The sequence below is a fragment of the Camellia sinensis genome, chromosome 14 (assembly GCF_055761805.1).
Source record: "Camellia sinensis isolate YWXY chromosome 14, ASM5576180v1, whole genome shotgun sequence".
Classification (NCBI taxonomy): domain Eukaryota; kingdom Viridiplantae; phylum Streptophyta; class Magnoliopsida; order Ericales; family Theaceae; genus Camellia; species Camellia sinensis.
Genome location: NC_138974.1, coordinates 23,037,212 through 23,181,390, shown reverse-complemented (window position 1 = coordinate 23,181,390; position 144,179 = coordinate 23,037,212).

The following is a 144,179-nucleotide window of genomic DNA, read 5'->3' as shown; positions in this document are numbered from 1 at the left end:
GATTCAACTCTTTACTCAAAAGAAACAAAGAATGAAGGGAGGTTGCAAAGGTGATTATTACAAAAATGTGAGTATTTACATGAGAACTATGTAAAGAAAGCTATAAACTCAAATGAATTGGTGGCTATGGCCTAAACAACCAAATCCATAAGGACTTACAACAACATAAGCATAGTATTCAAAGCATAAACTAAATAAACACACTAAAAAACCCCTAAATAGCACAAAACAGTGCTGAAAATCATTTATAAAATGGCAGAAAATTTGAACAAAAATAAGAGGAAACAAGCCTAGTAAGCAAGCCAAAGAAGGATGGCTAACTCCTCCACCTTTGGAACTTGAAATCACATATTTTCAGCATTTGAAAACAGCCCAAAATAGTGTATAATCAAAGTAAAAAGAATGGAAAAGAGTGGTATAAACAAAGAAGAAGATGGCCAAAGCTTATACCTCTTGAAGAGAGGATGTTCTTTGCTATGCAAACTTGATTCAAAGCACTCTCAAGTCTCTGAAAGTAGGCTCAAAATCTCAGTAGGAAGCTTCAAGTTTAAGCTCCAATAGTGTATCTATCTTGTATATATAATTGAGAGGGTAGAGAAGATGGCTTGGATTTCACTAAGCTCTTGAATGAATTTTTTCAACCCCAAAACCAAAGGGCAGGCCTTCTATTTATAGAATTTCTCCTTCTCATTTCAAAAACAGCTGTATAGGGATAGTTGATGCAAAGCATGGGCGTAGGGACAGCTAGTAGCTGTAAAATATATGTTGCCGCTAAACATGGCCGGCTGGCCATTAAGGGGATGACCGGCTAATCAACTTTGGCCTTCCGGCAATCGGTTGGCCTACAGCTGTTTGGATGATCAGACTAAATGAAAAGTGGTTTTAATCAAAAAGGGTGTAAGGTTTAGGCTTGAAGGGTTTTTGAAGCTCAAAAGAGAATTCTTCTTGTTGAAGATTTGAACGATTGCTTAGTGTAACGTTTCATCATCGAGTACTTGGAACAAAGCGCCCAAGTCTTAAGGGTGGTCAAAATGAGGTGTGTATAGGCTGGGATGAAGAAGTGCCCCTATACTTCTTACTAAGTCTGAAGTCCCCCTACAACTCTTGACCCCTAGACCTCGAACCCTGAAGTCTCTCATTCTCGATCTGCACTATAATCTCTACATGTGTTGCCGTCTCCACAAGGCGATCATAGTTCCTAATCATATTTCCAGTAACCTTCAACAAGATTTTTGTTCTCAATCTCTTCTTGAATTTCATGTAATGACATTTCTCTGTTGCCACTAACTTCGATGCAAACTGGGACAAACTAGTGAAGGCCGCTTCAAACTCGACCACAGACAGGTTTATTTGCTTGAGTTTTTGAAATTCCTACCAGTCTTTCCCTAGCTATGAGAGGTAGGTATTTGTCTTGGAAAGCAATGAAAAAAGCTTCCCATGTCAGCACCACTTTGCATTTGGCGTTTTTCCACCATTGGCCCGCATCCCCTTTGAGGTAGTAACTCGCCAAAGTCACCCTAAGTTCACTATCATCGATGTGAAGCATCTCAAATGTCTTCACCTTTTGCTCGAGCCACTCGTCCGCCTTCTTGGGCTCGAGGCCATTGTGAAACTCATTCGGCTTGGCCGGCAAAAACTCTATAGTAAGAGAACTCGCCCTTGTCTCCACGGTATTCTCTCAAGCTTGGTTCTTCGCCCTTAAGATATTCATCGACTCTCTCAAAGCCCCTGCTATTTGTCGGGCTAGGAAACCCATTACGGCATGACCTGCTTGCTCTGGGATTCCCGCTTGGTCCACTTGCTCGGCCACGTTAGCTTTGCCTAATTGCTCGGCCGTATTTGCTTGGCCGAGCCCTTCTTCTTGTACCGGAACCTCATGGACTAGTACTTCATATATACCTTAGCGAGGCCTACCACATCTCCCGCCTCTACGATCACGTGACTAACCTCCTCCTAACATCCTAATTAAGGATAAGAATAAACAATTTAGCATGTAATCTCATATGTGCTCGCAACTTATCTCACACATCACATCACAACAATTCTAGTCATATAAACATGTTATCACATAATACCTAAAACATATAACATCTCCTAATTTAGCAAAATGAATCCGTTGCGAGCCCCAAGTATTCAAACCCATTAATTTTGATACCAACCTAAAGAAGTTAACACAATAAATTCATTACCTTCCTACAATATAAGCTTGTGTTCTAATTTAATAGCTTCCAATGCTTAATATATAAGGAATATAAAGCCTCAACATTGACATCATCATCAATCTCTAACATGTGTATTCATTAAACTCTAGAGATTTATAAATAAAAAAAATACTCCACATGAGATTATATATTCAACATCCCTAGAATATGAATCTATAGCATGTGGCACAATAAGTCAAGTACAATTCAATGCCCTCAAGGCTACAAAGTCCATGGCTTAAGCCCGGCTACATAAAAAAAAAAAAAAAAATGGTTTCTCAAACCCATACATGTAAAGCCCTTAGCTTGTCAAAAATAATTAGAACAAAAGGAAAGAGCCTTGTGCTCTCAAAATACATCCCTTGCCTTTAACTCGGCAGAATCACCACATCCTTTCTTGCACAAAATCCCAAAGGGTGAGCACAAAGCCCAATAGAAAGATCTTAACAAAGTATATATACATATATTTTATACAGTCTCCTGAGATGAATGCATATGCCATGTCATGCTCAAACATATAACTCTGTCTTTTGAAAACCTTATGCTCAATGCATTTTGAAAACACAACAATTCAAGAATGTCAATGTAGTTCAAAGGATGGTAAATGCGACACGGGTAATCCTTAGGTTTGTGTCTGCAAGTATGCATATCAAGCACAACCAATAGGAATGGCAACGGGCCGGGGACCCAAAAGTATGGAATTCCTTATCCCCGCCCTCAATCCCCAGCGAGGAACCCATCACCTCCCCCGCCCCTGCCCCCTAACGGGGATCGGGTTTTCCTAACCCCGAAAAATCCCCAATGGTGATAGAGTTAAAGAGCTGATTTGTTATCATCATCATCATCTCACACACACATACACATAAAGTGATGCAACAGAGAGATATATACATGCACACACACACATCACACAAACACACATATCTGCAGATCTAAGAAGTCGTTATCATCATCATCATACACACACACAGAGAGGGAAAGAGAATAGAGATCTTGATCGATGGTGGAGTTGAGGAGCTTTAGTGCGACAAGCGGCGAAGCGGTCAAAGCTCTGGTATAACAAGCTTGAGAGAGAAGATGGAGACTTTGGTTGCGCCGCCGGTATCAAGAGGCAAAGTGCGGCCATGGTGATGAAGAGACGAGAGATAGAGAGAGGCGAAGGAAGGGATTAGATTGGAGATGTGTGTGTGTGTGTGTGTGTGTGAGAGAGAGAGAGAGAGAGAGAGAGAGAGAAAGAGAGAGATCTGAGATGAGAGAGAGGAGATGGGTTGGGATTATTAGATCTGAGATGAGAGAGAGAGAGAGAGAGAGAGAGAGGTGAGTATATATAGTGGGTAGGTAAGTGTGTGAGAGAGAGAGAGAGATGAGTATATATAGTGGGTAGGTAAGTGAGAGAGAGAGAGTGAGAGGAGAGAGAGGCAGGGTGGAAACAGGATGGGGATGAGACCGAGGTGGCAAAACTTATCACTGCCCCCCGCCCAAAACTTATCGGGGATTCTTTTTTGAATACCATCCCCGGCCCGTCAAGGGTATTTTTCGAGGAAAAACCATACTAATTGGGGTCGGGAGGTTAGGTCCCCATCGGGTTGGGTTCAAATAGCCATCCTTAACTACCAATCACCACTTTACCGGTTTCTAACCAAAAGGCATGTGATACCTCCTCCGCACATATTTTTGGTCTTTCACTATGGACACTCAGGCCAACTTAATCAATACAAACTACACCCCCTATCTGGACTTACCAACGTATTTATCCCAAAACAATTCAAAATGATCTTGTTTCACAAAATAATTTCTTTCCCAAAGCAATAACTTTCCAATACAAGATTCAAAAAGAAAAAAATCATTTGTAACAATGACTAAATGGAATGGTAATGCAAAGTATAACAATGCATTAATATAGTTCCATTTTTTAATTCCACCACACAATCCTCTATTGTGATCAATTTCCTACATCTTTTATCAATATAACATCATAATATATTTCCAAAAGATAATATAACATGTGGCAAAAATGCCAAATACAAAGAGCTCCTTTGAGAATTCAGAGGTTGAATAAAAGGCAGTCATGATTAAATAAGTAAAATAACGTCTTGTACAATGGGTTGTACATAGACAAGGTAGCAATTTTCACAAAAGCTAACCAACATTACTATGAGAGCTAAAGATATTAACTATGAAAAACTAGTGATAAAATTTCCGAAGATGAGTAGAATTCCAAGGCCGGGGTAGCTTTTTGTCGTTCATGTCTAAAAGTCGATATACTCCTGCCCCGACGATGGAATCTATCAAGTAGGGGCCGTCCCAATTTGGGCCGAGTTTACTATCTGCAAGATTCTCAGGAACAGGTAGTACTTTTTTGAGGACCAATTCTCCAAGGGTATATCGGCGTAGATGCACTCGTTGATTATACGACTTGGCAAGTCACTGTTGATAACGTGCTATGGTCACAACGGCCCAATCTTGACGATCTTCAAGTGTATCCATATCCAAGGGTAAATGTGATAACCTTGTTCTGTGTTATTTCAATTACCCTTGCTTATGATTGTGATTATGTGTTTAATGTGATTTTAGGTGTTAATTATGTGATTACTTATGTTTTTAAAACTATATCTGTTCACCATAGGAAAATCTATCCAACTTAATGTTATAATTTAAAAATTGAAGACCGTAGAGGCTATAGAAATTGGCTGGAAATACACTCTAGAGAGAGAGACAATTATAGAGAGAGAGGGAGCACAGAATTGGAGGTTTGAACTAAAAGCTTGGGAATTTGGAAGCCAGGCTCTAGAATTAGCCATAATTGGAAGGCTTGAAGCTTCTAGGTGAGTAATTGAGCTCAAATTCATGAGTTTAAGTTCATAACTAAACGAATTCAAAGTATATATGAAGTTAAATACATGAATTAAGCTAAGCTTGGTAAATTTGAGATCATTGGATGCATGCATGTAAGGATTGACCATAATTTTGCATGTTTGAATGTAAAGCATGTTGATCATGTTGTATTGAGGTTTGTTTCACACATACATACAAGAATTTCCATGCATTAAAGCTTAATTTTGCCTTGAAGCTTGTTCATGCTAGATACAAACATGAATTGTGTATATATAAAGTTTATGGTTTGAATTTTGTTAAATCCATGGAATTTTGAACTATGGTTGTAAGTTATCTTCAAACATATGTTTTTGGGAGTGTGCTTGCATATTTGAGTGTATTATATATGAACTGGACCTATGGAATTGTGATTTGGACTTCAAACAAAATTTTGGAAAACCTAGAAATCAACCTCTTCACTCGAGCAAAGGAGTTGCCACTTGAGCAAAGGAGTTGCCACTTGAGCGGAAAATGAAGGCAACCAAAAGTTTTATAGAGACTTATACGGTGGCTCAAGTGTCAAACTTTGCGCTAGAGCAAAGCTTTTTTTCCAAGGCTCCTTGCTCCAACATCAGAAGTATTGCTCTAGCATAAAATGCATGCAACCAGTACTTTTAAAGAGTTTTACGGGCCACTCGAGCGATCAAAGCTGCGCTCGAGCAGAAGGCCCTGTTTCAGAAATTTTGAATTGTTGTTTTACGTTCCGTTTTCCGTTCTCTTTCATTTCTAAGCACTCTTAGGCATGCATTGAACATTGTAAATGAACAAAAGGGATAAGAAGCCTAAGAGAAATAATAAGTTAAGAACAAAATGAATTGTTTATGACCCAATGTGCTATGAAATGTGTAGGGTCAAGCACGAGAGCAAATCCATTGATGGAATACTGTGAGTAATATCTTAGAAAAGATACTTTCAACTATGCTACTTTCCAAATGCTACTTTTGTATAAGTTTCATGGATTTGTTGATTTGTGAATGAGTATTCATTATGCCCAATGTTTGTATAAGGCTTTACGAAGAAAATGCATCGGGCCGAAGGCCGTCTGAATATGAATATGATTATGACCACGAATATGAAATGCACATAAATATGAATATGAATAAATTGGGCCTGAGGCCGTTTGATATGATTGGGCCCAAAGTCATCTGATATGATAATTGGGGCAGAGGACGTTTGGTAAGAATGAATTGGGCCCAAGGCCGTTTGATAAGAATGAATTGGGTCCGAGGCCGTTTGACAAGAATGAATTGGGCCTGAGGCCGTTTGAGAAGTGAATTGAGAACAAGAGACACCATGAGGCAAGGGAGAGTCTTTGTGCTCGTTCTGGACGATACACGGAACGTAGAAGCCGTCGTCTCAGGTACTATCTCTATATAGCACCGTTTGACAAAAATGAATTGAGAACAAGAGCTGATGAATTAGAGGAGTCCTTTACTGCCAGAATGGATAGGATGGAAAGATTAATACAGGACATGATAGAAACATTGAGGCAACAACAACAGTGGTAGCAATAGTGGCTATAGCCACACCCTCCGCCTCTACCTTCGGTACAGCCTATACACAACTTGCGAAATGATGATCGAACCATAGCTCTCACCAAAGAGTTTAAGAAAATGAAACCGCCACAATTTCATGGAGGATTGGATCCATTGAAGGCTGTTAAAGCTAGAAACCTATATTTATGTACTAGATCGGGCCATGATATTAGAAGCTAACATAGCCAGGCAAAGTAAATCATCAACTGATTGGAAAAATAAAAGGCATGGCTTCTTTTCAAAGGAAAGAGTTTCAAAAAAATAGAATACGGGCTCCTCAAGCATGTCAACTTCTTCCAGAGATAAGTCTCCAATGTGCAACTAATGTGGTAAAAGACATCGTGGGGTTTGCTATCGTGTTTTAGGGGCCTACTTCAATTGTGGTCAAATAAGGCATATGGCCAAGGATTGTAGTCAAAACAGTGGGAAGTTAGCTGTTAGCTTAACAACATCGATCCTAAAATCGGGAAACACTATGGGACCTATTACTACCAGAGACACTGTGAGGTAAGGGAGAGTCTTTGTGCTCGTTCTGGACGATACACGGCACGTAGAAGCCATCGTCTTAGGTACTATCTCTATGTGTAATCTGGATGCTTTTGTGTTAATTGACTCCGGATTAACACACTCCTTTGTAACTTCTGCATTTGTATCTAGATTGAGTAGACCTCTAAAATCAATGCCATATTTGTTATGTGTATCTGCTTCATCCGAGGAATCTGTGTTGTGTACATCTATATGTCGATTTTGTGACATACGTATTGGGAATGCTACTTTGTATGTAGATCTATTACCCTTGCACTTTAGACATTTTGATATAATTCTGGGTATGGACTGATTATCTAAATATTTGTGCCACCATCGATTGTGTAACGAAACAAGTTGTATTTAGACCTCCAAGGCAGGAAGAAATTGTGTTTATGGGTAATGGGGTAGTGCCTCCACCTTATTTGATATTTACAATGAAAGCATGTAAATTTATTAGGAAATGGTGCCAGGGTTACTTGTGTAGTGTATTGTCTGAATAAGCTATGAATGTTGAATTGAATAGTATCCCATTTGTTAGAGAGTTTCCGGATGTGTTCCCAGATGAATTACCAAGAGAATTGGTTGACAGGGAGATAGAGTTTACTATTGATGTTATACCAAGCACTCAACCTATTCAAAAAACCCTACAGAATGTCTATTGCTGAAATGAAAGAACAACTGCAAGACCTACTTGACAAAGGGTTTATCCGGCCAAGTACTTCACCATGGGGTGCACCAGTGTTATTTTTGAAAAAGAAAGATGGAACTTTGCACTTGTGTATTGACTACCGGGAACTGAACAAGGTAACGATAAAGAATGAATACCCTTTGCTCCGTATTGATGACTTGTTTGATCAGTTGCAGGGCTCACAAGTATTTTCTAAAATTGATTTGAGATCTGGGTACCACCAGTTGAAGGTAAAGGCAGAAGCTGTTGGCAAAATCACGTTCGGAACGAGGTATGGTCACTACAAATTTCTTATTATGCCATTTGGAGTGACTAATGCCCTTGCAACATTTATGGATCTTATGACTCGAATTTTTAAGCCTTACCTGATGAATTTGTTGTGGTTTTTATTGATGATATTCTGCTATATTCAAAGAGTAGAGTTGAACATGAACAATATCTGAGAACTGTCTTGCAAACACTTAGAGAAAATAAATTATTTGCTAAATTAAAGAAATGTGAGTTTTGGTTGGACGAAGTTGTTTTCCTAGGGCATGTCATCAACAGAGATGGGATTTCGGTACACAGAAGATAGAGGCAATTGTAAATTGGCCTACACTAACAAATGTAACAGAACCCAGTTTCATGGGCTTAGTTGGGTACTGCAGAAGGTTTGTGAAGGATTTTTCAAAAATAGTTATACCTTTTACCCAACTAACACGCAAAGGGCAACCATTTGACTGAAATAATGAAAGAGAATCTGCCTTCCAAGAACTGAAAACAAGATTGACTACTGCACCAGTGTTAACATTGCCTACAGGTACAAAAAACTTTGTGATTTATAGTGATGCATCTTATAAAGGTCTGGGTTGTGTATTAATGCAAGAATGATGGGTAATTGCTTATACCTCCCGACAATTAAGACCACATGAGAAGAACTACCCAACACATAACTTGGAATTGGCCGCGGTTGTAACATTACTTGTATGAGGCAAAATGCGAAGTCTACTCGGATCCCAAAAGTTTGAAGTACTTCTTTACTCAGAAATAGTTGAATATGTTGCAGGGAAGATGGCTTGAACTAATAAAAGATTATGATCTTCAGATTCAATATCACCCCGAGAAAGCCAATACAGTTGTTGATGCCTTGAGCAAAAAATTGACGGGGAGTTTAGCTTGTTTACTTACTGAACAAAAGGAAATCATGCAAGATTTTGAGAAAATTGAGATTGAAGTTGTGTTACACAAATAAGCTGGGTTGATAGCCGCCATTTCAGTTAAGCCAGCAATAGTTAATGAAGTTAAGCAAATGCAAAAAGAGGATGAGTTCCTCAAGAAAATAATTGATGAGTTTGAAGTAAATTCGAAACCAGAATTCAGCATTGATAACGAAGTGTTGAGATTCCAAAACCGATTATGTGTCCCAAGCTTTCTTGAACTAAAGAAAAAAATCCTAGATGAAGCTCACAAGTCAATGTTTGCTATGCATCCGGGTAATAACAAAATGTATAGGGACTTAAAACAAAGCTATTAGTGACCCAAAATGAAGAAGGAGATCGCAGAGTATGTGTCCAAATGCCTTCAATGTCAAGTTAAACCTAAACATCAGAAACCAGGCGATCTACTTCAACCTCTCCCTATTCCAAAATGAAAGTGGGAGTATGTGACCATGGACTTTGTTGTTGGCCTACCGCGAACTCCTCGAGGCATGGATTCTATTTGGGTTATAGTTGATAAACTTACCAAATCTGCACATTGTCTAGCTGTAAGAACTCCATTTGATGCTTATAGATTAGCCACTATATATGTTGATAAGATTGTTCGTTTACACGGAGTTCCAATATCTATTTTATCAGATAGAGATCTGAAATTTTATCTAGATTGTGGAAAAGTCTACAAAGAGCAATGGGCACAGGACTGAGATTCAGTACCACGTTTCACCCACAAACAGACGGGCAATCAGAACGGAGCATACAGACTTTGGAAGACATGCTCAAAATGTGTGTTGTAGATTTTCAAAGGAGCTGCGAGGATTATTTGCCACTAGCTAAATTTGCATACAATAACAGTTTTCACTCCAGCATCGGTATGGCACCATACGAAGATTTGTATGGCAGAAAGTGTAGATCGCCCATTTGTTGGACAGAAGTCTAAGATAGAGCTTTACTTGGGCCCGAAATTGTGCAAGACATTTCTGAGAAGATTAAAATCATCCAACAAAGGCTCAAGACAGCATAGAGCTGGCAAAAGAACTATGCGGATGTTCGGAGAAGGCCTCTTGAGTATGAAGTTGGTGAGCATGTATTTATTCGTGTGATTCCAATGAAGAGCCAATTGAGATTTGGTAAGAAAGGTAAATTGTCACCTCGCTACATTGGGCCGTTTCAAATTCTAGAAAGACTTGGCCCAGTTGCTTATAGGGTTACTTTGCTACCGAGATTTGAAAAAATGCATAATGTTTTCCGCGTATCGATGTTAAGGGGTTATCTCCGAGATCCATTTCATGTGATTGATTACCACCGGATAGCACTTGCTGAAAATATGAAATACAAAGATTGGCCAGAACAAATCATTGACCAGCAAGTGAGACAGTTGAGGAACAAGTCCGTTTCAATGGTGAAAGTAGAATGGAAAGAACACTATGGGAAGGACACTACATAAGAAAAGGAGGATGAGATGCGGCTACGCTATCCACATTTTTTTACGGATAGAGGTAAAATAAGTTTAAAGGACCAAACTTCCTAGAGGAGGGAAAATTGTGATAATTCTGTTATGTGTTATGTTAATTACCCTTACTTATGATTGTGATTATGTGCTTGATGTGATTTTGGGTGTTAATTATTTAATTACTTATGTTTTTGAAACTATATCTGTTTACCATAGGAAAATCTGTCTAACTTACTGCTATAATTTGAAAATTGAAGACCGTAGAGGCTACAAAAATTGAAATTAGTTGTGCCATTGTGTTAATCGTGATTTTTAGAGCCTACAGTGATATCTAATTAAAAATTGATTCGGATCAAAATAATTAGATTAAACTGATTAAATTAGGCACAATTAATTAGCCCTAATCAAGTTTGATTGGGCAAGCATATATAAGAGCTTAATTACACTCTTACTCACTTTCTTTGGAGCTCATTTCCATAACTTGGCTGGAAATACACTCTAGAGAGAGAGAGAGAGAGAGATAGAGAAGTGTAGAGAGAGAAAGGGAGCACAAAATTGGAGGTTTAAACTAAAAGCTGGGGAATTTGGAAGCTAGGCTCTAGAATTAGCCATAATTGGAAGGGTTAAAGCTTCTAGGTGATTACTTGAACTCAAATTCATAAGTTTAAGTTCATAACTAAATGAATTCAAAGTATATATGAAGTTAAATACATGAATTAAGCTAAGCTTGGTAAATTTGAGATCATTGGATGCATGCATGAAAGGATTGACCATAATTTTGCATGTTTGAATGTAAAGAATATTGATCATGCTGTATTGAGGGTTGTTTGACACATGCATGCAAGAATTTCTATGCATTGAAGCTTAAATTCAAGCCTTGAAGCTTGTTCATGATAGATACAAACATGAATTGTGATATATAAAGTTTATGGTTTGAAATTTGTTAAATCCATGGAATTTTGAATTATGGTTGTAAGTTATCTTCAAACATATGTTTTTGGGAGTGTGCTTGCATATTTGAGTGTATTATACATGAATTGGACCTATGGAATTGTGATTTGAACTTCAAACAAAATGTTGGAAAACCCAGAAATCGACCTATTCGCACAAGCAAAGGAGTTGCCACTCGAGCGGAAAATGAAGGCAACCAGAAGTTTTACAAAGACTTACACAGTGGCTCGAGTGTCAAACTTTGCACTAGAGTGTCAAACTTCGCACAAACTGTGAGTAATATCTTAGCAAAGATACTTTCAAATATGCTACTTTCCAAATGCTACCTTTGTATAAGTTTCATGGATTTGTTGATTTGTGAATGAGTATTCGTTATGCCCAATGTTTGTATAAGGCTTTACGAAGAAAATGCATTGGACCGAAGGCCGTCTGAATATGAATATGATTATTACCACAAATATGAAATGCAAATGTGAATGAATTGGGCCTGCGGCCATTTGATATGATTGGGCCTGAGGCCGTTTGATACGATAATTGGGCCAGAGGCCGTTTGATAAGAGTGAATTGGGCCCGAGGCCATTTGACAAGAATGAATTGGGCCTGAGGCCATTTGATATGATTGGGCCGAGGCCGTCTGATAAGAATGAATTGGACCTAAGGCCGTTTGACAAGAATGAATTGGGCCTGAGGCCATTTGATATATTTGATAGAAATATGCATGGGCCTAAGGTCGTTTGATGTGATACATTTGATAGAAATATGCATGGGCCCAAGGCCGTTTGATGTGATTGACAAGGATATCACTTATTAGAGAATTTTATTCGCATAACCTCTTTACTTTGGTATTATTCATTGGGCTTTCGCTCACTCTTATTTATGTGTATGTGGGTGAGCAAATAAATGTCTAACCCCAGCCTCAATGAAGAATATGAGAGGAGTCCAAGTTTCTGTGGAGTCAGACTGAACGTCTCAAGCACGAGACTTTGTTTTGTTCTTTTGATTTACCCCATTTTTGCTATTTTGGTGAATTCATTGGATTACCTTTGTATATAGACCTTTTGTTCGGCTGGCCATATGTTTGTATGATCCTAGATGAACAAGATGTTTATTTTGGTTATGGTGTGAGTTATTATGACATATGTGGAAATTGTTTTGGCATGCTATGTAAGCACAACTCAATGGACAAAAATTTTAGGATTGCTTCCTTTTGGCCCCTTTATTATTATAATTTGTGTTTGGTTTTGTCAGAGGTCGTAGGTAATCTTATGAGTACTGGTCGGTTATGGCCTTAACCTACAGAGGCTGGTTCTGGTCATGACACTAATATCATATCATTTCAACCTATTTCAAAAGCCCTCGATCGAAGGGTCGGTAGGCCAATCTCGAGGGGATGATAGCTCCATTGCCAAAACACAAGGTAAATGGTGTCCCCTTGTAGCTTGATTTTTCGTGCCCCCTTCGGAAGACAAATATCCCTACAATTCGAACTCTACCTGTGGTTCTGAATCTGATTTCACAAGTGCAATGTGAAACAGTGAAAACACAAAAAGAGTCCAAATCTGGCAATTCTTTTTGGAAAATCGATGTTTGAATCAAATGCCAAAAATGAACTACTTTGCCAGATTTCAGAGTTGCCACCTAAATATTTTTGAGAAATTTAGGAAACCCAAGACTCGTGCCAAAGGCCATTAGTCCATCATCACCAAAGTGTCTCAGCTCGATAACTTAGGTATGAGAGGGGAAGATCATGAATTGAGTACCCCACTCGCCCGATCAAAGATCGGCCTCTACTAATCATGATGTGATTTTTATTTACATTATATGCATTTATTCTGATTATTAGCTATATTACTATGTGATGCGCATACAAGGTATAGACTAATATTTGCAAGAATTAGAACATTTGATTCATGGTTGTATGCAAAATTGTTTCGAATATTTATCACTTGAAAAAGTGATCGCATATAAGCATTACTCAAATTATTCCAATTCAAGCAACTAGCCTTCATCCACAAGCATTCAAATAGTTATATCGTTTAAGTAATTAGCCTCATGGAAGTATGCTTTGACATGGTACACAAACATTCAATGCGAGATACTAAAATATAAAATTACTCAAAGCAAAATGATTAGGAAAAACATGCATGTTCCTATTTAATGCAATATGACTAATGCCACGCACCTATTATGTATTTTTATAGGCTCGGCTATGAGCATGGAATATGATTCCATTCAAGACATGCGATAAAGCACATATTCAAGAAATGAATTTGAACATTGATATCGAGTTAGTATGATAAGTCGAGCCTTAGATGCATGCAAGACGATGTATGCAAAGCATGAGAATGCTAATTTGAAAATAATGTTCCTATACTAACCATCGTTAGCAAGTAAGTAAAATAGAGAAAGACGTGAGGTTGGAAAACATACAACTTATTACATGATTTCCCTTGTGTCAGACGGTGCGAATCAAAGTTCAAAAGTCAGAATTAAACTAACTATTACAAAACCGAATGAATAAATTAAAGCGAGGCTAATTAACTAGCCAACTACGCTATTACAACAAGGATGTAGACTATGATAAATAAACTAGCTATCTAAGCTAATTAACTGCAACAATTACAAATAAACAATATTAATAAATTAATTAATTGCAACACTAATAAATTAATTAATTACAACAATGCATGGGGCATTAATACACAAAGGTTGCATGCACAAGGTCCAAGAACAGCACTGTTTGCCTCAGCTTACTCTGTTTTACCTTCAGCCACTGCCATCTGTTTTCTACAAAAATACACTGCTAACCAAACATTGATGACCGGCCGGCCCTCAATGAAGCCCGGTCGGGCCTAAAAAAGGCCGTCTGTGCCTCAATTTCATTCCAACTTCTATTCTGTGTTCTGAAGTGAAAACAATGCAGACAGAGTGTTTAGGACTCTGTTTGTCCCTATCTCACTTCTCTGTCATGGAAAAGCCTCGAGAGAAGGTTAGAATTATTTCCAAAACCATCAGTGAGCAAATTGATTGCTTGATGATTTCGATGTACAATTTGGACAAAAATCAATAAATAAGATGAACACCAACCACCCCTCCCTCCTATCATAGAGTGAACCCAAAGAGGGAGGTAGAGACGGTTCAAAGTTCATTCAAAACATCATGAATTGATGTAAGATGACCCTCGACACTACGAATTCGGTATAACGTCCGGCCGAACCCCCAAGTAATATAACTCATTTTCTTTGTGTGAGTTGGCTCATTTTAAGCCAAATTCATTAGTCTTTACCATCGTTTAATCCATTAAGTCCAAGATGATTGTTACATCCACTAGAGATTACGTCCACTAAGTGAGAAATATGTCAATCAAGAGGTGATTCTCAAAACGAAAAAGAGATTACACCGTTGGAAATGAATCTCCATAGAGATTAAGCCATTAACCGTAAATCGCTAGCTCAGATTTTGAATGACCGTCAACCAATTGAAACAACTCTCAAATGAAAGAGATGAATAGCAAGTTGATTATTAAAATGAGGTTCTTAAGCATAGAAATGAATTAAAGAAAAGCTTAAAGCAATATACAACATGCTATGTAGGCATACTTATGAGACAACAACTAAACTAATCAAAGCATAAGCTATTTACATAACTTAGAACATCCCTAAAACAGCCTTAAACAGATGAAAAATAGTGGCTAAAAATGCATGAAAAGAGCCAAAAAAGCTAAACAACAAAGAGAAGAAACAAGACTAATAAGCAAGAACAAGGAGAGGTGGCTAACCCCTCCACTTTTGAAACCTCAAAGCATGATTTTTAGCTCTTTTAAAACTCTGAAAATCAGTCTAAGAAACAAAGAAAAAGAGTGTAAAGGTAAGGATTTGAGCTATAGGTAAAGGTGTAGAAAGAGTAAACTCTCTCTACCCTTTTGGTAGCTCTTTAAACCTAAACTTAAACACTTAGAATAGGATCAAAACAACACAAAACAGTAAGAACTAGGTATCAAATGAAAGAACAAGAAGTAAAAGATAGGATAACAAGCTTATACCTCTCAAGGAAGTAAACTTTTGATTATGAACCAAGCTAAGTTTCAACACACTCTCAAGTTTGAATTATAGTATTCAAGGCTCAACCAAGGTTCCTAAGCAAAGGTGCGAAGGTGTATATGATGTATGGATATAGGTTCAAGATGATAGGTTAGCTCAAAATGTTGATTGCACAAGAAAAAGAAGAAAAATGAGCTCTCAATGTGATATAGAGGCTTTCTTGAAATTCTTCAACCCTCAAAACAGAGATATATGGTCGTTTTTATAGAATTTGAGCTAGAAATATCATAAATATCTTCAAAAATGGATAGTTGGCGGGCTCCCACCCAGAACAGTGTTTCTTGCTACCAAGGCCTGGCCAACCTTCAATAGCCACAGTCGGCCCTCACTGAGGCACGGTCAGGCCTTAATGTGTTCCTCTGTTTTTCTGCTTCAGCCTCAGCAAAGGATGGCACAAGGTATAAAAATGGATTTCTTGGGTATAATCAATGGAAATATGGAAGGTTTGGGGTTGTCTCAAAGCTCAAACAAGGCTCCTTCGTTAAGACCTCGAACTACGCACAATACCACTTTCATCATCGAATGTACCGGACAAAGCACTCAAGCCTTGCAGGCTGTCAAAAATGGGGTGTCCACACTCCCCTATAAAGTGTCTTGGCATAGTGTGATGGGCCCACAGTACGCTCGACAATTCCTCAACCCATCTGCTCTTCGCTCTTTCCAAACATTTTTTTACACCATCCAGGACTACTTTGTTGGAAGCTTCTGCCTGCCCATTACTCTACGAGTAAGCTGGCGAAGAAAAATAAGACCAAATGCCACACATGTTGCACAATTCCCTGTAGATGCCACAATCAAACTAAGTGTTATTGTCAGAAATAAGCGCCCTGGGTATGCCGAATCGAGTGATGATATTCTTCCACATAAAGCGCTTGATATCTACATCCCGTATATCTGCCAAAGGTTTTACTTCAACCCATTTCGTGAAATAATCAGTAACAACAATAAAGAACCGCTTATTGCCTAGAGCTTTTGGTAATGGTTCAACTATGTCTAACCCCCATTGAGCAAAAGGCCAAGGACTGGTCACAGAGTTCAGCTCTTCGGCAGACAGATATATAAGTGGAGAAAAAAATTGGCACTGTTTACATTTCTTAACATAGTCCTCAATGTCGGTACGTATAGTTAGCCACCAATATCCTTGTATAATAGCTCGATAAGCCAACGATCTTTTTTCTGACTGAGCGTCGCAGCTACCTTCTTGAATCTCAGCCAAAAAATTCTCAATCTTGTCCAGATAAACACATTCTAAGTGAAGCCTAGAAAGAGATTTTTTTGTAAAGTTTTCCTTGAGGGTCCAAATAATATCTTAAGGCCTTATTCCACAGCTTGTGAGCTTCCTTCTTGTCCTCTGGCAGTTGTTTTGAAGCAAAGAATGCAGCAATGGGGTCCATCCAACTCGGCCCCATCTGGATGGTGTTTACAATAAGATATTCGGAGACACTGATACTCGACTTCGAAATGAAGCACATTTCAATAGTGCACTTGACGTCTGAGTTCACAACTGAAGCTAAGCAGGTGAGAGCATTGGCATATATATTTTGATCACGAGTAATCTGATTCAATTCATGGTTATCAAATTTCATGAGTAGGGAATTGACTATTCTCACATAGGCCGCCATACGATCATTTTTAGCTACGTACTCACCCTTTAATGACCAATTTCAAGTCATAAAAGATTTATAGCTGTTTAGCTCTCATTTGAAGTGAGTTCCTAAGGCCGACCAATAGTGCTTCGTATTCAGCCTCGTTGTTTGAGGCATCGAAGTCAAGTTTGATCGCTTGTTCAACCACTGCTTCTTTGAGGGTCATGATAACTACCCCTGCCTTACTGTCGTACTAGTTAAATGACCCATCACAATATAACTACCAGATATCCTCGATATACATTCACCATTCCGGTTGTGACTGAGGAGCTTATTGGTCATAAATGTCTAACTCGGCTTGTGGAGGTATAGTAAATTCGGTAACAAAGTCGGCTAAGACTTGTCCCTTAATAACTGTCCTTGGTGAAAATTGAAGGCCATATTGTCAAAGTTTCAATGCCTATTGCGAAACTCATCTTGATGATTCTTCTTTGTGGAGGACTGAACGGAGAGGGTGATCCATCAGAACCTTAATGGTATAGGCTTGGAAGTAATGCATTAGGGCATCCACTATTGCCTTGCTAACATAGAAAATGGGCTTTTTCTAGCCAAGTTCGTCCTTGAGCAAGACGACGCTTACTACCCGATCGGATACCGCCATATACAAGATAAGCACGTCGTTTGGAGTGGGGGTAGCCAAAAGTGGGATGGAACTAAGATAGCCTTTCAACCCTTCCAGTGCAGTTTGGCATTCTAGAGTCCACTTGAAGAGCTTGCCCTACCAAAGCATTTTAAAGAATGGCCTACACCGATCTGAGGACGGGCAAATAAATCTATTAAGGGCTATAACCATTTCCGTTAACTTTAAACATCTTTGGGTAAACTTGGCGTGTCAAGTTCCATAATGGCCTTGATTTGTTTTGGGTTAGCTTCGATCCCACGATGATTGACAATATAGTCGAGGAATTTTCCTGATCCGATGACGAATGCACATTTTGAGGCATTGAGCCTCATTTTATATTTTTGAAGAATATCAAAAGTTGTTTTAAGATCAGCCAAGTGTGCACTATTTTCCTTGGACTTCACCACCATATCATTGATGTAGACTTCCATGGTTCTGCCGATTTGATCTTTGAACATGACAGTGACTAATCTTTTACATGTTACCCCAACTTTTTTCTGTCCAAAAGGCATGACTTTGTAACAATAGGTTCCTTAGGAGCGAGAAATGCCGTTTTATCTTGGTCAACTAGATCCATGGCAATTTGGTGGTAGCCCCTGTAAGCATCCATGAAGCTTATATGCTAATGTTGGGCAGTCGGGTCTACAAGTTGGTCAATTCGGGATAAAGAAAAATAATCGTTGCGGCAATATTTGTTCAGATTTGTAAAGTATAACAATTCTGGTTTTGACCTGACCCATTTTTTTCCTTTTGAATCCAAGGACCCATGTACTTAACTGTTGTTCATCTCATTTCCATCTTGTTGCTTGTTGAGTTTGGCTATTGAGAGTTTTGGTTGCGTTTAAAATAGGTTAGGAAGTTAGATTTTCAATGAGTTGTTGCCCATATTTTTGCCTATTCGCTCAAGCGGTCTCTCTTGTGCTCGAGCGGTCTTTTACAGTCTACAAAACTACTGGATGTGTGATATTTTCACTCAAGCGATACTTATTGCACTCGAGTGGTCTGCCTTGTTTGGTTTGAACTTTTGGGAGTTCGCGACCTTCTCTCGAGCGACGGTTTCAATGCTTGAGCAGTCTGTTTGAATTCAGCATCTATAAAAGTCACTTTTGGTCATATCTGGATCATTTTTCTTATTTTCGCCATTTTTTAGCCTTCAAGCTCTTCATCCCTTGATTTCATCTACCTCTACCCATCTTTGACCCATAGTTCTTTAGATCAAAAAGTAAAGCTTGGTGAGGGCTTTCTTTTAATCATAGTGGATCGTTGTTTCGTCGTCGGTGATTTTTGGGTCATCTTCTCTTTACTTCAAGAGATAGGGATTTTCTTGCTTCTCTTCAATATCTTCTTGTAGATAGATGGGTGGTATATATGTATTGCATAAAAACCTCATGTAGAGGAGCTTTTCTTAAAGGCATGAAAGGAAGTTACGGTTTTAAAAATAAGGGAGTTAAATGTAAGATTGAAGTGGATTAAGGAAGTTTTGAGTAGTTAGAACATGGTTTTGTGTTTTATAGTAAAAAAGCCCTAATTTATGTCTAACCCTAGTTATGGAGTTTATTTTTGAAATGAGGAATATTTTCAATTGACCTTAGACTCATGAAATTAAGTTTATGATTGTTAAGATGAGTATAAATGATGATTATTAAATGTAGTGAAAATGCTTATTGCATAAGAAGGCTATGTTGGAGAAATTGATAGTGGAAATTGGATTAATGTGTTGCGGAAAGAGTATGATATAAATTGTGATATATATACATATCATTGAATAAGAAGTGTTAATGTTGAAGGGTAAGGAATATTGTGGGAAAATAAGTGGTACACATTCAAAAGATGAACTTTTACTTTTATTATTGATGAATTGAGTGTCGTTGGTTTAAATTTTAAAATGAAATTAATGAATGATATAAGGAATTGATGGATTATGATGCTAGAATGAGGGTTTGTTTCCTTCCGGCTTGTGACCGATAAAGCGTAACGCTTGATAGAGGTTTCGCATTCCTTCTAGAGTAGCGGTAGAAAAGCTTTTGGTTTGTTGAGATGTGTGGAGGTTCAGCGTTCTTTCCAGCTTGTGACTGGTAAAGCGTGGTGCTTGATAGAGGTTCCGCATTTCTTCCGAAGTAGTGCTCGGAAAAACATGTGGTTTGTTTATATGGCTTGGTAATGGAGCTGGTTGTTGGTTGTGGACTTATGCAAAATAATTATAATGGGTTTTGTATATGTATAGGGGATAAAGGGAAATGAATTAATTTGTTTTATATAGATTGGTTATTTGGTATGTGTTGAAATAAGTGTAATTACTTATATGCATTGAAGTTATGCGGATTAAGGTGGAATGTATGATCATTAGTAATGCATGGTTCATAGGTCTAGGACCTTTATGGAATGTTAAAAAGGGATCTTGAAAAAAGATTGCCCGAAATTTATACAAGAATTGTAAAAAGATAAAAGGAAAGTATTTTCTTGGTGTTACCTATGTGTAATTTATTTTTGAGTATAAACGGCACATTATTTATCTATGTATCACTGTTTAGCATTCATAATCGCATATATCTATTGATCTTATTGTTGGGAAACATTGCAGATCCCTACTGGACTTTATGTTCATCCCACGTTGCTAATATTTTTTCAGGTGTATGACGAGAAGTATTTCAAGATCAAGGATCTTCTTTATTTGTTGGCCACGGGGCCTTATATCTACTGGCAGAATGCCGTTGTTGTAACGGGGTTGAACCCTTTCTCTTTTATGTAACTATGTAAGCCTGTGGGTAATTTATTTAATTATGTTACATGTTGCATCCATTATGTATTCGAATGAGAGAACCTTTTTTTATTCATTCTTGTCAATGTATATAACTTTTGCTCATTATCTCGGGGTGTGACAACTTGGTATCAGAGCGAGCTGGGTTTTAATACATTGGACTCATGGAGAGTGATTTTTACCACAACGGGTTTGCTATGCTTAGGGAGGAGGTTTGCATATAGTTAGGATAAGTATTAGGACTTTATGTGTTGCATTTATGTGAGCATGGGGTTTAGTTTCTTGGATAGTACTTGTAATTGGTGAACTTGCTTTGAGGTCTTATCGAAAAGACTCCTAATCAATATGGTTTCTGATAGGAATTCCTTGAGAGTTCTGGGATGAGTAGCTATCCTTGTGGACTTGATTCGATTACATGATTAAGTGTTTAGTTGTTTATGTGTAATAGAATTGGGTGTGTTAGGGGTTAAGTGTGTCTTGTAGCTTAGCAGTGGTAAGTGTGTACCTCAGGGAAGGCTGTTGTGTTGTGCACTAAGTTTGGTGTTGTTTTGGGGTTTATAGGATGTCTACACCAGGGAATAGAAAATGAATTGGAAATATGAGTACCGGTAGAGGCACAACAGTTCCTTTAGCACTTGTCATTGCAGTATCGGCTATTGGCGAGGAAGTTACACACGAGATTGTGAGAGTAGTGTAAGACGCTCTAGCTCTCAATGAGGGTGACAACGGGCATACCCTCAAGCTTACTAAAGAGTTTTTTGCTCTAATCCACCGGAGTTTTTGGAGGAGGCTAAACCGCTAAAAGGTGGAAGATTAGTTGGAACAAATTACAACGACTCTTGACATGTTTAAAGTCAAGGATGAGGGGTTACGGATTTCTTTGACAAGTTTTCAATTGAGGGGAGACACAGGGTGTTGGTGGAAGTATGTTAAGGACACTGTAGGTAACACGTGGGTTGCTTTTATAGAGGCCTTTTTGGCCAAGTACTTCTCCCCTTCCGCTCGGGAAAGGTTGAGGGAATAGCTTATTGAGTTGCACCAGGATACTACTCCTTTGGTACCGTTTGAGATACGGTTTACTAGTTTGTCGAGATTTGCTCCAGAGTGGTAGTAACGGAGGAGCGTTGTTGTTATGAGTTTAAGAGGCAGTTACATGATGATATCCGGGAGAAGGTAGTTGGATCTTTGTGGAAGAATTACTATGCTCTAGTTAAGGCGGTGGCCCATGTGGAGGCCATGGTTATGCATGTTAGTCGATTTAGGGAGGAGGCCACTTCGGCAACTCTTACAGTTCATAAGCACTCTAGCTTTAGTAAGAGATGGAGGTGAGCGCATGTTCAATCTCAAGCTCAGTCCCTGTCTTTGTCGATGGTTTCGAACTCATCTATTGGGAGGCCTAGTGAGGTTCAGGCTTCAAGCTAGCCTCAAAGTAAGGAGTCTACTGTTTGTTTTGATTGTGGTCATTTGGGCCATGTGAGATGTTTGTGCCCATTGCACATGAATTCATCAGGTGTTTCAAGACCTAGTCGAACTCAGTCTTTTAAGTCCAGTCGGGGGCGGTATCGGTGCCAGACTCGAGTAGGCTAGGCTTCGACAGCTTCGCAAGGGTTGACTTTTCAGGCATTCCAATTGTATTACCCTTGAGAGGGGCTTTTGTATTAGAGGCCAGTAATATAATATTTGAATTTTTGTTGTTGACCGGTGTACTATTGGATGTTGAGACATCGTGATTACGTGTTATATGTGTGTGTGTGTGTGTGTGTGTGTGTGTGTGTGTGTTGTTGTTGTTGTTGTTGTTTGTTTATCCTCATGTATTGGGGGCACGTAGTAAATCTCAAAAACTTTCTTATATATATATATATATATGTAATGAGAAATAGTTAAAGGGAGTGATGATCCTAGTGTTGTTGTATACCTGATGTTAATTTATGAGATGATTAGACGATGGCCTGTGAGCCTTGTTTTGTTTGGGAGTTAGTTGTCGAGAACAAGTAATTCGTGGATTGTTGTGGTTAGTGGTGTTAAGAACGAGTAATTCGTGAATTGTTGTGGTTAGTGGTGTTACACATTGAGAACGAGTTAGAAGGCTTAAATGTGTGACTATAAAGGAATGTGAGATTTTGGGGTTTTGGTAGAATTGGCAGGTTAGGTAAGAATGTTTCGAAAGAGTGAAATTCATGGTTCAGGGTAGTGAGAATGGTACTTATGTGTGTGGTGTAGTGTTATGGTTTTCTTGGTCAATGAGTTCATTGTGGTCCTATCAATCGCGATAAGGGTAGTGTTTGTGTTGTGGTATTATTAGATATTTGATGGAGTTTATGAACCTGAGGAGAATTTAGTGGTTAGATGCTAGAGGTACTCCTTGGGAGGAAGGTTGTGTTCTCGGGTGACAAGAGTGGAATTGTTGAAGATTCTTTGGTGTCCGAAATTGTGTGATTGCCTTTGACCATATCGGTCTAGTGTTTGAGATGTAGGGAAGTCAGGGTATAGTTGACAAATAGTCACACTGAGTCTAGCTTAGAGTTTGGTAAAGGGGTTAAAACTCTTAAGTTCCTTAGAGTGGTTTGACAAAAGTGGAGTCTTGTGTCAGTGGTTATAAAGTTTGTGTGGAGCTTGTTACAAGTTAGTGGAACTCCTTGGACTGGAGTAACGTATTGTGGAGTCATCGTTTTGCAAGTATGTTATGCCTTGTAGGGGGAGATAACTTGTGATAATGTTTATGATACATTGGAACTTTGAAATAATGAACTTTCTTGTGTTTCGTTGCGTTGATACGCGGTTGTTATGTCTACTAATACTTGTTATATAAATGTGGTGTATGTATTTATTGTGGCATCACGGTAAGAGTGATGAATGTTGTGAGATAACGGTTGTTGAGATAGATTTGGAAAATGAATTTTTCCTGGTGCTATAGCCTCGGATGGCTTTGTTAAGCGGAAATGTTGTGGAGTTAATCAAAATCATAATGAGGGATTTCACTAAACAGTTTTGTACAACTTACTTGTGGATGGTTATGTGTCTCGATTTACACTTCTGTTTTTGGGGAATATTTATACAACTTTTGAGTTTTGCTTGAAAGGCAAAAAATGTATTTTGGTTATGTTCAAAATGAGTTTTGGGCACTTATAGGAAATATTTTACATTCAAAAGAATGATTTTCAAAGAATCAAGAAAATGATGAAAAAAATTCTTTTAACAAAGTTTTGTTATAATTTGTTTTACCTAGAATAATGGATATTGTATAGTGACTTAGCTTGAATTGCTAATTTTGGGTTGGGTTTTTGGTTCGAGGAGTGTTTTGGGGTTATCGAGGTTTGTATATAGGGGTGTTGTCTCTGACTTATTCTGTTGGGAGTTTTCTTTTCGTATGTGAGTTCATCGAGACTTTTATCATGGGGGTTTGCTTCTGTGTTCTAGTGCTAAGCACTCGGGGGTGTTTGGGCATGTTGTGGTGGTTGTCACGCGGTTGATGTCTCTGGTATACGTGTGGTTGTTATTTTCGTTCTTGTCTCATAGACCCTATGAGGCATCTGTGATCTCCTCGTTGAGTTTCATTGTTTGGGTGTCTTTAGGGCCCTGAAATGTTGAATCAAAATCAGAGAATTTATCCCAAGTATGGGTCCAATCTTAAATTTGTGGTTGTGCCTTCGGTTATGATTGAGTTGCCTTTGATTCAGCCTTATCTTTAATTTCGGGGATAAAATTTTTTAAGGGGTAGAAAGTATAACGATTATGGTTTAAACCTGACCCATTTTCTTGTTTTTGAATCCAAGAACCCATGTACTTCCCTGTTGTTCATCTATTTCCATCTTGTTATTTGTTGAGTTTGGCTATTGGGAGTTTTGGTTGCCTTTGAAACAGGTTGGGAAGTTAGTTTTTTAATGAGTTGTTGCCCAGATTTTTGTTTGTTTGATTGCTCGAGTAGTTTTTCTTGTGCTCAAGCGGTCTTTTACAGTCTGCAAACTTCTAGATGTGTGATATTTTTGCTCAAGCTATACTTCTTGCGCTCAAACAGTCAGCCTTGTTTGGTCTAAAATTCTAGGAGTTCATGATCTTCACTCGAGTGGCGGTTTTACTGCTCGAGCGGTCTGTTCGAATTCAGCATTTATAAAAGTCACTTTTAGTCACATCTAGATCAATTTTCTCTTTTCCGTCATTTTTTAGCCTCCAAGCTATTCATCCCTTGATTTCATCTACTTCTACCCATCTTTGACCCATAGTTCTTTAGATCAAAAAGTAAAGCTCGGCGAGGGCTTTCTTTTAATCTAAGGGGATCGTTGTTTCGTTGTCGGTGATTTTTGGGTCATCTTCTCTTTGCATCAAGAGGTAGAGATTTCCTTACTTCTCTTCAATATCTTCTTGTAGATAGATGGATGGTATATTTGTATTGCATAAAACCTCATGTGGAGGAGCTTTTCTTAAAGGCATGAAAAGGAATTTAGGATTTCAAAAATAAGGGAGTTAAATGTAAGATTGAAATGGATTAAGAAAGTTTTGAGTGGTTAGAACATGGTTTCGTGTTTTATAGTTATAAGCCCCAACTAACCCTAGTTATGGAATTTATTTTTGAATTGAGGAATGTTTTCAATTGACCTTAGACTCATGAAATTAAGTTTATGATTGTTAAGATCAGTATAAATGATGATTATTAAATGTAGTGAAAATGCTTATTTCATAAGAAGGCTATGTTGGAGAAATTGATAGTGGGAATTGGATTAATGTGTTATGGAAAGAGTATGATATAAATTGTGATATATATATATATATATATATCATTGAATAAGAAGTGTTGATGTTGAATGGTAGGGAATGTTGTGGGAAAATAAGTGGTGCACATTCAAAAGATGAACTTTTGCTTTTATTATTGATGAATTGAGTGTCGTTGGTTTAAATTTTAAAATGAAATTAATAATTGATATAAAGGATTGATAGATTATGATGTTGGAATGAGGGTCTGTTTCCTGCCGGCATGTGACTAGTAAAGCGTGGCGCTGGATAAAGGTTCTGCATTCCTTCCGGAGTAACGCCTGGAAAAGCGTGTGGTCTGTTGAGATGTGTGGAGGTTCCATGTTCCTTCCACCTTGTGATCGGTAAAGCATGGCGCTTGATAGAGATTCCGCATTGCTTCTGGAGTAGTGCTCGGAAAAGCGTGTGATTTGTTGATATGGCTTGGTAATGGAGTCAATTGTTGGTTGTGGACTTGTGCGAAATAATTATAATGGGCATGGTATGTATAAAGGGGATAAATAGAAATGAATTGATTTGTTTTATATAGATTGGTTATTTGGTATGTGTTGTAATAAGTGTAGTTACTTATATACATTGAAGTTATACGGATTAGGGTGGAATGTATGACCATTAGTAATGCATGGTTCATAGGTGTAGGACCTTTATGGAATATTAAAAAGGGATCGTATAGAAAGACTACCAGGAATTTATACAAAAATGGTAAGAAGATAAAAGGAAAGCATTTTCTTTCAAAAATTTAATAGATTTCCATGAGGATGGTATTACCTATGTGTAATTTTTTGGTATAAACGGCACATTATTTATCTATGTATCACTATTTAGCAATCATGATCACATATATCTATTGATTTTATTGTTGGGAAACATTGTAGATCCGTACTGGATTTTATGTTCATCCCACGTTACTAATCCTTTTTCAGGTGTATGACGAGAAGTGTTTCAAGATCAAGGATCGTTTTTGTCTGTTGGCCACGGGGCCTTATATTTGCTGGCAGAATGTCGTTGTTGTAAAAGTGTTGATATCTTTCTCTTTTTTGTAATTATGTAAGCGTGTGGGCAATTTATTTTATTATGTCACATGTTGCATCCATTATTTATTTGAATGAGAGAACCTTCTTTTATTCATTCTTGTCAATGTATAGAACTTTTGCTCGTTATCTCTAAAATTGTATTATAATAATGGTTTTGGTAAACTTATCCGAGTAATAAAATGTGGGGGTGTGACAAGTCTACGTAGACATACCACGACTTTGTCTTCTTTTTAACTACGACAATGTTGGACAACCATGTGGGATAGCTTACTTCCCGAATTGCCCCAGCTTCCAATAGCCTGTCAACTTCATCTACTACAGCCGTGGCGTGTTCGGCAGCCGAACGATGGCTTCAATGAACAACGGGTTTAGTTTTGGGGTCGACATTCAGGCTGTGCGTGGCTATGGCGGGATCTACCCCTGGCATGTCGTAAGGTGACCATGCAAAAACATCGATGTTGTCGAGGAGAAAAGAAACCAACTCTTGTCGTTCTGCGGCGCTCAGACTTGTGCCGATTAAAAAGAATTTCTCAAGATCATCATTGATTAATACTTGGTCCAGATCTTTTGTGACTTTCTCAGCCAAGAGCTTGCCAACATCTTCAAGTCTCTCATGATTTAAAATTTCAATTAAATTCACCTCCAGTTCCTTTGGCCTTTTCTCTACGACTGTAAGATAGAAATCATTCGCCGACTACTGTGAACCATGGATTTGCTAGATGTCGTATTGAGTCGGATATCGAAGAAGCTGATGATAAGTACTTGGTATAGCCTGCATTGCGTGAAGCCACGTTTTGCCCATGATTATGTTGTATGGTGATAGAAGCTTGACGACTAGGAATTCAACCTCTAGCGTCTTGGTTCCTGCACACACCGGTAACACAATCGTTTCTAGGGGGTATTCCGGATTGCCGTTAAAACCAAAAAGAGAATAATCGGCCGGCATGAGATCCGTATCCTTAAAGTCGAGTTTGAGAAAAAATTTGTAATACATTATCTCAAAGGTGCTTCCTGGGTCAACCAAGGTATGTTCAACGGTGAATTTATTTACCCGCAATTCTATTACGAGGGCATCATCCTGAGGTACAATGATCCCTTCAAGATCGACATCAGAGAAGCTAATTTCGTTCGACAATCGCGGTCGTTTGGCTGACATACTAGACGCAGAATTGGGTTAGGAGGATTGTTGCAGCAAGATTGTATTCACCCTATTTGGTGGAGATAAGTTATATATCATATGGATTACGCCGAGTGGAGGTGAATCAAGGCGTACAACGAGTACGCCTAGTGGGTCAACCCTTTTTGGAAGGTATTCTGCTACTTGGCTAAACTGGACTAGGTCTTCCAAATGATCTTTCAAGGCGTAGCATTTGTCAGTCGAATGCTCATGGTCCTTGTAATATTGACATCTCAGGCCTCTCCGTCTCACGTTTGGGGTCTCGAAAATCTTTGTTGGCCATTTGAAGGAAGCTAGATGTTGGATCCTTTGTAAAATCTTACTGATTAGCTTAGACGATTCAGTGTATTTCTTATCTGACAGCCTAGAGCGCCTATTTTTCACATAGTATTGTTCGTTCTGTAGGTTCGAACCTCGGCGGTTCTCCTTTTTTGATCAGCCTCTTGGCTCTGGGTTCCTTGGGGTTTCATTTGGCGGTGCAATAGCCAGTGGCTGCACCAGGACAAATGCTATCGAATTCCACAACCTGCAGTCCGGCTTTAACTCGGACTGCGTCATCTTTCACTTTACAATATTCTTCGACCTTCTTCATCAAGGCCGAAACTGCCTTGGGGGACCATTGAGTCAACGAACTCCTAAGCGGGCTATTGGGGTACAGTCCCATCTTGAAGGTAATGATTGCCATGGACTTGTTGCAATCATCATCTACTAAATTAAAGCACTCCTAACATCGTGTCGAGTACTCGTGCAAAGTCTCACTTGGCTTGATTTTCATTGCCCACAAAGAGTTTGCTTGTTTCGGTTGGGTCTCGTTGGTAATGCTATTGTGTCCCCGACACTGACGTTGTCGCCTCTTCTGTATTCTTGGCGACCGACCACGCTCGTAGGGAGATGTCGGTTGTTGGGATTTTGCCAACTCCCGTCGCAAGCGTTCGTTCTCTACTGCTATGTCTTCGAGTCACTGCTCAATACGTTGCATTTGGCTCATTAAGGTTTGCATGGCATCCTCTATGGATGTTGATGGCTAAAATGGGGTTAGCATATCAAAATTTAGAGACCTCCTAGCAGGGGTAGCATTATTACCCTGAAGTTACCCCTGCTGTAGCATTATTAACTCTGGTGACCAGAAGATTTTGGTTTGGGTTTACCATGGATGAGTTTGAGTATTCCCACAAACAACGCCAATTATGAGAAAGTGGTTATGGAATACTCCTTCTATCCAAACAAGCCCTTGTTAGATCTTCACAGCTGTCACCTGAAATGGAAATGAAACTCTAGATGGTGGTGACGGAATTAGCACTCCGACGGATAAATTAGTCTCTGTTGAAATATTGGTATTTTATCGTTTCTTAAGGTTCGATGTTTTTTTTGTTGCATACTTGTTTCTCTAGCCTCCCTCTTCCTTTTATAGAGTCACTCTTCTCAATCTTTACTCCATCCAGCTTAGTCCTTCATCATCATCCTGTCAGGGTCCATCCGCCTACTATACTTCTTTGAAAAGGATAGTCTAATCCCACCTAATGGGGTCATACCAACTCGCCCAACACGCTCAGCTTTGTTGTTCGGCACAGATACTCGTAATTCAACACTCCTCGATATTTTCATATTTATTCGAACATCTATTCAGCAATGACGTAGTCCGATGGGCTTGGGCCTTATTCGGCCCATCCTAAACAAGTTGGATGCTCTGTTGGCCATTTTCAACTATAACCTCTTTTCGGCTCCCACACAATCAATTAAAGATTATAGACGAAATTAGACATATAATATTAACTAAAAAAGCAAGCAAATAGCTATTGCTGAAGACAAAATAAAATTGTAAATAAGTAGAGTCATTATTAATTTAAAATATTTACAGGTTTATATTTATTTTTGTAAATATTTCAAGAATTAAAAATGTTTGAATTTAATTACATAGTTTAGGAATTTAATATATTCAATCGATAGTTTAGATATTAAATAAATTTTAATTTATATATTTAAAGATCAATAGTTAAAAAGATTAAATAGATAATTTAATGATAATTCAAAGATAAAAGCTATAATAAACACTGCGAATACCAAATATAGACAGAAAAAGAGAGAATATTTGTGTATTGTCTTCTTTGTGGCATGATATCCAATGTTATCATCTCCCTCTTTCCTTCTTATAGACATTGCCTTCATCTGTCACCAATACTTTAATTCAATGAAACTCAAGCCAAAAACAGCAAAGGCACAGTGCGGGAGTAATTATTTGGCGTACCACCACTGGATCACCATCTATGGACAAGCATAGTTTTTAGGGTAAATTATATTCCCCCACAAAAAATTTCAACCATTTTCCACTATAGCCCTTTAAGTTTGATTTTTCTCAATTTGACCCTTTATGTTAGTAGTCCTTCTCACGTTAGACTTTTATGTTTGTAATCTTTTCCACTTTAGCTTTTTAAGTTTGATTTTTCTTACTTTAGCCCTTTATGCTTGTAACTTTTCTCATTTTGACCCTTTATATTTGCAATCCTTCTCACTTTACTCTTAGACTAACTTTCATCCAAAAAACTAACAGAATCTGCCACATTACCAATACATCAGCTTCATGTGTGATGTAAAAAATTCACTAAAGATGCAGAAAATGAAAAATAGAAAACGAAAAAAACAAAAAAAAATTGGAATTTTTTTTTTAGTCTTTAGTGAACTTTTTTTTTTTAATTTATTCATAAACATTATTACATTATAGATGCATGTAGAATAAATGTACCTAAAAAAATAAAAACAAATATAACTAAAAAAAGAAAAAAGTTTACTTAAGACAAAAAAAAAATGAAAATATAATAACTCAAACACTAGTATTTTTAATTATGAAATTAAAAATTCACTATTTTTTTTTTCCGTTTTTAGTGAACTTTTTTCTTTTTATATTTAAATTTGTTTTTAGCTTTTTTAGGTGCATCTAACCTAGATGCATCTATAATGTTATAATATTTATGAATAAATTTGAAAAAAAAAAACTTCGCTAGACTAAAAAAATTCTAATTTTTTTGTTTTCTACTTTTCCTTTTTTTGCATCTTTGGTGAATTTTTTACATCACACATGGAGTTGATGTGTTGGTGATGTGACAGATTCTATTATATATTTTTATGGAAGATAGTCTTAGAGTAAATTGGAAAGGATTGCAAACATGAAGGGTCAAAGTAAAAATAATTACAAGCATGAACAGCCAAAGTGGGAAAACTCAAACTTAAAGAGCTAATGTCACGACTCGCTCCGTGTACCCAAGGGTTAAGTATCGTGATGGCCAGTAACTGAGGTTACCTCCGACCAATTCTTAAATAAATAAATAAACGCAAGCGGAAGTAATATTTAAATGAAGGTACCAAAATAATCATCGGAGCTTCTATTTTTATTTAATAATATATTAAAATATACAACCATAATACTAATATAAAATTTAAGGGACAACTTAAATTTTCAAATTGTTACAATCTTCCCTCCTTTTAAAAATTTCGTCCTCGAAATTTGGCATATATGTAAACTATCCGCTGCGCTCTCTAATAAATATATATTAGATGATTAATTTGATAGAAAATATTGCCTCAAAAACTTTACCAAAAACAACTCACTTTCTAGTTGTCAAAAATTATTTTGAACCAAAATGAAAAACAATCAGTGACTTTAAAAAACTTTTCATTGGTTTTTTTTCTGAAAAGAAAAAAAAAATGAGAACATAATTAAACAAGCGAATGGAAGTGGAATGATAAAATCATATGCAGAAGTTGAAGAAACTTGAGATGAATTCCCTTCTTTTTTTTTATCCTTGAACTTTCCATTGATGGAAAATAGTTTCAAAATTAATATTTTTAAAATTTGAACCCACTATTAAATAGTCGAAATAATTTTTTTTTTTTTTTTTGAGTACTGAACTGAAAATTCTATATATTTAATTATATTATAATTTTGGTGGGTGCTTGAGTCTAACACATTTTGTTTCTTTTCCTTCTTTTATTATAACAAATATAAATTATATCTAATATCCTTCACAAATTATGCACACAAAAAAATTAATATATATATAATTATATAAAATTATAATATAATTAAATCGATGAACAAAATATAATATTTAGGTACTAATTACCTGTTATCGTACTTCTTAAATGTGCGTGTGTCCTATGCTCCAATGATATTTTTTTATTTATTTTTTTTATAAACCATTGCTCTGATACCACTTGTCACGACCCGCTCTCCGTACCCAAGGGTTAAGCATCGTGATAGCCAGTAACGGAGGTTACCTCCGTCCAATTCTTAAACAAATAAATAAACGCAAGTAGAAGTAATATTTAAGCGAGGGTACCAAAATAATCATCGGAGCTTCTATTTTTATTTAATAATATATTATCATATACAACCACAATACTAATATAAAATTTAAGGAATAACTTAAATTTTCGGATTGTTATAGTTAACGTGTGAAGAATTACAAATATGAAGAGTTCAAATGAAAAAAATAAAACTTAAAGAACTAAAGTGAGAAATTGATAAAAACTTTAGGGGGTAAAGTGTATTTACCCTAGTTTTTAAAGATGCATCTACCGACTTCACATATCTTGAAAACTATCAACTTATTTGGTTCTTATTTTTAGGATTCACTTTTTAAAAAATTAATTTTTTTTTTATTTTTTGTATTCTTTTTTTTTTATTAAATTTTTTTAATATTTTCAGTAATTTTTTTAATTTTTAAATACTCTTAACATAAATATATTCAAAAAGTATAATGTTTATGAGAAAAATCTTTAAAAAATTCACTAAATACTAAAAATATAATTAAAAAAATATTAGAATTCAATATATTTTTTATATTCTTGTGTATTTATTAATTTTTTAAATTATTTTTTTATAAATATTTTAGTTTTTAGATATATCTAAATAAGGTACATTTAAAAAAGTAAAAAAAAAATACCTAAAATTTTAAAAATATTTACTAAAAATAAAAAAAAAATATAAAAAATAGAAAACTTAATTTCTAAAAAATTAAAACTAAACACACTAATTGTGTTTATCTGATTTATTGATTTATTTATTTATTTTTATTATTATTATTATTATTTTTTTTTTTTTTCTGTGATGATCGAATTGTCAACTATGTAATGGTCAACGACGAACAGCGATTGAACGGTGATTAGATGGGATTGGCAAAAAAATAAAAATAAAAAAAACAAAACGTGTGATGTGACAAGGGACGAGAGGGATTGGCCAAGTTGGCCTCTATTAGTTAGTTGAGTGTCAACATCTAGGAAGAGTGATTGGCTACAAGGATTATTCTATCCTTGTTTCCAAATTAGAGTGCATTGCTACTTGTTTGTTTTTGAGTTCGTTTGGTATGTGAATTGTTTTTTTAGGTTTTTGATTTTTTTAATTATTTTAATCTAATATTAAAAAGTCTCATTTGTGATGTGTATTTTCATTTTTGTAAAAGAAAAAAATAAAATAATTATGATTTCAATGTAATATTTTTTAACTTAAGTCTAATTTTTTTTATTTTTTTTTTTTTTTTTGACTATTTTAATGCCACCTTGCCCCAACTTTCCAAATGAGTGCTTAATCTATCTATGCAAAGCTCAGGTTTTGAATTTTTTCTATTATTATGATTTTACAAAAATACTAACATTTAAAAATAAAAAATCTAAATCACCCTTTTTATAAAGTTAAATCTTTGAAATTTATCTTAAGGTCTCACTAACAAATACGTCAGAAATATAAGAAAAATAAAACAAAATAAAAAAATATAAGATATTTTTTCATTTATTTCAATTTTTTTTATTGATTATATATTTTTTATCCAGAGGAAATAATTTTCATTACAAAATCGATAAAAAAAAATCGAATCAATTAGACACAGCAACATCACAAAATTTCAAAAAGAAATATATAACTTCCATAGAATGAAGGATCCAAGATTCCATAAAGGAGGATAAAAGGCCCCCACATAGAATGAAGGATCCAAGATTCCATAAAGGAGGATAAAAGGCCCCCACAAAGGAGGGATACAAACCTCCACACATGAAGAATTATTATATCAACAAATTAAAAATTAAGAAAATCAAACACAAAAAAAATAGTACATCTATGATACCACTAAATTCATCCAAAACTCTACTACTCTACAGCCATCAACTTGGAATCTGAAAACTCTACCTCTGCTAGTCAAGGTATAAGATTAATGTTGAGATAGTCGCCTAGCGTAAAGCAAACAAATTATCAAGCGTTGGGCATTGGATAATAAAAAGATGTGAAACTAGATCTTAAAATTTTGAACTCGAGAGTAAAAAAAGTAAAATTGTGATGATCAGACTAATAAGACAAACATCAAAGGAACATATGAGAAATGGGAAACAGGAGGATAGGAGGATCGGAGAGGTGGGGAAACCACTGCCACATAGGGAATACTAAGGTCAAGTTTGGGAAGACTAAATAAGTGCACTTTTTGACTTTTTTTATATTATGTGTAGAAAAAGTAGAGAGGAGATGTTGATTGATGTGACCTAAAAAAAATAAAAAGATGAAATAAGTGCACTTTTTTAAGTTAGCCAAACTTGACCTAAAGAGAGGTGGGGAAACCACTGCCACATAGGGAATACTAAAGAGAAAAATATAAAAGATTTTTAGGATTTTTTTCTCTTTCACCGAAATGAAACGCACGGTGTTATTTTTGTATATTTTTTTGAAGCACTTTCAACGTAATCTCAATATTATGCAATGCTTTTATTTTAAAACTTTTTAAGTTGAAAAAAACAAATAGATGAAAAATCTGAAAAGTGAAACTAAACATCACAACTCAAAAAACTACAATTATTTGAGCATGTTATTTTTAATTTTAAGTAAAATAAATGAAATCAAAAAAGATAGTACTAATTAATTTAAATTTAATGTCCAATGACGACAATAATAATAATAATAATAATAATAATAATAAAGTTTAGCGATAATGTAAGTGGTTAAAAAGACAGCTCATAGCAAACTTTGAAAGCTTAACTTTAGGTTCAATGGCATAAAAAAGTCTTATGTTGTGGTTATCAATTAATCGGACAATCCACGTCAAATTCTTTCAGTTTTAAATTGATTGAAATTAACGTTTCAATTTGAAACATGTTATAAATGCAAGCTAAGTTTTGGTAATTTGGTTTATTAGCTTGGCTAAACCACTTTTAGGTCTTGTTTGTTTGGCGAATTAGGTTAGACGAGATTATGAGTATGGTAAGATTGAGGGAGGAGATTATTAGTGTAGTGATATTAGATTGGAAATATAAAATAAAGTGTATTTGTTTGTAACTAGTGGGGTGGTATTAGTTAGTTAGGACTAAATTTATAAAATACCTAAACATCCTCATCTATAATTTTGTTGATTTTGTAAAGTGGAGAGCAAAATGATAATTTAGCTATCAATTTAAGTGAAGGGACTAGCTATCTCATGAAATTACTAATCCCATTATATTTTATTACACCCAAATATAGATTTAATGAATCCCACAAATTAATAATCCAATCCTCCAGTCTAAACCCCTAATCAAATATTACCTTAAGCTCCAAATTGTTTGCCTTTATGATTAGGTGATATTAAAAAATGTTGGAACACGCAATTTGACTTTTCAATACCTAAAACTTTAGAGGGAAAAAAACAAAATCAAGAGAAAAATGTCAAGCCTGTGATCTCTTATCTACCCCCCTCCCCCTCCAAAAAAAAAAAATAAATAAATAAATAAATAAAAAATAAAAAAAAAAATGAAAGGGTAAGTCACCTAGAGATTAAGGGTTGAGTTTGTATGGAGCCCGATTCAGTTCAACTCTGTAGTAACTTCATTTTTTAATTCGATTAATTTTCTATTGAGTAAGAGCCTTCCTTTCCAAAAAAAATAAAAAATAAAAATTGATAGAAAGGGTAAGTCCATGTAACAATCCTAAATTGTGATTAGTCACTAAATCATGATTGAGAATCCCTAATAAGTAAGTAAGAGAAAATTCTGAATTATTGCATGTGTATTGTGTTATTTGTGTTTATATCTGTCTAATGTAGGGATATCTATCTGAATTTCTGATTCAATATGCGAATTAAATGTCTTATCAGCATCCGAACACGAAATTGACTAAGTCTGTGTGATTTAGAATTTTTAAAATTTTATAGTGAGTTTAATTAAAATTCGATTCGAAATCAAATGATTAGATTAGAATTAAATTAAGCTAACTAAATTAGACCTATAAATAAACCCCTTAAGTTGACTCATCATCCTTGGTCTCAAAAACATGTAAAGGGAGAGAGTGAGTGACAAAGGTTTGGAATTTGGCATTCTAGCTTGGAAATCGAAGGTTTGGCTCGTAGGAGCTCAAGAATTTGTTGATTAAAACTCAATTGAAGACCTTAGGTGAGTAATTGACTCCTAATCTTTGTATCTAAGTCATTAATGAAGAGAATTTAAGAAGACTTTATAATCAAGTATAAGAATTGAGCTAGAAATGAAAGAATTTAAGTCACACCATGCATGCATACATATTCCCTTACATTTTGAGCTTAATTTTCAAGAATTCTCGCATGCATGTGGTCATTCTAGCATGGTTTTGGAAATTCATCAAGTTTCATACCATTTTACTTCAAGAGATCATGTTTTGGAAGTTGAGAGCTTGAATTAATATACGCATGTTATATACATACAAAGTTGCAACTTAGTTTTGAAGAATTGGCATGCTTTTGGGGCTTGATTTTGTGAATTGAGCTTTATTCCATGTTTTTCCATAAGTTTCTACATGTTTTCTACACTTTTGGCCCAAAAGGATGAGTTTTGATGAGTTAAAGTTAGGTTTTGAACTTGAAGAACAAATCTGGAAATTCCAGAATGTAGTCGCACCGCTCAAGCGACCAAAGCTTCACTCGAGCGTAAAATTCAAGCTCACAGAAGTTTTGCAGAGTTTAGGGGTTGGCTCGAGCCACCAAAGTTGAGCTCGAGTGACCACCCTTTGTTTTAAACCTTGGCTGGAGCGACCAAAAGTTGGCTCGAGCGTAAAATGTAAGCTACCAATACTTTTGCAGACATGAGCCTTGGCTCAAGCGACAGAATCTGCACTTGAGCGACCACCCTTTATTCTCAGTACTTGGCTCGAGCGACTATCGAGCGATCGTTGAGCGTGAAAATAGAGTATCTAGTACTTTCGCAGACTTTGTAGATTGCTCGAGCGACAGAAGTTACGCTTGAGCGACCTGCTCTATTTCTGGAAATTTTGCAAATTGTTCTCAAGTGCATTTCGGTATCCTCATTGCATCCTAGGCATTTTTTAAGCCATGATTAAGCTATAATAATGAGGATAAGGATTATAAACGCACCAAGAAAGAAAAGTAATGAGTTGAGCACCAACAGATCGTGTGTTTCATTATGTATCTGATATGTGCTTGTGTAGGTCACGCGCCATAGTTCATCTGATCTTTCTGCTTTGTCTGTTCTGTTACTGGGTCATCTGTGAGTAATAACTCTGTAAAGCTATGTTCAACTTTAAGTATTTAGAATGATATGATATGATCTGTTTTCTGAAATGTTATTTTATGATTAAATGAATGATTGTCCACCTTCCTAAAATGTACTTGTGGCATCCTTAGCATTATGTGATATTTGTTATATGACCTGGTACCAGGATTGGTTATGCACAACTGTTTATCTATTTTGTATGCGTCCCTTTATAGGTCATCTGGTCCTTTTATGGGTCATTTGTACCGTCTCATCATGAGTCATCTATTAGCGCTATTGGATGTACTACGTATGTACCATGTATGATTATCTGTGAGAATCTGATATGAGTATGAATCTGTTTCTGAACTCTAATTTCTGAATCTGTTATGGACATCATTCATAAAATCGTTACTTTGTTATTATTCATTGGGCTCTAGCTCACTGTATTATTTATGAATGTAGGTGATCAGACGCATGATCAGGCCTAAGTTGCTACCTGGATTTGTTTTAGTTAGCCAACCACCTTGTCTTCCAAGGAGGTTCCCGAATTAAGAAGTGGTCAAGTTTGGGAACCATGTTTAAGACTTTCGTTTTCTTTTGTTTTGTCAGAACAAGTTTCTGTTTTATATGTGTATTGGGCTAAGACCCATTTTGGCTTATCTGTATATATGTATGACGTCACTTATGTGAATATAAGTTTTAAATTCTCGGTCTCATATACGTCTGCACAGCTCTATGGACATTGTATTTTGATTGCTTCTGTTATCCCCTTTAAAATTGTTAATTTGTTTCAGAGGCCTTCAGTAATCCCAGGATTACTGGCCAGTTACGATGCTAAACCTGTAGGAGTGGGTTTGGGTCATGACAGAGTGGTATCAGAGCACATGTTATACCGCACACATGAGTCCATATGAGCTATAGGATGTCCTAGAAAAGAATTAGCGACATTACATCAACATGTAGGAGTGTGTGTGTGATTATCATGTGAACACATCTGAATGAAATGAACATACAAACATGTGTAACATGGAATGAATGAAACTGAACACTATGAACATTGTGAAAAGATTTCTTTGCCTATGTTTATTATCATTTTGTTTACCTATAGCTATGGAAAGAACAAGAAGTGATGATGTATCTGAATCATCCGATACATGGATGGACTGAATGGAACGAATGTTAGGAGCTTTAACAAAATCAATGAGACAATAACAAAAACAGCAACCTTTGCCTCCCCCGCTTTCTCCGGTACAGTTTGAGCCGATGAACAACGATATTATCTCATTAACTCAAAAGTTCAACAAAATGAAGCCACCGACTTTTGTAGGGGGTATTGAGCCACTAAAGGCAGAGACATGGATGTTGAAGACCGAAAAATTATTTTATGTCTTTTCATGCACTGAAACGGTAATGACCCAAAAATGCAAAGCCTAATTATATTTAATTTAATTATGTGTTTAAATTTAATTGTGATATTGTGAACAAATGTGTATGGATATGAAAATTGAAAGCCTTATCGGCATTCGAAATCAGAATTGGTTACATAAATAAATTATTTGGAATTTTTAGAACACTATGATAAGTTTAATTGAAATTGATTCAGTTTACTGAAATGGTCTATGATCGGATTGAGCCTTAATTGGAACTATTTTGAGTAAATTGAGTCTTATGATAACTTTGATTAATTATATTTGCCCAAGATGTTGCATGATTAGTATCTAATTCAACTCTATTCATGATTTAAAATTTGATTAAGTGTTGTAAGTGTTTGGGCACTTTGTGATGGTGAGTGTAGGAGATTAAATTATGATGGGTGTACTGAGATCTGGGTGTGTGTGTATAGAGAAATCAGTGTGGGTGTGTGTATGTGACTACACGTGTTGTGCAATTCTAATGTGAGGGTGTGTATATAATCTGATGCTTAGAAGGAATGTTTTTATTCCTTTGGTTCATTATATTGAGAATATAGAGAGAGATAGAGAGAACTCATCTAGAGAGAGAGAGAGAGAGAGCTTAAGATTTTGAAGAGGAAGAAGAAGAGAGCTAGGAAGAAACCATCCTAAAATCTGAAATTAAGCTCTAGGTAAGTGTTTATTTATGAATTAGACTCATCTCATCTTTGGATTTAAGGAAATTATGGAGTTAATGTAAGAGAGAGCTCATAGATGATGAATATGGAAGATTAACTCACATGCATGAACATTTATGTGTAGAATCACCATTTTGAGCATGAATGCGTAAGAATTTCAGAGTTATTTGTTCCATGCATCCATGATTTCAGGAGCCATAAAGTCTAATCTCATGTTTTGAAAGGCCATGGTTAGGAGTTTGAAATAAAGCTTACATGCATGGCATGAATTCATAATATTCTTGTTATATCATATAAATTCTCGCATGAACTTCATAGATTCTAAAGTTTCCAAAAGGATTTCTTGAGCTATGAGATTGAAGTTTCAAAATACATCATTTCTTGCATGGTTTTACAAGAAATCTTCAAAGTGTTGGACTTAGAACTCATATATGTATGGTTTCATGATTTTATGCTTTGAATCTAAAAGTTTGATTCTTGCATGGCATAGATTTCATGAAATCCATGATCATACATTTGTTTTCTTACATGAGTGTCCAAAATTGAGAGGAAATGCCATGGGTCTTGAAGATTTGAAGCTCAAATATACAAGTTCTATGAACTTTCATAACAATATAAAACTTGAAGCTTTTGCATGGAAAATGTAGTTTTGATTTGAAGTTATAATTTTGTTTAAAGTTAAATATGTGAAGTTCAATATGTTCATGAAAGGTTTTGGGTCTTGAATTACATGAAAATGGAGTTGCAATTGAAAAATTAGGATGTCAAAAATGAGGCAGATTCTCAAACCAAATAGACCCAGAACCACACGTACAGCCTGGGGTCCCGCACGTGCGGAAAACAGGATACATTTGAGTGTGCATTCTGCTTTAATTTCACTTGCGAGGTGCACATGCGGTGGTGGTTCCGCACGTGCGGCCAGTACCCCCGCACGTGCGATTTTCAGGTTGGCCCCAGTTTTGTTTTCGCTCCACTTTTCTACCTTCCGAACCTCCATTTGGATGGTTTTAAAGTGTTTTTATGTGCATTTGCATCTCATGAACACGAAAGAATGAACCGAATGAGTGAACAACGAATAGAAACCAATCAAGTAAACAAGGAACTGAATCGAATCGACTGAACGATTGAATTGTGTATTGAATTGTTGTCCTTGAATTTGTTTGTTAGGTCAAACGCCGCATCTCAAGCACGAAATTCAAGGAGCCCACTGTGAGTAACAATGTTGTAAAGCTATGTTCAATTATAATTATTTTCTGATAGATTGACTGTACTGCTTTCTGAAATGATATTGTTTACTGAATAAATGTTGTCCTAATTTATGAACTGTACTCGTAGTGTCCATAGCAACTGACTGTTATTGCTACTGCTGATGACTATTACTACTACTGTTACAGAGATCTCTGTCAGTTCCAATTCTTAGAACTACTGTTTATTGTATTGATGGCCATCAATTGATTGTTCGGTCTTCTAAGACCTACTGTACTGTTCTGCTATTAGATGTACCACGTGACTGCTATGATTACTATATGACAAACATGATATGAAATATGAGATGTTGATCGAATAATAATCCACGAATGCACTTGACTGTTTTAATTACAGAAAGGGCATTCATTCTTAACCCCTTTACATATTTGTTATTCACTGGGCTTTAGCTCACTGTTTATTATATATATGTAGGTAAGCCAGCGCCACATCGGACTTAGTGGCATCGACCCGAACCTTGTTTGTGTCCAGCCAGCTACTGTGCCTCACTGCGAGGTTCCAAACCTACATGTGTCAAGGCTTTTGGTGGTTCAAATTCACCCCTTTGATATTGCTCAAGTGAAAAGAATGTCCTATGACTTTTGTTTGTACTGTTTTTGATAATGAGATTTAATTCCCTAACTTATGTTTTATTCTGTATATAAGTGTTTTATGGACTTAAGTGTTTGTGAATATATATAAGTATATGGAAGTTGTTCTGTTCATTTAAGTCCTTACAGCTCATTGGACGTTATTTTCTATTATTGATTGGCTTCCGCCAACCCCTATTATCGTGTTATTGTTATTATTGTTAAGCAGGCCTTTGGTAATCACGAATTACTGATCGGTTACGATGCTAAACCTATAGGGGCGAGTTTGGGTCGTGACAGAAAGTCAGAAAGTGCTACTAGCCACCTACACTTTAAAGGAGGAAGCTTGACGTTGGTGGAAGTTGATCTGAGATAATAACGGGGCCATGACATGGAATCAATTTAAGGAAATATTTTATAAAAAAAAATACTTCCCTCAATGCTTCTGAGACCGAAACGTGTCAGAATTAGAGCAGTTGAAGCAAGGCAACATGTTTGTAGCTGAATATGAAGCTGAATTTACTGAGTTAGTGTAGCTCAGCTTTTTCACGCCCCCTTTCGGAAGTTCAAAATAAGCCCTACAGTTCGGACTCTCGCGGCTCTGAATCTAATCTCATAAGTGCAATGTGAAATTGATAAACACCAAAGAGTCCAAATCCGGCAAATCTTTTGAAAAATTGATTTTGAATCAAAAATGCCAAAAATAGACTGCTTTGCCAGATACAGAGTCGCCACCCAAATATTTTGGAGAAATTTAGGAAACCCATGGCTCGTGCCAAAGGCCACGTGTCCGTCATAACCAAGATTGTCTCGGCTCGGGAACTTAGGTACGAGAGGGGAAGGTCATGAATGCATTTAAGCACCCTCGCTCGTCCGATCAAAGATCGGCCTCTACTAATGATGATATGAATCTTATGTACATTATATGGTCTTGTTCCGGTTTATTAGGCTAGTATTACTATGTGATGCGCACACACACAAGTATAGCCTAAATCGCAAGTATTGGAAAATTCGGTTCATGCTTGTTTTGAAAATTATTTTGAAATATGTACCACTTGAAAAAGTGATCGCATATAAACATTACTCAAATTATTTCAATTCAAGCAATAAGCATTCATCCACAGGCATACAAGCAGTTTTATCATTTAAGCAATAAGCCTCATGGTAAGCATGCTAGACATGGCAACAAGTACACTCATGCAATTATGCTAAAGTGAATAAAAGCTTACCTAGTACTCCAAGCCAAAATAAACAAAAGAGTTAAAAAAATGCATGATCCTAACTTTATGCAATATGACTAATGCAACACATGCGATATACATATACTTAGGCTCGGCTATTTAACATGGCATATGGAACAATTTTGATAACATGCGGTTTAAGCACGTATTCAAAGAGGTATTAAACGAAAAATGCAGTTAGAATGATGAACCGAGCCTCGGTGCATGCAATACAAATAGATGCAAGCATGAAGAATGCTAATTGAAACATGATGTCCCTAAACTAACCATTATAAGCTAGTAAATAAAAAGGAGAAAGACGTGGGGTTAGAAGATATACAAGTTATTACAACATTGCGCTCTCACAATGGAGTGTTCAAATGACTAAAGTAGCTAAACTAGCTAAACTAGCTAATTAACTAACTAATTAAAGCTAAGAAAATTAAGCTAACTACTACAAACCGAAATGAATAAACTAGCTAAGCTACTTAACTAATTATTACAACAAATTAATTAACTAACTAGTTAACTAACAGCAAAACTAAATAACTAGTTAACTAACTAATTAAATAATTACAACACAAGTGCAATTAAAAGAATCAAGTAAGCTAAACAATCTAAATATTAAGCTAACTACTCCGTCTCGAGATGCATGGGATGTTCATGCTCATCCTCGGTTTTCACCCGAAAAGACCACCATTTTGCTTCTGGAGAGCCTCTGTTGCGCAATAGAACACATACACTGTTGCCCACTTCCAGAATGGCTCTGCTCTGCTAAAGGAACCACTGTTGAATTTTGCATCAGTGGCTAGCCGGCTAGTGATGAGGGCTGCTAGCCACCAGTGATGGCCGGCCAGCCATCAATGGCAGTCTGTCGGCCACCTACCGGCCATGAAAAGTGGCCTGTCAGCCACTGTAGCCTAGTTTTCCTTGCTGCAACAGAGAACAAAAAGAGCATATATAGGGCATTCTCAAGGGTTTGTTTGCACAACTCACCCCTCCTTTTCATGAGCAAATCAAAATAGTAACAAGTTCGATTCACAAACCATCAATGGATGCAATTTCATTGCATGATGGCTTATGAAACCAAGTGTGCAAGTTCAATAAATGAAAAACAAGACACAAACCTCCTCCATTCCTTGAACGATCAAGGGAAGTAGTGACCTTGGAACCTTGAATCATTTCATCACTAATGAGTATGAAATGGTTCAAGTTTCCATCTGTTCAATTAACGTCCGATTGAACACAACCAAATTATTATCTTGCTCACTTTTAATTCCAAGTTTTAGTTGCTCCATTTTAAGTTACCAACCATTCTTTAATGAATTGAGTCCCAAAGGGTGAGATTAAGTCCTCTAATGGAAAAAGGGCTCAAACTAAAAGTTATTTTAGGCATGAAAGAGATATCATACAGTTGGTAATGAACCCTCTAAGGTATTTTTTTTTAAGCATGACACCTCAATCTCATGCTTTCAACAAACAAGTTGTTTGAACCATTTTCAAAATAAAACAAAAATCTAAGAAAGGAGGGAGGTTGCAGAGATTATTAGTGCTGAAAATGAGTGAGAAAAAGCATAAATAAATTTAATCAACTCAAAGGAGATGGTGTCTAAGGCCTAGAACACCAAACTCATGAGAACAATTACACTACGAGCATGCAAAACAAAGCTTAATAGTCTAAAACAGTGCTAAAATAGTCTAAAATATGCCATAAAACATGCTAGAATTGAGCTAAAAATAGCTAGATTAATATGCTAAAACATGGCACAAACTAGGCTAGTAAGCAAGACACAAGGAGGGAGGCTAACCCCTTCAATTTTGAACTTCAAAACATGATTTTGGCCATTGAAATAACTCTGAAAATTAGTGTTTAAAATCTTGGAAAAAGATAATAAAATGGTGGGAAACACAAGGGCTAAGGCCTCCAAAATAAGGTATCAAGAAAGGTGAACCACCCCTCAACCTTTAATGGCCTTAGGACCCAAGTTTCAGCCCAAAAGTATAGAAGTTTCATAGCCCAAAAACACTTGAAAAAAAACAAGGAAAATAGTAGATAAAGTAAGTAAAGAGGCAAAAACGTATACCTCTTGAAGAGAAGAAGCAATTCAAGCAATAAACCAAGACAAACACACCCTCTAGAGCTTAAACCAAGCTCAAAGACACCTCAGCTCAAAGATGAGAATATTTGGTTAAGGATGTATAAGTAAAGGTTAAGGAATTGTAGGCAAAAAGTGTAGATATTTGGTAGAAAGAGAAAGAATTGTAGAGAGAGAAAAAATTTTCATCTCAAAATTTTCTAACCTCAAAACATGAGAGAGAGGGCTCCTATATATAGAAAACATGATTTCTCTACAAGTATATCCAGCCCTACACATGGCTGCAGATGTATGCATCTGGGCAAACAGCTGGCACAGCTGGCGTAAAATATCTGCAAAAGAAACTGGTGGTCAGCCGGCCATCACTGATGGCCAGCAAGCCACATCAGTGGCCGGCAGCCCAAAAGTAATGGCCGGTAGCCTTAAAAGGTGGCCGACAAGCCACCAGAAGCTGCAGGCTTGAAGGACTAAGGCTTGGTCCAAAAATGAGGCAACAAGGGTGTAGGGTTTAAAAGGCTCAAAGCTGTGGCATTTCGCTGAGGATTTCGAGAACTTGGCGAGCAAATACGTTCATCATCAGGTGTGCACGCGAAGACTTCCAAGTCGTAAGGGCCGTCAAAAATGGGATATCTATAGTTGCCTCTCTTTGACAGAACTCGGAGTCATGAAATGACGTGAATGAATGTCAAAACCCAGAGACAACCCATTTTTGACAAGGCCAAAAGACTTGGACAAACAATCAAGATAGAAATAAATGGTTGCGCCCGCAGGCTGCCTACATATCCCTTTGCAAGGAATCAAATTAGCGTAGTTCTGGGACAAGATGCTAAATGACATGCACAACGCAACTTTGAAAGCTGGACTAACACGCCTCGCGAAGCCGGCTATTTTGAAAACTCATGATCATGCGAGATGATGCAATAAGCAATAACAAGATGCGATAAACAAGATAACAACAGCTTCAAGCTAAAACAACACAGGTTCTATGCAAAAAGAAGATAAAACATACTCTGACCACGCCAACGCAAGAGACGAGGAAAGAAAACACCGCTTAGGGTTGTGTTTCATGCATCCTGAGAAATTGAGAACAAAACCGCTTGGGGTCGTGTTTCACACGTCTCGAGAAACAAGAGAAACCACTCGGGGTTGCGTTTTACGCGTCCTGAGATGAAAGAAAACCGTTCAGGATCACATTTTATTTATCCCGAGATACAAGAAAAACCTGCTCGAGCTCGTGCTTCGCAAGTCCCAAGAAACAAGAGAAATAGCTCAGGATTGTGTTTCACGCATCCTGAGATGGAAAAAACCACTCGAGATCACGTTCCGCACGTCCCGAGATGAAACTCGCCCAGGGCCGCGCTTCACGCGTCCTGAGATAAAACTGCTTAGGCTCGTACTTTGCACGTCCCGAGATGAAACCCATCCAGAGCTGCGTGTCACACGCCCTTAGTAACCAAAAAACCGCTCAGGGTCATGCTTCACGCGTTCCGAGATAAAACCCGCCCAGAGTTGCGCGTCATGCACCCTAATCTAAAACAGCTCGAGCTCGTGCTTCACACATCCCGAGATAAAACAACAGAGGGGTGTACGATAGACGCACAAAGCAAACAAGTGCAATAGATGCACAAAGTGAATGAGTGCGATAGATGCACAAAGTGAACAAGTGCGATAGATGCACAAAGAATCTTTTTCTGCAAAGCCTTGCAAGTTCTCCTACCGAGACACAAATGACTTTATCTGGAACTCCTCCGAATGAACCGTACATACAATATCGTTTGCCTATGTTGGCAAAAGGAGAAAGAAAGCATAGTTCATAGCCTATACAAGATAAACAACTGAGATATGAAGTTAAGTGAAGGCATGTTCTATGCGAGAAACAAAAGCATATTCTATGCATGATTGGAATGATTCGAGATACGCATGCAGCATACGCATATATGAAATGCATATTCTATGCAACAATATATATGAGATGCAAATTCTATGCAACAAATGTGAAATGCATATTCTATGCAACAAACAGAGAACGAAGGAAAAATGAATAAAAGCGACATTCGATGACACCTTTCGATCTACCTCTTGAAGGAATTGCAATATGTTTAACAAGGATACACCTCGTTCATGTTGACAAATGATGAACATCGTGCACTGAAAACACAATTTTGATCTTCCGTACAGACAATTTGAACCCAATGGTGAACTTTCCTTGCACTTCTTGGGAAACAAAGACACAAAACAGCAACAAGACTCAGATGGAGGCTGCCGGCTACCTGCCGGCCACAAGAGGAGGTTGTCGACCACTGAACAACCTTGCCGGCCACCAGTGAGCCTTGCCAGCCACCTGTCGTCCATCGATGGCAGACTCGGGGCATTTCGGACATTTTGCCTCGGGTCTTTAAGTATAGGCCTTGACCCTTCATTTCCTCACAACCTCATGTTCGAAAATCCTCCCTCTCTCTCTCTAAACACTTTCCTTCTCTAGATCCGAGCCTTTTACGCATTTTCCAACGCCCCACGCAAAGTTTATTCGCTAAACCTTCTTAATTCTCTTCACTTTGAACCGATTGGATTGCGATTTCAACACTTTTTTCCTCATTTTCACCCTTCTAGGCTTGTTCCCCTTGAGTTTCTCTTGGGTTTGGTGAACTTTTCCCAGCCTTGACTTTTCCTTCCATTTTCTCTCTCCTGGGTTGACTTTTTCCAAGTTTACCCTCTTTTCTTCATTTTTCTTCATTTTTCACCCACTTTTCACCCATTTTCCAGATGACAGATGATTCACCATACAATAGGGCTCCTCCGAAGGTTCCACCCGTATTGCCACCTATTTCTGAGGCAGAGGAGCTAGTCTATACCGAGGCTGGCGAGGCGGCTCAGGGTATTAAGGCCGACCTCGAGATAGAGTTTGAGCCTGAGCTCGAGCCTGAGCCACTACTGTTAAGGGTACGCCCTTTTGTTCTAGTGAGGTACCAACCTCGGACACATATCATGCCAACTGGTGGTATTAGGCGGTTTAGCGACTTCGTTCTCGGTGTACCGGAGGACCTCTTCCTTAGGGAGCCGGCTTGTCACCTTTCATCCATCGCTGTTGAGGTATGAACTCTGTTTTCATGCATTCCTGCCTTTCTTTTGTTGCATTTCTTGCACTGCCTTTTATTTGACTATACTTTCAGTACTGCCATAACTGATTCATCTGTTCTTTGCCACAGGGCGAGTCTCGTGCCTTCAGAGGGTATGGAGCCACGACTGCACGAGATTGGCACAACGAGCACCCTGCTGGAGTTCGTAACATTTTGAATGAGACCGGCTTTGGTCTCTTTTGCTCCGGCCTAACATGGGTCATCGCAAGCCGTCCTCTTCTAGGAGCACTTGTGGAGAGGTGGTGGGACACCACCAACTCCTTCCACTTCTCCACTGCCGAGGAGATGACGATGACTCCTTACAACTTTGCCATGCTCATCGGCTTAGGAGTAGAGGGCGATCCGATCCCGTTCGATACAGACATAGGGGAGTGGGAGGCCGCCTGGGTCAAGCTGCTAGGAGCATGTCCACCCTTATACCGGATAGGCATGGTCAAGTATAGCTGGTTTGCTGAACGGTTTCGATGGAGCGAGCCCAAGACAGTAGAGGAAACGGAGCAGTACACCAGGGGTTTTCTAATGTTTGTCCTCGGTACCACCTTGTTTTCGAATAGGTGGAACACCGTGGGCTTATATCTGCTAAGTGCCCTGGTGACCCTTCCTCGGGTTGGCTTTTATGGCTGGGGCGGAGCTGGCCTCACCACCCTGTATGGTTATATGAGCTATTCCTCTCGCCTGAGGGGAGAGTTGATCAGAGGCTACTGGCGAGCCTAGGAGGTATATATTTTGGTTCCCTCTTTGCATTTTACCTTTTCTGCTCTACATTTTCTGCTTTATATCTGTTCAACACTTGTGCTTTTTACTTTGCACTTTCTGTATTTGTTCATACATTGTGTTTTCTATATTTATTCATGCTGTATGCTTTCCGCTTTGCATTTTTTTCATCTGTTCATAAATTGTGTTCTCACATATCACTGCATTTTCTCTGTAACTATGGGTGTATGCTTATTTCCCAGTACTTGCCCTAGAGCCCATGGAGGAGCTCCCAGTAGCTGTCCCCTATTCGAGGCGATACAATGGCAGATGACAGTGTAGGAGCCGTGAGTCATTCACATTCTTCTGGCACTATTTCGACACGGTGGCTGCCCCCGAGGTAACCCAAAACACAGTCATTTTTTCCTTAACACTGTTCTAGTTCACACTTTTGCAACTGACAGCAACTAACAATCTGTACAACCTCTATTTACAGATCATGTGACAGCCATAGGCCATGATGCCGGCTAGGATACGGGACCGGTACGCCGGGGTCTGGGCCACTTCTCGCTTCCGCATTCTACTTGAGGGCCCAGTCTGCCGAGCCTAGTTCCTAAGTGAGCGGTTCGTTTGCTAGACTGTGGTTCTGTCCGACCCGATCTTTCCGATGGCACCGCCAGAGTCCATGAGATCAGCAGACACCCTATCCATTGATGAGGTCACTCAGTTTATGGTGGGCTTGGATGCTTACTCCTTCAAGGCAGAGGGTGACTGCGCGACCTTCATTGAGACACACCTTATGCCACCTTTGACAAGAACTCACGGACGAGAGAGGGCAAGGGCTCCTACTGCGAGAGAGGCGCCTAGAGTGACTAGGGCGACCAGGGCCCATGCTAGAGAGGCTCCTCAGGCGAGGCAAAGGACCGGCTGGCCAAAGGTTCCTACCACACTTACATATTGGCAGCAGACCGGGGCTGCTTACTAGGTCTCAATTGAGCCTGCAGCGACTAAACATGAGCTTGTCGGGGTTCTAGGCCCAACTAAGGTATGGACCATACTTTACGATTTGCACTCCACATTTCATTTTAAATATGTTTACTACGAACACTGATCATCCAAGTGCGTTTGCAAGCCTCGATAGACTACACAAGGGGGGCTCTCGAGCTGATAGCCTCCTTAATGGACATGGTACAGAAGTGGGAGACGCTGCTCAGTCTCCATGGCATCCCGATAATTTCTCCAGTTTACACTTCATGCTATCATCTTTCCACTGATACACTGGCATTTCAACTGTAGTCTGTTCCAAACTGCACTGATGTGCTGTATTGGCACACTGCCTCCACACACTGTATCTGACTTCTGCATACACTCATTATGCATACTATACTTGCATCTGATACACACACAGCATACTATGCTTGTATCTAATACACACACTAAAACTAATATGTGACAACTATCTTTTCAGATCCCAGCTATACCGGGTGCACCAGCGGCAGCAACGACACCAGCACTGGTAGTATCTCCTCCTGTAGCAAGGAAGAGAGGCAGAGACATGAGTACCTAAGCCCAGAGTAGTCCTCTAGAGCCCAACTTGAGCGACACCAGTGACTCTATGAAGGTAGCGAGTCTACATTCTGAGTCGTCCGAGAGTGGAGATGATGACAATGGCTCAGCTGGGGTAGAGAGCGGAGATGATGTTGGCTCTGGTTCAGAGATTGATTCAGACAATGGCGCTGATGGAGATAGTGCCCCAGAGTCCTCTCCTCTGAAGAAGAGGACGAAGAGGGCCTCTAGAGCATGAGGCGACCGGTGCTGATTTTTTTGTATTTTTTGTTTAGTTTTGTTTGGTAGCATTAGCAGATGTATAGCTTCAAAAAGTTTTATTTACTTTAAAACTTGTACTCCTCTTTTGTAAAAAAACCATGATCGGAATAAAACCTCGCAGTTTTTATAAAAAAATGTTGTCATTTTTGCATCATGAGCACCATATTTGCATGAAAATAAACATGGGATTGAATTGGCCAAGAGCACTTGATTGAAGCAATGTTCTTAATCGGGTAATAAACCGACCAACAACTAAAATACAAAAATGCAACATACAACTCGATAAACAAAATAACAACAACTCGATAAACAAAACAAAATAACTCAACAAACTTACTAGAACCAAAAGGACTCAAAACAAGACTTTAAAACACACAAAGAACAGAACAAAACACATGCTTTTAGCATTGTTTAGCACACAAGTGGACGACAGGGCAGAAAAGAAGGCTGTCGGCCATAGAAGAAGCCTGCCGGCCACCAAGGTAGCTTGCCGGCCATCAATGTGAAGCACCTCCAGATTGTTGACAGCTGGCTTCCATTCATTGCCTTATCTTCTACAAAAGGGCTCAGCTTCTTGATTTCTCTTCAGAACTTCATTTCAGCCTCAAATTCTTCCAAAAATAGAGCCATTTTTCACCAAAAAACTCTCAGATTGGATTGCAACTTTGGACGGCTTGGAAAAGGTAAATTTCTGGGGTTCGGCATAAATGCACTTTTTTCGTTAAGCCAAACACCACTTTGTTTTCCGTTCCTTTATGTCGCAGCTAGATGCTGGGACCCGATTACACACGTCTTTAGCTTCGTGGGTCAAGAAATATGCCCCACAATTGAAGAATTTTATGCACTAATGGAATCCCAGTGCGACGAGAAAATCATACTTCTGCCCCATTTTGGGCACGCCCAAGCTTTGGGACGGATGTGTGGGCTTACTCTACACGAGGCTCGATCTCTGGTCCACAACGGAGAGTTAGACATTCCCAATTTGATTCATCAATTTTCCAGTATCGGTAACCGAGGTGACCTTCTCTGGTAAGGTTTTCGGCAACATGCCCTCTGCGTATGTATGCTGGCTCATTTCCTTCTTGCCCCTAGTTTTGGTCGGTCCAACATCCATTTGATCGAAGCGGCCCAAGGTTTGAAAGATGGCAAAAGTTGCATTGGCTTAGTGTTGGCCAAAACTTTGATAGGCTTAGATGCCTTTCATCGGCGAGAGACTACCAAATTCGTGGGGAGTCCACTACTTCTTTAGGTATTATTTCCCATCATTTCTCATATATGTTTCTTACATCTCTCGACACTCTTGCTCTATTTTTCTCTCAAAGCCCTTTTCTCACTTTTCTCTCAACATACATCTCTCTATTCTTTAATCTCTCTTTTCTTTCATCCCTTCCCAGGTGTGGCTTGTGGATTAGCTGAAGATAGTGGACTCTTGCCTTGAGTGCTCAGCTCGAGGCTATTTCTTCCGCCACTAACTAGTGAATTTTTCGAACGAGGGCTGGTGGTGCCACTGAATGTGCAATAGGTCTGCTGCAGACATAGCTTGGCGTTGCCCCTGGCTTAACTTGACCACGATGAGCTACAGCATGGCTCGGCAGCCTGGTATTCAGTTGATCGGCCTTACGCAATGCGTTTTTTATTTCCCTTTTCCGGTTTAAATGTCAGTTTCGGCATGATCAGATCCACCCAGAGGAGAGGGGGGATTACCCAGTTTCATTCCCCATCCGAGGTTCACATTTGGCTAGGTACCTCACTACTTGGAAGACGAGAGAGCTTCTAGCCCCTACCCCTAGTTTCAGTTGTGCCCTTTTCTGGCTAGTGCTTGGCTTGGCTCCAGGATGAGGCACAAACGGGGCCCACTTTGGCATCACAAGCTTTCACAAGCAGTAGTGGGCGACGCAAGAGCACCTGACTCATCTATGCCCCTAGTTTATTGCTTTGACCTTTCTTTTCAAGTTTTTGAATGTAATAAAAGCAACTTTGATTCGTATCAGAGAGTTGGAGAATTTTTATGTTGAAATCGATGAAATTAAAATTCTGTGCACTGAAAATTTTCCTTTTGGTCTAGAAATGGTCTAAGTTGTAAAAGGTAAAATTTGAGCAAAATCAACTTTTATCAAAACTTTCCAAAACCATTTTCGAAAAGGATCACCACCTAATACGCACAAAATCAATCCTGAGATGTATAACCCCGAATCAAAAGATGATAACTACCCCTTGTTTGAACACCACTGCTCAGCATTGTAACCAGTTCTTCTCTCAGAGTAAAGATCACAATCGAACCCTCAGGTAAAGAATAGACAAAGATGACCTAATCAGACACATGGACAAGACAGTTGAGTTGGAGGTGTTTATGGTCGGACTTCAGGATAAAGTTGACAACATATCCCGAAGATGGGAATCAGGCCTTACGTAGTTCGGTTAAGGTTCACTTGAGTATTTACTCTCTCCTTTTGCGCTCTAACTTTTGCCAAGACCGCCTTTTAGGTTTTTCAACCTTGCGAGCTCAGTTTTTCTTTATTTCAAATTTTTCGTGCTCTAACTTTTGCCTAGGTCGCTCTTTCGGGTTTTCGGCCTAGCGAGCCTCTTAGGGATAGCATTTCTTCAACTTGTCCATGTTGATTGGTTGGGAAAATTCTAGGCCATCCAGGTCCATGAGAATAACAACTCCACCTGACAAGATAGCTCTGATGATGTAAGGTCCAGTCCAATTGGGTCTAAATTTGCCCTAGGGTCATGGATGGGAGCTCGGTTGTCTTTCAACACCATATCCCCTTTTTTGAGATTTCGAGACTTAACCTTCTTGTTAAAAGCCCTAGCAATTCTGCATTGATAGCCCTGAACATGATACAATGAATTTAGCATTCTCTCATCGAACAACATCAGCTCTTTGAATCTGCTCTGTTGCCAGTCCGCTTCTACTATCTAACACTTAGCCATAACTCGCTGCGACGGTACTTCTATTTCAATTGGCAGATCAGCTTCCATCCCATAGACAAGAGAATAAGGATTTGCCCCTGTAGACGTCCGGATTGAAGTTCTATAGCTCCAGAGTTCGAATGGCAATTTATTTGGCCAGTCCTTGTAGGTCTCAACCATCTTCTGCAAGATATGCTTGATGTTCTTGTTGGCAGCCTCAACAGCTTCGTTGGTTTGCGGCCGATATGTAGATGACTTATGAAAAGCCACATTATATTTTTCCAGCGAGTCTATTACCTCCTTCTTGAAATGGGAGCCAATATCTGATATAATCTCCTTTAGAACTCCGTACCAGCAAATGATATTGTTCTGAATGAACTTAGCCACATGCGCTGCTTTCAACACTGCATAAGATTGAGCTTCCACCCACGTTGTAAAGTAATCAATTGCCACCAGAATGTATTCATGCCCATTCGACCCTTTTGGTGTGACTGCGCCAATGACATCAATTCCCCAGACTAAGAAAGGCCATGGTGAAGTCATGTTGTACAATTTTGACGGCGGGATATTCATGCGATTTGCATGAATTTGGCATTTGTGGTATCGCCGAACAAAACCAATACAATCCTCTTCCATAGTGAACCAGTAGTAATCTTGACTGAGAATCTTCCGGGCTAACATCACTCCATTCATGTGCACTCCGCACTCTCCCCCATGGATGGCCTTCATCAGGTGCTTTGATTCATCTTCTTTGACACACAACTTGTGCAATCCCAAATGACCTCTTTTGTACAGTTTACCTCCGCAGATGATAAATTGGATGGCTATTCGTCATATTCCTTTTTTGTTCTTGGCATTTGCCCCTGGTGGATAAATCTCATTTTCTAAGAAGTTCCAAATATCGTAGTACCAAGGGTTCCTATCTTGCGCTTCATCTATCACGGCGATAGTTTCATAAGTCGGCGTGTATCTGTGCTCAATGATAATCGAACGCTTCCAGACTCCAAGCTGGATGTCTATCATAGAAGACAGAGTTGATAAGGCATCAACGAACCTGTTGTTCTCTCTCAGTAGATACGTGAAAGTCAGCTTTTCAAACCTAGGAATCAGAATGTCTAGGGTCTGGTGATAAACCTTCATCTTTTCTTCTTTGACCTTCCAGTCTCCATTTGCTTAAGACACAACTAAGTTCGAGTCCCCGATGACATCCAACCTTTTTGCCCCGAATTCCAAGGCAGCTTCCAAACCAGCGATACACACTTCATACTCTACTTCGTTATTGGACACCTTGAACCGGAGTTTGAAGGCTAAAGGTATATGAGAGTTATCGGGTGCTATCAGCAACACACCTATCCCATAACCATATTGATTGGACGCTCCGTCAAAGTACATTGTCCAAGTCTCTTCCTTAACTTGTAAAATGGCTTCATCTGGGAACAAGTATTCCACCGCTTCATCCCTTTCTACCGGGTGATCTGCCAGGAACTCCGCTACAGCTCTCCCCTTGACCGACTTGCAGGTAACATACTTGAGATCAAATTCAAAGAGGAGAAGCAACCAACGGGCTAGCCTACCCGCAAGTACTGGTTTCTCAAAGAGATATTTGATGGGATCTAATCTCGAAACCAGAATTATAGAGTGATCTAACAAGTAGTGCCCCAACTTCTTGGTAGCCCATACCAAGGCTAAGCAAGCTTTCTCTAATAGAGTGTAGTGGGTTTCATAATCCAGCATTTTCTTGCTTAAATAGTAGATGGCTTTCTCCACCCTATCCTCAGATCCCTGAGCAAGTATGAATCCCATTGTGGTGTCTGTTACTAATAGATATAGAATCAAAGGCTTCCCCGGCTCTGGCGACGACAACACAGGTGGATTATGAAGGTACTACTTAATCTGCTCAAAAGCGAATTGACATCGATCATCCCATCGAAATTTCTTTCCTTTCTTCAGGAGACCAAATAGTGGTTTACAAGTCAAGGTTAATTTAGAAATAAACCGTCTTATGAATTGCACTTTACCCAGAAAGCCTCGCACCTCCTTTTTAGTCCTTGGTGGTGGCATTTCGATGATGGCCTTGATTTTGGAAGGATCTACTTCGATACCCCTCTGTGTGATCAAAAAGCCTAGCATTTTCCCCGTTATTGCGTCGAAAGTACATTTCTGTGAATTCAACCTCAGTTTGTATTCTCTGATCCGTTGAAAGAATTTCACAAGGCGGTATAGTGGCCCTCTCTTTCTTTGGACTTGACAATCATGTCGTCCACGTACACCTCGACCTCTTTATGGATTATATCATGCAGAATGGTAGTTGCAGCCCTTTGATAGGTATTCCCAGCATTCTTCAGCCCAAACGGCATAACTCGATAGCAGTAGGTTCCCCACGGCATAGTAAAGTAGTTTTCTCTCTGTCCTCGAGCGCCATTAAAATCTTGTTATACCCCAAAAATACATCCATAAAGGATAACAATGCATGGCCCGCAGTGAAGTCCACTAATTCATCGATGTGCAGTACAGGAAAGTCGTCCTTCGGACTGACTCTGTTCAAATCTCGGAAGTCCACACACACCCAGATTCTACCATCCTTTTTCAGCACTAGGACGATGTTGGCCAACCACGTCAGATATTCAGATACTAATAATAAACCAGCTTCGATCTGCTTGGTGACCTCCTCATTGATTTTCAACACCCAATCCAGATGGATTCCGCGCAACTTCTACTTGACAGGTCGGGCCTCAAGGTCAAGAGGGATCCAATGCTGTACAATCTCAGGATCAATTCCAGGCATGTCTTTGTAGGACCACGCGAAAATATCTTTGAAATCTTTTAATAAAGCGACTAAGTGCTTGCGCTCCTCCAAAGATAACGTGGACCCGATCTGGACCATACGCGGATCCTTCTTAGTACCCACATTAATAGCAATGATTTCATTAGCGCAGGGTTTTGCAAACCTCTCATCCTCTTGATTAATCAAGTTTTTCAAAACCAAAGGAATTCCTCCCTTTTCGTTTTCATTAAAATTCTAAAAATCTTGGTCAATGCAATAAACAAGTGGCACAGAAAAATACACAGAATCAGCAACGGCATTCTCATTCATAAGATCCATCTCATCCAGCTCTTCGGTTACAACTGACTCAAAAGCAAAAGAAAAAGAGGACCTGGACAAGACCGTGGCATCCGGGTTATCACCCCCAGGAATACCGGACTCGGGACTTAGAAAAACCAGAATCTGATTCTGACTCCACAGACTCTGTGGAATCTGATTCTGGCTCATCACCCGACTCAGAACTAGATAGGTAGCCCTCCTCTAGCTGCCAGACAAGAGATGGTGCTTCAAGTGCATCCAAAATACTGCTAGACGGGTTCACACCCAGTTGGTCCCCAATCATGGAGATGGTAAGGTTATCCCCCAAGCTCTCTGGGTCGACCGAAGGATTTGAAAGGAGACATGCCAGTGCTGCTCCTACTCCAAGCTCACTGTTGTCTGAGTCACTTTCCGTGCTCTTTTCAGCTTTGGTAGTTGGCTCAGCCTTTTCCTCAGCATCACTATCATGCAACTGTAGGTCGAAGAAGATTTCGAAGCCGTGGACACGCTGCTTCGCAGAATTCATCCAGGGCTCAAGAAAGTAGCAAAATGGGAAGTCTTCACCCTCCCAAACAAAGTGGCCATTTAGTGTTCCCCGGATCGTCCTGTAAATAAGCTCATAGTCTTTCCCAGCCTACTTAGCTCTGGCTCTTCCTGCCATCTCCTCCCTTTTCCTGGCCCAATCCTCTTTGGTAGGTATATATCCCAAACCAAACGCATGCAAATTATGTGGCACATCGGCCAATCCTGTGACACCTTTCCGGCCACTTCTTCCCAGCGCCATTCATGGCATATGTTGCAACTTGTTCATGAAATAGATTGATTGGACGCTGACATACATACCCTCATCAACTACTAAGATAGTCTGCACTACTCGAGCCTCAACCAGCATAAACCTGGAAAGGAACACATCCTCCTCGCCATGAACGATCTCCAACACCGGTGTAGTTACCTCTGACGGAGGATGGATGGATGGATGAATTTCTGAAAATAATCGCCACTCCCTTCTCGTAAGAGTACTTTAGCATTTCGTGGAGAGTAAAAGAGACTGTTTTCACCAGATGCAACCAAGGTCTTCCTAACAATAAGTTAAAGGTGGTTAGGACATCCGGGACATGGAATTCGATATCTTGCTACACTAGGCCCACCTGAACTCGAATTTGTACCATGCCCATAACCTCCTTGCTGGTATTATCATATGCCATGAATCACTTGGACTGTAGGTACGAAATCTGCTGGTTTAAGGCCTATCGCATAAGCTGTGCGAGAAGGACAGACGTTGGTAGCTGACTCGATGTCGACTAACACCACTAGTACCTATTTTTCTCTGCACTCAACAGATATGTACAGGGGTTTGTTGTGAGCTGAGCCTTTCGGCGGCAATTCTTTATCAAAAAAGGTTAGGGTTGGCACGACACTTCCTAGGAAGACCAGTCCCACAAACAATTCATGGGTAGTGTCAATGGACAGTTTGGCTTTGTCCATTGCTGATAATACAGCATGTCGATGCCCTTAGGAGGCCATAAGAAGACCCTAGATAGAAATGTCGGCTTGGATTTTCTTTAGTTGTTTCAACACTGCCTCTTCCTCCAACTGCTTCTCTTTCTATTTTTCAACCTCTCTATCTTTCCTAGAGGCCTCAGCTTAGTCTAAGTGCGGTGGCTTGAAATACCACCCACTTATTATCATGTGGTCTATCTCTTCAGCATCCCATGTATTGTATAGAAGACACCCACCCCAGTCCTCGTTGGTGTGAGCCAGAAGTAGATCATCATCCTCCCACCATATCCCTCCGGCAGCTGACAAATAGTTGTCTAGCTCCGTTTGTATCACTTTTACCTCACAAGTTTCCCTCGCAGGGTGTTGGGCCATTCCAACTTTCTGGTTGTCTTCAACCCTCTCTTGTTCAAACTGCTTCAACCCAGCTTCCTGTTTTGTGTCCACAATAGTCACAGTGCCCAATTCCTGAGCTGAATCATTCACACCGGTGTTCTCCGGCAGTTTTCCCTTTTCATCGGCCATTCTAGCCATTGTAGCAATTCTTGCTTCCTTTTCTTCTTGTTTGTTTCAATTTCATCCTCCATGTCCGGTTCATCACTAAACCACCCAGAGTTGTCTGTCGACCCATTCAAATCAAACCAGTCAATCTGTACATCCTCTTGATCTTGTTCGTCGAAGAACTGCAGGTTGTCTAAGTTCTCCTTAACCTCCGCCAGATCATCCAAACCTTGGCTCGGGCCATCCTCCCTAACCACATTGACCTCCACTATAGCAAGCAATACCACTTCCGGCTTGGCTTGATCAACCGACACAATGTAGTAGCATGGATCATACTCCCCCTCAAATAAGTCCTTAGAGCACTCAGGCAATGAACACGGGCTCTCCTTTAAAGTCAGCCTCTCTTCTACTACAACTGTCACCACCACAGGCTTAGGTTGAAGTATGGACATGTCCATCATGCACAAGTCTGTGCTTTCAGGGATAAACACCATCGGTCTGAGTAGGTGGAAAGGGGTGATATATATGCTGGGGTCGTAGAGGAGTGCCAGTGTATGGATTAGGTTTAGATTGTGAGGTGCAGAAACTTGATTGTGCACCGAGAGAGGGTTGGTAGTTACATTTGTCTTTTGGGGTGGTGCGATCACCTTGTTGTTGATGAGGTCTTGAATCTCATGACGCAGCCTGAAGCATTAGTCGGTGTCGTGACCGTGCTGCTCGTGAAATGCACAGTACTTAGCGGGGTTGTGTTTTAGTGGAAGAGGATCAGGTAGTGGGCGAGGCTCTAACGGCTTGAGGTGCCCTTTTTTGATCAACACCCTCACGACTTGGGATAAAGACATGTAGAGTGGGGTACAGGTCCTTTGGGATTGGGCCCAGTTGTTTGAAGTTTATGGGGTTGTGCTAGCAAAAGGATTGGTGGTCTTGGTTATGGTGGTGACAACACTCACATTCGACGGCCGCGCAGTTGTGCTACCACTGGTGGTTGCATTGGAACTGCGCACAAAAGGCCTCTTGGCCTGCTCTTTCTCATCAGTGATCAACCCTTGTTTCATGGCATCTTCAATCTAAACCCCCATCTCATGGAGCTGAATGAATGTGAACAAAGGTAGGACGATCATTTTCTGCAACAATTTCCCGTGCAGATTGCGGACTACCATGCTTATCTAATCTTTCTCTGAATGTCGTGTAGTCATCATTGAAGCTTTGGCCCCCCACCTCGTCACGAATTCTTAAAAGCCCTCTTTTGGCTCCTGGCGCGTTGCCTCAAGATCACGAGTTGTGACCTCAATTTCTGTGTTGTAGGAGTACTATGCAACAAAGGCCTCAGCCATTTTCACTCAACTCTGCTTCACAGAAACCTTTAGCTTCACATACTAGATAGCCGCTATTCCTGACAAAGTTCAGCCAAAGAGTGAGAGCTTCTGCAATCTGGTCAGGCCCATCGACCGCAGGATGTCTAAAAATAGCCGAAGATGAACCATGGGGTCTCCCGAGCCAACGAACCGATCGATGTGCAGCATTTTGAACCGATCTAGCAATGTCACCGCAGAGTTAGTATACCCGTCTTCTATGTTGAGAATAGAGTTCACACCCTGCGCTCTATTGAAGAGCGTCTCTAGTTTGTTGACCTTAAGCACAGTCTGGTAAACCTCAAACTCAAATGGAACCTCGGTTTGATACACAAGCGCTTTGGATACTTGTGGTGGGATCAGCTCTGTTGGGTTGCCCTAATTCTCAACCTGGCATTAACAATATGAACTGTAGCTCTGGGTGCTGGAGTACCTGTAGGAGGTGCATGAGATACAAAAGTTGCTACTGGCTGTGGCTGTTGTTGTTGCAGCCTGTTTATTACCTCTGCCCAACGTGTTGTGACCTCGGCTTGACGAGCAGCGTCTTGCTGCATGGTTTCAACTGTTTGCTGAAGATGATGGAGTAGGTCCTCCATGCTGACTGGGGAATATTGTGCCATCAAAATAGGTGAATGATCTCGTACTAGACTAGATGTAAAAGACTCAGCTTGACTAGATGGAGGTGATTGCTGGACTAGTGAATTGTGCCTAACTCTTCTCCGTCTAGTAACCGGTGGGAGCGAAGAAAACACAAGTTGTCCCCTAACAAGATCTCTGGATCTGTAAAGCCTCCTGACGCGGGTCCAGAGCGCTTGGGAGATATCCGAACTGTCCGAAGCTATGATGTTATACTACCTAGAAAAAAAAAATAAACCAAAAAGAAAGCAGTAATTAGAAACCGCACAGCACCTCACCTCAGATGTTAACAATACACAGATGTAATCAAAGCTGAATGACTGCACTCAATACTGAATTCTGCCCCCAAATCAGATACCCAACTTGCAACTGATGCGCACGTTCTTGTACAGTTTCACTATAAAGCACATACAAATTAAGTGAGATCCAAAACACCCCTATGAAGGGGTAGGGTTACCCTGTCCTAGTTTCGTCAGGAACTAGGGTTCACATTTCAAACAAAGCGGTTACACGCAATCCTGCATTCGGGTAAGCATCCTGTCCTAGTTTGGAACAACCTCTACAGCTTTCGATATGCAACTAGGCCAAATGGTCAAAAGGGTACCTCAGCAAAACCACCTAACACCAAAATGTGAAAGGAGGATCAAACGGTACAGCGCTTGTCCAAATCCACGGGTTGTGTTCCCATCGTGGCAGAGCCCGCAACCAGTCAGCCTTTTGGCAAGCTTTTAGGCAAGCCTCCGGCAAACCGTTCAGGAATAGCAGATGGCAAACACAGTGACTTAAACGCACCAATGCAATTGCAATGCAAAGAAACATATAAGTATAGATAAAATTTCATATGATGAAGTTCAAGTCAAGTTCTCTAAAATCCCTAGCAGAGTCGCCAGAAACGATAGCTCGGCTTTTTCGCGCCCCTTTTCAAGTTCGAAATAAGCCCTACAGTTCAGACTCCCGCGGTTCTAAATCTAATCTCACAAGTGCAATATGAAATTGATAAACACCAAAGAGTCCAAATCTGGCAAATCTTTTGAAAAATTGATTTTGAATCAAAAATGCCAAAAATGGACTGCTTTGTTAGATACAAAGTCGCCACTTAAATATTTTTGGAAAATTTAGGAAATCCATGACTCGTGCCAAAGGCCACGTGTCCGTCATTACCAAGATTGTCTCGGCTCGGGAACTTAGGTACGAGAGGGGAAGGTCATGAATGCATTTGAGCACCCCCGCTCGCCCCATCAAAGATCGGCCTCTGCTAGTCATGATATGAATCTTATGTACATTATATGCTCTTGTTCTGGTTTATTAGGCTAGCATTACTATGTGATACGCACACACACAAGTATAGACTAAATTGCAAGAATTGGAACATTCGATTCGTACTTTGTTTTGAAAATTGTTTCGAAATATGTACCACTTGAAAAAGTGATCGCATATAAACATTACTCAAATTATTCCAATTCAAGCAATAAGCTTTCATCCACAAACATACAAGCAGTTTTATCATTTAAGCAATTAGCCTCATGGTAAGCATGCTCGACATGGCAACAAGCACACTCATGCAATTATGCTAAAGCGAGTAAAAGCATACCTAGTACTGCAAGCCAAAATAAACAAAAGAGTTAGAAAAATACATGATCCTAACTTTATGCAATATGACTAATACAACACATGCGATATGCATTTACTTAGGCTCGGCTATTTAACATGGCATATGGAACAATTTTTATAACATGCGGTCTAAGCACATATTCAAAGAGGTATTAAATGAACAATGCAGTTAGAATGATAAACCGAGCCTCGGTGCATGCAATACAAATTGTTGCAAGCATGAAGAATGCTAATTGAAACATGATGTCCCTAAACTAACCATTATAAGCTAGTAAATAAAAAGGAGAAATACGTGAGGTTGGAAGACATACAATTTATTAAAATATTGCGCTATCACGAAGGAGAATCCAAATGAATAAAGTAGCTAATTTACTAGCTAGTTAAAGCTAAGCTAATTAAGAAAACTATTACAAACCGAAATGAATAAACTAGCTAAGTTACTTAACTAATTGTTACAACAAATTAATTAACTAACTAGTTAGCTAACAACAAAACTGAATAACTAGTTAACTAACTAATTAAATAATTACAACACGAGTGCAATTAAAAGAATTAAGTAAGCTAAACAATCTAAATATTAAGCTAACTACTCCGTCTCGGGATGCGCGGGATGTTCATGCGCATGCTCGGTTTTCACTCGAAAAGACCACTGTTTTGCTTCTAGAGAGCTTCTGTTGCGCAATAGAACACATACATTGTTGCCCACTTCCAGAATGGCTCTGCTCTGCCAAAAGAACACACTACTGAATTTTGCATCAGTGGCCGGCTGGCCAGTGATGAGGGTTGCCAGCCACCAGTGATGGCCGGCTGGCCATCAATGGTGGTCAACCGGCCACCTGCCGGCCATGAAAAGTGGTCTGCCGGCAACTGCTGCCCAGTTCTCCTTGCTGTAACAGAGGACAAACATAGCATATATAGGGCATTCTCAAGGGTTTATTTGCACAACTCACCCCTCCTTTTCATGAACAAATCAAAGGAGTAGCAAGTTTGGTTCACAAACCATCAATGGATGCAATTTCATTGCATGATGGCTTATGAAACCAAGTGTGCAAGTTCAATAAATGCAAAACAAGACACAAACCTCCTCCATTTCGCGAATGATCAAGGGAAATGGTGACCTTGGAACCTTGAATCATTTCATCACTAATGAGTATGAAATGGTTCAAATTTCCATGTGTTCAATTAACGTCTGATTGAATACAACCAAATTATTATCTTGCTCACTTTTAATTCCAAGTTTTAGTTACTTCATTTTAGTTACCTTTCCATCATTTAATCAATTGAGTCCCAAAGGGTGAGATTAAGTCCTCTAATGAAAAGAGGGCTCAAACTAAAAGTTGTTTTAGGCATGAAAAAGATATCATACCATTGGTAATGAACCCCCAAAGGGATTAAACCATTAAGCATGACACCTCAATCTCATGCTTTCAACAAACAAGTTGTTTGAACCACTTTCAAAACAAAACAAAAAGCTAAGAAATGAGAAAGGTTACAGAGATTATTAGTTCTATAAATGAGTGAGAAAAAACATAAATAAATGCAATCAACTCAAAGGAGATGGTGTCGAAGGTCTAGAACACCAAACTCATTTGCAATATTACATTACGAGCATGGAAAACAAAGCTCAAATGCAACTAACAGCTCAAAATAGTGCTAAAATATGCCCTAAAGCATGCTGAAATTGAGCTAAAAACAGCTAGATTAATATGCTAAAACATGGCACAAACTAGGCTAGTAAGCAGAACACAAGGAGGGGAGGCTAACCCCTCCAATTTTGAACTTCAAAACATGATTTTGGCCACTGAAATAACTTTGAAAATTAGTATTTAAAATCTTGGAAAAAGATAGTGAAAGGGTGGGAAACACAAGGGCTAAGGCCTCCAAAATAAGGTATCAAGAAAGGTGAACCACCCCTCAACCTTTAATGGCCTTAGGACCCAAGTTTCAGCCCAAAAGTATAGAAGTTTCATAGCCCAAAAACACTTGAAAAACAGTAAGGAAAATAGTAGATAAAGCAAATAAAGAGGCAAAGCCTTATACCTCTTGAAGAGGAGAAGCAATTCAAGCAATAAACTAAGACAAATACACCCTCTAGAGCTCAAACCAAGCTCAAAGACACCTCAGCTCAAAGATGAGAAGATTTGGTTAAGGGTGTATAGGCATGTTTAAGGTTAAGGAATTATAGGCAAAAGTGTAGAGATTTGGTAGAGAGAGAGAGAATTGTAGAGAGAGAGGAAAATTTTTTATCTCAAAATTTTCTAACCTCAAAACATGAGAGAGCAGGATCCTATATATAGAAAACATGATTTCTCTACAAGGATATCCAACCCTACACGTGGGTGCAGATGCATGCATCTGTGCAAACAGCTGGCACAGCTTGCATAAATTATCTGCAAAAGAAACTGGTGACCGGCCTGCCATCAATGGTGGCCGGCAAGCACATTAGTGGCCGACAGCCCAAAAGTGACGGCCTGCAGCCACCAAAGGCTGCAGGCTTGAAGGACTAAGGCTTGGTCCAAAAATAAGGTAATCAGAAACCGCACAGCACCTCAACTCAGAAGTTAATAACACACAAATGTAATCAAAGCTATAGGACTGCACTCAATACTGAATTCTGCCCCTAAATCAAATACCCAACTTGCAACTAATACGCATGTTCCAGTACAGTTTCACTGTAAAGCACATACCAGTTAAGTGAGATCGAAAACACCCCTATGAGGGGATAGGGTTACCCTGTCCTAGTTTCGTCAGGAACTAGGGTTCACTATTCAAACAAAGAGGTTTCACGCAATCTTGTATTCAGGTAAGCATCATGTCCTAGTTTGGAACAGTCTCTACGGCTTTCAATATGCAACTAGGCCAAATGGTCAAAAGGGTACCTCAACAAGACCACCAAATATGCCTCTCCACCTAACACCAAGAAGTGAAAGGAAGATCAAACGGTACAGCAGTTGTCCAGATCCAAGGGTTGTGTTCCCATCGTGGCAGAGCCGTAACCGGTCAGCCTTTTAGCAAGCTTTTAGGCAAGCCTCCGGCAAACTGTCCAGGAATAACAGATGGCAAACACAGTGACTTAAACACACCAATGCAAATACAATGCAAAGAAACATATAAGTGTAAATTAAATTTCATATCATACATTTCAAGTCAAGTTCTCTAATTTTTCCAGCAGAGTCGCCAGAAACTGTAGCTCGACTTTTTCGCGCCCCCTTACGGAAGTTCGAAATAAGCCCTACAGTTCAGACTCCCGCGGCTCTAAATCTAATCTCACAAGTGCATAGTGAAATCGATAAACACTAAAGAGTCCAAATCTGACAAATCTTTTGAAAAAATGATTTTGAATCAAAAATGCCAAAAATAGACTGCTTTGCCAGATACAGAGTCGCCTCCTAAATATTTTTGGAAAATTTAGAAAACCCATGACTTGTGCCAAAGGCCACATGTCTATCATCACCAAGATTGTCTCTGCTCGGGAACTTAAGTACGAGAGGGAAGGTCATGAATGCATTTGAGCACCCCTGCTCGCCCAATCAAAGATCGGCCTCTACTAATTATGATATGAATCTTATGTACATTATATGCTCTTGTTCCGGTTTATTAGGCTAGCATTACTCTGTGATGCGCACACACATAAATATAAACTAAATTGCAAGAATTGGAACATTCGATTCATGCTTGTTTTGAAAATTGTTTTAAAGTATGTACCACTTGAAAAAGTGATCGCATATAAACATTACTCAAATTATTCTAATTCAAGCAATAAGCCTTCATCCACAGGCAAACAAGTAGTTTTATAATTTAAGCAATTAGCCTCATGATAAACATGCTAGACATGGCAACAAGCACACTCATGCAATTATGCTAAAGCGAGTAAAAGCTTACCTAGTACTCCAAGCCAAAATAAACAAAAGAGTTAGAAAAATGCATGATCCTAACTTTATGCAATATGACTAATGCAGCACATGCGATATGCATTCACTTAGGCTCCGATATTTAACATGGTGTAGACATCCCCGAACGGCCCGGGAGGACGAGTCCCGTTTTGTTCGTATTGGGTTCACTACAGTTCAGGACTCTCAAATTGTCACGGTTCTTAATCTGAACCAAAGAGTCCAAATACAGCAAATCGTTTTGAGAAACAAATTTTTGAAAAGAAATGCCAAACATGGACTGCTTTGCCAGATACAAAGTCGCCACCTAAATATTTTATTTTGGGGGAATTTAGGAAACCCTGACTCGGTGCCAAAGGCCACATGTCCGTCATCACCAAAGTTGCCTCGGCTCGGAAACTTGGGTACGATTGGGGAAGGTCATCTATGAGCACCCCCTCTCACCCGATCCGAAGATCGGCCTCTACTAACCGTGATATCCAATTTTGGAAACGTTATGTGTTCTTATCCCGATTATTAGCCTAGACTTACTATGTTATGCGCATAGCACAAAAGTATAGACTAGATTGCCTAATTTGGGAATAAGCATTGCATATCCGCTTGTTTTGGAAAAATATTTTGGAATTTGCTACTCACAAGTAGGCTAAAACACGGATTTCAATGAGCTATTCCAACTCAGACAATCCAACCTTCACCCACAGGCATTCAAGCTGTTATATCACATAAGCAGCTAGCCTCATGGTAATCATGCTATCATGGCAACACTCACACGCATGCAAGGATGCTAAAGCATAAATACTTACATCGTATTCCGTACCAAAACAAAGAACTCGTTAGCAATCCATGCATGATCCAAGTCCATGTTTAAATGTCTAATGCAACGCATACGGAATGTCACTAGAGTAGGCTCGGCTAGTCTGTGAATGACATGTGAAAATGCACAAGTAGCATGTATTCAAGTTAGATTTGAAATACTAATGCAGTTAGCATGATGCACCGAGCCCGGTGCATGCAATACTGATGAATGATGCACGCATGCATAGCATAAGGTATGCTAAATTAAACATGACCTATTACTAACCATCAAAGCAGGTAAGTAAAAGGAAGAAAGAAGTGGGGGTTGGAAGACATGCACACACTCACCCACACTTATTACAAATTCGCCCTCGCTCAGAGGGACCAAAAGCATAATACAATTCGAATAATGAATTAACTATCCTAGCTAATCAATTATTACAGACCAACTAAATTAATTAAACAAATTAATTAATTTAAGAAAGCAAGAAAAAGGGCCTCGGGAAGAGGGCTCAATGCACACGTGCTCGGGTCTTGCTCGGAAGTCCACTGCCATGCGTAGGCTGCCTCTGTTTTCCCTGCTCTGCCCCTCTGAAAACTGTCAAAGTCTCAGAATTGCTTCCCTGGACATTGGGAGACACCACCGGCTGAGGAGAATCATCATCGGCTGTGATTTGGTGTCGATCGGCCAAAAATGAATCCATCGGCCACAGATTGGTTGCCGGTCGGCACTCTGTGCAGTCGATCGGCAAAAAGTTCCTGCAGAATCTGTTTGATAGCAGCAGAGGACAGAGCTATGCATGGCAATGCAATTCAAGCAATGTATGCACCAACCATATCCCTTATCATGTTTATGACTCAAAGGGACATGATCCTCGATTCTCGGGCCACCAATCACGCATTTCGATGCATGATGGCCCAAGGAATCGAGTGTGTAACTTCAATTTCAAATGTAATGCAATGCAAATAAACAAGCAAATGGGCTCAACCTCTATCATGCTCAACTCAAGAGGTATAGCATGCATGTTAATGCAATGCAATCCTAAGCATGTGAGCTAGCATGCAACATAGGCAATGCAATGTGTACATGCAAGTATGCAAGCAAACATACAAGGTGAGCATGCAAACAAGCAAAGAGATGGACTTAAACATGATTAGGCAATTCTCAAACAAGCCTAAATCAGTGGCCAAAGTGCTCAAACATAGAGGCCAACACACGCACACACACGCACATGTTAAAGGGCTAATACTTAAGCACAAAAGGGCAACTCTCAAGCACACTTGAAAGAGGCATAACATGGACGATTAGCATGTGAATTAAGCTTTGAAAATCATGCAAGAACATGGTGCCAAACCAACCCAAACAATGCAATCAAGGTATGCAAGCTAAGTCCAAGATTCAAAGCAAGCTAAAGGGGTATTGAACCACACTTAACAAGACCAAACATGGCACGCATTCAATGACCCAAAACAGAGTTTTAGCACATAAAACACAGCCCAAAAGATTACTTAGATGGCATCTAAATGACTTGAATTCAAAAGTATGCACAATGACCAAAACATGGAGCATGCAACACAAGCCTTTGACACATCAAAGCGACCATGAAATGCAAGCATACGAGCATACTAAGTGGATTGAAATGACATGGAAAATGGTCCCAACCCACTAAATCAAAGCAAGTAATGCATGCTATACACTCACACCCTTAAGGCCAACAAGCCAAAATGCAAAGGGGCTATACAACGCATGCCAAAGTCGACCCAAACAACTAAGGACAGACCTTAATCATGACAAAATAAACATGAAAGCTTAACAAAGCCAAGCCTAAAACATGCTAGAATAATGGTTTACAACCTAAGGCATGTTAAGGCAACAAAATGGCATTACAAGGCATGTATGCTAAGCAAGCATGGTATACCAAAACCAACTTAAAAAAATACTATTTCATGGCAAAATAAGCATAAATAAGAGCTAAGGCATAGTCAACAAGAGCCTAAGCTAGGTGCTCCCTCAAGAGGCAAAAATGGTCCTTTTCAAGGACAACAAGGAGAGGGGGTGGCCCTCTCCTTCTTGGGACCTCAAGGCACCATCCTTACCACTGAAATCCCTCAAGATTTCAGTGGTGAGGAGGCCCAAACACCAAAGTCCCGAAGCTCACACAAAATAGCACAAAACAAGGGCCAAACAAGGCTTAAGAGGGGTCAAACAACCCCAAAGCTTAAAACACTCTTAACAAACTATTTAGAGGCCTTAAAAACAGAACTTTTATGTATTATATACAAAGCCAAAAAACAGTTGCAAGATAGGTAAAAGTGATGTGCAAAAATGGGGTAAAAAGGGCTAGTTTCTTACCCTTGAAGTCCTCCTTCACAAATGATGATCTTGTTGCCTCCTTGAGCTCAAATCCAGTCAAGAACACTAAGAACAACCCTCTGGTCCCTCAACAACCAAGAGAAGGTGTAACACTATGTGTTTTTGTGCAATAGTATGGACAAACACACACTAGACACACACAAGAGAGAGATATAGAGATAGGAAATATGTATCAACCCTAACCCTAATCTAGAACTCCCTCTGAAATTTTTGTAACCCTAATGCCAAGAGAGGAGGCCTCTTCTTATAGGCAACTCCCTCTTGTAAGGCTTCCAAAACAAGCCATCCAAGAGGGAAATCCCTCCATACACGTGTATAGGGGGGAGCAGAGTGGGTGCTAGCTATCACAACTGGCACAAAATATCTACTAAAAGTAGATGAACAGTGATCGGCCATTCAAAATTTCTATTTTGACAAAATAAATGGCCGATCGGCAACAAAGAGTGCCGACCGGCAATATATATTGCCGATGGCAGAAAATCACTGGCCGGTGGCCTCAAGCCATGGCCGGTGATGTGTGGGGATGCCTCACAAGGCATTCCCTACCCCTCCAAGGCAAAACACAAGTGTTTGGTGCAAAACCAAACACAACACGGTCGAGTCGAGAGATCTTGAGGCAAGGCGCGCAACCGAGACCTCCGGGAACTCAAGACAAACACAAACAAGGGTAATCACCAAGTGTTCCAGTGGTGACGTCCAAGTCTTGAGGACGGTCAAAAATGGGATGTCTACAGTTGCCCCTCTTTGACAGAACTCGAAAGTCATGACAATGACGGGAGTGAATGTCAAAGCCTAGAGACGACCCATTTTTGACAAGGCCGAAGACTTAGACAAACATGCAAGACAAACAAGATATGCGCCTGAAGGCAGGGGCAAAATGCAAGACAATGCACAAAGCCGAACATAACTTATGATCATGCAAAGAAAGCTGTAATTAAGCACACATGTGACAGTTTTAAGCTAGCATACACCAATGCAACTACATTACAAATGCAGAAAGGATGTAAGAGAATTATGCAATTCTCGATACGTCTCACTCGGAGGATACAATACCTGTGCGGCTCGTCTGGTTGCACCAGCTTCAAACGAACCGCACATACAATATCGTGCCTGCAAAGAAAGCAAACTTAACAGGTACAATGTTATTAGCAACATGCATGACAATGCAAAAATGAATGCAAAATGATATGCAATATATACAAAACAATGTATAAACAATGCAAAAGAAAATGCAATGTAATTGAAATAATGCAAACTACATGCAAAGCAATTGAATCATGATCCAATCATGAGCGGTTCGAAACCACACCTATGTCAAATAGATTGATGGAGGTAAACCTCCGTCTACCATAGAACGATCAACTGAACTATGAGTAATGTAAACGGACATAAGAACAACTATTTGGGGGGGGGGGGGATGACATAAGTGGGGAAATGACCCGCTGGGGAAAGGACAATGATCCTAAAAAATTACACTACAATATAATACGTACAATGAAAATGTTGGGGAAAATGGCAATGGATATGGCACGCGGGCCAAACCAAATCTTGCCTAGGCAAAGCATGTACGCATACAAGCCACGTCTAACATAGAACGGTCCACTGAACTATGCTTCGACACGAGAAGTATGGGCACATACCGGACCAAGCTCAACATGGAAAGGCACAAGCCATAGGCGGAGGTGATGCAGCGAATGCATGCAAGCTACAATGCAATATACACTAATATGCAATGGAATGGAAATGGATACAATGGATATGGCCTGCGGGCCAAACCAAATCTTGCCTAGGAAAGGCATGTACACGTACAAGCCGTGTCTAACATAGAACGGTCTACTGAACTATGCTTCGACATGAGAAGTATGGGCGCATACCGGACCAAGCTCAATCATGGAAAGGCGCGAGCCATAGATGGAAGTGATGCAGTGAATGCATGCAAGCTATAATGCAATACACACTATGTTACAATGATGCATGACAATGCAACTTTTTACGATGGTGCATGACAATGCAACTATTTACGATAATGCATGACAATGCAATTATATTTTTTGTTTTGTTTTTGTTTTTGAAATGCAAATGCATGATGATGCATGATTTTGAAGTGCGCGACAACGCATGGCTTTTAAGATGCATGTGAACTTGAATATGCGACGACGCGAGTCGCTTGAAATACATGTATAACGCAACTTATCAAAAGTCGTTCGGGCACGACAAACACCGAAGGGCTTGCACCTTCAGAGGATTTAGGGTCTCCTAAACCGTAAAAATTCTCGATATGTCTCACTCGGAGTATACCATACCTGTCCGGTTCGTCGGGTTGCACCAGCCTTAAATGAACCGTACATACAATATCGTGCCTGCAAAGAAAACAAACTTAACAGGTGCAATTTGATTAACAACATACATGTTAATTGTACTTGAAAATGCGTGACAACACGAAGCAAGTGGGAAGCATAACAATGCTGTGAAGGCACAGACATGTAAGTGGAGCACGCGGTCTAGGCAGGCAACGAAATTGATCATAAGCATGCGATCTACGCAAGCAATGAAATTGGTTTCAAACGTGCGGTCTACGCAAGTAGAACATGCGGTCTACGTAAGTAATGAATTTGAACATAAGAATGCGGTCCACGCAAGCAGAACATGCGGTCTACGCAAGCAAAACATGCGGTCTACGCGAGTAAAACATGCGGTCTACACAAGCAAAACATGCGGTCTACGCAAGTAATGAAATTGATTACAAACATGCGGTCTACGCAAGCAAAACATGCGGTCTACACAAGTAATGAAATTGATTACAAACATGCGGTCTACGCAAGCAAAACATGCGGTCTACGCAAGTAAAACATGCGGTCTACGCAAGCAAAACATGCAGTCTACGCAAGTAATGGAATTGATTACAGACATGCGGTCTATGCAAGCAAAACATGAGGTCTACGCAAGTAGTGAAATTGATTACAAACATGCGGTTTACGCAAGTAGTGTGTATGAGAAGAGTTGAATGTACACATGTAAGTAAAAACATGTTATTCACGATGCTGGAACGTAAAGTACTGTAACACAGCATAATTGAAACGATTTGTGGAATCCACAAGACATGAAAAGGATACGGGAAGGGACGCTTTTCATGCGTACCGAGCATCGCTCATAGAAGACGCGGCTTGAGGTCAACTCAAAGGCCAGTTGAGCGTCGGAGATGCACGTTTCTTGCACCGTCTTCAGCAATGATGGCCCTGAACCACACATATAACCCAAAAAGGATGTAGGAGGCTCCCAAACCACTGTAAGAGACCACCAGATACCCACCGGCCATCAAAATGCATCACCGGCCGTCCATCGGCCATCATACAATTTCCATCGGCACAATATTTTGCCGACCGGCAAAGAGTGTGGCTGATTGACAAAAAGTCCCTGTATCGGGGCAGTTCAGTCATTTGGCCACGGGTCTTTTAAAATAGGGCTTCTAGCCCTATTTTCTTCACTTCCGCTTGCTCGAAATTTCTCCCCCTCTCTCTCTAGATCATTTTCCTCCTTTGATTTCCTCGTTTTCTTGCGTTCTAGCCTCCATTTCGTCGTCCGATTCGCGAATACCTTCGCGTTTCAAACGTTTTGAACCAAACGAAACTTCGTTTCGGTGTCTCGTTTTTTATTTCCGCCACTTGGGGCTTGTTTCCCTCGAGTTTTTCTCGATATCTGTGTCTTTTCTGCACTTCGACTTTTCCGGCCTTTTTCGGCCCTCTCGGGGTTGACTTTTTGTTGACTCTTCACATTCTCGCCTGGTTTTTCGTCTTCCGGCCATTTTCACATTCTCTTCGAGATGGCGGACGATCTTCCACAAGGCGGGACCCCTCCAGAGCTCGAGATGGATCCCGAGGCCGACCCCTTGCCACTTCACATCCGGCCGTTCGATCCAGAGACCTACAGGCCTGCGGTTCATGTGATGCTCCCCGATGGACTACGCCAGTTCCGGAGCTTCGAGAGGGGCATGGCACCCGAGCTTCTCCTGCGTGAGCCCACCTCTCATCTGTCCTTCGGCGCTTCTAAGGTAACATTCTTTCTTCTGTTTTATTATTTTCGGCAACGTAGAACATAACTGCCATTAGTTGATTCTGTTCTTTAACTGCTTAGCCCAGATGCACCGATACACTGTACACTGTAGTTGATTACAAACAAACTTACAACCGATATCTGTTTGAAACTTACACGTGCACACACACTGCACTGACCCTGAATCACCCAAACACACGGCGCACACGGTATTTTACTACATACACACTGGTACCCGGTATCTGCTTGAGTCTGAAAACATGCACACATGCTGTATTTGCCCTGAACCACTCAAACACGCTGACACATCACACGTTGTAGTCCATTGTAAGTACACCGGCACCCGATGTCTGTTCGAATTTGAAAACATGCACGCATGTTGTATACCTGTATGCTTCTTAAAACTGCATTTTGAATATTGCCTCGCAATTGTTGTTTTTTGATTACAGGGGGATTCCCATACCATCCGCAGGTATAAGAATGTCGTTGCTCGGGATTGGTACCTAGAGCTGCCAGACGCGGTTCGTCATATCGTCGATGAGGCCGATTTCGGCATCTTTTGTAGGGGGCTCTCCCGGCTTACAACCTGCAAGCCCTTGCTTGCCACTTTAGTGGAGAGGTGGTGGGATACCACCAACTCCTTCCACTTCTCCGTCGCAGGGGACATGACGATGACCCCTTACGATTTCTCGATGCTCACCGGTATCGGGGTAGGGGGTGATTCGATCCCCTTCGATACCGATATGGATGAGTGGGACGCTGCCCAACTGTACCTGCTCTTGCCCGGGCAAGGTTTGTTAGGTACTCTTGGTTCGAGAGCCATTTTCGGATTCAGCCAGCCTTGGCGAAGGAGGCGCAGATGACCCCGGAGGAGGTGGATCAGTATGCGCGGGGCTTCATCATGTTTCTGCTCGGGACGACTCTTTTCGCCGACCGGGCGAACACCGTGCCTCTATGCCTGTTGAGCGCACTGGTGGATGTTAGGCGGATCCGCCGTTATGACTGGGGTGGCGTAGGCTTGGCCACATTGTATGGTTACATGAGCTCTTCTTCCCGCCTCAGTGGACAGCTTCTTGGCGGTTACTGGCGAGCTTGGGAGGTACATCTTCTTCCCCTTTTACATTTCTGCTTCACGTTTTCTGTATTCTGTACACTGCACGCACCACGGTCTGCCTCTCACTGGCTATATACTGCGCACGCGGCACACATATACTCTACTTTACTTTGACTGTATACTGCACACACTGTATACTCTGTACAATACACTGCACAACACACGGCTCTGCCATTTCTGCTTTGTTCTGTATTTTGCTTTATCTGATAGTCATACTTATATCTGTTCTGCAGTTGTGGGTGTATGCCTACTTTCCCAAGCTTGCCCCAGTACCTGATGTGGAGACCCCACTTGGCGTCCCCTTTTCTCATCGCTTTGATGTGCGATACGTGCGGAGACCACGGGAGTCTTTTATTTTCTTCCGCCACTACTTCGACACCATCACCGCCGCGGTGGTATGTTCAACTTTAGAATTTGCTTAGGCTTCGATTAGCACTGTATGTTTTCAATAACAGTAGATAACAAACTGCATTTCATTTTCAGATCACCTGGCGGCCTTGGGCTCCGTTGCCAGCCGTGGTGAGGGATCACTACAAGGGCGCAGAGGAGACTGCCCGTTGCCGGATTCTGTTGGAGGGCCCGGTCTGTCGGGCTTGGTACCTGGGCAAGCGTTTCTTGCGTCAAACCCTGGGTTTACCGGAGCAGATAGTTCCGGGTCCGCCTCCTACACACATGAGGCATATAGAGGGGTTCTTTTTTGAGCACATGAGGGACTACACCGTCGGCTGGGGTGCAGAGTGCCACAGAGGCGAGGGCGACTACGCAGAGTACGTCCGGACCTACATTATGCAACCCTTGAGCGGTGGTCGTCGGGCTGAGAGGGAGAGGCCAGCGGCGCCGGCAGCTGGAGCGGGAGCGGGGGCTGGAGCAGGAGCATCGAGGAGAGCTCGAGTCCGCGGCAAGGGCGGAGTTCAGAGAGGTCGGGGGGTTAGCTGGCATGCTCTGCCCACCATACTGACATGCCGAGGGCAGGGTGGGGCGGCGTACCAGATTCCCTTTGCTTCTCCTCTAGCTGACCATGAGTTGGTCAGGTTCTATGACTTACCTCCGGTATGTACTACTTCCTCTTGCATCTTGCATTGTCATTTTATTTCAGTTTATTTTGATATTCCGCAGAATACTGATGCCTTTGATACTTTTGCAGGCGTCCTCCAAGTACACCCGGCAGTCCCTGGAGTTGAATGCCTCCATGATGGGGATGCTACAGCGGACCTTCGACCTCCTGGCCCTTTATAGTATTCCGGTATGTTCTTCTGATCACGGCCTCAAACCATACTCATAAGCTGCTTCACATAATCCGGTGCACAACACAACACTCGATAAGCTGCTCACGTCATTCATACACTGTACTCATATACTACATTCTGCACTGATAAACTACTCACGACATTTGCACACTGTACTCATACATTGTATTCTGCGCTGGTAAACTACTCACGGCATTTGCACATGTACTGCATACATTGCATTCTGTACTGATAAACTGCTCACGGCATTCGCACGTTGCATTACATTCTGCACTGATAAACTGCTCACGGCATACTGATGCGTTTGCCTCTTATACTTTTCAGCCTCCTTTCCCGATTCCCACTGTGGGAGGTGTTCCAGCTGGGCCCTCTATTCCTGCTCGAGGAGGGCGTGGAGACGCTATACGTCCCCGTACCAGGGCGGGGCGTGTTCATGTCGGGAGTAGCTCTCAAGCGCCGACCCCTGATGATGACGATGATGATGATGATGAGTCCGAGGCAGAGGCCGGGTCATCTGAGGAGGTTGGAGACGACTCAGACTCAGGCTCAGATGACAATGCTGATGACGATGCCCCTGGACCTTCGTCCAGGAAGAGGGTGAGGACAGATCCCCGGGCCCGAGACTACTGATGATGATCCAGATTGCTGTTTTTCTTCTTTTTTGTACATTTTTTCTTTTTCTTTTTTCTTTCTTCTCTTTGCTGGTAGTTAGATTACCTTGTACTGCCGCAGGCAGATTTTTGTTTTCAAAGCTATGTACTTGAAAAAGATAATGAAATGAACAAACTTTTGGTTTAAAAAGTGTTACATTTACATATCTCATGTATTGCATCGCATCACATCATGTTACACCTCAATGTGAATGGAATTGACCTGTTGTCTGAAAAATCGAGCATTTGTACTGTAATGATCAGATAACCAAATGGCCTCATAGCAAAACAGCCCAAGCAACACACTGCTCAAACTGAACGCACAGCCCATACTTTGTTGGGGATTAGTCTGCATACAGCCCCTAACACCACACTCGGTTCATTCTGCACACAACAAATCCTGAACAAACGGCCCAATCTGACAAGACAGAACACAAAGATGGAACCAGTTGAAGTTGAAGCACACTCAGATGCCCCGAATTTTTTTCTTCTTCTTTTGTTTCGCACAGATGTAGAGAATGGCACAGCACTCTGAGCCTAAATGATTTTCGGAATAAAAAAAGAATTTTTTAACCGGGGTATCAAGCCTACAACTGAACACAGTGGGAAGGACTCAAACAAAGGGGTACACGACCTAAACACAATGAGACACGCTCGGAAAAGACCCAAAACAAAAGTTGAGGTGAACAAAACGGAAGACACGACACGCGGACATGTTCAACGAAAGACCTCAAATCTCGAGGAGCCAGTTCCTCCGGGTATATTTCCCACCCTTTCTGATTTGTGATTCTCACATCACTCGGCCCTCAGGCTCGTTTTTTTTTTTTTCCTCTCAAAACCCTTTTTCTTACTTTTCTCTCAACTTACACCTCTCTATTCTTTATTCTCTCATTTTTCGTCCCTCCCCAAGGTGATTGATGAATGAATAGGAAGTTGCAGGTTCATGCCCAACGCCGTTAGCTCACAGCTATTTCTTTTGGTGGGTAGAGTGCCCTCCTGGCAAGTATGTTAACGACGGGGGAAAGACAGAACGCCTGACTCAACTGTGCCCCTAGTTCATCATTTTGACCATTTTTTGTTTTGGTTTTCTACTAAAGCAGTTTTGATCAAGATGAGAGTCGGATTAACGTACTTGTTCGATTTTTGATTTGAAAACCATGCAAGTCAGACTATAAGCACTGAAAATTTTCCTTTTTGGGTCCAAGAAAATGGTCCAGTTTTGGAAAATGAAATAATTTTCGAGAAAATGGTCAACCTCAGTAAAAATTCTCAAAAACTATATTTGCAAACGGCCGCCGCCCAACGAGCGCGGAACTCATTCTCGAGATGCACAACCTCGGATTGGAGGCAATGGAAAATTGCCCCTTGTTTGAAGGACGCTGCACGGAAACGGAAAGTTGTCCCTGGTTTGAACGGCGACTCATGGCAACGGAAAGTTGCCCCTTGTCTGGATGATGTCGCAGCATATTGTAAACAGTCCTTACCAGTGATGATCACGACCGAACTTTCTCGGATACGGAGAAGACGAAGATGGTCAAAACCAATATATGGACATAGTCACTTTGAAGGTGTTAAGGGCTGGACTTCAGGACGAAGTTGCCTATGTATCCGATTGTCACAACCGAACTATCAAATTCAGAGAAGGCAAGGATGATCAAAACCATTACATGGACTGAGGCGCTATGAAAGCGTTGGAGGCTGGACTTCAGGATAAAGTTGCCTACGTATCCCAAACATGGGAATCAAGCCTTACGTAGTTCCGGCTAAGGTACACTCGGGTATTTTAACCTTCACTTTTTAGGCTCTAACTTTTGCCAAGGTGCCCGATGCGGGTTTTCGACCTTGCGAGCTTCTTTTCATTTTCTTTTTTTTCTTGATTTTTTGTATCTTTTCATTCTCTTTTTTTTCTTTCTTTTTTTTTTGATTTTATTTCTCCTCTTTTTTTGCATTTTTTGTATTTTTCTCTTGCTCTGATTTTTGCCTGAGTCGCCCTTCCGGGTTTTCGGCCCAGCAAGCCTCTCAAAGGGTAAAAGTGTAACAAGTCCATGCCAAATGGTTTTTGGAGTTGAAGCCTCTCTGTATCTAGGAGAACGGCTGTTGCAATGATTTGCAGAAGAATCCATCATGGCTGCTCCACGAGCTTCTTCTGGTGAGATCTAATCTTTTTTGTTCGACTTTGGTGCCTCTTGTTCGAGGGCTGCTTCAAAACAGGCCACACGGGCCTCCTCTGACAGTTGTCCGTTGAACGTTCCGAATGAGTTCGAGGTTCAAAACAAACAGGTCGAATCTTGAGGCTAAGAGCGATCCTAGGCTACACAATCTCAAGAGCGATTCCACACAAGTCTTCACAGGGCCGCGCAAAACATTTGTTTTTGAAAGTCTTTTAAGAAAGCGACAAATCGCTCGCGCCGAAGATAGTGTGGAACCAATCTGGATCAAGCCAGGGTCCTTCTTAGTACTCACGCAAACAAGCATGGTTTCATTCATTAAAGGCTTAGCATGCCTCACTTTCTCTCAATTGACCAAATTTTTGCAAAACCGGAGGAATTCCTTCCTCTTCGTTTTTATCACAATGTTTCGAAAAAAAGTTTTGAAGAACTTAGGTCAATGCAATAATTCTCAAGGCACAGAAGAGCAAGTAGAATGCAGGGTCGTTCCATTCAAAACCTCTGGCACAACTAGCCCAAAACAAATAATAAGCATGGAAACATGATAACCGCAGCTGTTTCATTCAGGTTTCTCGGATGTAACTGGCTCCACAGCAAAGACAGACTCAAAAAGAAAGCAAAAAGGGTAAATACAAAAACGGTGTTCGAGGCAACAACCCCGGAATCACTCGACATCCGATACAACGGGACTGACTTGGTACCATAAGATAGACCCAAAAACAAAAAGACTGACTCAAAGCAAAGAGGCAGACTCAAAAACAAAACAAAGAACTGACTCAAAACCCAAGCCAGAAGCTACAAAACTGCATTTACAAATGCTCAAAAAGTGCATGCCAGACGCCATATCTAAAATACACCGAGCGCTGCCCGCAGGTGGTCCAACCCTTGATCACATACTTGCAGCATCCTCAAAGTCCAACAGCTCGGTGGTAACAGACTTCGCTGAGGTGGGTGGAAGAATGACCTCATTATCTATCAGATCCTGCACTTCATGGCGAAGGCGAAAACAGTTATCGGTGGCGTGACCGGTCTGTTAGTGGTACGCGCAGTACAAAATAGCATCATGTGTGAGAGGGAGATTCTTCGGGAGAGGCCGAGGTTCAAGGGGTTTGAGGTGCCCCCTTTCGGCAAGAATCTGAAGTGCCTTAGACAGAGGCATGTAGAGGGCATGAAAGATCCTGCGCCCTCAGGGCAGGTACTTTGAAGTCTGAGTATTCTTACTGGACGCACTAGCAAAAGGGTCGGCAGGCACTGCCTTGGTTTTCTGATCTTTCCCAAGTGCAGGGTCGGGAATAGGAGGAACTGTTCTGGCATGACGGGGTCTATCCCGATTTTCTGACTGACTTGAACTACCCTCAGGTGCAGTGGGGAAAGCATCCTTCACAGTTTTTGCCACAACTGCGGATATCTGTTGCTTGTTCATCCCTCCGGCTTTCAAAGCCTCGACTGCCCGCAGCAGTTGTTCAATGGGATCGGCATTTGCCTTCATTTTGTTCTTGCCTCTGGCCTCGGCCTAATCAAGGGTTTGGGTTGCAACATCAGAGCGAAGCCCGGTTGTTGCTGACACGTCGTTGCTGTAACTGGAAGCAACCTCTGGTTGGCTGAGCTCTATCACAATCCGCCCCAGTAGCGGGGGCTCCTGTGGTATGAAATTCCCAGCATACGGTGCCGCTGGCGGTGAAGCCGACATTCCATAAGCCAGATCGGCCACGGATCTCTGGAGGTCACCAATCATTCCCATCAGCTCGAATGTAGTGGGGTCGCGAGCTTGATACAACTGGGGGGTCCAGACCGGGTGCGCGACAGGCGACCTAGGCGGATGCGATACATCAACATTGGTTTCATCCCACAAGGTGATCCCTTGATCTAGCGTAGCTGTCATAACCACAATCTCTTCTGAATTCTGCATCATCATAAGTCCTGCCTCAGCAAGGGGGAACACTAGCTATTCTGTATCAATTCTCTGAACACTCTGAACTGAAAGGAAAAACAAACAGTATTTCAGCCCAAACAGATCAATCACAGGTGTAGCCGAACAACTGCACTCTACTACTGATCACTGTTCCCCAGAATCGCTGTTCCCAAAACTGAACTTGATACCCGCAGATAACTGATTTCTCAACAACACTGATACTGGCATCCTCAGGCCTGATACTCAAACTTGCAAACTGATATGTGCATTCCCTGTAGAGATACACTCTAAAAACACATAGCAAATAAAGAGAGCCAAAACACCCCTATGTTGGGGTAGGGTTTCCCTGTCCTATTTTGTCAGGAGCTAGGGTTTCACTATGCACGCAGCGGTTTCAAACAACCTATGATCGGGTAAGCAACCTGCCCTAGCTTGGAATGGTCACTATGGATCTCGATATGCACTGGGTCGAATGGTCAAAAAGGGTGCCCCGGTAAAATCGGGGTTTGTGTTCCTATACTGTCAAAGCCCACAACCGGTCAGCCTTATGGCATGCTTTGACAAAGTCAAGCCTCGGGCAAACCGTTCAGGAATGGCAGATGGCAAACACAGTGTCCTAGGCGCACCAATGCACATGCAATGCAAAGAAACACATAAATGAAATCAAAACAGGATATCACGAGTTCGAGTCAAGCTCTCTAAAATCCCCAGCAGAGTCGCCAGAAACTGTAGACGTCCCCGAATGCCCCGGGAGGACGAGTCCCATTCTGTTCATATTGGGTTCACTACAGTTTAGGACTCTCAAATTGTCACGGTTCTTAATCTGAACCAAAGAGTCCAAATCCGGCAAATCATTTTGAGAAACAGATTTTTGAAAAGAAGTGCCAAACATGGACTGCTTTGCCAGATACAAAGTCGCCACCTAAATATTTTATTTTGGGGGAATTTAGGAAAACCTGACTCGGTGCCAAAGGCCACGTGTCCGTCATCACCAAAGTTGTCTCGGCTCAGGAACTTGGGTATGGTTGGGGAAGGTCATCTATGAGCACCCCCTCTCGCCCGATCCGAAGATCGGCCTCTACTAACCGTGATATCCAATTTTGAAAACGTTATGTGTTCTTATCCCGATTATTATCCTAGAATTACTATGTTATGCGCACAGCACAAAAGTATAGACTAGATTGCCTAATTTGGGAATAAGCATTGCATATCCGTTTGTTTTGGAAAAATGTTTTCGAATTTGCTACTCGCAAGTAGGCTAAAACACGAATTTCAATGAGCTATTCTAACTCAGACAATCCAACCTTCACCCACAGGCATTCAAGCAGTTATATCACATAAGCAGTTAGCCTCATGGTAATCATGCTATCATGGCAACACTCACACGCATGCAAGGATGCTAAAGCATAAATACTTACATCGTATTCCGTGCCAAAACAAAGAACTCGTTAGCAATCCATGCACGATCCGAGTCCATGTTTAAATGTCTAATGCAACGCATACGGAATGTCACTAGAGTAGGCTCGGCTAGTCTATGAATGACATGTGAAAATGCACAAGTAGCATGTATTCAAGTTAGATTTGAAATACTAATGCAGTTAGCATGATGCACCGAGCCCGGTGCATGCAATACTGATGAATGATGCACGCATGCATAGCATAAGGTATGCTAAATTAAACATGACCTATTACTAACCATCAAAGCAGGTAAGTAAAAGGAAGAAAGAAGTGGGGGTTGGAAGACATGCACACACTCACCCACACTTATTACAAATTCGCCCTCGCTCGGAGGGACCAAAAGAATAATACAATTCGAATAATGAATTAACTATCCTAGCTAATCAATTATTACAGACCAACTAAATTAATTAAGCAAATTAATTAATTTAAGAAAGCAAGAAAAAGGGCCTCGGGAAGAGGGCTCAATGCACACGTGCTCGGGTCTTGCTCGGAAGTCCACTGCCATGCGTAGGCTGCCTCTGTTTTCCCTGCTCTACCCCTCTGAAAACTGTCAAAGTCTCAGAATTGCTTCCCTGGACATTGGGAGACACCACCGGCTGAGGAGAATCATCATCGGCTGTGATTTGGTGTCGATCGGCCAAAAATGAATCCATCGGCCACAGATTGGTTGCCGGTCGGCACTCTGTGCAGTCGATCGGCAAAAAGTTCCTGTAGAATCTGTTTGACAGCAGCAGAGGACAGAGCTATGCATGGCAATGCAATTCAAGCAATGTATGCACCAACCATATCCCTTATCATGTTTATGACTCAAAGGGACATGATCCTCGATTCTCGGGCCACCAATCACGCATTTCGATGCATGATGGCCCAAGGAATCGAGTGTGCAACTTCAATTTCAAATGTAATGCAATGCAAATAAACAAGCAAATGGGCTCAACCTCTATCATGCTCAACTCAAGAGGTATAGCATGCATGTTAATGCAATGCAATCCTAAGCATGTGAGCTAGCATGCAACATAGGCAATGCAATGTGTACATGCAAGTATGCAAGCAAACATACAAGGTGAGCATACAAACAAGCAAAGAGATGGACTTAAACATGATTAGGCAATTCTCAAACAAGCCTAAATCAGTGGCCAAAGTGCTCAAACATGGAGGCCAACACACGCACACACACGCACATGTTAAAGGGCTAATACTTAAGCACAAAAGGGCAACTCTCAAGCACACTTGAAAGAGGCATAACATGGACGATTAGCATGTGAATTAAGCTTTGAAAATCATGCAAGAACATGGTGCCAAACCAACCCAAACAATGCAATCAAGGTATGCAAGCTAAGTCCAAGATTCAAAGCAAGCTAAAGGGGTATTGAACCACACTTAACAAGACCAAACATGGCACGAATTCAATGACCCAAAACAGAGTTTTAGCACATAAAACACAGCCCAAAAGATTACTTAGATGGCATCTAAATGACTTGAATTCAAAAGTATGCACAATGACCAAAACATGGAGCATGCAACACAAGCCTTTGACACATCAAAGGGACCATGAAATGCAAGCATACGAGCATACTAAGTGGATTGAAATGACATGAAAAATGGTCCCAACCCACTAAATCAAAGCAAGTAATGCATGCTATACACTCACACCCTTAAGGCCAACAAGCCAAAATGCAAAGGGGCTATACAACGCATGCCAAAGTCGACCCAAAAAACTAAGGACAGACCTTAATCATGACAAAATAAACATGAAAGCTTAACAAAGCCAAGCCTAAAACATGCTAGAACAATGGTTTACAACCTAAGGCATGTTAAGGCAACAAAATGGCATTACAAGGCATAATTGCTAAGCAAGCATGGTGTACCAAAACCGACTTAAAACAATGCTATTTCATGGCAAAATAAGCATAAATAACAGCTAAGGCATGGTCAACAAGAGCCTAAACTAGGTGCTCCCTCAAGAGGCAAAAATGGTCCTTTTCAAGGACAACAAGGAGAGGGGGTGGCCCTCTCCTTCTTGGGACCTCAAGGCACCATCCTTACCACTGAAATCCCTCAAAATTTCAATGGTGAGGAGGCCCAAACACCAAAGTCCCGGAGCTCACACAAAATAGCACAAAACAAGGGCCAAACAAGGCTTAAGAGGGGTCAAACAACCCCAAAGCTTAAAACACTCTCAACAAACTATTTAGAGGCCTTAAAAAAAGAACTTTTATGTATTATATGCAAAGCCAAAAAATAGTTGCAAGATAGATAAAAGTGGTGTGCAAAAATGGGGTAAAAAGGGCTAGTTTCTTACCCTTGAAGTCCTCCTTCACAAATGATGATCTTGTTGCCTCCTTGAGCTCAAATCCAGTCAAGAACACCAAGAACAGCCCTCTGGTCCCTCAACAACCAAGAGAAGGTGTAACACTATGTGTTTGTGTGCAATAGTATGGACAAACACACACTAGACACATACAAGAGAGAGATATAGAGATAGGAAATATATATTAACCCTAACCCTAATCTAGAACTCCCTCTGAAATTTTTGTAACCCTAATGCCAAGAGAGGAGCCCTCTTCTTATAGGCAACTCCCTCTTGTAAGGCTTCCAAAACAAGCCATCCAAGAGGGAAATCCCTCCATACACGTGTATGGGGGGGAGCAAAGTGGGTGCCAGCTATCACAGCTGGCACAAAATATCTACTAAAAGTAGATGAACAGTGATCGGCCATTCAAAATTGCCATTTTGACAAAATAAATGGCCGATCGGCAACAAAGAGTGCCGATCGGCAATATATATTACCGATGGCATAAAATCACTGGCCAGTGGCCTCAAGCCATGGCCGGTGATGTGTGGGGATGCCTCACAAGGCATTCCCTGCCCCTCCAAGGCAAAACACAAGTGTTTGGTGCAAAACCAGACACAACATGGTCGAGTCGAGAGATCCTGAGGCAAGGCGCGCAACCGAGACCTCCGGGAACTCAAGACGAACGCAAACAAGGGTAATCACCAAGTGTTCCAATGGTGACGTCCAAGTCTTGAGGACGGTCAAAAATGGGGTGTCTACACATGGCATATGGAACAGTTTTGATAACATGCGGTCTAATACGTATTCAAAGAGGTATTAAACGAACAATGCAGTTTGAATGATGAACCGAGCCTCGGTGCATGCAATACAAATGGATGGAAGCATGAAGAATGCTAATTGAAACCTAATGTCCCTAAACTAACCATTATAAGGTAGTAAATAAAAAAAGAGAAAGGCGTGGGGTTGGAAAACATACAAGCTATTAAAACGTTGCGCTCCCACGAAGGAGAGTCCAAATGAATGAAGTAGCTAATTAACTAACTAATTAAAGCTAAGCTAATTACGCTAACTATTACAAACCGAAATGAATAAACTAGCTAAGCTACTTAACTAATTATTACAGTGAATTAATTAACTAACTAGTTAACTGACAACAAAACTGAATAACTAGTTAACTAACTAATTAAATAATTACAACACAAGTGCAATTAAAAGAATTAAGTAAGCTAAACAATCTAAATATTAAGCTAACTAATCCACCTCGGGATGCGTGGGATGTTCATGCGCATGTTCGGTTTCTACCCGAAAAGGCCACTGTTTTGCTTCCGAAGAGCCTCTGTTGCGTAATAGAACACATACACTATTGCCCACTTCCAGAATGGCTCTACTCTGCCAAAGGAACACACTACTAAATTTTGCATCAGTGGCCGGCTGGCCAGTGAAGAGGGTTGTCGGCCACCAGTGATGGCCAGCCAGCCATCAATGGTGGTCTGCCGACCATAGAAAGTGGCCTGCCGGCCACTGCTGCCCAGTTTTCCTTGCTACAATAGAGGACGAATAGAGCATATACACGGTATTTCAAGGAGTTGTTTGCACAACTCACCCCTCGTTTACAGGAACAAATCAAAGGAGTAGCAAGTTTGGTTCACAAACCATCAATGCATGCAATTTCATTGCATGATGGCTTATAAAACCAAGTGTGCAAGTTCAATAAATGCGAAACAAGACACAAACCTCCTCCATTTCATGAATGATCAAGGGAAGAGCTAACCTTGGAACCTTGAATCATTTCATCAACAATGAGTATGAAATGGTTCAAGTTTCCATGTGTTCAATTAACGTCCGATTGAACATAACCAAATTATTATCTTGCTCACTTTTAATTCCATGTTTTAGTTACTTCATTTTAGTTACCTTTCCATCCTTTACATTGTGCGTCTATCGCACACCCCTCTATTGTTTCATCTCAGGACGTGCCAAGCGCGAGCCCAAGCGATTTTATATCAGGACCCGCGTGATGCGCAGCTTTGGGTGGGTTTTATCTTAGAACGTGTGAAACGCGACCCCGAGCGATTTTTTAGTTTCTCAAGGAGCGTGACACGCAGCTCTGGGCGAGTTTCATCTCGGGACATGTGAAGTGCGAGCCCGAGCGATTTTATCTCTGGACACACGAAGCGTGGCCCTAGGAGGATTTCATCCTGCGACGTGCGAAGCGCAAGCCCGAGTAGTTTTATCTCAGGACGCGTAACGCACGGCCCTGGGCAGGTTTCATCTCAAGACGTGAAAAGTACAAGCCCGAGCCCAAGCGGGTTTTTCTTGTATCTCAGGACGCGTGAAACATGATCCCGATCGATTTTCTTTCATCTCGAGACACATGAAATGTAACCCCAAGCAGTTTCTCTTGTTTCTCAGGACGTGTGAAGCGCGAGCCCGAGTAGGTTTTTCTTATATCTCGGGACACATGAAACGTGATCTCAAGCTATTTTTTTCATCTCGAGACGCGTGAAACGTAACCCCGAGCAGTTTTTGTTCTTAGTTTTTCAGGATGCGTGAAACGCAACCCTAAGCGGTGTTTTCTTTCCTCGTCTCTTGCTTTGGCGTGGTTAGAGTATGTTTTATCTTCTTTTTGCATGGAACCTGTGTTCGTTTTAGCTTGAAGCTGTTGTTATCTCGTTATCTTGTTTATCATATCTTGTTATTGCTTATTGCATCATCTTGCATGATCATGAGTTTTCAAAATAGCCGGCTTCGCAAGGTGTGTTAGTCCAGCTTTCAAAGTTGCATTGTGCATGTCATTTTGCATCTTGCCCTAGAACTGCGCTGGTTTGATTCCTTGCAAAGGGATATGTAGGCAGCCAGCGGGTGCAATCATTTATTTCTGTCTTGATTGTTTGTCCAAATCTTATGTACTTGTCAAAAATGGGTCGTCTCTGGGCTTTGATATTCACTCACTCCATTTCAAGACTCCGAGTTTTGTCAAAGAGGGGCAACTATAGACACCCCATTTTTTACGGCCCTTACGACTTGGACATCCTCGCATGCACACCCGATGATGAACATATTTTCTCACCAAGTGCTCAAAGTCCTCAACAGAATGCCACAGCTTTGAGCCTTTCAAACCCTACACCCTTGTTGCCTCATTTTTGGACCAAGCCTTAGTCCTTCAAGCTTGCAGCTTCTGGTGGCCTGTCGGCCACCTTTTGAGGCTGTCGGCCATCACTTTTAGGCTGCCGACCACCAGTTTCTTTTGCAGATATTTTATGCTAGCTGTTTGCACAGATGCATGCATCTGCACCCATGTGTAACGCTGGATATCCTTGTAGAGAAATCATGTTTTCTATATACAGGAAACCCCACTCTCATGTTTTAGGGTTAGAAAATTTTGAGGGATGGTTCACCCTTCTTGGTGCCTTGTTTAGGATTAGAACTTCCTTGCTATTGTTCAAATGTTTTTGGGCTATAAAACTTCTGTATTTTTGGGTTGAAACTTGCGTCCTAAGGCCATTAAAGGTTGAGGGGTGGTTCACCCTTCTTGGTGCCTTGTTTTGAAGGCCTTAGCCCTTGTGTTTCCCACCCTTTTACTATCTTTTTCCAAGCTTTTACACACTATTTTTCAGAGTTATTTTAGTTGTCAAAATCATGTTTTGAAGTTCAAAATTGGAGGGGATAGCCTCCCCTCCTTGTGCCTTGCTTACTAGCCTAGTTTGTGCCATGTTTTAGCATATTAATCTAGCTATTTTTAGCTCAATTTGAACACGTTTTAGGGTAATATTTTAGACTTTTTTTGCACGGTTTTAGGCTGTTAGTTGCATTTGAGCTTTGTTTTGTATGCTCATAGTGTAATAGTCCCCATGAGTTTGGTGTTCTAGGCCTTAGACACCATCTCCTTTGAGTTGATTGCATTTATTTATGCTTTTTTTCACTCATTTTCAGCACTAATAATCTCTGCAATCTCCCTCCTTTCTTGGCTTTTTGTTTTGTTTTGAAAGTGGTTCAAATAACTTGTTTGTTGAAAGCATGAGATTGAGGTGTCATGCTTAATGGTTTAATCCCTTAGGGCGTTCATTACCAATGGTATGATATCTCTTTCATGCCTAAAACAACTTTTGGTTTAAGCCCTCTTTCTATTAGAGGACTTAATCTCACTCTTTGGGACTCAATTGACTAAATGATGGAAAGGTAACTAAAATGAAGTAACTAAAACTTGGAATTAAAAGTAAACAAGATAATAATTTGGTTGTATTCAATCAAACGTTAATTGAACACATGAAAATTTGAACCATTTCATACTCATTAGTGATGAAATGATTCGAGCTTCCAAGGTCACCATTTCCCTTGATCATTCGCGAAAGGGAGGAGGTTTGTGTCTTGTTTTGCATTTATTGAACTTGCACACTTGGTTTCATAAGCCATCATGCAATGAAATTGCATCCATTGATGGTTTGTGAAACAAACTTGCTACTCCTTTAATTTGTTCATGAAAATGAGGGGTGAGTTGTGCAAACAAACCCTTGAAATATCCTATATATACTCTGTTTGTCCTCTGTTGCAGCAAGGAGAACTGGGGAGCGGTGGTCGGCAGGCCACTTTCCATGGCCGGTAGGTGGCCGCAGACCACCTTTGATGGGCAGCCGACCATCACTGGTGGTCGGCAACACTCATCACTGGCCGGCCGGCTACTGATGCAAAATTTAGCCGTGTGTTCCTTTAGCATAGCAGAGTTATTCTGGAAGTGGGCAACAATGTGTGTGTTCTATTGCGCAACAGAGGCTCTCCGGAAGCAAAACAGTGGTCTTTTCCGGTGGAAACCGAGCATGCGCATGAACATCCCTCGTTTCCTCGAGGCATAGTAGTTAGTTGTTTAGTTTAATTACTTAATTCTTTTAATTGCACTTGCGTTGTAATTATTTAATTAGTTAGTTTAACTAGTTAACTTAATCAATTTGTTGTAATATTTAGTTGAGTAGCTTAGCTAGTTTATTCATTTCGTTTTGTAATAGTTAGCTTAATTACCTTAGCTTTAATTAGTTAGTTAATTAGCTACTTTATTCATTTCTCATTCGTGAGAGCGCAATGTTGTAATAACTTGTATGTCTTCCAACCCCACATCTTTCTCCTTTTTATTTAATAGCTTATAATGGTTAGTTTAGGGACATCATGTTTCAATTGGCATTCTTCATGCTTGCATCCATTTATATTGCATGCACCGAGGCTCGGTTCATCATTCTAACTGCATTGTTCGTTTAATACCTCTTTGAATACATGTTTAGACCGCATGTTATCAAAATTGTTCCATATGCCACGTTAAATAGTCGAGCCTAAGTAAATACATATCACATGTGTTGCATTAGTCATATTGCATAAAGTTAGGATCATGCATTTTTCTAACTCTTTTGTTTATTTTGGCTTGGAGTACTAGGTAAGCTTTTACTCGCTTTAGCATAATTGCATGAGTGTGCTTGTTGCCATGTCTAGCATGCTTACCATGAGGCTAATTGCTTAAATGATAAAACTGCTTGTATGCCTGTGGATGAAGGCTTATTGCTTGAATTGGAACAATTTGAGTGATGTTTATATGCGATTACTTTTTCAAGTGGTACATATTTCGAAACAATTTTCAAAACAAGCATAAACCGAATGTTCCAATTCTTGCAATTTAGTCTATACTTGTGTGTGTGTGTGTGTGCATCACATAGTAATGCTAGCCTAATAAACCAGAACAAGAGCATATAATGTACATAAGATTTATATTATGATTAGTAGAGGCCGATCTTTGATCGGACAAGCGGGGGTGCTCAAATGCATTCATGACCTTCCCCACTCGTACCTAAGTTCCTAAGTTGAGATAATCTTGGTAATGACAAACACGTGTTCTTTGGCACGAGTCATGGGTTTCCTAAATTTTCAAAAAATATTTAGATGGCGACTCTGTATCTGGCAAAGCAGTCCATTTTTGGCATTTTTGATTTAAAATCAATTTTCCAAAAGATTTGTTAGATTTGGACTCTTTGGTGTTTATCAATTTCACATTGCACTTGTGAGATTAGATTCAAAACCACGAGAGTCTGAACTGTTGGGCTTATTTCGAACTTCCGAACGAAGGCGCGAAAAAGCCAAGCTACAGTTTCTAGTGACTCTGCTGGGGACTTTAGAGAACTTGACTTGAACTTCATGATATGAAATTTTATCTATACTTATATGTTTCTTTGAATTGCATTTGCATTGGTGTGTTTAAGTCACTATGTTTGCCATCTGCTATTCCTGGATAGTTTGCCGGAGGCTTGCCTGAAAAGATTGCCAAAAGGTTGACCGGTCGCAGGCTCTGCCACGATGGGAACACAACTCTTGCATCTGGACTACCGTTGTACCGTTTTACCTTCCTTTCACTTCTCGATGTTAGGTGTGAGAGGTATATTAGGTAGTCTTGCTAAGATAACCTTTTGACCATTTGGCCTAGTTGCATATTGAAAGCCATAAAAACTGTTCCAAACTAGGACAAGATGCTTACCCGAATACAGGATTGCGTGAAACCGCTTTGCTTGAATAGTGAACCCTAGTTCCAAACGAAACTAGGACAAGGTAACCCTACCCCCTCATAGGGGTGTTTTGGATCTTACTTAACTGGTATGTGCTTTATAGAAAAACTGTACAGGAACGTGCGCATCAATTGCAAGTTGGGTATCTGATTTGGTGTCAAAATTTAGTATTGAATGCAGTCCTTCAGCTTTGATTAAGTCTGTGTGTTGTTAACATCTGAGCTGAGGTGTTATGCGATTTCTTATTGCTGTTTTCTTTTTGCTTTATTTCTTTTTGCTAGGTAGTATAACATCATAGCTTCGGACAATTTGGATATTCCCCAAGTGCTCTGGACCCGTGTCAGGAGGCTTTACAGATCCAGAGATCTTGTTAGGAGACAACCTCTGTTTGCTTCGCTCCCACCGATTACTAGACGGAGAAAAGTTAGGCACAATTCACCAGTCCAACAATCACCTGCATCTAGTTAGGCTCAGTCTTCTGCATCTAGTCCAGTACGAGATCATTCGCCTATTCCGATGGCACAATATCTCCCAGTCAACATAGAGGACCTAATCCATCACCTTCAGCAAACAGTTGAAACCATGCAGCAAGGCGTTACTCGTCAGGCCAAGGTCACAACACATCAAGCAGAGGTAATAAACAGGCTGCAACAACAACAGCCACTGTCGGCGGCGGCTTCTGCATCTCATTAACCTCCTACGGGTATTCTAACACCCAGAGCTATAGTCCATACTGCTAATGCCCAGGCTGAGAATCAGGGCAACCCAGTAGAGCCAATCCCACGACAAGCATCCAAAGCGCCTATGTATCAGACTGAGGCTCCATTTGAGTTTGAGGTTGACCCGACTGTGCTTAAGGTCAATAAACTGGAGAAGCTCTTCAAAAGAGCACAGGGTGTGAACTTTATTCTCGACATAGAAGACAAGTATACCAACTCTGCGGTGGCATTGCTAGACCGGTTCAAAATGCCACACATCGATCAGTTCGAAGGCTCTAGAGACCCCATGGTTCATCTTCGGCTATTTTCAGACATCCTGCGGCCGATTAGCCTGACCAGATTGCAGAAGCTCTCACTCTTTGGCCGGACTATGTCAGGAATAACGGCTATTCGGTATGCGAAGCTAGAGGATTCTGTGAAGCAGAGTTTTGAGAAAATGGCTGAGGCCTTTGTTGCACAATACACTTACAACACACAAATCGAGGTCACAACTCGTGATCTCCACGCAACGCGCTAGGAGCCAAATGAGGGTTTTTTGAATTCGTGATGAGGTGGAGGGCCGAAGCTTCAATGATTACTACACGACCTTCAGAAAAAGATCAAATATGGATGGTAGTCCGCAATTTGCACAAGAAATTACTGCACAAAATGATCGTCCTACCTCTATTCACATTCACCGAGCTCCATGAGATGGGGGTTTAGATTGAAGACGCCATGAAACAAGGGTTGATCACTGATGAGAAAGAGCAAGCTAAGAAACTTTTTGTGCGCAGTTCTAATGCAACCACCAGTGGTAGCACAGCTGCGCAGCCGTCGAATGTGAGTGTTGTCACCACCACATAACCCCATAAACTTCAAACAACCCGGCCCGATCCCAAAGCACCTTTACCCCACTCTACATGCCTTTATCCCAAGCCATGAGGGTGTTGATCAAAAAATGGCACCTCAAGCCATTAGAGCCTCGCCTACTACCTGATCCTCTTCCACCAAAACACAACCCAGCTAAGTACTGTGCATTTCACCAGCAACATGGTCACAACACCGACCAATGCTTCAGGCTGCGTCATGAGATTCAAGACCTCATCGACAACAAGGTGATCGCACCACCCCAAAAGCCAAATGTAACTACCAACCCTCTCCCAGCCCACAATCAAGTTCTTGCACCTCACAATCTAAACCTAATCCATACACTGGCACTCCTCTACGACCCTAGCGTATATATCACCCCTTCCCACCTACCCAGACCGACAGTGTTCATCTCTAAAAACACAGACCTGTGCATGATGGACACGTCCATACTTCAACCTAAACCTGTGGTGGTGACAGTTGCAATAGAAAGGAGGTCGACCTTAAAGGAGAGTACGAGTTCGTTGCTTGAGTGCTCTGAGGACTTGTTTGAAGGGGAGTATGATCCATGCTACTACATTATGCCAATTGATCAAGCCAAGCCGGAAGTGGTGTTGCCAACTATAGTGGAGGTCAATGTGATCAGGGAGGATGGCCTAAGCCAAGGTTTGGATGATCTGGCGAAGCTTGAGGAGGACTTAGACAACCTACAGTTCTTCGACGAACAAGATCAAGGGGATGTGCAAATTGACTGGTTCGATTTGAATGGATCGACAGACAACTTTGGGCGGTTTAGTAATGAACCAGACAAGAATGATGAAATTGAAACAAAACTAGAAGAAAAGGAAGCAAGAATTGCTGCAGTGGCTGGAATGGGCGATGAAAAGGGAAATTACCAGAGAACACCAGTGTGAATGATTCAACTCAGGAATTGGGCACTGTGAGTACTGTGGACACAGAATAGGAAGCTGCATTAAAGCAGTTTAAACAAGAGAGGGTTAAAGACAACCAAAAAGCTGGAATGGCCCAGCAGCCTACGGGGGAAACTTGTGAGGTGAAAGTGATACAAACGGAGCCGAACAATTATTTGTCGGCTATCGGAGGGGTATGTGGGAGGATGATGATCTACTTCTGGCTCACACCGACGAGGACTAGAGTGGGTGTCTGCTAGACAATACATGGTACGCTGAAGAGATAGACCACATGACAAAAAGTGGGCGGTATTTCAAGCTACCGCACTTAGACCAAGCTGAGGCCTCTGGGAAAGATAAAGGGGTCGAAAAACAGAAAGAGAAGCAGTTGGAGGAAGAGGTAGTGTTGAAGCAACTAAAGAAAATCTAAGCCAACATTTTGATATAGGATCTTCTTATGGCCTCCCGAGGACATCGACAGGTTGTATTATCAGCAATGGACAAAGCCAAACTGTCCATTGACACTACCCCTAAGCAACTTGTGGGACTAGTCTTCCCAGGTGGTGTCGTGCCAACCCTAACCTTTTCTGATAAAGAACTGCCGTCGGAAGGCTCAGCTCACAACAAATCCCTGTACATATCTGTTGAGTGCAGAGAAAAATGGGTGCCAGTGGTGTTGGTCGACATCGGGTCAGTTATCAACTTCTGTCCTTCTCGCACAGCTTATGCGACAGGCCTTAGACTAGTAGATTTCGTACCTACAGTCCAAGTGATTTGGGCATATGATAATACCAGCAGGGAGGTAATGGGAACGGTACAAATCCGAGTTCAGGTGGGCCCAGCACAGTAGGATGTCGAATTCCATGTCCTGGATGTCCCGGCCACCTTCAACTTACTGCTAGGAAGACCTTGGTTGTATCTGGTGAAAGCAGTCTCCTCTACTCTCTACCAAATGTTGAAATACCCTCATGGAAAAGGAGTGGTGATTGTTTTCAAAAATTCGTCTATCCATCCCCCGCCAGAGGTAACAACACCGGTGTTGGAGATCGTTCATGGCGAGGAGGATGTTTTCCTCTCAGGGTTTACACTGGCTGAAGCCCGAGTAGGGCAAACCATCTTGGCAGCTGATGAAGGCATGTATGTCAGTGCCCAATCAATCTATTTCATGAAAAAGTTACAACATATGCCAGGAATGGGGCTTAGAAGAAGTGGCCGGAAAGTTGTCACAGCATTGGCCGATGTGCTGCATAATTTGTTCACCTTTGGTCTGGGATATGTGCCCACCAAAGAGAATTGGGTCAGGAAAAGGGAAGAGATGATAGGAAGAGCCAGAGCCAAGTAGGCTGGGAAACACTATAAGCTTGTTCACAGGCCGATCCGAGGAACGTTGAATAGCCACTTTGTTTGGGAGAGTGAAGACTTGCCTTTTTGTAGTTTTCCCGAGCCCTAGATGAATTCTGCGAAGTAGTGTGTCCCCGGCTTTTTGACCTGCAGCTGTAAGAAAGTGATGCCGAGGAAAAGGATAAGCCAAGTACTGAAGTAGAGCAGATCATGGAAAGTGACTCGAACAACAGCGAGCTTAGAGTTGGAGCAGCACTGGCATGTCTCCTTTCAGATCCTCTGGCCAACTGAGAGAGCTTGGGGGATAACCTTACCATCTCCATGATCGGGGACCAACTGGGTGTGAACCCATCCAGCAGTATTTTGGATGCATCTGAGGCACCTTCTCTTGTCTGGCAGCTAGATGAGGGCTACTTGTCTAGTTCTGAGTCAGGTGATGAACCAGAATCTGATTCCATAGAGTCTGTGGAGTCGAAATCAGATTCTGATTCTTCTGAGTCTGAGTCCGGTATTCCTAGGGGTGATAACCTAGGTGCCAAGGACATGTCTGGGTCCTCTTTTTCTTTTGCTTTTGAGTCAGTTATAACAAAAGAGCTGGATGAGCTGGATCTTATGAATAAGAATGCCGCTGCTAATTCTGAGTATTTCTTTGTGTCATTTGTTTATTGCATTGACCAAGATTTTTAGAATTTTAATGAAAATGAAGAGGGAGGAATTTCTCTGGTTTTGAAAAACTTGATTAATCGAGAGGAGGAGAGGTTTGCAAAACCCTACACTAATGAAATCATTGCTATTAATGTGGGTACTGAGAAGGATCCGCATCTAGTCCAGATTGGGTCCACGTTGTCTTTGGAGGAGTGCGGGCGCTTAGTAGCTTTATTAAAAGATTTCAAAGATGTTTTTGCATGGTCCTATAAAGACATGCCTGGAATCGATCCTGAGACTGTACAGCATCGGATCCCTCTTGACCCCGAGGCTCGACCCGTCAAGCAGAAGTTGCGCAAAATCCGTCCAGATTGGGCATTGAAAATCAAGGAGGAGGTCACTAACCAGATCGAAGTAGGTTTCTTGTTAGTATCTGAATATCCGACTTGGTTGGCCAACATCGTCCCAGTGCCGAAAAAGGATGGTAGAATCCGGGTGTGTGTGGACTTCCGAGATTTGAACAGAGCCAGTCCGAAGGATGACTTTCCTCTACCGCACATCGATGAATTAGTGGACTTCACCGTGGGCCACGCATTGCTATCCTTCATGGATGGATTTTCTGGGTATAACCAAATTTTGATAGTGCTCGAGGACATAGAGAAAACTGTATTTACTATGCCGTTGGGAACCTACTGCTATCGAGTTATGCCGTTTGGGCTAAAGAATGCTGGGGCTACTTATCAAAAGGCTGTAATGGGAACAGAATTGAGGTTCGGTACTGCATTCCACCCACAGACAGATGGGCAATCGGAACGAACAATACAGACTTTGGAAGATATGCTTCGAATGTGTGCTTTGGATTTTCAAGGGAGTTGGGAAGACTATTTGCCACTTGCAGAATTTGCTTATAATAACAGCTTCCACTCCAGCATCGGTATGGCACCATACGAGGCTTTGTACGATAGGAGGTATAGATCACCTATTTGTTGGACAGAGGTCGGGGATAGAGCTTTGCTTGGGCCTGAAATTGTGCAAGACACTTCTAAGAAAATCAAGACTATCTGTCAAAGGCTCAATACAGCTCAGGACCAACAAAAGAACTATGCGGATGTTCGAAGAAGACCTCTCGAGTATGAGGTCGGTGACCATGTGTTCATTCGTGTGTCTCCAATGAAAGGCCAAGTCAGGTTTGGAAAGAAGGGCAAGTTGTCGCCCCGTTACATTAGACCATTTCAGATTTTGGAAAGGCTTGGTCCAGTTGCCTATAGAGTTGCTTTGCCACCGGGATTTGAGCAAATACATAATGTGTTCCATGTGTCGATGTTGAGGGGTTACCTCCGAGACCCGTTTCATGTGATTGATTATCACCGGGTAGCAATTGATGAGAATATGGAATACGCTGAATGGCCCGAGCGAATCGTTGATCGGCAAGTGAAACAATTAAGAAGCAAGTCCATCCCAATGGTGAAAGTGGAATGGAGAGAACACTATGGGACGGATGTCACGTGGGAAAAAGAGGAGGAAATGCGACTACGCTATCCACATTTGTTTCCTGACGAAGGTAAATTAAGTTTGGAGGACCAAACTTCCTGAAGGACGGAAGACTGTGATACCCCTGTTCCGTAATATGTTAATTGGTCCTTAATATGAATGTGATTATGTGTTTTGACATGATTGTGTGCACCATTACGTGAAAATATGTGGTTTTGAATTTCTATCTGTTCACCGTAGGAATATCTATTTGATTATCTGCTTTGGAAATTAAATTGAAGGACTTATCGGCCACAGAACCCAAAATTGATTACGCCATTATGATTAGCGTAATTTTTAGAGCCTACGGTGAAATTTAATTGAAAATTGATTCGGTTCAGATTAAATTGATTTATTTAATGGCTTTGTGCTCAAATTGTTAATATTTGTAATTTTGGTTAGTGGGATTTGTTGTGTAAGAGCACTACACCTCTCTTTCCCTCTTGTATCTTCACTTGGGCTGATCAACCTCTAAGAAAAAGAGAGGGGCCGGCTGTTAGAGAGAGAGAGGGAGAGAATTGTGTAATCTTTGACTCAAGCTTGGGAATTTGAAGTCTAATTCAAGAATTAACCAGAGATTGGGCTTCTAAGTAAGCATTGATTCTTGAATTCATGAGTTTAAGGTGTAATCTTGTGTGTTCAAAGTTAATTAATGGTGAAGAGCATGTTTTGAATTTGTTTTGTTGAATTGGAAGACCATATATGCATGCATGTATGTAATTGGTTGGAATTTGCATAATTGAGCTTGAATTACATGATTCATGTTGCAATTTGGTTGAAATCCATTTAAATTTGTAATTGAAGCTCATGTATAATCACCATTGGTATCATTTGAGTTGAGAATGGGAGCTAGACGTCACATGCATGTACAATCTATGAAGATAAGAGCTTTGAATGCATAAAAGTGTATGTTAGAATTGAATTTGGTGTCGATTGAGCCATGCATGTGTTAAATCTTTGAAATTGAGCTCCATGATGATGTGTTTTGGTGTTTATACCATGTTAGTACAAGTATGTGTGGAATTGGAGCTATAAAATGCATGAATTATTAGTTGAAAGTCGAAATGAAACTCAAGAACACAATCTGGGATTTCCAGAATTTTGATGTCCGCTTGAGCGGGGTAAATGCCGCTCGAGCGGGAAATACGTGCTCCCAGTACTTTTTACAGACTTGGTGTCCGCTCGAGCGGGGTAATTCACGCTCGAGCGGGGGGAGCTATTTAGACAGGCCTTTCGCTCGAGCGCCCTAATTCACGCTCGAGCGTATTTTTGATGCAACCAGTACTTTTGCAGGCCTTACGGGTCCGCTCGAGCGGGTAAGTCCATGCTCGAGCGAGGATCCTATTTTCTGAAATTTTGTTTACGCGTTCTGTGTTTCGTTTTTCGTCCTCTTTCACTTCTAATCCCTCTTAGACATACTTTGAGCATTGTAATTAAATTAAAGAGATAAGAATGAAGCCTAAAGAGGAAAATGTGAATTAAAGAACGGATTAAATTAATTGTGACCCGTATGTGTTATGTGCTGTGTAGGGTCAAGCTCCAGGGTAAATCCACAAGCCGATCACTGTGAGTAATATCTGAAATACATATTGTTGTCCAATTGCTTACTTCTATGTAAGTTTTGTAAAGTTCATTAATTTTAAATGGTGGACAAAGTTTGAAAGGCTTAAATGCCAGTCTGATATGACAAGTTTGAAAGGCTACAAAGCCAGTTTGACATAACAAGTTTGAAGGGTTTAAATGCCAGTTTATTATGACAAGTTTGAGAGGCTTAAATGCCAGTTTGACATAACAAGTTTAAGAGACTTAAATGCCAGTTTGACATAACAAGTTTGAAAGACTTAAATGCCAGTTTGATATGACAAGTTTGAAAGGCTTAAATGCCAATTTGATATGACAAGTTTAGAAGGGCCGAAAGGCCAGTCTGATACGAAAGTTTGATAAGGCCAAAAAGGCCAGTCTGATATAAACGTTCGAAAAGGGCCAAAGGCCAGTTTGACATGAATGAATTGGGCCAAAGGTCGTATGTTGTATAATGTTCCAATGTATTTTCTTTATTTGATATTATTCACTGGGCTTCCACTCACGCTCATTCATGTGTTTGTGGGTGAGCCAAGAGAGGTCCAGACCCAGCCCCAGTGAAGTCTGTACGGCACAACCGAGTTTTGGAAAGTCAACCTATGTGTCTCACGCATGAGACTCGCCTTCGCCTTTGTTATTTTGTTTTATGTTGTCACGTTGGCGGAGCCTATGTATATGTCTGTATATAGTTCATGGGTTGACTTAGTTTTGGATGATCCTGTTTGTACAGAACTTTTTGATACTTTAATTCTGTTGTGAGTTATTAATGTTTATACGTATGACTTGTTTGACGTGCCATGTAAGCACAGCTGTAAGGACAAAGTTTTTTTTTAATTTGCTTCAGTTGGGCCCCCATTAACTCTGTTAAAATACGTTTGGTTTGGTTTGAGGTCGTAGGTAATCTCACGATTACTGGCCAGTTATGTCCTCAACCCACGGGGGCGGGTTCGGGTCATGACAGAGTGGTATCAGAGCACGAGTTAATAACTCACACACTTGTCCAAAAGTGCAATAAGTGTCTAGAAAAGATGCATGATGCATTCATAAGTATGAATTTGAAAGCATTGAGAATGTGCTTAACTATTTTAATACGAACAACTATGTGTTATAATTTGTGATTTACTTGCATTACAATTAATTGAATATGTATGCTTTTATTATATGCATATTTGTGAACTTTTCTATAAACTATAATGCAAGTTTAATCAGATGGTGAGGACAAGGGGTGATGAGATAGAAGAGTCTACTACCACCAGACTGGATAGAATGGAGAGACTGATTCAGGAAATGGCAGAGTCATTGAGGCAACAACAAGAATGGCAACAACAGTGGCAGCAGCCACGTCCTCCACCTCTGCCTCCGGCACCTCTTGTGCCAGATAATCAGAATGATGACCGAATCATAGCCCTCACTAAAGAGTTCAAGAAAATGAAACCATCACAATTCCATGGCGGACTAAATCCTTTGAAAGCTGAAGCTTGGGTTCTCAGGATCAAAAAACTATTTGAAGTGTTCCCGTGTTCGGAGACACAGAAAATGCTTCTAGCCACCTTTATGCTAGAGGACGAAGCAAGAAGATGATGGATGTTAATGCGTGAGGGTTACAAAGACGCTGACTGGGCAAAATTTCTGGAAATTTTCTACGACAAGTACTTTCCGCAGTGTGTTCGGGATAGGAAAATGACAGAATTTATGGAATTAAAGCAAGACAGTATGACAGTGGCTGATTATGAGGCCAAATTCTCTAAATTGGCTAGGTTTGCGCCACATGTGATTGATACAGACTATAAGAAGGCGAAACATTTTGAAGGTGGGCTTTGAAGTGACATCCTTGAAAGAGTGAATGTCTTAAAGCTAGAAACCTACATTGGAGTGCCAGACAGGGCCATCATATCAGAGGCCAACATAGCTAAACAAGCCAAGCCAACAACAGAATGGAAAGGTAACAAAAGGCAAGGCTTCTTTTCAACGAAGAAGTTTCTGAAAATGCAAAACACGGGATCCTCAAATACCTCGAATTCTTCCCAAGACACATATCCCATGTGCAACATTTGCAGCAAAAGGCACCGTGGGGTTTGTTACCGTGTGTCAAGGGCCTGTTTCAAGTGTGGTAAACAAGGGCACATGGCCCGAGATTGTTATCAAAATAGAGGAAAGAAAGCTGCTAGTTCCACTGCATCGATCCCAAAGCCAGGAAACACTTTGAGATCCGCTACCACTGGGGATACCGTGAGACAGGGGAGAGTTTTTGCACTTGTTCCGGGCGATACACAGAATGCCAACGCAGTTGTCTCAGGTACTATTTCTATATGTAATCAGGATGCTTTTGTGTTAATTGACTCTGGATCCACACACTCTTTTGTGACATATGCATTTGCATCTAGACTGAATAGACCCTTAGAATTACTGCCATATCTGATATATGTGTCTGCTCCATCTAGGGAATCTGTGTTGTGTGAATCTATATACCGATTTTGTGAGATGTGTGTTGAGGATGCTATCCTATATGTAGATTTGCTACCCTTGAACTTTAGACATTTTGACGTAATTTTGGGCATGGATTGGTTAACCAAATATTGTGCCACCATAGATTGTGTGACAAAATGGGTTGTGTTTAGACCACCAGAACAAAATGAGATTGTGTTTGTGGGAAATGGGGTAGTGCCTCCACCTTATTTGATATCTGCAATAAAAGCATGTAAACTAATCAGGAAAGGGTGCCAGGGTTATTTATGCTATGTGTTGACTGAACAATCTGTGAATGTTGAATTGAATGATATCCCAATTGTTAGAGAAGTTCTGAATGTGTTTACAAATGAAGTGCCAGGGGAATTGGTAGACAAGGAGATAGAATTTACAATTGAGACTATGCCAAGCACCCAACCTATTTCTAAAGCTCCCTACAGAATGGCTACTACCGAAATGAAAGAATTGAAAGAACAGTTGCAAGACCTGCTTGACAAGGGGTTTATCCGACCTAGCACTTCGCCTTGGGGTGCACCAGTATTATTTGTGGAAAAGAAGGATGGAACTTTGTGTTTGTGCATCGATTACCGGGAACTGAATAAGGTAACGATAAAGAACAAGTACCCCCTACCCCGTATTGATGATTTATTTGACCAGTTGCAGGGATCACAGGTGTTTTCCAAGATTGATTTGAGGTCCGGGTACCATCAGTTGAAAGTAAAGGTGGAAGATGTTGAGAAAACAGCGTTTAGAACAAGGTATGGTCATTTTGAGTTTCTTGTTATGCCATTTGGAGTGACTAATGCTCCGGCAGCATTTATGGACTTAATGAACCGTATTTTTAAGACCTACCTTGATGAATTTGTCATAGTCTTTATTGATGACATTTTGATATACTCTAAAGATAGATTTGAACATGAACAGCATTTGAGAACTGTCTTGCAAATACTTAGGGAAAGGAAATTGTTTGCTAAACTAAAGAAATGTGAGTTTTGGTTAGATGAAGTTATTTTCTTAGGGCATGTGATCAACTGAGAAGGGATTTCAGTGGACCCACAGAAAATAGAGGCAATTATGAATTGGCCTACACCGACCAATGTAACAGAAGCTCGCAGTTTTATGGGTTTAGCTAGGTACTACAGGAGGTTTGTAAAGGATTTTTCAAAAATAGTTGTGCCTCTTACCCAACTGACACGCAAAGGGCAACCTTTTGAGTGGAACGATGAAAGAGAAATAGTCTTTCATGAATTGAAAACAAGATTGACCACCGCACCGATTTTGACACTACCTTTAGGTACAAAAAATTTTGTGATTTTTAATGATGCATCTTATAAAGGTTTGGGTTGTGTGTTAATGCAGAACAGAAAGGTTATTGCTTACGCCTCCCGACAATTAAGACTGCACAAGAAAAACTACCCAACACATGACTTAGAATTGGCCGCAGTTGTTTTTGCTTTGAAAATCTGGCGGCATTATTTGTATGGGGCAAAGTGTGAAGTCTACACAGATCACAAGAGCCTGAAATACTTCTTTACACAAAAAGAGCTGAATATGCGACAGAGGAGATGGCTTGAGCTGATAAAAGACTATGATCGTGAGATTCAGTACCACCCTGGGAAAGGCAATACAGTTACTGATGCCTTGAACAGAAAATCAACAGGAAGTGTGGCTTGGTTGCTTACTGAACAGAAGGAGATTCTGCAAGATTTTGAGAAATCTGAAATTGAAGTAGTGATGTGTGAACAGGGCGGATTGATAGTCTCTATCTCAGCTGAACCAGCAATCATTGAAGAAATTAAACAGAAACAGAACGATGATGAATTCCTCAAGAGAGTGATTGATGAATTAGAGACAAGTCTGAAAGGAGAGTTCAGCATTGAGAACGAAGTGTTGAGGTTTTGGAACAGAATATGTGTCCCAGATATTTCAGAACTAAAGAAGAGGGTTTTAGATGAAGCCCACAGATCCGTATTTGCTATGCATCCGGGTAACAATAAAATGTATCGGGATTTGAAACAAACCTATTGGTGGCCTAAAATGAAGAAAGAAATTGCAAAATATGTGTCCAAGTGTCTCCAAGGTCAGCAAGTCAAGGCTGAACATCAAAAACTAGGCGGTCTACTGCAACCTCTCCCTATTCTTGAATGGAAGTGGGAGCATGTGACTATGGATTTCGTTGTTGGCCTACCTCAAACTTCGTGAGGTATGGATTCTATTTGGGTTGTAGTTGATAGACTAACTAAATCTGCACATTTTCTGCCAGTTAGAACCACGTTTAATGCTTATAGATTGGCTACTATTTATGTTGATGAGATTGTCCGTTTACACGGAGTTCCGGTATCCATTGTGTCGGATAGAGATCCGAAATTTGTGTCTAGATTGTGGAAGAGTTTGTAGGAAGCTATGGGAACAGAATTGAGGTTCAGTACTGCATTCCACCCACAGACAGATGGGCAATCAGAACGAACAATACAGACTTTGGAAGATATGCTTCGGATGTGTGCTTTGGATTTTCAAGGGAGTTGGGAAGACTATTTGCCACTTGCAGAATTTGCTTATAATAACAGCTTCCACTCCAGTATCGGTATGGCACCATACGAGGCTTTGTATGGTAGGAGGTGCAGATCACCTATTTGTTGGACAGAGGTCGAGGATAGAGCTTTGCTTGGGCCTGAAATTGTGCAAGACACTTCTGAGAAAATCAAGACTATTCGTCAAAGGCTCAAGACAGCTCAAGACCGACAAAAGAACTATGCGGATATTCGAAGAAAACCTCTCGAGTATGAGGTCGGTAACCATGTGTTCATTCGTGTGTCTCCAATGAAAGGCCAAGTCAGGTTTGGAAAGAAGGGCAAGTTGTCGCCCCGTTACATTGGGCCGTTTTAGATTTTGGAAAGGCTTGGTCCAGTTGCCTATACAGTTGCTTTGCCGCCGGGATTTGAGCAAATACATAATGTGTTCCACGTGTCGATGTTGAGGGGTTACCTCCGAGACCCGTTTCATGTGATTGATTATCACCGGGTAGCTATTGATGAGAATATGGAATACACTGAATGGCCCGAGCGAATCGTTGATCGGCAAGTGAAACAATTGAGAAGCAAGTCCATCCCAATGGTGAAAGTGGAATGGAAAGAACACTATGGGACGGATGTCACGTGGGAAAAAGAGAAGGAAATGGGACTACGCTATCCACATTTGTTTCCTGACGAAGGTAAATTAAGTTTCGAGGACCAAACTTCCTGAAGGAGGGAAGACTGTGATACCCCTGTTCCGTAATATGTTAATTGATCCTTAATATGAATGTGATTATGTGTTTTGACATGATTGTGTGCACCATTATGTGAAAATATGTGGTTTTGAATTTCTATCTGTTCACTGTAGGAATATCTATTTGATTATCTGCTTTGGAAATTAAATTGAAGGCCTTATCGGCCACAGAACCCGAAATTGATTGCGCCATTATGATTAGCGTAATTTTTAGAGCCTACGGTGAAATTTAATTGAAAATTGATTCGGGTCAGATTAAATTGATTTATTTAATGGCCTTGTGCTCAAATTGTTAATATTTGTAATTTTGGTTAGTGGGATTTGTTGTGTAAGAGCACTACACCTCTCTTTCCCTCTTGTATCTTCACTTGGGCTGATCAACCTCTAAGAAAGAGAGAGGGGCCGGCTGTTAGAGAGAGAGAGTGAGAGAATTGTGTAATCTTTGACACAAGCTTGGGAATTTGAAGTCTAGTTCAAGAATTAACCATAGATTGGGCTTCTAGGTAAGCATTGATTCTTGAATTCATGAGTTTAAGGTGTAATCTTGTGTGTTCAAAGTTAATTAATGGTCAAGAGCATGTTTTGAATTTGTTTTGTTGAATTGGAAGACCATATATGCATGCATGTATGTAATTGGTTGGAATTTGCATAATTGAGCTTGAATTACATGATTCATGTTGCAATTTGGTTGAAATCCATGTAAATTTGTAATTGAAGCTCATGTATAATCACCATTGGTATCATCTGAGTTGAGAATGGGAGCTAGACGTCACATGCATGTACAATCTATGATGATAAGAGCTTTGTATGCATAAAAGTGTATGTTAGAATTGAGTTTGGTGTCAATTGAGCCATGCATGTGTTAAATCTTTGAAATTGAGCTCCATGATGACGTGTTTTGGTGTTTATACCATGTTAGTACAAGTATGTGTGGAATTGGAGCTATAAAATGCATGAATTGTTAGTTGAAAGTCGAAATGAAACTCAAGAACACAATCTGGGATTTCCAGAATTTTGATGTCCGCTCGAGCTTGGTAACTGCCGCTCGAGCAGGAAATACGTGCTCCCAGTACTTTTTGCAGACTTGGTGTCCGCTCGAGCGGGGGGAGCTATATAGACAGGCCTTTCGCTCGAGCGTCCCAATTCACGCTCGAGCGTATTTTTGATGCAACCAGTACTTTTGCAGGCCTTACGGGTCCGCGCTCGAGCGGGTAAGTCCACGCTCGAGCGGGGACCATATTTTCTGAAATTTTGTTTACGCGTTCTGTGTTTCGTTTTCCGTCCTCTTTCACTTCTAATCCCTCTTAGACATACTTTGAGCATTGTAATTGAATTAAAGAGATAAGAATGAAGCCTAAAGAGGAAAATGTGAATTAAAGAACGAATTAAATTAATTGTAACCCATATGTGTTATGTGCTGTGTAGGGTCAAGCTCCAGGGTAAATCCACAAGCCGATCACTGTGAGTAATATCTGAAATACATATTGTTGTCCAATTGCTTACTTCTATGTAAGTTTTGTAAAGTTCATTAATTTTGAATGGTGGACAAAGTTTGAAAGGCTTAAATGCCAGTCTGATATGAGAAGTTTGAAAGGCTTAAATGCCAGTTTGACATAACAAGTTTGAAGGGCTTAAATGCCAATTTATTATGACAAGTTTGAGAGGCTTAAATGCCAGTTTGACATAACAAGTTTAAGACGCTTAAATACCAGTTTGACATAACAAGTTTGAAAGGCTTAAATGCCAGTTTGATATGACAAGTTTGAAAGGCTTAAATGCCAGTTTGATATGACAAGTTTGGAAGGGTCGAAAGGCCAGTCTGATACGAAAGTTTGATAAGGCCAAAAAGGCCAGTCTGATATAAACGTTCGAAAAGGGCCAAAGGCCAGTTTGACATGAATGAATTGGGCCAAAGGTCGTCTGTTGTATAATGTTCCAATGTATTTTCTTTATTTGATATTATTCAATGGGCTTCCGCTCACACTCATTCTTGTGTTTGTAGGTGAGCCAAGAGAGGTCCAGACCCAGCCCCAGTGAAGTCTGTACGGAACAACCGAGTTTTGGAAAGTCAGCCTATGTGTCTCACGCATGAGACTCGCCTTCGCCTTTGTTATTTTGTTTTATGTTGTCACGTTGGCGGAGCCTATGTATATGTCTGTATATAGTTCATGGGTTGACTTAGTTTTGGATGATCCTGTTTGTACAGAACTTTTTGATACTTTAATTCTGTTGTGAGTTATTAATGTTTATACGTATGACTTGTTTGACGTGCCATGTAAGCACAGCTGTAAGGACAAAGTTTTTTTTTAATTTGCTTCCGTTGGGCCCCCATTAACTCTGTTAAAATACGTTTGGTTTGGTTTGAGGTCGTAGGTAATCTCACGATTACTGGCCAGTTATGTCCTTAACCCACGGGGGCGGGTTCGGGTCATGACAGAGTGGTATCAGAGCACGAGTTAATAACTCACACACTTGTCCAAAAGTGCAATAAGCGTCCAGAAAAGATGCAGGATGCATTCATAAGTATGAATTTGAAAGCATTGAGAATGTGCTTAACTGTTTTAATACGAACAACTATGTGTTATAATTTGTGATTTACTTGCATTACAATTAATTGAATATGTATGCTTTTGTTATATGCATATTTGTGAACTTTTCTATAAACTATAATGCAAGTTTAATCAGATGGTGAGGACAAGGGGTGATGAGATAGAAGAGTCTACTACCACCAGACTGGATAGAATGGAGAGACTGATTCAGGAAATGGCAGAGTCATTGAGGCAACAACAAGAATGGCAATAATAGTGGCAGCAGCCACGTCCTCCACCTCCGCCTCCGGCACCTCCTGTGCCAGATAATCAAAATGATGACCGAATCATAGCCCTCACTAAAGAGTTCAAGAAAATGAAACCACCACAATTCCATGGTGGACTAGATCCTTTGAAAGCTAAAGCTTGGGTTCTCGGGATCGAAAAACTAATTGAAGTGTTCCTGTGTTTGGAGACACAGAAAGTGCTTCTAGCCACCTTTATGTTAGAGGACGAAGCAAGAAGATGGTAAATGTTAATGCGTGAGAGTTACAAAGACGCTGACTGGGCAAAATTTCTAGAAATTTTCTACGACAAGTACTTTCCGCAGTGTGTTCGGGATAGGAAAGTGACAGAATTTATGGAATTAAAGCAAGAGAGTTTGACAGTGGCTGATTATGAGGCCAAATTCACTGAATTGGCCAGGTTTGCGCCACATGTGATTGATACAGACTATAAGAAGGCGAGACATTTTGAAGGTGGGCTTTGAAGTGACATCCTTGAGAGAGTGAATGTCTTAAAGCTAGAAACCTACATTGGAGTGCTAGACAGGGCCATCATATCAGAGCCCAACATAGCTAGACAAGCCAAGCCAACAACAAAATGGAAAAGTAACAAAAGACAAGGCTTCTTTTCAAAGAAGAAGGTTCTAAAAAAACAAAACATGGGCTCTTCAAATACCTCGAATTCTTCTCAAGACACATATCCCATGTGCAACATTTGCAGCAAAAGGCACCGTGGGGTTTGTTACCGTGTGTCAGGGGCCTGTTTCAAGTGTGGTAAACAAGGGCACATGGCCCGAGATTGTTATCAAAATAGAGGAAAGAAAGCTGCTAGTTCCACTGCATCGATCCCAAAGCCAGGAAACACTTTGAGATCCGCTACCACCGGGGATACCGTGAGATAGAGAAAAGTTTTTGCGCTTGTTCCGGGCGATACACGGAATGCCAATGCAGTTGTCTCAGGTACTATTTCTATATGTAATCAGGATGCTTTTGTGTTAATTGACTCTGGATCCACACACTCTTTTGTGACATATGCATTTGCATCTAGACTGAATAGACCCTTAGAATTACTGCCATATCTGCTATGTGTGTCTGCTCCATCTGGGGAATCTGTGTTGTGTGAATCTATATACCGATTTTGTGAGATGTGTGTTGAGGATGCTATCCTGTATGTAGATTTGCTGCCCTTGAACTTTAGACATTTTGACGTAATTTTGGGCATGGATTGGTTAACCAAATATTGTGCCACCATAGATTGTGTGACAAAACGGGTTGTGTTTAGACCGCCAGAACAAAATGAGATTGTGTTTGTGGGAAATGGGATAGTGCCTCTACCTTATTTGATATCTGCAATGAAAGCATGTAAACTAATCAGGAAAGGGTGCCAGGGTTATTTGTGCTATGTGTTGACTGAACAATCTGTGAATGTTGAATTAAATGATATCCCTATTGTTAGAGAATTTCTGGATATGTTTCCAAATGAAGTGCCAGGGGAATCGGTAGACAAGGAGATAGAATTTACAATTGAGACTATGCCAGGCACCCAACCTATTTCTAAAGCTCCCTACAGAATGGCTACTACCGAAATGAAAAAATTGAAGGAACAGTTGCAAGACCTACTTGACAAGGGGTTTATCCGACCTAGCACTTCGCCTTGGGGTGCACCAGTATTATTTCTGAAAAAGAAGGATGGAACTTTGCGTTTGTGCATCGATTACCGGGAACTGAATAAGGTAACGATAAAGAACAAGTACCCCCTACCCCGTATTGATGATTTATTTGACCAGTTGCAGGGATCACAGGTGTTTTCCAAGATTGATTTGAGGTCCGGGTACCATCAGTTGAAAGTAAAGGCGGAAGATGTTGAGAAAACAGCGTTTAGAACAAGGTATGGTCATTTTGAGTTTCTTGTTATGCCATTTGGAGTGACTAATGCTCCGGCAGCATTTATGGACTTAATGAACCGTATTTTTAAGACCTACCTTGATGAATTTGTCATAGTCTTTATTGATGACATTTTGATATACTCTAAAGATAGATTTGAACATGAACAGCATTTGAGAACTGTCTTGCAAATACTTAGGGAAAGGAAATTGTTTGCTAAACTAAAGAAATGTGAGTTTTGGTTAGATGAAGTTGTTTTCTTAGGGCATGTGATCAACAGAGAAGGGATTTCAGTGGACCCACAGAAAATAGAGGCAATTGTGAATTGGCCTACACCGACCAATGTAACAGAAGTTCGCAGTTTTATGGGTTTAGCTGGGTACTATAGGAGGTTTGTAAAGGATTTTTCAAAAATAGTTGTGCCTCTTACCCAACTGACACGCAAGGGGCAACCTTTTGAGTGGAACGATGAAAGAGAATCAGTCTTTCATGAATTGAAAACAAGATTGACCACCGCACCGATTTTGACACTACCTTCAAGTACGAAAAATTTTGTGATTTTTAGTGATGCATCTTATAAAGGTTTGCAGAACGGAAAGGTTATTGCTTACGCCTCCCGACAATTGAGACTGCACGAGAAAAACTGCCCAACACATGACTTAGAATTGGCCGCAGTTGTTTTTGCTTTGAAAATCTGGCGGCATTATTTGTATGGGGCAAAGTGTGAAGTCTACACAGATCACAAGAGCTTGAAATACTTCTTTACACAAAAAGAGCTGAATATGCGACAGAGGAGATGGCTTGAGCTGATAAAAGACTATGATCGTGAGATTCAGTACTGTAGACACCCCATTTTTTACCGTCCTCAAGACTTGGACGTCACCGTTTGAACACCTGGTGATTATCCATGTTTGTGTTCGTTTGGAGTTCCCGGAGGTCTCGGCTACGCGCCTTGCCTCAGGATCTCTGAACTCGACTGTTTAGTGTCTGGTTTTGCACCAAACACTTGTGTTTTGCCTTTGAGAGGCAGGGTAGGGCTTATAGACCATCCCCACCCATCACCGGCCGTGGCTTGAGGCCACCGGCTGTGTTTTGTGGCTACCGGCCAAATATTTGGCCGACCGGCACTATAGATGGCCGGTCGGCTATCTTTTTTTGGTCAATGGCAATTTTGAGCAGCCGACTACTGTTCATCTGCTTTTGCAGATATTTTAACACAGTTGTCTTGCATTTGGCTCCCCTCCTGTATGGAGGGATCTCTCTCTTTAGAAGCTTGTCTTGTAAGCTTTACAAGACAATAAGCTCCATAAAGAGAGGTCTTCTCTCTTGTTTTAAGGGTTAGACATTTTAGACAGCCATTTTAGGGTTTGAGTTCTAGGGTTAGGGTTTCATGCATATCCTATCTCTATATCTCTCTCTTGTGTGTGTATAAGTGTGTTTGTGTCTTACTATTGCACACAAACACATAGTGTTACACCTTTTCTTGGTCCTTGAAGGACCAGAGGTCTGTTCTTGGAGTTTTGGGGCTGGTTCAAGCTCAAGGAAGCAACTGGACCACCATTTGTGAAGAAGGTCTTCAAGGGTAAGAAGTTTGTCCCTTTATTCCCCATTCTTTCATTGTATTTTTGCCTATCTTAGAACTGTTTTTGAGCTTAGTGTATAATATAAAAACGTTCTATTTTTAGGCCCTCTAAATAGTTTGTTTAGAGTGTTTTGTGGTTTGAGGTTGTTTGACCCCTCCTAAGCCTTGTAAGGCTCCATTTTGTGCCATTTTGTGTAAGCTCCGGGACTTTGGTGTTTGGGCCTCCTCACCACTGAAATCTTGAGGGATTTTAGTGGAAAGGATGGTGCCTTGAAATCCCAAGAAGGAGAGGGCCACCCCCTCTCCTTGTTGTCCTTGAAAAGGGCCATTTTTGCCTCTTTAATGAGCACCTAGTTAAGCCTCATGTTGACCATGTCTTGGCTGTTATTTATGCTTATTTTGCCATGAAATAGCATTGTTATATGTTGGTTTTGGTACACCATGCATGCTTAGCATACCTACCTTGTAATGCCATGTTTAGGCCTTAATATGCCTTAGGTTGTAAGTCATTGTTCAAGCATGTTTTAGGCCTAACTTTGTGAAGCCTTTGTGCTTATTTGCCATGTTTGAGGTCTGTCCTTAGTCATTTTGGTCGGCCATGACATGCGTTATATACCCCCTTTGCATTTTTGGTTTGTTGGCCTTAATTTTTTTTGAGTGTGTAGCATGCATTACTTGCTTTATTTCAGTGGTTTGGCACCATTTGTAGCATCATTTCAGTCCCTTTAACATGCTTGTATGCTTGCCTTGGACACCTCTTTAATGCTTTGAAAGCTTGTGTTGTATGCTCCGTGTTTTGGTCATTGTGCATGCTTTTGAAATCAAGCCATTTAGATGCCATCTAAGTGGTCTTTTGAGCTTTGTTTTATGTGCTAAAACTCTGTTTTTGGTCATTAAATTCATGCCATGTTTGGTCTTGTTAAGTGTGGTCAAACACTTCATTAGCTTGCCTTGAATGCTTGGGCCATTTGTTGCATGTTTAGCCTATCTTGTTTGCTTGGTTTGGCACCATGTTCTTGCATGATTTTCAGAGCTTAATACATGCCCCATGACCATGATTATTCCCTTTTAAGTGTGCTTAAAAGGTGCCCTTTGATGCTTAAGTGTTTAGGCCTTAACGTGTGCATGTGTGTATGTGTGTTTGGTCCCATCTTCTTAAGCTTTGGCCACTGTTTTGGACCTAACTTAGAGTCGTCCAATTAGTGTAAGTCCATCCCTCGCATGCCATCCAAGTGTTGTTACATTCTCTCATGTTTGCATGCTTTGGTTGCATGTGTTGCATGCTTGAAATTACTCGCATTTGGCATGTATCCCCTTGGTCAAGTTGCTAGCTTGTCGCATGGTTAGATTGCATCTTGCATGCTTTAGTAGTTTGCATAGTTATGGCATGCTTGTTTTCTTGTTTGCTTAGTTTGTGTACTTAGTGTACATCACTTGCTTGTATGATTATGTAGCATGCTAGCTCACATCATTAGGATTGCATTGCATGGGCATGCATGCTCTACCTCTTGACCAAGTCATGATGGAGGTAGAAGCCCCTTGGTTTGATTGTATGCATTGCATTTCATTTGACATGAAAATGCACACTTGATTCTTTGGGCCATCACGCATTAAAATGCGCGCTTGATGGTCCGAGAACCAAGGACCATGTCCCTTTGAGTCATACACATGATGAGGGATAGGATTGGTGCATACATTGCTTGAATTGCATTGCCATGCTATGCCTTGCCCTCTGCTGCTGTCAATTGCAGATTATGCAGGAACTTTCTGCCGACCGGCAGTGTTCAGTGCCGACCGGCAATCCATTGGCGGCCGATAGCTTCACCAACAGCCGATGATCACATACTACTGCCGGTGGCTATTCTACTCAGCCGGTGGTGTCTCCCAATGTCCAGGGAAGCAATCCTGGGACTTTGGCAGTCTCCAGGGGAGTATAGCAGGGAAAACAGAGGCAGCTTGTGTGTGGCAGTGTACTTCCGAGCAGGACCGAGCATGCATTGCATTGGGCTCTCTTCCCGAGGCGGTTTATCTGTTTTCCCTAGATTAGTTAATTTTCTTAGCTAATTAGTGGCCTGTAATATTTAATTAGCTTGTAGATTAATTATCTGTAATATTTATTCGGTCCCTCCGAGCGAGGGCAAATTTGTAATAAGTGTGGGTGAGTGTGTGCATGTCTTCCAACCCCCACTTCTTTCTCCCTTTTACTTACCTGCTTTGATGGTTAGTAATAGGTCATGTTTAATTTAGCATACCTTATGCTATGCATGCGTGCATCATTCATTAGTATTGCATGCACCGGGCTCGGCGCATCATGCTAACTGCGTTAGTATTCCAAATCTAACTTGAATACATGCTACTTGTGCATTTTCACATGTCATCCATAGAATAGCCGAGCCTACTCTAGTGACATTCCGTATACGTTGCATTAGACATTTAAACATGGACTTGGATCATGCATTGATTGCTAACCAGTTTATTGTTCTGGCACGGAGTACGATGTAAGTATTTATGCTTTAGCATACCACATGCGTGTGAGTGTTGCCATAACAGTATGATTACCATGAGGCTAGCTGCTTATGTGATATAAACTGCTTGAATGCCTGTGGATGAAGGTCGGATTGCCTGAGTTGGAATGGCTCATTGAAATTCGTATTTTAGCCTACTTGGGAGTAGCAAATTCCAAAATATTTCTCCAAAATAAACGGATATGCAATGCTTATTCCCAAATTAGGCAATCTAGTCTATACTTGTTTGCTGTGCGCATAACATAGTAATTCTAGGTTAATAATCGGGATAAGAACACATAACGTTTTCAAAAATGGATATCACGGTTAATAGAGGCCGATCTTCGGATCGGGCGAGAGGAGGTGCTCATAGCTGACCTTCCCTAATCGTACCCTAGCTCCCAAGCCGAGGCAACTTTGGTGATGACGGGCACGTAGCCTTGGGCACCGAGTCAGGGTTTCCTAAATTCCCCCTTAAAAAATATTTAGGTGACGACTCTGTATCTGGCAAAGCAGTCCATGTTTGGCACTTCTTTTCAAAAATCTGTTTCTCAAAACGATTTGCCGGATTTGGACTCTTTGGTTCAGATTAAGAACCGTGACACAAATTGAGTCCGAACTGTAGCGGGGTCCCTTGCGGACATGCTACAAGTACCACCTCGGGAAAGGCAATACAGTTACTGATGCCTTGAGCAGAAAATCAACAAGAAGTGTGGCTTGGTTGCTTACTGAACAGAAGGAGATTCTGCAAGATTTTGAGAAATCTGAAATTGAAGTAGTGATGTGTGAACAGGGCGAATTGATAGTCGCTATCTCAGCTAAACCAACAATCATTGAAGAAATTAAACAGAAACAGAACGATGATGAATTCCTCAAGAGAGTGATTGATGAATTAGAGACAAGTCTGAAAGGAGAGCTCAGCATTGAGAACGAAGTGTTGAGGTTTCGGAACAGAATATGTGTCCCAGATATTTTAGAACTAAAGAAGAGGGTTTTAGATGAAGCCCACAGATTCGTATTTGCTATGCATCCGGGTAACAATAAAATGTATCGGGATTTGAAACAAAACTATTGGTGGCCTAAAATGAAGAAAGAAATTGCAGAATATGTGTCCAAGTGTCTCCAATGTCAGCAAGTCAAGGCTGGACATCAGAAATCAGGCGGTCTACTGCAACCTCTCCCTATTCTTGAATGGAAGTGGGAGCATGTGACTATGGATTTCGTAGTTGGCCTACCTCGGACTTCGCGAGGTATGGATTCTATTTGGGTTGTAGTTGATAAACTGACTAAATCTACACATTTTCTGCCAGTTAGAACCACGTTTAATGCCTATAGATTGGCTACTATTTATGTTGATGATATTGTCCATTTACACGGAGTTCCGGTATCCATTGTGTCGGATAGAGATCCGAAATTTGTGTCTAGATTGTGGAAGAGTTTGCAGGAAGCTATAGGAACAGAATTGAGGTTCAGTACTGCATTCCACTCACAGACAGATGGGCAATCAGAACGAACAATACAGACTTTAGAAGATATGCTTCGGATGTGTGCTTTGGATTTTCAAGGGAGTTGGGAAGACTATTTGCCACTTGCAGAATTTGCTTATAATAACAGCTTCCCCTCCAACATCGGTATGGCACCATACGAGACTTTGTATGGTAGGAGGTGTAGATCACCTATTTGTTGGACAGAGGTCGGGGATAGAGCTTTGCTTGGGCCTGAAATTGTGCAAGACACTTCTGAGAAAATCAAGACTATCCGTCAAAGGCTCAAGACCGACAAAAGAACTATGCGGATGTTCAAAGAAGACCTCTCGAGTATGAGGTCGGTGACCATGTGTTCATTCGTGTGTCTCCAATGAAAGGCCAAGTCAGGTTTGGAAAGAAGGGCAAGTTGTCGCCCGTTACATTGTGCCGTTTCAGATTTTGGAAAGGTTTGGTCCAGTTGCCTATAGAGTTGCTTTGCCACCGGGATTTAAGCAAATACATAATGTGTTCCACGTGTTGATGTTGAGGGGTTACCCCCGAGACCCGTTTCATGTGATTGATTATCACCGGGTAGCTATTGATGAGAATATGGAATATGCTGAATGGCCCGAGCGAATCGTTGATCGGCAAGTGAAACAATTGAGAAGCAAGTCCATCCCAATGGTGAAAGTGGAATGGAAAGAACACTATGGGACGGATGTCACGTGGGAAAAAGAGGAGGAAATGCGACTACGCTATCCACATTTGTTTCCTGACGAAGTTAAATTAAGTTTGGAGGACCAAACTTCCTGAAGGAGGGAAGATTGTGATACCCCTATTCCGTAATATGTCAATTGGTCCTTAATATGAATGTGATTATGTGTTTTGACATGATTGTGTGCACCATTATGTAAAAATATGTGGTTTTGAATTTCTATCTGTTCACTGTAGGAATATCTATTTGATTATCTGCTTTGGAAATTAAATTGAAGGCCTTGTCGGCCACAGAACCCGAAATTGATTGCGCCATTATGATTAGCGTAATTTTTAGAGCCTACGGTGAAATTTAATTGAAAATTGATTCGGGTCAGATTAAATTGATTTATTTAATGGCTTTGTGCTCAAATTGTTAATATTTGTAATTTTGGTTAGTGGGATTTGTTGTGTAAGAGCACTACACCTCTCTTTCCCTCTTGTATCTTCACTTGGGCTGATCAACCTCTAAGAAAGAGAGAGGGGCCGGCTGTTAGAGAGAGAGAGAGAGAGAATTGTGTAATCTTTGACTCAAGCTTGGGAATTTGAAGTCTAGTTCAAGAATTAACCATAGATTGGGCTTCTAGGTAAGCATTGATTCTTGAATTCATGAGTTTAAGGTGTAATCTTGTGTGTTCAAAGTTAATTAATGGTCAAGAGCATGTTTTGAATTTGTTTTGTTGAATTGGAAGACCATATATGCATGCATGTATGTAATTGGTTGGAATTTGCATAATTAAGCTTGAATTACATGATTCATGTTGCAATTTGGTTGAAATCCATGTAAATTTGTAATTGAAGCTCATGTATAATCACCATTGGTATCATCTGAGTTGAGAATGGGAGCTAGACGTCACATGCATGTACAATCTATGAAGATAAGAGCTTTGAATGCATAAAAGTGTATGTTAGAATTGAGTTTGGTGTCAATTGAGCCATGGATGTGTTAAATCTTTGAAATTGAGCTCCATGATGACGTGTTTTGGTGTTTATACCATGTTAGTACAAGTATGTGTGGAATTGGAGCTATAAAATGCATGAATTGTTAGTTGAAAGTCGAAACGAAACTCAAGAACACAATCTGGGATTTCCAGAATTTTGATGTCCGCTCAAACGGGGTAACTGCCGCTCAAGCGGGAAATACGTGCTCCCAGTACTTTTTGCAGACTTGGTGTCACTCGAGCGGGGTAATTCACGCTCGAGCGGGGGAGCTATATAGACAAGCCTTTCGTTCGAGCGCCCTAATTCGCACTCGAGCGTATTTTTTATGCGACCAGTACTTTTGTAGACCTTACGGGTCCGCTCGAACGGGTAAGTCCACGCTCGAGCGGGGATCCTGTTTTCTGAAATTTTATTTACGCGTTCTGTGTTTCGTTTTCCGTCCTCTTTCACTTCTACTCCCTCTTAGACATACTTTGAGCATTGTAATTGAATTAAAGAGATAAGAATGAAGCCTAAAGAGGAAAATGTGAATTAAAGAATGGATTAAATTAATTATGACCCATATGTGTTATGTGCTGTGTAGGGTCAAGCTCCAGGGCAAATCCACAAGCCGATCACTGTGAGTAATATCTGAAATACATATTGTTGTCCAATTGCTTACTTCTATGTAAGTTTTGTAAAGTTCATTAATTTTGAATGGTGGACAAAGTTTGAAAGGCTTAAATGCCAGTCTGATATGACAAGTTTGAAAGGCTTAAATGCCAGTTTGACATAACAAGTTTGAAGGGCTTAAATGCCAGTTTATTATGACAAGTTTGAGAGGCTTAAATGCCAGTTTGACATAACAAGTTTGAGAGGCTTAAATGCCAGTTTGACATAACAAGTTTGAAAGGCTTAAATACCAGTTTGATATGACAAGTTTGAAAGGCTTAAATACCAGTTTGATATGACAAGTTTGGAAGGGCCGAAAGGCCTGTCTGATACGAAAGTTTGATAAGGCCAAAAAGGCCAGTCTGATATAAACGTTCGAAAAGGGCCAAAGGCCAGTTTGACATGAATGCATTGGGCCAAAGGTCATCTGTTGTATAATGTTCCAATGTATTTTCTTTATTTGATATTATTCACTAGGCTTCCGCTTACGCTCATTCATGTGTTTGTAGGTGAGCCAAGAGAGGTCCAGACCCAGCCCCAGTGAAGTCTGTATGGAACAACCGAGTTTTGCAAAGTCAGCCTATGTGTCTCACGCATGAGACTCGCATTCGCCTTTGTTATTTTGTTTTATGTTGTCACGTTAGTGGAGCCTATGTATATGTCTGTATATAGTTCATGGGTTGACTTAGTTTTGGATGATCCTGTCTGTACAGAACTTTTTGATACTTTAATTCTGTTGTGAGTTATTAATGTTTATACGCATGACTTGTTTGACGTGCCATGTAAGCACAGCTCTAAGGACAGTTTTTTTTTTTTAATTTGCTTCCGTTGGGCCCCCATTAACTCTGTTAAAATATGTTTGGTTTGGTTTGAGGCCGTAGGTAATCTCACGATTACTGGCCGGTTATGTCCTCAACCCACGAGGGTGGGTTCGAGTCATGACAGTTGGAGAAAGCTTGCCTAGCTTTGGTATGGGCTACCAAGAAGTTGAGACACTACTTGTTAGCTCACTTTGTAATTCTGGTTTCGAGATTAAATCTCATCAAATATCTCTTTGAGAAAGCAGCGCTTACGGGTAAGCTAGCCCATTGGTTATTTCTCCTCCTCGAATTTGATCTCAAGTATGTTACCCACAAGTCGGTCAAGAGGAAAGCTGTAGTGGAGTTCCTGGCAGATCACCCAATAGAAGGGGATGAAGCGGTGGAATACCTGTTCCCAGATGAAGCCATTCTGCAAGTCGAGGAAGAGACTTGGACAATGTACTTTGACAGAGCATCCAATCAATATGGTTATGGGATAGGTGTGTTGCTGATAGCACCTGACAACTCCCATATACCTTTACCCTTCAAACTCTGGTTCAAGGTGTCCAATAACGAAGCAAAGTATTAAGCATATATCGCTGGTTTGGAAGTCGCCCTGGAACTAGGGGCAAAAAGGTTGGATGTCATCAAGGACTCAAACTTAGTTATGTCTCAAGCAAATGGAGACTAGAAGGTCAAAGAAGAAAAGATGAAGGTTTATCACCAGACCCAAGACATTCTGATTCCTAGGTTTGAAAAGCTGACTTTCACGCATCTACTGAGAGAGAACAACGGGTTCGCTGATGCCTTATCAACTCTGTCTACTATGATAGACATCCTGCTTGAAGTCCGGATGTGTCCGATTATCATTGAGCAGAGATACACACCGGCCCATGAAACTATCGCTGCAATAGATGAAGCGCAAGACAGGAACCCTTGGTACTTCGATATTTGGAACTTCTTGGAAAAGAAGATTTATCCACCAAGGGAAAATGCTAAGGACAAAAGAGAAATACGGCGAATAGCCGTCTAATTTATCATCTGCGGAGGTAAACTATGCAAAAGAGGTCATCTAGGAATGCACAAGTTGTATGTCGAAGAAGAAGAATCAAAGCGCCTAATGGAGGCCATCCATGGGGGAGAGTGTGGAGCGCACATGAACGGAGTGATATTAGCCTGGAAGATTCTTAGGCAAGGTTACTACCGGTCCACTATGGAGAAGGATTGTGTTGGTTTTATTCGGCGATGCCACAAATGCCAAATTCATGCAAATCGCATGAGTATTCTGCCGTCAAAACTATACAACATGACTTTTCCATGGCCTTTCTCAGTCTGGAAAATCGACGTTATTGGCGCAGTCACACCAAAAGGGTCGAATGGGCATGAATACATTCTGGTGGCAATTAATTACTTTACAAAGTGGGTGAAAGCTCAGTCTTATGCAGTGTTGAAAGCAACGCATGTGGCTGAGTTCATCCGGAACAATATCATTTTCCAATACGAAGTCCCAAACGAGATTATATCAGATAATGGCTCCCACTTCAAGAAAGAAGTGATAGACTTATTGGAGAAATACAATGTGGTTTTTCATAAGTCATCTATATACTGGCCGCAAACCAACAGAGCTATTGAGGCCGCCAACAAGAACATCAAGCATATCTTGCAGAAGGTGGTTAAGACCTACAGGGACTGGCCAGATAAATTTCCATTCATACTCTAGGGCTATAGAACTTCAATCCGGACGTCTACAGGGTCAACTTTTTATTCTCTTGTCTATGGGATGGAAGTTGTTCTGCCAATTGAAATAGAAGTGTCATCGCTGCGAGTTATGGCTGAGTGTCCGATAGCAGAAGCGGACTAGCAACAGAGTAGATTCGAAAAGCTGATGTTGTTCGATAAGAGAAGGCTGAAATCATTGTATCACGTTCAGGGCTATCAACGCAGAATTACTAGGGCTTTTAACAAGAAGGTTAAGTCCCGGAATTTGAAAAAAGGGGATATGGTGCTGAAAGACAACCAAGCTCCCATCCATGACCCCAGAGGCAAGTTTAGACCCAATTAGACTGGTCCTTACATCATCAAAGTTATTTGGTCGGGTGGAGCTGTTATTCTCTTGGACCTAGATAGCCTACAATTTTCCCAACCGATCAATATGGACATGTTCAAGAAATACTATTCTTGAGAGGCTCGCTAGGCAAAAAATCCGGAAGGGCGACCTAGGCAAAAGTTAGAGCACGAAAAATTTGAATAAAGAAAAACTAAGCTCGCAAGGTTAAAAACCCTAAAGGGCGGCCTTGGCAAAAGTTAGAGCGCAAAAGGAGAGAGTAAATACTCGAGTGAATCTTAACCGAACTACGTAAGGCCTGATTCTTATCTTCGGGATACGTAGGCAACTTCATCCTGAAGTCCGGCCATAAACACCACCAACTCAACTGTCTTGCCCATGTGTCTGATCAGGTCATCATTGTTTGTTCTTTACCTGAGGGTTCGGTTGTGATCTTTACTCTGAGAGAAGAACTGGTTACAATGCTGAGCAATGGTGTTCAAACAAGGTGCAGTTATCATCTCTTGATTCGAGGTTGTACATCTAGAGAATTGATTCTGTGCGTGTTAGGTGGTGATCCTTTTCAAAAATTGTTTTGGAAAGTTTTGATAAAAGTTGATTTTGCTCAAATTTTACCTTTTACAACTTAGACCATTTTTGGACCAAAAGGAAAATTTCCAGTGCCCACAACTTTAATTTCATTGATTTCAACTTAAAGTTCTCCAACTCTCTAATACGAATCAAAGTTGCTTTTATTATATCAAAAACTTGAAAAGAAAGGTCAAAGTAATAAACTAGGAGCATAGATGAGTCAGGTGCTCCTGCGTCCCTCACTCATGCTTGTGGAAGCTTCTGATGCCAAAGTGGGCCCAATTTGTGCCTCATCCTCAAGCCAAGCCAAGCACTCGCCAAAAAGGATGCAACTGAAACTAGGGGCAGGGGCCAGAAGCTCCCTCGTCCTCCAAGCAGTGAGGTACCTAGCCAAATGTGAACCTCGAATGGGGAATGAAACCTGGTACTCTACCCTCTCCTCTGGGCGGATCTGATCATGCTCAAACTGACATCTAAACCGAAAAGGGAAATAAATCACGCAGTGCGTAAGGTCAATCAACTGAATACCAGGCTACCGAGCCATGCTGTAGCTCATCTCAGTCAAGTTAAGCTAGGGGCAACGCCAAGCTATATCTGCAATAGACCTGTTGCACATCCAGTGGCACCACCACCCCTCGTTCGGAAAATCCACTAGTCGGTGGCAGAAGAAATAGCCTCAAGCTGAGTACTCAAGGCAAGAGTCCACTATCTTTAGCTTATCCATAAGCCACACTTGGAAAGGGCTGAAAGAAAAGAGAGATGTATGTTGAGAGAAAAGTTAGAAAAAGGCTTTGAGAGAAAAACAAAGCAAGAGTGTCGAAAGATGTGAGAAACACATATGAGAAATGATGGGAAGCAATACCTGAAGAAGTAGTGGACTCCCCACGAATCTGGTAGTCTCTCGTCGATGAAAGTCATCTAAGGCCATCAAAGTCTCGGTCACGACCCAAACCCGCCCCTATGGGTTTAGCACCGTAACCGGCCAGTAATCCGTGATTACCAAAGGCCTGCTTAACAGTAGTAACAGTAATACAGAGTACAGGGGCTGGCGAAAGCCAAAACAGTAAATGAAAGATGTCCAATGAGCTGTGACAGTCTGTATGCAAAAAGACTTTTCATAACACATTCACATTCAGAACAAAAGCAGTGTGTACATGCATATACAATCATCCAGGACAAGAACCTAATCCCTATTAGAACAGTACAGTACAGGTACAGTCAGTCTATACAAAAACAGAGACAGAAAGGATGAATCTAAGACACCCCAAAAAACCCTAGCTTGAAGGACTTGGAACCTCTCAGTGAGGCACAGTGGCTAGCTTGACAAAAAGGGAGTTTAACCCAACGCTCCTACCTCCGATCCGGTGCCTGGACACCTACATATATATATATATATAAACAGTGAGCTAAAGCCCAGTGAATAACATATGCGTAAAGAGGTTAGGAATGAATGTCCTTTTCAGTATTTAAAATAGTCATTTGAACAGCATATCAGTTATTCGATCATAGCAGTCATAAGTGGTACATCCAATAGCAAATAGTACAGTAGGTCTTAATAAACCGAACAGTCAGTTGATGGCCATCATATCAGTGAACAGTAGTGGTTCCAAACATGGGAACCGACAAAGATCTCTGTGACAGTAGCAGTACAGTACAATAACAGTAAATTGCTATGGATGCCACGAATACAGTTCACAAATAGGACAAGCATTCATTCAGTAAGAAATATCATTTTAGAAAGCAATACAGTTGATCATTCAGAAAATATTCATGATTGAATATATCTTTACAACATTGTTACTCACAGAGTTCTGGGCTACAGATAGGCTAGTGAGCGTCCTCGGATGCCAACCCTACACAGTTACAGGATGAACACACACTAAGTTGCACGTTTGGGAAAACAATAACTTAGTCCCTATCTTGACTCGGTGTGGTTCTATAGCATTATCCTCATTAAGATGCCTTAAACTAGGCCTAGGAATGCGTAGGATGGAATGAGGATACAAAGATATACTTTAAAACACTTTTTAGAATTTTCAAAAAACAGGGGTCTCGCTCGAACGTGGCTTTCTACGCTCGAGCAGACATGCAAACAAAGGATCTCCGCTTGAGCGTGACTTCCTTCGCTCGAGCGGACTGTAAACTACAGTAAAAGTACTGGATGCATGCAATTCACGCTCGATGGGTGCTCGACCTCCGCTCGAGCGTGAGACACAAGTCCTCGCTCGAGCGTACATTCCCTCACTCAAGTGGACTATAAACACATGCAAAGTACTGGATACACGCATTTCACGCTTGAGCGTTACTTTACCCGCTCGAGCGGACTGCATGAACTCAGATTGTACACCCGCTTGAGCGTGGATCCAAAATCTGGAATTTCCAGATTTGTCTCCAAGCACGAAACTCAACATTTAAAGCATCAAATTCGATCCTTTTGGGCTAATTTTCTGGAAAACACTTTAAAACTCATAATATGACATGATTCAAAGATCAATTTACAAAACTAAAGCCCAAAGGTAGTTCCAATAAAACACAATTTTAACAAAACTTCATGAATATGATAAACATATGACATGCATGTGTTCAATTGAAATCAAAGCTTCCAATACAAGATCAAATGAGCCAAAACTTCCAAAAAAATGATGAATTCATGGACCATAGCTAGGATATAAACATGCATGTATGAATTTCCATGAAAACAACTCCAAAACTCACCAATGTGTACATGCATGCATGATTTTAGCTTCAATTCAACATTTTAAACCAAATCTTGACTCTAAACGCTAATTCATAAAGAACCATGCAAGAAGTAACTCAAATTCATAATGGAGAAGATGAATTCTCTACCTTAGGTCCTCAATTCAAAGGTAGAAGCTCAAATATGCAAATTCACTTTCAATTCTCCCAATATTCCAAGCAAATCTTGTTGAACCCAAATTTTCTCCTAACTCTCTCTCTCTCTCTTGTCGGTTTTGCCTCTAGGAAGATGAATGAAGAGTGATGCCAAGCATAGGTAAATCAAGACTAATAGATGGCCTAGCATTGTCCACTAATGGCAATTTGGTAAATAACTCAAATTGATGTAATACAACTTTTTAATCTAATTTAATCATTCTAAATCACATTTCAATTAAACATACCATAAAATCACATAAATCCTAATTAACATGAAACACTAATCAATTTCAGATTCGGCCGCCAATAAGGCCTTCAATTTATAGTTCAAACTTAAAACATGAACAGATCAATTAACAGTCAAATAGATAGAAATGCATTTAAACTAATACACTCAATCAATCAGTTCAAAATGTCAGTCAAATTAGTTACTTAATCATGTTCAGTCATAGTTTAGCAGTAACCAGTGGTATTATCAGTAAACAGTGGTGAGGGTTGTCACACCAACGCTAAGCCAATACAATTCTTGCCATCTTTCAAACCTTAGGCCGCTTCAATCAAACGGATGTTGGACTCGCCAAAACTAGGGGCAAAAAGGAAATGAGCCAACATACATAAGCAGAGGGCATGTTGCCGAAAACGTTGCCAGATAAGGTCACCTTGATCACCAATGTCAAAAAATTGATGAATCAAACTGGGAATGTCTAACTCTCCATTATGGGCTAGAGATCAAGCCTCATGCAAAGTGAGCCCACACATCCGTCCCAAAGCTTGGGCGTGGCCGAAACGGGTCTGAGGTATGATTTTCTTGTCACGCCGGGATTCCATTAGTGCCTGAAATTCTTCAATTGTCGGGCATATTTCTTGACCCCTGAAGCTAAAGACGTGTGTAATTGGGTCCCAGTATCTAGCCGTGGCATAAAGGAACGAAAAACAAAGTGGAGTTCGGCTCAACGGAAAAAGTGCATTTATGCCAAAACCCCAGAAATTTACCTTTTTCGAGCCATCCAAACTCACAATCCAATCTGAAAGTTTTTCGGCGAAAAATGGCTCCATTTTCGGAAGAATTTGAGGTTGAAATGAAGTTCTGAAAAGAAATCAAGAAGCTGAGCCCTTTTGTAGAAGATAAGGCAGTGAATGGAAGCCAGCTGTCAACAATCTGGAGGTGCTGTACATTGATGGCCGGCAAGTGGTCGGCAGGCTCCTTCTGTGGCCGGTAGCCTTCTTTTCTACCCTGCCGTCCACTTGTGTGTTGAACAATGCTGAAAGCATGTGTTTTGTTCTGCTCTTTGTGTGTTTTAAAGTCTTGTTTTGAGTCCTTTTGGTTCTAGCAAGTTTATTGAGTTGTATTTGAGTTGTTTTGTTTTGTTTATCGAGTTGTACGATGCATTTTTGTATTTTGGTTGTTGGTCAGTTCATTTCCCGATTAAGAATATTGTTTCAATCAAGTGCTCTTGGCTCGGGAACTTAGGTATGAGAGGGGAAGGTCCTGAAATGAGCACCCCCGCTCGCCCGATCAAAGATCGGCCTCTACTAATCATGATATGATGTTTTATAAACATTATGTGTTCTTATTCTGGTTATTAGACTAGCTTTACTATATGATACGCACAAGCAAGTATAGACTAAAATTTCAAGACTTGGAACAATTCAACTCATGTTTGCTTACGAAAATGGTTTGAATTTGCCACCCTCAAGTGGGCTTAAAGATGCGGATTTGCCACCAAACATAGTGGGCTTAAAACATGATTTGCCACAACAAAGTGGGCTTAAAACGCACATTTGTTGAATCGTTCCAATTCAAACAACAAGCCTTCATCCACAGGCATTCATACAATTTAGCATTTAAGCACATAGCCTCATGGCAAGCATGCGAAACATGGCAATATGGCAATCACACTCATGCAAGTATGATAAAGCATAAAACTCATCGAGTACTCCAAACCAAAACAAAAACTAGTTAGAAAGATGCATGATCCTAACTATACAAGATGCCTAATGCAACACATGCAATATGCAATTAATAGGCTCGGCTACTAATATGGCATATGAATCGATTTGATAACATGCGGTTAAACACGTATTCAAAGAAGTATTTAAAATAATAATGCAATTTGAATGATGCGCCGAGCCTCAATACATGCAAAACAAGATGAATGCATGCAAGCATGCGATATTCTAATTGAAATATGATCCTTAATCTAACCATTAAAAGCAATTAAATAAAAGGGAGAAAGACGTGGGATTGGAAAACATACACACACACACGCACACTTATTACAACATTACGCCCTCACGAAGGAGGGTCCAAATGAATAAGCTAACCAACTAACTATGCTAATTAAGCTAACTAATACAAAACTTGAAACTAATTAACTAACTATTCTAAGCTAAATAAATATTACAAACCGAAATTAAATAACTAGTTAAACTAACTAATTATTAACAACTCTCAATTAGCTACAACTAATTAACTAGGCAACTTTAAGCGGCCTCAGGAAACGAGAGATGCATACATGCTTGGTTCTTCCACCCGAAAAGCCACCATTTTGCTACTGCAAGCCTCTGTTTTCACATTTGATCACTAACAAAGCTGTCCACTTCCAGAACACCTCTGCTCCACCTTACCAATACACTGTGCAAATTTTATTGGTGGCCGACGGGGGGCTAGTTGACTACCAATGGTGGTCGGTCAGCTACCACTAGTGGTCGGTCGGCTACTGGTGGTGGCCGGTCGGCCACTGATGACATGAACTCCTCTTCTTGCTGCAAAAGAGAGCAGACAGAGCAAAACAGTGTATTCTCGTAGGTTTGTGTGTACTGTTTACACTCCTTATCATCAAACAAGCTCAAATGAGTGAAACTCTTGGCTCTCAAACCATCAATCAAGGAATTTCCATGCATGATGGCCAAAGAACCAAGTTTTCACAAGTTTAATGAGTGCAAAACAAGACTCAAAAAGACCACCACCCTATCATGCATAATCAAGGGTAATGGTGACCAAGGAAAGTGGCACATTTCATCACTTTTGAGTATGAAATGTCCCATTTTCCTTATGTTCGAATTAACGTCCGATTCGAACATATGCAATGCAACACAAAAGATGTTTATCTTGCCTCTTTTACTTGTCCAATTTTGTTTACTCATTTGAATTACCAAAACCATTCTTTAATTGATTAAGTCCATTAGTGAGTGTCCTCTAATGGAAAGATGGCTCAAACCACAAGGTGCTTTGGGCATGAAAGAGGCATTACACTGTTGGTAATGAACCCCATAAGGGATTAAACCATTAGGTGCAACGCCTCCATTTCACACTTTAGGAAAACAAGAGGTTTAAAACCACTTTCAAAGCGAACAAAAGAGTGAAGAATGAAGGGAGATTGCAGAGATTTTAAGTGATGAAATGAAGTGTAAAACAATACTAAAACATGCTATTAACTCAAAACAATGATGACTAAAGCATTAAAACATCAAGCTAGTGAAGGAGATTACACTACAACTGTGCAATACAAGGCTCAAATGAATTAACCAGTCCAAAACAGAGCCAAAACAAGTCAAAACAAAGCTTAAAACATGCTAGACTTAAGCCACAAAAGGCTAGAAAAACATGCTAACATGTAAAGCTACCTAGGCATGCAAACAAGACACAAGAAGGAGAGGCTAACCCCTCCAATTTTGGACTTCAAAACAAGGTTTTTACCACTGAGAAAACCTCTAAAATTCAGTGGTTAAAAGGCCCAAAAAAGTTGGTTTAAAAGTGATGAAAAATAGTACAAAAGCTTAACAAATAAAAGAGCAAGAAGGGTGGACCACCCCCTAACTCAAAGAGACCTCAAACCAACACTTTTAAGTCACAAAAACAAAGTTTTTGACAGTTCAAAATCAGCCCAAAAATAGTTACAAAAGATGGAAAAACAAAGATACAAAACAAGTATAAATAAGGTAAGTGCTATACCATTGAAGCAAAGCACAAAATAACCAATAATCCAAGCTCAAACCACTATCTAGAGCTCAAACAAGACTCTAAGTAATCTCAGCCCAAAGGTGAGAGTATTTGGTTAAGGGTTGATATGCAAAAGCTAAGGACTTGCAAGCAAATGTGTACAAAATACCAAGAGAGAGAGACAATTCTAGAGAGAGAAAGATATTTTTGCTCTAATTTTTCTAACCCTCCAAAATGGGGGAGGAACCCCCCTATATATAGAAAAACCACCCATTGAGCTTAGAAACATCTCACCATACACGTGTATAGAGATACAGCTCAGTGTGCAACAGCTGGCACAGCTGTCAATAAATATCTAGAAAAAAGCACTGGTGGCCGTCGGCCACCACTGATAGCCGACCGGCCACACCCATGGCCGACAAAAACACCCCATGGCTGACAGCCTTGGGTGGTGGCCAACAGGTCACCAAGAGGTCCAGACACCAAGTTTTGGTCCAAAACAAGGCATAGAGAGAATAAGGTTTAGAGACTCAAAGACAAGGCATTCCGTCGAGGACTTCAGGCGCTTAAAACGAACACAAACACACAATCATCGAGTGCACGAGCAATGACATCTAAGTCTTGAGGACAGTCAAAAATGGGGCGTCTACAGTGTATTGATAGATACCGGGACGTTCTATTCATTTATAGCAACTGTATTTCCATCCTTGTTAGGGTTAGAAAGCAAACAACTAGAGTCTCCATTTATGGTGGAATCACCTGTTGCAAGTAAAGTTCCTTGAACCGAGGATGTCGTGGGTGTATCATTGAGGTCATTGGTCGACAACTTCCTTTCATTTTGTATTGTTAGATATGTCGAGTTTTAATGTTATTCTCGGCATGGACTGGTTGTCTTCTTACTGGGTTATTATTGATTGTTATCGTGGGAGAGTTACGATATGCATGTCAAACGGTGATTGTTTTACATTTTTGGGGGATAAGAGCAATAGATCTTTACTCTCATTGTACTACCGAAGTGGTTAGGGTGAATTTAGATCTCTTTTGGCATGATGGAAGTGGTAAAGTTCGGGATAGGTTTCCCAAAGATCTCACTGGGTTACCCCCACATCAGGAGGTCGAATTCTCTATATACTTGATATCGGGTACAACACCTATATCTTTGTTGCCTTATAGATTTACTCCAGCTGAATTGGTTGTTCGGAAGGAACAGTTGCAGGAGTTTCTAGGTAAAGGCTTCATACGCCCTAGTACCTTACCTTGGGAAGCTTCAGGCTTGTTTGCTAATAAGAAATATGGGTCATTCAGATTATGCATAGATTATCACAAATTGAATCAAGTAATGGTTAAGGATAAGTATCCTTTACCAAGAATAGATGGTCTTTTTAACCAACTCAGAGGTTCACGTTGCTTCTTGAAAATAGATTTGAGGTCAGGTTATCATCAGATATGAGTTAGGGAAGAAGATATTCCCAAGACGGCTTTTCTTACTAGATATATGGTCACTATGAATTCTTGGTTATGCCATTTGGTTTAACTAACGCAATAGCTACATTTATGGACCTGATGAACCGAATTTTCTGAGAGTTTCTTGATAAATTTGTGGTCATCTTCGTGGATGACATCCTTATCTATTCGCCTTCTGAAGAGGAGTATGAAGGGCACCTCCGTAGTGTTTTACAAATCCTTAAAGAACATCCCTTATATGCAAAATATGAGAAGTATGAGTTTTGGCATCTAGAGTTGAAGTTCTTGGGTTATGTAGTCTCCGGAGATGGGGTTATGGTGAATTCTTCAAAGATAGAAACAATACAGAATTGGGAACAACCCAAAAACGCTTCTGAAATTCGTAGTTTCTTGGATTTAACTGGTTACTACCATCGATTTGTAAAGAATTTCTCTTCCATAGCATCACCCTTAACTAGATTAACTCGTAAAGAAGTAAAGTTCATTTGGAGTGAAGCTTATGAGAAATCCTTTTAGGAACTAAAACTTAGATTGACTATCGCCCATATTCTTATCATTCTAGAACGTGGCTTGGGGTATACTTTGTATTGTGACACCTCTAAGGAAGGGTTGGGGTGTGTTTTAATGCAAGAAAGTAGGGTGGTAGCTTATGATTCGCGCCAATTAAAAACTCACGAGAAGAACTACCTGATGCATGACCTCAAGCTCGCTGCAGTTGTCTTCGCTTTGAAACTTTGGAGACACTATTTATATGGTGAGAAATTTGAAGTGTTTTCCAACCATAAGAGTCCCAAATACCTATTCTCTCAAAAGGATTTAATTTTGCGTCAACGAAGATGGATTGAATTTTGGAGGACTATGACTTCGAAATAAACTATTATCCCAGAAAATCCAATGTTACGGTAAATGCATTGAGTAGAAAATCTGTAAGTACTATAGCTAGTCTAGCGGTGAGGGAATGGAAGATGATGAAGGATATCAGTGAATTTGAATTACAACTTCACGAGTCTTCTGAGCAGGAAACCCTATTCACCACCGTCACACAACCCACACTTGTTACACGAGTAGCAGAAGCATGACTGGGTGACCTTGAAATGGAGTCAATTCGAGAGAGAACCTTCAAAGGAAAAGAAGATAAAAGTCTGAACATTTATATTGACTCTAGTGTTCAATTCTTTGACCTGTTATTTGTACGTAGATCCATAAGGGATGAAGTTTTGCGAGAATTCCATCACTCATGCCTTGCAGTGCATCCAGGAGGCACCAAATTATCATGATCTAGGTCGTCAATTTTGGTGGAGGGGTATGAAGAATGATGTAGCTTCATTTGTGTCCAAGTGCTTAACCTATCAGCAGGCAAAGGCTGAACATTAAAAACTGGCAAGATTACTACAACCTCTTCTAGTTGCCAAATGAAAATAGGAACATGTCAATATGGACTTTGTTACGGGTCTTCCAAGAACACAAAGAGGTAATGATACAATATGGGTGATTGTAGACCGACTTACCAACTCAGCCCATTTTCTCGCCATGAGTATGAGGGACTCTATAGAGTACTTAGCAGAACTTTTTATACGTGAACTTATTCGTCTCCATGGAGTCCCAATGAGTGTAGTGTCGGATAGTGACCCTCATTTCATAACTAGACTATAGCAGAGTCTTCAGAGTGCTTTGGGTACCTAACTAAATTTCAATACTGCTTACCATTCCCAAACTTATGGGCAATCCAAGGGTACCATACAAATCTTGGAAGACGTGTTAAGAACATGTATGTTAGATTTCAAAGGGTCTTGGGAAAGACACTTACCTTTAGTTGAATTTGCTTATAATGACAGTTATCAATCTAGTATTGAAATGGCACTTTTTGAAACTCTTTTTGGACGTCCTTGTAGGTCACCGTTATGTTGGGCGGAAGTAGGGGACTCACCAATGCTTGGGCCTGAGTTATTTTGTGAGACTACTGACAAAGTAGCTCTTATTCAAAAAAGATTGATCACGGCCCAAAGCCGTCAAAAAAGCTATACCGATCAGATGCGACGACCATTATCTTTTGAAGTAGCAGACCATGTATTTTTGAAGATCTCTTCAAGGAAGGGATTGATGAGATTTGACAAGAGTGGAAAATTATCTCTCCAATTTATTAGCCCTTTTGTCATTATTGAGCGGATAGGAAAAGTTATTTATCGTCTTGCCTTACCACCTCAACTCTACGGGGTGCATGATGTGTTCCATGTATCAGTGCTTCGAAAATACGAGCCCTATCCCTCTCACATGGTAGACTGGACAAAGATTGAAGTTGATGAAGATGTATATTATGAGGAAAAACCGATCCAAATTCTTGACACACTAGAGCAAATGTTAAGAGGTAAGACCATTCCACTAGTCAAAGTGTTGTGGCACCATCACAGGGTACAAGAAGCAACTTGAGAATGAGAAGCCAAAGTTCATGAGAAATACCCAGACTTATTTCTTAATATGTGATGTACCCATTTCCCTATTTCTCTCCTTTACATGTGATAAATTATCTATAAATTCTATTTCCTGCTCTTTTCCTTTTTTTGTCATTGGAAATAGTTTGTTGTTCATTTGGGAATTGCTAGGAATGAATAAGTATAACATCTTTATCATATCTTGGTTACCGTGTTGAGAATTGACGTAATTTCAGGGTGAAATTCCCTAAGGGGGAAAGATTGTGACATTTTGTTCCACATGACCGCTCAAGTGATGAAAGTACCGCTCGAGTGAAGATAGAGAACATCCAGTATTTTTGCAGGTGGGAATAGATTGCTCGAGCGAACTAGTGGTCGCTCGAGCGAATTTGAAGAGCTCCTCGTATCTTGTTTTGCAGACAAAATTACTGAGAGATCTTATTTACCACTCTAGTGATGAAAAGACCACTTAAGCGATCTACGCAAAATTAGCATTTTAAAAACGCACATTTCAGATTATTTCTTCACCATTTTCTTTCTCTCTTATTTTTCTTTTCTCTCTTCTTCCGAAAACCGTAGATTTCTTACCTAAAATATCTCTCATTTCTCTAAGATCTAAGCCCAAATCACTTGCAAGGAGTGAAGTACATGTAAAGATCATCCTTTCTACTGATTATATTTTGTCTTTGTGAAGAATTCTCCTAGAAGCTTGGCTTACTTGCTCTTTGCTTAAGGTAGGGTTACTTTTAACTTAGTATCTCTTTGATTTGAAGATGCTTATATGGTATGATTGTAAATATAAGACTTGATTCAAAGATTCAGTGAGGTAAAACTTGTATTTGATTATTGATGGAGTTTTACTCAATCTTTTATATAGCATGGTTATTGACATTAAGAAGCTATATATATATATATGAAAATAGAGTGAAAGCTCCAAAATTATTGAAACCCTAAAGGTTGAGTCAGGTAGTGAGTTGGGTTTGGTTTGAGTTATGTATTGTATTTGGTACTCGCGCGGGAAGTCAAGGTGCCCAATTTCCCTGTCTGCACATATCGCCAGACGAATGTGGCAAAATGTTTTTTGTTTTTGGTGTCCACTGGTCCTGCCGTATAATAGTCAGTAAAAGTGGGAAAATAGATGATGTTGGGTGCCCACATCTTGTCGTATTATAGTCGGTAAATGTGGGGATAGTTTCTGTTACAAATGTATATATGTATATGTGTTGGGACTCCGACAAGGGATTCATGACTTGTTTACTCCCTTGTATCAATAAAGGTTTTCTTGCAATGAGCATATTTTTTTTATTTTAAATGTTCAAACTTGAATCCTGAATTTTTTTTTTTTTTTTTTTTTGAATTATAATTATGCCATGTAAGTTTTCAAATGATTAGATACCTTGTTAAATGTATCCCTACTAGGCATATAGCACAACTCTATTTGACTTTTCAAGAACTGGTGATGTGCTACACAGTAGTGACTCAGAGTTTACATTTTGTTTTTGGTTAGGAACGGTGGCTCAAGGATAATTAATTGTGAAGACTTAAAGTCATGTGTCGAGCATTTAGAATTTGTTATGTTGTATATGGTGATATCTTAAATTTTTGTATGCCTCTATTGTAATGTCTTTTGAATTGTGTTCTAGCATAGTGAATTAGATGATAGACTTGAATTGTCATTTATGTGTAGACTTTAGGATTTGTAATTCTAAACCTTAGTTCAATGAGAAGGATGACTTTGTCGTGCTATGTTGTACGTGGTTGTTGTATGTTCATGTATAATATTTTAGGGTGTTACAAATCCCAAGTCCCAAGATCCATGACCAACGAATCATAAACCCGGACCTAGCCCTAGTCCCACCCTAGTCCGGTTCAGTCCGAGCAGGTAGCGCACATGTGGCATTTTTTGCATAACCAATTCGAACCATAATCTTGGCCCAAGCCCATCCTTGAAGCATCCATAACTCCCTTCCTTCAAAAAATTTGGATGCCCCAAATAGTTTATGCCCTTTTTAAAAATTTGGGATTTAAATACCCATCAAAATTTTCCTCTACAATCAATGTGGGATAGGTGGTTATACACCATTCCTAATATCTCATTTGTGAGGCTAACTTTTATGAGACAATTTTTCATTCAATTCTTAATGATTTTTTGTCATTCTTTTCCACGAATCACATTCTAAATAGAATACCTCGAAAGAAAGTGGACAAGACTCTGTGTGAATTACAAAAAGGCTGCAAGCCTTCCTATAATTTTCTATGAATGTGGGGGTGACTTAAAAAAGTGGTGGTACCTACACGCAAGCAGGTTAGGATAGGCCCAAAAACCATAGATTGTATATTCATTAGTTATGCACAAAATAATAACGCATATAGGTTTCTTATGCACAAGTCTAATATTTTAGATATACACAAGAATACCATTATGGAGTCAAGGAATGCGTCTTTCTTTGAAGACATGTTTCCTTGCCGAACTCGATGAGAGGGTCAAAATTCTGAGAAGGAACTTGAAGATGATGCTAGTGATAGTGATCAAAATGAGGAGGTAGATGAGCCAAAAAAGAGTAAGAGGGCTAGGACTTCCAAATTCTTTGGTCCAAACTTCTTGACTTATATATTAGAGGAAGAGTCTCGAACTTTCCATGATGTTGCAACTTCACCTGAAAGTCCTTTGTGGAAAGAAAAAAAAAAAAAAGAGCAATTAAAAGTGAAATTGACTTCATCTTACAAAACCACACCTGGGAGTTGGTTGATTTACTCCCAGACAATAAGGCTTTGGAGAGTAAATGAATGTTTAGAAGAAAACTAAACACTGATGGGTCAATTGATAAGTATAAGGCTAGACTAGTTATCAAATGATACAAGCAGTGGTGAGGCTTGGATTATTTTGATACATATTCACCTGTGACAATGATAACATGCATTCGCATGATGATTGTGATAGCAGCTTTACATGGTCAGGAGATACATCAGATAGATGTAAAGACAATTTTCTTAAATAAAGATTTAAATAAAGAAATCTACATGGAGCAACCAGAGGGGTTTTCTACTCTAAGGCAAAGTAAGAAAGTCTATAAGCTTGTTAAATCATTGTATAGTTTAAAGTAAGCTTCTAAGCAATTGCATGAGAAATTTGACAATGCTATATTGTCAAATGGATTTAGAATCAATGAGTGTGACAAATGTGTATATGTCAAAGACACTGATAGAGGTTATGTCATTTTGTGTCTATACATTGATGACATACTCATTGTTAGTAGTAATGATGAGATGATTAGAATTACCAAGAAATTATTAAACTTTAAGTTTGACATGAAAGATATGGGCCTTGCAGATGTGATTCTGGGTATTAAGATTACCAGAACATCTGGTGGTATTGTACTTTCTCACTCTCATTATGTTGAGAAGATACTTGAGAAATTTGGAAAATCAGATATGAGTGTGTCAAAAACACCGGTAGACTTGGGTCTATATTTGACCAAGAATAATGGTGAGAGTGTCTCTCAGCTAGAATATTCTTGGGTCATTTGGAGTTTGATGTATTCTAATGAGTTGTACAAGGCGGAAGAGTAATCCTAATGCTACTAATTTGAAGGGCATAATTCAGGCGTTGGGCTATCTACGCTAGACCCAAGATTATGGACTGCATTATACCAAATATCCAACAGTACTAGAAGAGTATAGTGATGTGAATTGGATATCTAATATAAAATACTCCAAATCCACTATTGGTTATGTGTTTACCCTCGGAGAGGCAGCTGTGTCTTGAAAATCTTCCAAGCAGACGTGTATATTAAGATCAACGATGGAATCTGAATTTATTGCTTTGGATAAAACGACAAAAGAAGTTGAATGACTAGGCCAATTTGTTAAAGATATTCCACGTTGGCCCAAGCATGTGCCCGCTATCTATATTCATTTTGATAGCCAATTGGCAATTGGACATGCACAAAGTAATATATATAATGGAAAATCTAGACATATCCATCGTAGATATAATTTCATACGACAACTACTCTCTAATGGAATTGTCTCTCTAGACTATGTAAAGTCTAAGGATAACATTACGGATCCGCTAACCAAAGGGTTAACACGAGAGTTAGTAGAAACGTCATTAAGAGGAATGGGGTGAAGGCCTTTAGTTAATGTTATTGGAATGAAAAACCCAACCTAGTTGACTGGAGATCCCAAAATCTAGGTTCAAAAGGACAACCTAATTGCGTGTAATGAGTGAGTCACTGAAGAGGTAAATCCTCTTGCCCATTCCTTTATATAGTGATACCCTGTGGGGGTGAAAGGATAAGCTAATACTTTTAATGACCTAAGTGATGTGAATAGTCAACCGTGGTATAATGAGATGCCTTATGTAGGTCACCTATGTGAATGCGAAGTAGAGTCGCTTCTTTAAGAATTGACGAGGCCTAATTCTTTTAAAACACTCACTGAACCAAACAAGTGCTCTATAGCCAAACCGGACACACCAATGAGAACACGAACAATAGTTAGAGTAACTCTTGTATGAGGTCTATTGTCTTGGTTTACACAAACGGCAGAACAGTTCAAGACATCACGCACACTAGTCAGCCAATAAATCCGATAGGCTTTCACTACAAAAGGTTCAAGGCCAACAACTATCTTTTCTGATACAGGATTAGTTTGTGTGCTCTCTCTCAGAGACTTTGTTGTTAAACGTTGTCGGTTTTTCTTTATTCGGTCAATTTTTATTCATATGAAGAATTGTTGAAAAAATGATTTTATGGTGACTTTAATGTAAAATTAAAGTGGGTTCCAACCATCGATTGAGGTAGGATCAAATGGGTCTAGATTCTTTGCAAAAAGAACAATAAAAGACCATTAAGAATTGAATGAGAAATTGTCTCGTAAAGTTGGCCCCATGAATGAGGTATTGGGAATGGTATATAATTACCTATCCTACATTGATTGTAGAGGAAAATATTGATGGGTATTTAAATCTCAAGTTTTTGATAAGTCCATGAGCCCTTTAAGACATCCAAATTTTCCGAAGGAATAGAGTTATGGATGCTTCAAGAATGGGTTTGGGCCAAGACTATGCTCCAAATTGGTTATGCAAAAAATGCTACGCGCACCACCTGCCTACCCAGACAGGACCAAACTGGGCCAGAGACAAGTCTGGGTCCATGATCCGTGATCTATTATCCATGGATCGTGGATCGTGGGTCATGAGGCTAGGGCTTGGGCTTGAGGCTAGAGGCTTGTTGGAGTGGGCCGGAGTGATGGCCCATCAATCTAATCTTTTTTAGACTAGGTCAGTTTAGTGATTGCAAATATACACACATATGTATATAGAATGTATAACTTACACATTTACTCTCCATCAGTTTTGCAAGATTTAATCCTGCATTTGTTGGGCAGTTTTGACTACATTTGTTGCTAGCTTTCATCGCTGAGAGGCTCCTTATCTCTCCTTCATTGTGTATAAAAAGAAACCAACATCTTTGGTTGGAGTACAACATTTTTGCTCCCATCTTATAGTCAGTTTACACATATAATTCTTCTTGTGTGAGATAATGTTGTCATTGTCAATTCGTCGGAGCTATACAGAAGGTGCTTCTGACTTAGCGGTTTCCAACCATCGTATCCGACGAGACAGACACCGGCATACCTCCAGTACCCTCGATGAGGCGGCAAATTTATTTTAAAGAAACTGTGATATCACACAGGTTTTGATTTGTTTTCTGTTTCCTTGTTTCAGAATATTTGTTATATGTATTTATATATTTCTGTGCTTCAATTTGTAATCTCCTACATAAAGTAGTTCTATCATTTTATATTCTGTAATCTAAATTTAATTTAAATATTAATATGTATATTTAATTTAATCATACATTTTGTACAACATTAAGATCTTAATTACCATAGAACCCCCCCCCCCCCTAAAAAAAAAAGAGTTAATTACCATAATTAGCTCCTCTATATATTAACAATTTGACATCAATTAATTACAGTCTGGTAGTGTAGACTAAACTAGTTGATACGCAAAAAGTTGATATCTTCATATCATAAAATTCTAATTGCTTCTATTTGTAGTGTATAGCATAGCTTCCATAACAAGTCAATAGTTTTTAGTTTTATTTTATTTACTTTGCCCAAATAAAGAACTTGATTAATTTTTTAATTTTATTTTTATTGTTTGTCATGTAGTCTTACAAAATCTTCATTTGTCATGTTCATATACTTTAAGTGCATGTATAAGAAAAGGGAAGAGCTTCTCAGTAGTTCACAAAAGTGGACTGCATTGTGCAATTTCTTTGTTGCGGGTTTATTCTGGTACACCTCAATTATCTGAATCATTCTAAGGTCTGTCAAATAAATTATTCATATGAAAAATCAACTTAATCAGCTATCGATAGCCATACAATCGGATCACTTTTTTTTTTTTAAATGAATTGTCAATTCTAAAGATGATACATGTCATTCATTTTAAAGAGAATAATGTAATCCGATCATGTGATTATTGATATTTAATTAATTTATTTTTAATATAGATAATCTACTCAATAAAACTTACAAAATAAAGAATTTAAATTTCAGAATGAACCTGGAGTGGACCCATTGAACAATATACATTGGACTACAAAGAAATTGTTCTCGTGAGAAAGCCAAATTAAATAAAGCAAAACTGGGTGCATAGGATGCAATGCGTGTAAAATATGAAGTCCAAAATGTCAACCTCAACATGCCGCAAAAACAAAATTCGATAGAGTTTGTCAAATACTATGAGAATGTAGCTAAACATTTAATTTGATTAGGCCATTGATATAATTATACTAATAATAGATGGTCCATTTTTGGCTAGCTTGATTAACCAGTATTCACATCCCAAAATTGTTTATTGCTTCTGTATTTGTCATCTTGATCCTGAATTTGATATTATACTTTTCCCATCTTGATCAGAAATATGATATTATAAAAGTGTTGTTATGTTATCAGAGGCCGCTCAAGTCTAAATAAACAAGACCCAAAGTAAGAAATAAAAATAAAAATAAATTGATAAATTATAAATATATTTTCTAAAGTTTACTTAAAATATGAATTGCTCTCTATAATTTCAAAAATTATATTTTGTCCCTTGAAGTTTATGATTTCATAATAAATGACCAATTTTATTAATAAATAATCAAGTCAATTACCAATTTTTAATAGTGTCAAAAATTTATTTCAATTAATAATTTAAGTAATTTTATTATTATATAAAGGAGCAGTTTAGGAATTTTATTTTTTTAGTTAATTTTGTTAAATAAAAAATTTTGACAATGGGATATTTATAATTTTCCAAATCATAAGAGACAATCCGTATTTTAAGTAAATCTTAGTAGATGTATTCGTAATTTATCTTTAAAAAAAAATTAAAAGAGACCCTTTATAAATATGGGAAAGTTACTAATAAATCCTAAATGTTGAGATCGTGCTCCATTTGGTCCTAATATATATTCTTATGATCCATTTGGTTCTTTGTATTGTCAAATGACATAAATACCATTTGTTTATTTAATGTCACACGTTTGAATATTTTGAAATTAAATTGTCACGTGGTACGTTGATTGTGTTTGGTGGGTGTCACAAAACTGGAAAGTACACTAATGCTTTTAGTACTTTCTTACGTTTGGGAGAATGAAGCACGTGCCACACATAATACGACCCGACCCGTTAGACAACCCATGTCCGTAAAACGTTGTATCACATAAACAAATTTAGGCATTTTTTAGGAACCCTAAATCCTGTCAATTGAATTTGTTCGACAATTGTGATCTGTGTGAAGACGATTTGAAGGAGGCGTTGGTATTTCTCAGTCGGAGTGGAACGATGTCTGCGAAAGGTACGTGTCACCAATGGTTTTGTGGTTTTCCTTTTCGTTATGTTCCTTACAAGGTTGAATGATTGTGTGTGTGGTGTCGTGATTTTTGTCTGATGTTCCGAAGCAGTCGATTTTGTGATTGTGAATCATGGGGGGTTTGTGTGACGATGTTTGCGATTAGGGGTTTTCCTGTGTGTGGCGATGTTGGGTGTGTGTGGGGGTTTTTTTTTTTTGTTGTGTATGTGGGTTTGAATGGTTTGTGTGTCTCGTGTTTTTTTGTGTGATGTTTCGAAGCAGTCGATTTTGTGACTGTGAAGAATGGGGGGTTTGTGTGACGATGTTTGTGATTGGGGGGTTTCTGTGTTTGACGATGTTGGGTGTGTCTGGGTTTGTTTGTTTTTTGTTGTATTTGTGGGTTTGAATGGTTGTGTGTCTCGTGATTTTTTGTGTGATGTTCCGAAGCAGTCGATTTTGTGACAGTTTATGTTCGCTATTGTGAGGTGGCTGTTGGTCGAAGTTGTCATGGAGTTATATTGTTTCAGCTCTTTGAATTATGTTTGTGATTATAGGTTTTGATTGTTATTGGTTTTGTGATAATGTAGATGGTGACGATAACAGAAGGCCGTGGACGCGTTCGTGTGAACGGAAGCGTGTTGAAGGCGTATTTGGGACAAAACCGAACAAACTGGGTGTTAACATGCAGGGCCGCATACTGTTTAAGTAGTCGAAGACAAACCAGCAGCAAGCTCGTGAACAAGTTAATGAAACGGCTGGTGGGCCATCACGCACTGCACCCACAAGAATTAACTTCCGATCAAACATTGTTGGTATCGTGAAGCTTGTAACAACATCTCCTTTGAGGGCTGGTCATTTTGAACAGTTGAAGAGGACTCCATTTTGGATCATGGTTGAGGCTATCCGAATTAACAAGCTGAATCACAATGAATTCAGGAAGTATGACGAGGCGATTTTGAAAATAATACGTACGTATGATGCACAGTGTGACGCATTCAACATTGCTGCAAATTCTATTAAGCTTTGTAGGAGTGATGTTAGACTCCTGTTTGGGATTCAATGTGGTACAAAGCATATTGATCTGTCTCCTTGTCAAAGGCCGACATCAGATTTCATTCAGCGGAGGAGTTTGAACACTGTGAGGATAACGTCGAAGCTCGTGAAGACTTTGTTCGAAGAAGCTGTGGCCGGGCGAAGAAGGGTTGACGAGGAGGAAACAGCAAAGTTGTTGACACTGTATATGTGTGGGAAGATTTTTTTGCTAATTCTGGGGAGACGATAAACTGGGCATTTGTGCGATACATCGATGACCTGAATACCGTACGTTCATACGACTGGACTGGTGCAATCCTACAAATGTTGATGGGTTTAATCAAGGATTTCCATCAGACGCTGGTATGTGAATTTTATTTTATTTTGCAGATTTAGTAATTGTTTTATAGTATATATGTTGTTGAAATAATGGTTGGTTTTAAAGAATTTTGTATTTGGAACGCAGTATTGGATTTGTGAACATTCCACGCTGGTGAAACCTGAAACGGAGAGTATGTTCCCAAGATTTATGAAATAGGACATTGGTGCCTTAGTTATCCGGATACGGGGTTTGGATTTATCAACACCTGGCAAATTCCAGGTCTAGTACTTGTATAATTATGTGTAATATTTGGTCGTAACTGTTATTGGACGAGGGTGTTTGAATATTGTGTTGTTTGATTTGTGTTTTGTTTGTATGTTTGGCAGGTACGTACTGACAGATTGTAGTCGTTAGAGTATGAACATGACATCTTGGCAACAAACGAGCAAGAAGTTGGCCATCGTGGTGATGGAGTGACGGATGTGGTTATCGGATGTGGCGATGGGATTCAACGTGTGACACATGAGGTGGTGGATGGCATGGGGGTGAAAGCGAAAGATGTGCACAGCGTGGTACGTGATGCAGTGAGTGACGTGGCTGGTTTAACCGAATTGGAAAAGGCTTTGAAGTCTATGGCAGATATGGAATTGCGGAACAAAGCAAACGAGGAGACAATCTCAAAGCTGGAGAATGAAGTAGTCAGTTTGAAGAGTAAGATGGAAATGCAAGTCGTTAACATTGTCGGTGGGTTCGGGTGTGTTGTGAAGGTTAAGGATGACGAAATACGAAAACTTGAAAATGAGAACAAGGAATTACGGCAAACAATTTCGATGTTGGAAGACCAACTGGCTGACCAGCAAGTACACACTGTTACGCAAGCTTACCGGAAGAACACACCAACTGACTTTAGGGACGTTGGTGCAAGCCATTGCGAAGGAGGTAGTGGGTTCGATGTGACGATTGTTCATGATGTTACGCCTATTCGGGTTGGTGTAAATGTTGGTGTTAGTGGTGAGAATGTTACTGTTCACACAGTGTCTGATTCTAGTCCGGTGCCACAACGTAGTATGGGTGATGTAAATTTGACGGACTTTGAAGTGGGAGTGTTTCCGAATAAAGGGGAAGGTGTAAGAAACTTGTTCATGCATAACCTGAAGAACAAAGTCAGGAAAGAATTAAGGCTGAAAGATTATGACTACCAGGTAGTTGGGGAGCACGAAAAGAAAACAGTCACACACGGGTGCAAGGGTGTGTAGATGGAAAAAAGCACTATAAATGACACAGTTGTAGACGTGGACACAATTGGTGTGGCAGCCAGTAAATGGTCTGGGTTTGAGTTGAACAACCGGTTTGGGGTATGGAAAATGATGACTTTTGAGGAAAAGGAGAAAATAATGAAGGCTTACGAACGGAATGGCGACGGGTATGTGCGGGTGTTTACGTAATTTATTTCCGTATACGTATCGTGTGTTGGTGAGTTTTTGTGAGGATGTGTTTGTTTTATGTGTAGGGCTGTCATGTGGACTGGTGGTGAAAGTGGTGTGGCTGTGTATTTTATGGACGTCAAGAGTCTTGTACGGGGAGAAAGTATATGTGGCAATGTGAGTTGTGTTATTACTTTATTGTGTCACGCGTTGTGTTGTGTTACATGACTCTGTGAAATGTGTGTAGCCGTACATGTTTGATGTTGTTGATTTACGTATTTAATGTTTCAGTGTCTCAATGCAGGTGATTGATGCGTATGCTGAGACATTGGTGACAGAGCGGGCACATGCCTGTGCGGGTGATGCTTTAGCGGACAAATCGTACTTCTTCAGTAGTATTTGCATGGTGAGGAAGGTATTGTTTAATTGTTGTACAATGACCAGTGCGTTATGTACTGATATTAAATGTTTGTTTTGTAGAGCGTTTTCAAAACTGGCAACAAGCAAACAATGGAAAGTTATGTGCTGAAGAATTTTGCAGCATCAAAGGAATGTCGGTACATTCATTTCCCGATATGCAACAACGCACACTGGACACTGGTGGTGTACGACGCAGAGGATGGAAGTTAGAAACATTTTAACCCAATGAGGCAACGTTCATCTGGCAGGTCAGATGCGCACTAGTAAGGAACACATTTCATTGTAGTTGTCATCAGGTCATGGATGTATTACGATTTTGAATGTAATTGCGGTGGGTGTTTTGTGTATGACAGAAGGAACGTGTGTCGTCTGTAATGAAACGATCCTGACGAGCAGATGGAATAGATGAGGTTAGAATCGCTGAGACTTTCAACCATCCCCCAGCAGAAAGCCGACTCGTAAGTGAACTGGAGTTTGAATTGTATTGTTTGTCCGTTGTATACGAAAGTGATTGTGGATTTTAATTGAAATTTTATTTCTTGTTTTCCCAACGCAGGCTGGATTGTGCGGTTATTGTTTGCGCAGTGATGAGGCAGTACGTACACCATGTTGACGTAGCGCGATCATTGCAAGGTACCAATGGCATCGTGTTGAGAGCAAACATGGTAAAAGAATTTGTCAACGACATTAGCAGGGGTCTTAAACATTCCATTTGAATGTTAACTTTCAAGCACATATGAAAACATTAGCGTACAGTTATATATTTTATATATTTTTGATTAACAAGTGGGATATCCATGGTTTTTGGGGCACATGTGGAAGAGAATAGCGTACAGTTATATATTTTTGATTAGCAAGTGGTATTTGTTGTGAACGTACGTTAACAGTATAAATTTCGTAATAAATATGATATGGGGTTTCTTTAAATGTGTTGTGGTTTTTGTTGTGACTTGTGATATATGCATGGGCAATGTGTTTATATGGAGTTGGTATAACATGTTATTGGCTGGTAAGAATGTTTGACAGTGGGTTTGTATGGTGCATAGTGATGTGGTTTGATATGTTGAACATCATCGTTGTGTGTGGAAACAAAAAATTTGTGGGTTGGTGTTGTTCCCCATATAGGGTGGTTAGGTAAATGTTTATGTTTCATGTGTAGGGTGGTTATCTGAGTGTGTGTTTTGAATAGTTGTTAGGAGCAAATGGAGCACAATTTCAGTATTAATGTGGTGTTGTTGTTCGACGTATATGGTGATTTGGTGAATGTGGTGTTGACAGTGGGTTTGTATGGTGCATAGTGATGTGGTTTGATAAGTTGAACATCATCTTTGTATGTGTAAACAAATAATTTGTGGGTTGGTGTTGTCCCCCCCATGTAGGGTGGTTAGGTAAATGTTTATGTTTCACGTATAGGGTGGTTATCTGAGTGTGTGTTTTGAATAGTTATTAGGAGCAAATGGAGCACAATTTCAGTATTAATGTGGTGTTGTTGTTCGACGTATAGGGTGATTTGGTGAATGTGTGTAATGATGCAAGTGTAATGTTGTTAACATAACATTTTCTGGGAAAAGTGGGTTGAATGGGACAACAATTCAATAAAAAGTGGGTTGAACGGGACCACAATTCAATTCAATGCCATCGATGTAACAAAATTATTACAAAAGAAAATACGATACGTAACACTTATTTAATAACGAAAACGTTTAATAAGGGGTAGGATCCAAATTATTTGGTCGACTTACATAATGAAGACGACGATATAATGAAAGCGATACTAATATGTAATAACAGCAACGATAATAGTATGGTATGTCCGGTGTGTTCATACACACTTATTTACTTAGGGAAAATCACAATGACAAACTTATGAATGAAAACAGTAACCATAAATTTTGCATGCAGTGGTGGCTAAATTGGTTCTTTACATGTCTTCCTGTTGTGGTGCCCCAGGCGTTGACAACGTCCGCATCGAATTTTTTGTGTTTCTTCACCCTGAGACAGAATTCGTTTTTTCTTTGGCCTTCCAGGTGGTCGTTTCACTACTGGTGGGTGTATGATGAAATCTTCGATGTTGAACGGAGGTTTTTTAACAGTTGGTATTGGGGTTATGCTTGATACGTATGTGGAACAATATTCGGACACATGGTAATATGGTTCAACCAAGTCATACAGATCTCATCCGTTGTTACGGATTGCAACCATCACGTGTGCACATGGAATTCGTTTAATCTGCCACTGAAAGCACGAACACGTCTGCCTGCCAACATCCACAAGCACTGATGGGTATGAATGGACCTCGTACACATCGTCATTTGATTGGCTTACAAGCCACGCCCTGCCTTTGTTGTAAGCTTTTACCAACCGAGACTCGATTTTGGGACAAAGAATTCCAGGCCACGCGGCTGCCTTGCGTCGGCGTTTTGACATTTGGTCCATAATTTTCGTTCTAATGCTGTCAACCATCTTTGTGATTGGGAGGTGTCATGCCTCACGAATCCATGAGTTGAATGACTCAGCGGCGTTGGAACACTTCTCGCCATACCGGTCACCCCTACAGACACAAAGATGAAAACATGTAATAAATAGTTCCATGTAAGTACGAAGGATAACTGCATTAAGCAGAACAATGTACGAAACTAATTTGGTGGAATATATTCATGCTCGGGTGCGTACCAAAAGTAGGCATTTGCCCAATACGCCGGAGGTAAATCTTTCAGAAAAGCCGTTGCCAATTGTCGGCCTGATGCCTTAAAGCTTTCTAAGCTGGAGTTGAATGCTGTTACGGTCGGTGCGTAAGCGCATGCACGAAATTTACTTAGCAATCTGACACGGTGCATCTAGTTGGTGTATCGCATCTTGTCTTGCAAGTTTTGTTGCAAATGTTGCAAGTAGAAAGCATGGTGGGCAGATGGAAATATGATCAGAATAGATTCTAGAAGTCCTGTGTGTCGGTCTGAAATAAATGTGATCGTTCTGTCCGTTTTGACCACGTTCGCAAGGTGTTCCAAAAACCAAGCCCAATTAGTTGTGTTCTCCGAGTCGACAATTGCAATTGCCAATGGGAATAAACCTATGTGCATAATTAATAGTGGGTTCAGCAGATG